The sequence below is a fragment of the Elgaria multicarinata genome, chromosome 5 (genome assembly GCF_023053635.1).
Source record: "Elgaria multicarinata webbii isolate HBS135686 ecotype San Diego chromosome 5, rElgMul1.1.pri, whole genome shotgun sequence".
Classification (NCBI taxonomy): Eukaryota; Metazoa; Chordata; class Lepidosauria; order Squamata; family Anguidae; genus Elgaria; species Elgaria multicarinata.
Genome location: NC_086175.1, coordinates 122,053,174 through 122,182,761, shown reverse-complemented (window position 1 = coordinate 122,182,761; position 129,588 = coordinate 122,053,174). Strand labels below are relative to the sequence as shown.

Sequence of the window (129,588 nt, the reverse complement as noted above, 5' to 3'; positions counted from 1 at the left end):
GTAGAGTTGGTAGGGGCCTATAAGGCCATCGAGTCCACCCTAAAGCATACCTGACAGATGGTTGTCCAGCTGCCTTTTGAATGTCTCTAGTGTGGGAGAGCCCACAACCTCCCTAGGTAACTGATTCCTTTGTCATACTGCTCTAATAGTCAGGACGTTTTTCCTGATGTCCAGCCAGAATCTAGCTTCCTGTAACTTGAGCCCATTATTCCATGTCCTGCACTCTGGGAGGATCGAGAAGAGATCCTGGCCCTCCTCTGTGTGACAACCTTTTAAGTATTTGAAGAGTGCTATCATGTCTCCCCTCAAACTTCTCCAGGCTGAACATGTCCAGTTGTTTCAGTCTCTGTTCATAGGGCTTTGTTTCCAGACCCCTGATCATCCTTGTTGCCCTTCTCTGAACATGCTGCAGCTTGTCTGCATCCTTCTTGAAGTGCGGTGCCCACCGAACCACACAGCTGCTGCTTCTAAGAACCCGTTAGCACTTTGATCTTCGAAGAATACTGGGCACACTGCAGGAAATGTGGTGCGACAAACAAGAGGCCCAAAATTTAGCTCAGTGGTAGAGCACATGCAGAAAGTCCTAGGTTCAATCCCTGGGTTCTCCAGATAGGGCTACGAAAGAATCTGACCAGAAACTGACTCGGTGGGCCTGTTCAGAAGACACCCTAAAGCCTGCTGGTTAAGGCTTTCAGTTAAGCAGCAGGGTTTAAGGTGTTTTGCTAAACCCTGCTCACTCACTAACCGCAGTCGGACCGTCTGCAGCAGGATGTGCAGCTCTAACCATGGCTTAAAGTGTTGTGTGCAACAGCATGGCTTACGGTTAGTGCTAACCCCAGAGAACAACAGTTTCACTAACCACAGAACCTGAAGTGTCATCTGAACAGGCCCAGAATAAGGCAGCTTCTTGTACTCCTAAGATTTTCAGGGCTCCTGAATTCTTCTTGTAGCTGTGCTACTATCTTTTGTTGTGTCACAGAATGCAGTCCACGCTGTCGCTGTAGTGTGTGAAGCCATAGAAAAACTGACTTACACCCTCAGCAAAGTCACGTAGTAGAATCCTCATAGGACCGTAACACTTCTGGCTACCACCACCACCCTCAGAAGACATTCCCTGCATGTAGAAAAGTAGCACATTAGGGATGAGTTGAACTACAACCTTTCTCCCTCATGTGTTTGATTTCGGGAGGCAAGAAGTTTTGTTTTGTTTTTGGAGAACATTTTAAAACTGCAGTTTTCCACCTACCGCCTGCAACAGCACAGTTCAAGGAGGACCCCGCTGTGCCATTTCTGCTGAATACGGCGCTCAGCTCTGCTCAGTATTAAGACTGGCTTTTGGCCTTATTAAAGATGTGCTTCTTGGTGGCAGTCCTTTAATAACAGCTGAAGCCGCTCGGCGAGAAAGTAAGTTCTCTCATTTTCATCCGTTATGGTGACCTGTTATCCTTATTGCTGCACATTCGACATTCAGGTGAAGATTGCATAGATTTTATGTCAACAAGTCTGTGTGACACCAGAGCAGTCTCAATTATGAAACATAAACAAATCCAGGACTGGCCCTTAACCAAACACTCTACAGGGTCAAATAGGATTTTCCAGTCTGTGTCTAGCTGCAATAAATATATGATTAAAGACTTAATTCTCCCGGCCTCTTCAGAATGCCAGCTGAATAGTTTACCTTTTATAAGGCAGCATTCATCAGGAGGTTGGTGTGTAGAACTGGCTCTCGTTGCTTTGGTCCCAGAACAAAAGATGAGAACTGTAAAGAAAGATGGGGGAAGATCTATGCTTCAGCCCTTTCCTTTGTGCTGGGACTGTTTTTCGGAACACAATTGTTGCTCTGTGGGCGCATATCTGTTACTAAAGCGCAGTATCCATTGTGCGTCCCGCAGATCAAGTGTCGCACATCAATGCAAAATTGTAATTGCGGAGAAGTAGGAAGAGTATGAAAGACCACGTGTGTTTTATCATTTGTGTTTATAGCCCAAGTACATCAGTGCCACAAGCCACAGAATTGAAGTGAAGGATCATGCTGCTGCTGTTGTTGTTAAAGTCCAGGGGGAGATGGGCAGAAGGTCCCTTTCCAACTGTAGGGACATTATTCCTTCTATTAGCTTCATCCCACATATCTGTTTCCCTTGAATTATCCCCTACAGCGCTAAGCTGGCATCGTTGTTGTTGTTGCTAAATCACACCCCGGGCAGCAGCGCTCCTAAGATCCTTTGCAAAGGGTTTAAGGAGGGAAATGTAAAAAAATCATTAAAAAATCAACGGATGGCCCAATCCAATTTAAATTTGGTATGCTTAAAGCTCTCCTTAATATCTATTACTGTGCCAATTTTGATATCTTTATCTCTAAAACTTATGCAGATGTAAGCATTTGTTTAATTTTTCTTTAAACATATCAAATCCTGCTCCTGCACCCCAGTGGCCGCTCAGAAAACAACAAATGATTCGCTCGAAAACTACTAGCAAAATAGCTCGATTCTTTTCCCTTTATAGCACAATTAAAGCAGGATGCAAGGGAGTACTTCACAATAAAAGCCGTTTATAAGCTGGAAAACTTCGGAGTCCTTTGCACACATTTTGCAGTGATTGCACAGTATAACGCTGGTGTGATAAAGCTCTACTTCTAATGTTCAAATGTTTGAGTGCTATTGCTTATATAGTCAAAACGGCACCAGGACCAAGAAGCGGCAGACCTGAGTCTGCCACCTGCTGTGCCCACTTCCTTTTGCTTCATGGCAGGGCCGGCCCTGGGTAAGAATAGTGACAAGGCAGATAAAATACCTGAGAGTTGGTGATCCTACACTTGGCCACATGTTCAATAATATTAGGCATTAGCCCAGCCTTCTCCAATCCGGCGTCCTCCAGCTGTTTTGGACTACAACTCCTACCATCCCTGGCCATTGGCCATGCTGGCTGGGGCTGATGGGAGTTGTAGTTCAAAACATCTGAAAGGCACCAGCTTGGGGAAGGCTGTGCTAGCCTATGCTTTGCAACATGCCTGGTTCCTTCTTAAATGACCATTCAAAACCATAGGGCTTGTTTCACTGCCCATCTTCATGTAGGAGCCTTCTTCTCTAAAAATTCAACGACAAGAAAGCCTGAACGCCATGCATCTAACCCACTGGGAAACCAGCCATGCGAGGGATTTGTGTTTACAGAACCGACACTGTTGCGCCGAGTCGATGCTAATACAATTATCTACGTGCACCGGGCCTTGTTGCTTTGTACATTACCTAATTTTGCCTTTTTAACATTCTTTCTGTTGTTCTGTTGCTAAGAGAATTCCTTTGTATTCTTCTGTGTTTTGTTTTCTAGAACGCCACTGGCTAGATGTGAAGTGGAGCCTGTTGTCATGGAAAACTTGAATGAGCTATACAGATATAATTGTACTGTCACGAAAAATGAAAAGGAGTTGAAGAGTGGCCAACCGGCATGTGGAGCACACAGAGGCTGTGTTTGCCGTTGCTTTCTGCTGTGGGTCAAATGACATTTCTGCCACAAGTTTTCCCTACTATGGTCTTCACCTGTGAAATTGACTGTTACCCTTCCACCACCAATCCAGGAACAATTGGCTCTCTTATGGCTGCAATGCCTTTTTTTGGCTGAATGGCAGCATAAAAATCCTTAAATAAATAAAAATAAATAAATAAAATGCTATCCCCACTTCCTTGGGAGCAAACCCCACTGAAGTTAATAGGACTTACTTCTAAGTAGACATGCACAGGGTTCTGGGGTACAACCCAATCCTAAGCACCCGTCAACCCAGAATAAACTCCCACAGAGTTCAATTACTTTAAAAGAGAAATTCATCAAGCCATTGAGTGCAGTCATCTGGCGCTTTGGACTGCGTTTTTCAGGATGTTGATCACATGCTGCTCTTTTTCTCCATTTGATCTTCATCAGGTGAGGCTGTGGATGTGGTAAATCAGTGCCTGGTTGCAACAATGGACTGGATGAGGACTAATAAACTGAAACTCAGTCCAGGCAAGACTGAGATGTTGTTAGTGGGTGGTTCTTCTGACCAGATGGAGGGTACTCAACCTGTTATGGATGTGGTTACACTCCCTCAGAAGGAGCAGGTTCATAGCTTGGGGGTTCTTCTGGAGACATCTTTGTCACTTGAGGGTCAGGTGGCCTTCTACTAACCTCAGTTGGTGACCCAGCTACACCCCTATGCGGAGAGGGATAACCTGGCTTCAGTTGTCTATGCTCTGGTAACCTCCAAGTTAGAGTACTGCAATGCACTCTACATGGGGCTTCCTTTGGAGACAGCTCAGAAACTGCAGCTCATGCAAAATGCAGCAGCCAGAATGATAACAGAGACAAGAAGGTTCAGGCATTTAAGACCGATTCTGGCCTGCTTGCACTGGCTGCCTGTATGTTTCCAAGCCTGATACAAAGTGCTGGTTTTAATCTATAAAGCTTTACATGATTTGGAACCATGCCTCTCCCCACATGAACCTACCCCTACCCAGATACAAAAGAAGGCTCCTGCAGCTTTAACTGTTGTGATGAAGAGGGAATTTCACCAGGTGCTACATGCATTCAAATGGCAACTGATGAAATTCCCTCTTCTATACAAGTGTTAAAGATACAGGAGCCATGTCCTCCTTTCCACATGGTCACCCTAATAAATTGCACATTTAAAGAAGCCCTCCGTATCCAGTTTCTTAAATATAATATCTGGCTATGTAGAAACCAAGCAGTCGGTGGTGCAGCATTTAGGGGTATAGGTCAACACTTCTGAATCACTAAATTAAAGTATATTCTTAAACCAATGAAATAATTTCTTCAGAGAAAAAAGAAACCCCAGAAGAGAGAATATGAAATCAGGGACGTAAGAAATATGCATGGATCAGCTTGAATGTTGGAGTCTAAAGAACAAGCTACAATGATAAGAACCTAAGAAGAGCCATGCTGGATCAGACTGAGGGTCCATCTAGTCCAGGACTCTGTTCACACAGTGGCCAACCAGCTGTCGACCAGGGACCAACAAAGCAGGACATGTTGCAACAATAGGGTGACCATATGAAAAGGAGGACAGGGCTCCTGTATCTTTAACAGTTGTATTGAAAAGGGGATTTCAGCAAGTGTCATGAGAACTTGGTGAAATTTCCTCTTCATCACAACAGTTAAAGCTGCAAGTGCCCTGCCCTCTTTTAAATCTGGTCCCTCTAGTATAGCTCCTGCACCTTTAACTGTTGTGATGAAGAGGAAATTTCACCAAGTTCTCCATATATACAAATGCCACCTGCTGAAATTCCCTTCTCTATGCAACTGTAAAAGATACAGGAGCCTTGTCCTCCTTTTCATATGGTCACCCTATGCAACAGCACCCTCCCACCCATGTTCCCCAGCAACTGGTGCACACAGGCTTACTGCCTCGGATACTGGAGGTAGCACACAACCATCAGGGCTAGTAGCCATTGATAGCCTCCTCCTCCAGGAATTTATCCAACCCCCTTTTAAAGCCATCCAAAATGGTGGCGATCATTCCATAATTTAACTATGCGCTGTGTGAAGGAGTACTCCCTTTTATTTGTCCTGAGTCTCCCACCAAAATATGTCAGGAGTGATCTATATGTTTTGTAAAATCACATGGTATAAGCCCTCTGGATTGTACCACCTAGGGTGACCATATGAAAAGGAGGACGGGGCTCCTGTATCTTTAACAGTTGCATAGAAAAGGGAATTTCAGCAGGTGTCATTTGTATATGTGGAGAACCTGGGGAAATTCCCTCTTCATCACAACAGTTAAAGCTGCAGGAGTTTTAACTGGTCCTAGAGTGACCAGATTTAAAAGAGGGAAGGGCACCTGCAGCTTTAACTGGTGTGATGAAGAGGGAATTTCACCAGGTTCTCCATATATACAAATGACACCTACTGAAATTCCCTTTTCTATGCAACTGTTAAAGCCCTGTCCTCCTTTTCATATGGTCATCCTAGTACCACCTCACCGGAAGGTTGCGTGATTGAATGCTCCCCCATTTCCCTGCTGAATTCTGAAGTCCCAGGAGGGCTGCACCACTGGGTTTTGTAAATGTAGAGACTGGCTCTCAGGTACAGTTCACCCAATGGAGAAAATAAAGTTGTCTCTTCCACAGGATGGATGCACTGAACTTCCAAAGCACAGCTCACAGCATGGAAAACTACAGCTTTCATTTGTTACCTTATAGTCAGGTGGTTTTTAGAAACCAAATGTCATATTTGGTTCTGTTTAGTTAAAATGATAACTGTTAGATCAACATGCAAATCTGACCTTTACTGGAAAGGAATTAAGGGAAGAGGCGTATAGGAATCTGAGTAGGACATTCATTCCACAAAATACTTGTCTGACATGCTTGACGAAAAAGATAAGAGGTTAAAGGGATTGAAAACACATCTCAAACTACCGACCTGGAATGACACAGCTTAAAGCAAGATCATGCAAACAAAACAGATTTGCAAATTCTGTGCAAGTACTGCAAATTCCCCAGGTGCTCAGCTCTGAGATTAAACAATAATATATAATATATTGCATAATAATAATTTAAATATAAATTGGCTCTCTTGAGGTCACATGATGCATATGATGGGCCATATAGTGATTGTTTACTTCCTCTTTCTTCTCCATGTAAAGAAAGAGGAAGTACTGTGGGGCAAAAATGGGGGTGGGGAGAAGCGATAGTAAGGAAACATGATTCCCCACCCACCCCATCCCCATCTAATGACGTTCTCAGTGGGAAGCATCCTCATTCACAGAATTTTATGGGAAGTCCATATAACCTAGGGTGACCGTATGAAAAGGAGGACAGGGCTCCTGTATCTTTAACAGTTGCATAGAAAAGGGAATTTCTGCAGGTGTCATTTGCATATATGGAGAACCCGGTGAAATTCCCTCTTCATCACAACAGTTAAAGCTGCAGGAGCTATACTAGAGTGACCAGATTTAAAAGAGGGCAGGCCACCTGCAGCTTTTACTGCTGTGACGAAGAGGGAATTTCACCAGGTTCTCCATATATACAAACTACACCTGCTGAAATTCCCTTTTCAATACAACTCTTAAAGATACAGGAGCCCTGTCCTCCTTTTCATATGGTCACCCTAACATAACCACATCCATTTGTAGCCCTTCTACATTTTCTAACAGCTCCCTCCAACAGTTTTCTTACCAGGAAAAATTAGGGTAAAAAAATATGGCATCGCTGCACAATGCCTTTTGAAGGGTACCACTAAGACCCTTCCATGTGGAAGCTGTCATCATCTCAGAAGTGTCATCTGAGCTGGACAGGCATTCTTAAGAAATATTTCCAAATGTGCACCTGTAAATGTGGGTGTGGGTGTGTGCAAATTGGCGTCCCCTTTTTTCCTCTCCTTTAGTTATGCAGTTCCTCTTTTTTTAGCAATGAGTATAAGTTGCCACAATGGACGTGAAAACCTCACCTGCCCTAATTTCTAAAGGCAGCAAGTATACTTTGAAAACAAAAGAGAAGTAATAAGGGCACATTATTTTGTTGTGTCTACAATTAATAGCATTTGATTTGTTATTCCCATTCTGCAAACTTAAATGGATGCCTAGGATAATAAAGATAATTAGATGCCAGCACTTGTTTTCTAGCTGTGTCACTACATACTTATGATTATATTGTGATTGCAATTAGTCCCTTGGGGTTTTTTATTTCCACCCCACCCCGTATTTTGTGCTGCTGGTTCAGTGAGTGGCTGGATCACCCATACTTGGCTGGGTTAAAAGTTGGACTGACAGACCTTCCATCTATAACTCCTCTGGTCCCACCCACAGCGGTGTAGTAGTAAAATTTGCAGTGCAGACATTCATCATGACAGTCCGCATAGCCATGCCCCCAAGGAGAGGCCAAAAATGCAGGCAGCTGTGTTGATCCATATCAACAAACCAGTTCTAGCAGTTTTCATCTCCACCAGGAGCAGTTCTTTTGTCAAGCATAGCGTAATCCTATGTTCCCTGGGTGAGCATCCCTGGGACTATAGGATGACTCAGAAAACCCCTTCTGTGGTTGGAGGGAACTCTCTGACCTTGGAAAGGGGAATTGGAGATCTGACCCCCCAGACCCTGTAATCTTTCAGCGGATGTGGAGAGAACTGCATTGGTTGCCTCTCCCAAGGTCGGAAAATCAACCTCAGAGAGATGGAAAAGGGGGCATTCCAGTGGGCAGGAAAGGGAGGAGACCGGAGAGGCCAGGCTACAAATTATCCTCGGCCTCTTCCAGCCTCCTACTCTCACTACCAAAAGTGGCCTTGCTAGACTGGCAGAAAAGCCCATCTAGTGAAAATAAAGGAGACTGGAGGATGGAGAGCAAAGATCGCCTTTGCTGCTTCTCCCATCCTGCTGGTTTCTGCCCAGTAGGGCATAGGAATCGCGGAAGCCTCTTAGTCAGGGGCTTCTGAGCAGTGAGGGTGCAGTTCATAGGATTATGCCTGTCAGGATCAGGCCTGGTTTCCCTGGTGGATCCTGAATCAGACTCGGAGGCTGAAGAACACGACCAGCTAGGACAGAAAGCAGGGGAGGAAATTCCTCAAGGCTCTCTAGGAATCAAGAAAGAATCTTCCCAGGAGTTTATCAAACAGGCGACCCAGGATAAGACATCATCTACCCACTTCTCCCCCTCCCTGGGAACTCAGTCTTTGTCAGAAAGGAAGGGAGCATTGTAATTGACAGATCCTAGAGTCCGCTGCAAGGTCAAGCAGGCAGAGTTGAGAGAAGGGAGGCAGTCCACGAGACTAGTCACACAGCAGAAGTTACAGTTTGAAGACCCTCCCTGAAGGAGGGGTCTGGTAAAAGCCTGTTGAAAAGCCTGTGAATAGGCAGCGGTTTTGCTTTGTTAGTCTAATTAAACTTAAAGGACAGCTCCTAGCATTTACACTCCCTTCAGCTATGAAGAGGTGTTTATTTATTGAATAAAATGTTTTGTGGATTGCACAGCAGACCTCTGTATTGTCTCACATCTCAGTGAGAGGGCATGGAATCACGACAGTGCCCTTAATTCCCCATTCAAGATCTAGCCACCCCATATTACTTTGCATTACAACAGGAAGGGATCGCTCTCAATGATATATTGTTTCTGGGGTTTGCAGCTAGACTCAGAGAGAACAGGGAAGCCTAAGGGGTTGGCAGATGATGTCATTGTTCCTGCTGATCAGACAGTCCTGGGGCTTCAAACTCGGGTTCCACTATACCACTTGACCACCCAGGACACAAACTGAAAACCCTAAATTGATATTCCTTTGTGGCAGGGAGGTGGACTAGATCCCTAAGATTCCATTCCAGCTCCATACCTGATACACCCAATATCAGAATGATGTATTCCGATTCTAAATTGGAGCGGGCACAAACAGAGCATGTAAACACATAAAACATAAAATGAAGACATCATTGGAATGTCACGGAAAGCTTTCCTGCCCTTTCAGCATTTGTGGCGCTGGCCTTCTTTTGCCGAGCCAAGTTTTTGGGGAGTAGCATTTTGGCAATGCTACTCTTAAAAACACTGTTGCATAAATTATGCCTAATCCGAGTGTATCCAAGTCCAATATCGAAACACTCATGAAAGATCACAGGCAAGGCGTTGGGCTCCAAATGTTTATTCTCGAGAATAAGGTGACTTCTTGGCGCTCATGCTGCTAAATCAGAGTCGCTCTTCGTGCTGAGGCAGGACAATAGCTTATATACTTCCATGCAGTGGTCAGAAGGGGAATTGCAGCTGAAATTGCCATGTGCTTTGCGTCTGTAGCCCCTCCCCTACTGGTAATGTGGCTAGGGGGCAGTCCTAAGGACTTGGCTGGGTTTGATTGGTCAATTTCATTTGAAACTGACCTATGGTGTTGTCCTGGTAGTTAATCAGCAATGTGGATTCAGCAGGATTAACTTAATCAATATTGTTTGGCAAGAAAGGGGCTTGGAAGTCACCTACTTTTTTTTACTGAGGGGCATCTGGCTACTCCCCTTCCCTGCCTTGTTGTGCCCATTCGCCTTTTCCAGGTATCTCCTGGTGGGGTGTCCTGGGGGGGGGTGCATGTATGGGTGCTTGCGTGTACACGTGCGTGGGTGCGTATGTACATGCGTGTCTGAATGCATGTCAGCATGCGTGTTTGCGTGTCAGGGGGAAATGGACATTCTAGATTTTACATCAACACTGCCGTCTTTTTCCTTTTAACATCATGATTCCCAAAACGAATACAACATTCCTTATTGCTTAATTTGTCGTGAATTTAGCCACTGGCATTTACTCTTGGCTCTGCCTCTCCTTCTTGCTTCATTACCTACAGATCAAAACACAGAATAATCATTACAGCAACAGGGCACAGGAGCAAAACAGAGTCAGCTTAGCTGCTCTTCTTATTGACTGCAGCCGTTACAAAAAATATTTTATGTTTGTTTCAGCATTGAATGAAAATACTCCTTAGCACCTTTAAATAAACGGAAACCCGCTCTCCATATGCATTGTACAGTTTCCGCCTTTGCTAACTGAAGAGTGTTTTCCCCATCTTTGCTTGTATATTTTAGCAGCCATTTCCAGCAGTTTATAATCCTGGCGTGCTAATCAAAGCTGGTATACTTCTTTTTTATCCCTTTTATTTTCCTTCATAGGTACAAGCCCCTATTTACCCCATCAGATTCCTCCCTCCCCAAGTTTCTCCAATACATACTCAGTGTTATATCTTGGACACCTCTTTTCATTTTAGATTTTGCTTTTTTTTTTTTTTTTTTTGCTTTTTTTTTTTACAGTCAGAAGGCCTAGCAGGAAGCAAAAGCAATCAAAACCATATTGTCTGGCATAACAGTGGGAGAACCGGCACCAGAGTAGTGCAAAAGATTAATAAGCCTTCTTTTTGCATTGATGTAAAGACAAAACCGAAGAAAGGTCACGTTGAAAAGCCACATCCTTGTGTTTGTGTGATGCTCCCCATATGGGGTCCTGGGCCCCCACCTCTGCCTAAAGGAAATTTCTGTATTTTGAAATGATTTAACTCATAGGAACTTTTCAATCTTTAAAGAAGGAAAACCCTCAAATATAATATATCAACTCTTTGGTTAGTGTTATAGTCAAACATCACTGGGTTGCGTTTGATAAATGTCCCTAACAGTGCATTCCTATGCATGTTAACTCAAAAGTAAACCCCACTGTGTTCAATGGGCTTACTCCCAGGTAAGCATGTATACGAATACATTCTAAGTGTTTAAAGTCATGACCCCAAAGAAGGCAAATGGTAATGCTTGTTTGAGAAATGCATGATCATTAGACATTAATAAGTGTCTAGGTCCGGGCCCGATTCAAAGTGCTGGTATTAACATTTAAAGTCCTAAACGGCTTGGGGCCAGGCTATCTGAAGGAACGACTCCTCCCGTATGTACCTGCCCGGACCCTAAGGTCATTCTCAGGGGTCCTTCTCCGCGAGCCCCTGCCAAAGGAAGGGAGGCAGGTGGCTACCAGGAGGAGGGCCTTCTCTGCTGTGACACCCCGGCTGTGGAATGAGCTCCCTAAGGAGGTTCGCTTGGCACCTACCTTATATGCTTTTAGACGCCAGCATTTTAACAGTCTATAATAAATTTTAACTTGGTGTTTTAAATTTGTAATTTTGCATTGCTGCTGTTTTGATCTGGTTGAGCTTTTATATTGTATTTTATATTATGGTTTTATACTGTTGTTTTATACTTTGAATGTTTTTAATTTTTGTGAACCGCCCAGAGAGCTCCGGCTATTGGGTGGTATAGAAATGTAATTAATAAATAAATAAATAATTCCAGCTGTTCATTTTTAGGACTATCAGTGAAATTTAGAAATTGCCCCCCCCCCCCGTTTGATTGTTTTCCTCTTCACTCTTTTCCCTTTTTTCCTCTTGTGTTGTTTTAGATTGTAAACCTGCAGGCAGGGACTGTCTTGTTTCTATTGATCTATAATTTGCTCTGGGAGCCTTTTCAGCTGAAGAGCAGAGTAAAATTATTAAAAGAAATAAATAAGAATATTAAAGTTTTATTCTATTAAATAGAGTTCATATGCTGCCTAGGGTGACCAAATGCCCATATTTGCCCAGACAGATCCGGAAATCCCACCCCCCCAACCAGAATCCAGTGGGAGATTTTAAACTCCCCACAAATGTCCAGAAAAATTGTGGTCCTACCACCTGTTCCCATGGGCCATCCGGGAAAGTCACTGGCCAAGAGAAAGGCCGGATCGCCACGCTGGGACGGGCTGAAGGCCACGTTCCTGGAAGTGTGGGAATGTGGCCTCCAGCCCCTCACATTGCCCATCCAGGTCTTCTCTTGGCCGGCGACATTCCCGGATGGGCCATGGACATCCCTTTTGTCCTTAACTTCAGTTCCACTACTCATGTTACATCTTCCTGATTTTACAAATACTTTTAACCAAAAGCACAAATTAATGATCTACAACCCAAATTTCTCCAAGTGCTGATTAATATAATTTCCTTTAAAAAATCTTTTAAGATAGAGACTTGCTAGGTTACATAGTCTTTAAGGTACTCTGGCTTTTTCAAAAGGCGACCATACTGAGAGTATCCTCTCGTGGTTTCTGTGTCTGGTTCTCTTTGGGGATCCTCTGCCTTCCCTGTTGCATTCACTTCAGTTCCACTACTCATGTTACAGTTGCTAAGGGTGAACTGGCATCAAGAGTATCCAGAAGTTGGAGTAGAAACTGCAGTTCCTCTCCCAGTGTGACAAGCCTCTTCTTTATTGAACTCTTCCTCTCTTTCCTTCTTGGATCACACCAAGGTCCCCTGAGCAGTCATCATGGGATGAGAAGTCCTCTTATGGATCAGTAACTGGTTAAAGAAGAGAAAGCAGAGTGGGAATAAATGGTCAGTTCTCTCAGTGGAGGGATATAGACTTTAGGGTCAACCTAAGATTCGAGAAAAAGTCTCCCTACCATATTCTCCACACCATGTATAATTCAGAGGTGTACAAAATTATGCATAGTGTGGAGAAGGTGGATAGGGAGACATTTTTCTCCCGCTCTCATAATACTAGAACCCGGGGTCATCCCATGAAGCTGACTGGTGGGAGTTTCAGGACAGATAAAAGGAAGGACTTTTTCACACACTACATAGTTAAACTATGGAATTCATCACCACAAGATGTAGTGATGGCCACCAACCGGGATGACTTTAAAAAGGGTTTAGACAAATTCCTGGAGGAGAAGGCTATCAATGGCTACTAGTCCTGATGGCCAGTATACCAGTTGTTGGGGGAACATGGGTGGGAGGGTGCTGTTGCACTCATAACTTGCTTGTGGGTTCCTGATTGACAGCTGGTTGGCCGCTGTGTGATCAGAAAGCTGGACCCTTTTTTTTGTAAACCACCCAGAGGTGGGGTGGCTTACAAAAAAAATAAAAAATGGGTTGGTTATGGGGCGGTATATAATAAATAAAATATAAATAAATTAATAAATTAATAAATAAATCCAGCATGGCTTTTTTTATGTTCTTATGTCTTGAGACCAGTACTTTTTAACTTTATTCACAAATGATCTGGAGTTAAAAGTGAGTTAGGGGTGGCAAAATTTATTGATGACCCCAAACTACCTCCTGCAGGTGTGCACCCCTGCTTTAACCCATGAAGAACCGTAACAGTTTCAGGCCACATGCTCTCATTGAAAACAGTTTGCTCTGTTCACAAGGACCTGAACTTTTCTTTTAAAAATGGATACTCTCGATGCCAATTCACCCTTAGCGACATACACCTTTGGGGTATCCAAGCAGCCCTTAAATGCACAAAGAAGGTCACAACCAAGGTCTACATCATAAACTTCTGAAAGAGGGTTATCACTGCTATGGAAACAGGATATGATGAAAATAACTGCTCTGAGATTTTAATTATACTTTTTGGCTGAAATCCAATACAGCTAAGCACACTTAAGCCTACAGAGATCAATGCATACAAGTGTCACTGAATCATGGTGGATTGTAGTTATAATGGGTAATGATTTTATAGATATATTTATTTCTGAAATTTAAAAAGGTTAATTAATTAAAAGTTTAAGGAAAAATTCCGATGTGGGTGCTTTCATGTAATTGTTTAAAGATGTACTCAAAGCTAGACTTGGTTGGGCGGCATCCCATGGCTAGAAACTCTGAGAGAGAAAAGAGGTCAAGAGGGATGGGAGATGCTGAAAAATGAAATACTGAAGTCATAATTGCAAACTATTCCCATGAGAAGGAAAAATGGGGGTACATGTAAAGAAATCTGTGTGGCTGCATAGAAGAACCCTCTGCTGAGCTAAGATTCAAAAAGTTTATGTATAGAAGATGGAAGGAGAGACATATTACCAAGGAGGAGTACAATAGAGTTGACCAACCTGTCAGGATGGTGTCAGGAAGGCAAAGACTCAAAATGAGCTGAGATTGGCAAGAGATTCTAAAAACAATCAAGAGGGCATCTTTGGCTACATTAGAATTTGCAGGATGGCGCTGCAAATTCTTCCGGGCTTCAGCGTCGTCGGCAGTGGAAGCCGCTGGACACAAGCTGGCGGCGGTGGCGGACAGAGGTAAGCCTCCAGAAAACTCTGGGTGTCCCCAGCCGGCACCCAGGAGACTCCAAGTCACCTTGGAGGGCCCGAATTTCACCTCAGCTTCAGCGCCGAGGTGAGTCAGGAACCTCCGAGGCAGCCCTGGGGCGGATTGGGGCTGCTTCGGATCAGCCTCCAAGGCAGATTGAGGGTGGGTGCACAGCCCTACCAAACACCATAATCATTTATGAGTTGTCAAAGAAGAGGAAACGCATCACCAAAATAGAGGGCCAAAGAAGACCCCAATTTGCATAGCATTTGCATATGCTAATGTATATGTATCATTGCAAATGTAGATACCATGATGTTAATCTAAATAGAACTACAGTACAGCTCACCACAGTGAGGAAGGCTGCGATCAGGTGACCTGTGTGCCTTGCTCAGGCTGCTGTTCAGGCACTGTTGATAGGCATTTCCAAGGCTCAGCAATTCCTCCTGAGTGTGGTGTAGTGGCTAAGGAGTTGGACTGGGAGTTGGGAGATCTGAGTTCTAGTCCCCACTCGGCCATGGAAAACCCACTGGGTGACTTTGGGCCAGTCACAGACTCTCAGCCCAACCTACCTCACAGGGTTGTTGTTGTGAGGATAAAATGGAGAGGAGGAGGATTATGTATGCCGCCTTCGGTTCCTTGGAGGAAAAAAGGCAGGATATAAATGCAATAAATTAATAAATAAATATTTAAATATACTTTCCATCATGCCTGGATTCAGCTGAGAGCTCCGTTCCCTACCAACTGTTGCTGATGAGAACATCAGAGTGAAAGGAAGTGGCAGTTAGGCATCCCTCCATCTGTCTGGATCTGTATGAGGCTATTAGAGGGAGAGGAAGTGGCCTTCTGAAGTTTGCAACTAAGGATCCAGTGCCTAAATTTGCTGCTGCTGCTTCTCGTCCTCCTCCCTCCCAATCCCCTTTCCTTTTGTGTTCTGTTTTTTTAGATTGGGCAGGGACTGTCTTAAGAATTATTTTTGTAAGCCGCCTTGAGAGCCTTGTTTAGATAAAGGGTGGAATAAAGGTGCTATAATAAACATAATAAATACTTGGCTTGGACTGGATGACCCTTCAAACAGAAGATGTCTTCAGATATAGAGGACACTCCTTTCTTTAGCAGTCCTTCAAAGAAAGGACTGCCCTCTGTAGAAGAGGACATATAGCCACCCTGACTCCTTTCAGAGAAACACAGGATTTGATTTTGCAGTACAGGCATTTCCATGCTCTGAATTTCATTTCCGCGAGAAATGAAATATCAGAAATATGCAGCAAGAAGTTCTGCTGAAGTCCAAGTGGATTTAATTTTCTATCCCAAAGAATGCCTTGCAATCAGTTTTACATAATTGGTTTTCTTGGGGAACTTACATACCGATGGAATCTAATGTGAGAGGGATTTCTATTACTTTACAAGTAATAAGTCTGCTGTGTGTCTGAACTACTTCCATTCTCAGATTTTTATGCAGAGCAGGGGAGTGAGGAGTGGAGGAATCTTGTCTTTAACTACAACCTGAGATGAATTATTACTGCTGCCCTGCATTTAATTTGGAAACAGTGCATCACAAAATATGTCAGCAAGTTTTAGGGTCCTTCAGAACTCTTCATCAGGCAGGATGCCAAACAAAACAGGAGGGGGGGGGAAGAGAAGTTGGGGATAGCATAGTTGCTCCCCAAATGTCCAGTTTATAATAATCTTGAGCTGGAAGGGTTTTACAAGCATCATTGGAGTAACTTCTCAAGGTGCAAGACAGCTGGAAGGAGTCATTCAGGGCTCTTGGAACAGCAATTTTTGTAAGATGTTCCCCTATTGGGGGGATAGAATACCTAGTTTCATCTTAAGAGCTAATTGGTTCTGGTCACCACACCTAAAAATGATATTATAGAGCTGGAAAAAATGCAGAAAAGGGCAACTAAAGTGATTAAGGGGCTGGAGCATCTCCCCTATGAGGGAAGGTTACATCAACGGGGATTGCTTAGCTTGGAAAAAATGAGGCTAAGGGGAGACATGATAGAGGTGTGCAAAATTATGCATCGTGTGGAGAATGTGGATAGGGAGACATTTTTCTCCCTCTCCCAAAATACTAGAACCCAGGCTCATCCCATGAAGTTGATTGGTGGGAGATCCAGGACAAATAAAAGGAAGTACTTCTTCACACAGCACATAGTTAAATTATGGAACTCACTACCACAAGATGTAGTGATGGCCACCAGTTTGGATGACTTTAAAAGGGGGTTGGATAAATTCCTGGAGGCAAAGGCTATCTATGGCTACTAGCCCTCATGGTTGTGTGCTAGCTCCAGTATTCGAGTCAGTAAACCTGTGTGCACCAGTTGCTGGGGAACATGGGTGGGAGGGTGCTGTTGCACCATGTCCTGCTTTGTTGGTCCCTGGCCGACGGCTGGTTGGCGACTGTGTGAACAGAGTACTGGACTAGATGGACCCTTGGTCTGATCCAGCATAGTGCTTCTTATGGAACCCACAGTTCCCTTGCAGGCAGACAACAAAAGGTAAAAACATGGTATAAGGGACTGAAATTTGACTGAGTAATTGCGGAGGAATCAAACACAATTCTCCAATTCCCACAGGGTTTGTTGTATTCCCACGTACCTCTGGACCATCACTTCTTGGGAAATAAGGTTCTGGCCATTGCTTCTTTGGGGCACAATTCTACGCATGTTTAGATGGGGGGAGTCCTAGAACTTATTTATTTATTACATTTTTATACCGCCCAATAGCCGAAGCTCTCCGGGCGGTTCACAAAAAGCTCTCTGGGCTATTCACCAGTCAGCATGGGTAGGCCTTTTTTCTGTCTAAGGATTGGATAGGATTGCCCCCTTTGTCATAGAAATCTTGGTTTTATAAAACAGACTGATAAATCTCCACTGAGCAAGTGTGAAAGAACATACTGCTGCAGTTTGATATACAGCTAGCACACAGGGTAATTAAGATTAAATGAACCTGGTGAAGAAGATACATTGAAATGTGTTGGCTTTCATTTATGCCTCCCCGTGGTGTGTTTTCATACCATTACTCCCATTAGCAAGAACAGAATGGGATATCACAAATACCTCAGGAAACTTCAAAGCTGACATGAAAATGCCACGTGAATCCCTCAGTTAGGGGGCTCCTTTGCATTCAGGCCTACAGAGAGATGCATTAACAAACTGAAAATAAGCAGTCTTGACACTGCTTTGCTCAAAGGTAATATTATTACAACCAAAAGTGTCTTGCTGCTTTCAATGGAGCCTTTTAGCACCCGTTTGCCTCATTATTTCTGCAGAGAGGTGCAAAATCATGTTGTATTAAGAAGCCTCGAGGCTAAAATTGATATTAAGCAGGAGAACATAAGCACATTGAAACAGTATGAAGCCCATATTAAGGCAGAATGACATTTTGTCTATCTGCTGGCGCCCCCTAGGAAATCTTAAGTGTCCACAGCTAAAAAGAAAAGAAAAACACAGCATCAATTTTAAAAGTAATACTATTTCCACAATGAATCTGTGGGACAGTGGTTCTGTGAGAGAGTGCTGAGAATTTCTAACAGGCAGTTCCCAGCGCTCTCACCAAATTTAGGGAACCTAGTCCCCATGAGCCAATGAATTTGCTACTATAAGTAGGAACTCGCAAATCATTCTGGGGCTGGGGTAGGGATAGAAATATCATCCCTTCCTCTCCCATTCTTACTATCCCAGCTGTGAATGTCACTTTCTGTCTTACCAGGAGCAGTCCTGTGGCTCAAGGATCAGGAAAACATAGTTAGCAGGGGTGCTGTCCAGCAGAAAGCACAGTAAGAGAGATGTTGCTTCAGCAAGGGCTTAGGCTCTAAGCGAGCAGCTTTAGAGGGATGTTGTTGCCCTAACCCTCCCCGGTTTGTCATTATGGCCCTGATCCAGAGCATGCTTCCTTCTCATGAGTAGGGCTCAAGAATATCTGATGTACTGCCAAATAGGCAATGCCCCTCTGGCTTTTTGCCCTGGACACGCTGCCACCTTAGTTCCTGGGGGTGACCTTGGTGAGCCTGGACCAGGGAGATGGAATCAGTCCAGATGCTTTGGTTCTTCCAATGCCAAGGCCTCCTTGAGTGCAACTTTACTTCTGGTGGTGGTCTTGTGAGGCTTATTAGTATGCTCCAAATGCCCATAACCACAAAGACCAGTGACAGGATCTTCCTCTGAGGTCTCCTCCAGCTCCAGGGTTGTCCTAGGGAGCTTGTGGGCTCTCCCACACTAGAGGACTTCAAGAGGCAGCTGGTCAACCATCTGTCAGGGATGCTTTAGGGTGGATTCCTGCACTGAGCAGGGGGTCGGACTTGATGGCCTTGTAGGCCCCTTCCAACTCTGCTATTCTATGATTCTATGATTCTATGCCAGGATGGTCATGGGATATAATACTTCCCTACCCCATCCCTGCCTATCTTTCTCCCCTCACTAGCCCTCATCCTCTCAGAAACCTTCTCATTCAGCATCCTCCCTTGCAACTCAATAAACCCATCCATTCATGAACTCTCTGCTCACTAATGCTCATCTCCGTTCTCCACATTCACCTTCCTCCACTCAACTCCCTTTCCTTGTCAAATGCACAACAACAACAACAACAACTGAGGTGAGAAATATAACAATACAACTTCAAGCAAGTCTCCAAAAATTAGCGATAACATCAGTCTCTCTCATTTGCCCTCTGTGAGCCTCACAGAGGAAAGGAAGCATTCCAAATATAATCAGTAGCTGACAAAGATTTTGGCTGTTTCTCTCTTGCCAAAAGTGTATCTAACTTGAGTGTCCACATCAGTTAGATTAATACACTTCACAGTGAAATCAGCCTTGACAGCAGGGAACCCATCTATTAGAGGAAATAATTTAAAGGATCAGAGAGTAGCTTGTTAAAAGCAGACAAAGGTTGGCAGAAACATCAATGTTTATTGGCGTTTTTATTGTCTCAGAGGTAAATAATAGACAAAATAATGAATTCAGCATGAAATATTATTTCGGCTGTCAGTGCCTTTGGTTTGGCCCTAATAAATTGAGAAGAATGTAGGTAGCAGGCAAGCAGAAAAAAGAAATTATTCTCCTTTGAGGAATTAAAAGGCCAGATTGTTCCAGCCATTACACAAATTGTTACACAAGTAAACTACAGAGAGCCAGTGTGAATTGAGACTCTGATCTTGTATTTCGTGGTATTGGTTGGTTGACCATAATATTATAAACTTATGATTACTGCTGACACTAAGTCAGTGATATGCAATGTGGCACCTTCAGGTACCAATGTATGCCCAGACATGTATCTTGGCACCCACCAAGGTGCTCTTCCCCTGCCGCTATTTTTTTTTTAAAGTAACATATTTTCTTATCAGATTGTTATGAAGCAGGTTTCAGTTGACACTAAAAATGGTGGTTACAAAGGAGTTGTTTAGTGTGTCAGGGCTCAGTCTGCACCTCAACCTTGTGCTGTCTTTTAGGCAGGTTATTCGTCCTTTGCTTCACTTCCTCTGTGGTTTAAATACCAGAGTCGGCCTAGTTCCTGACTTTTCTTGACCAGAATCTTTCACCCATAAGTCCACAGAAGGCATCTTGACAAGCCAGCCAGCTGGTAACCCAAGTTGGCAAAAAACAAGCATTTTCGCCACAGTGCCATCTCAGGATGTTCAGAATATCTGGAGGACTCAGGAGTAACTACCACTGCCACCCCCCTCTTCAGCATCTGCCACCTGAGGTACCTGCCTCTCTCTGTTTAATGGTAGGGCAGGCTCTGAACCAATCCATTGTCTGCTTTGATTTGTAATCGCATTCCACTTTTTCATACAAAAATGCAATTTTCCACAGCTTACAGAAATCAGCTTTTTCGAGAAAAATGTGCACAGAGAGGCTGTTACTTGAAGAAACATAAGAAAATCTCTCTCTCTCTCTCTTTTTCTCTCAAAAGAACTGTTTGGGTGCCTTTCCTGTGTAGGATTGATGGATTGTGCATATAATACATTTAAAGTAAAAATGTGCATTGAACCACTATTAGATTGATTTATGATCCCACTATCACAAATTTAATAGCAGTTCAGTGTACATTATTACTTTACATGCAAAAATAACCTGAGTTATTCATGTATCGCTTTCACTTTTGTATTGTTTTGTACGACATTGTGCACGCATATTTTCATTGGGTTTATATATTTAATACATTTCAATAATATTTTGTTGAATGATCTGGGGAACCATAGGTACATTTCCTAAAATCCATGAGCGGACTGTCACTCCAAGAATGGAACTTTTCCATCAATGACTTCCCTTCGCAATAAACCCCCACAATCCCTTTGGACAGTCCTATGGACTGTGCCTTCGCTGCTCAGAAGCCTTTAAACTGGGGAGGCTTCTGAGATTCCTATGACCTGCTGCGTCGAGGTCTTAAGGAGGGAGAAGCAATGGAGCTGATCTTTGCCTCTCAGTTCTTTGATCTTTGATTCCCCCCCCCCCAGCCCATCTAGTGAGAGTGCTTTGGAGAGGAAGAGAAGGAGGTTAGAGGAGGCTCAGGGTAAATAGTATCCTAGCCTTTTCAGTGTCCTCTCCTCCCTACCCACTGGAATGCCCCCCCTTTTCCCCTCTCCAATGTCAATTTTCCAACCTCGGAGAAGCAGCCAATGTGGTTCTCTCTGTGCCGGCTGCAAGAGGTCAGGTTCGGGGAGCGGATCTCCAATTCCCCCTTCCAAGGGTTGTCTCTGACCTCAGAAGGGGGAATCCAAGCCAGCCTATGATTCCTGAGACACTCGGCCAGGGAGCATAAGATTGCTTTCTAAAAGACCCTCTGAAATGGCCTTCGATGGAAGAATGGCTAGGGTGAAGTGTTCTACTTTACAGAAGACAGTCCTCTATTTGACAAGCTGTCAGAGGGCAGTCCTCTAGTGGAGGCTGGTGACTCCAATGCCAGTGGGGCTGTAAATCTACTTTGGGTTTCATTCAGAACCATTCAGAACTTTAAAGGAGCTATCCAAGGTGCTGAAAACCAGCCCCAAATTAGGTTCAGCACCTTAGATATTTCCATTAGAGTTCTGGCTGGTTCTGACTGAAGAGCAGAGCACATTCACAGCCCCACTGACCTCGCAGCCGCCAACCTCCACTGCTTGAAATAGAGAAATTAACCCATCATGTTATCTGTCACGAGGTTTTAAACCCATAATGGCTTCTTTGGCCAAAATAACCCACTCTGATAACTCATGGTCACAGAGTGGGTTATTTAACCCATCATGGATTATTGTGTCATGCGAGTCACTGTGGGTTATTTCAGTCGCATACAGAATTGTTTGGCAAGTGCAGCCAAAACAGCTGCTGCTGCTCTCCTCCGGCCGGCAGATTTCTGTTTCCGTGATACGCCTAGCAACTGACTGTGCTCTTGTCTTAGCTACTTCCCTTCCAAGCTTCCTTTTCTTATGGCATTCGCACGACCACTGCCCTAAAGCATACCTGACAGATGGTTGTCCAGCTGCCTCTTGAATGCCTCTGGTGCGGGAGAGCCCACGACCTCCCTAGGTAACTGGTTCCTACCTAGGGAGGTTGTGGGCTCTCCCGCACCAGAGGCCTTCAAGAGGCAGCTGGACAACCATCTGTCAGGGACGCTTTAGGGTAGATTCCTGCATTGAGCAGGGGGTTGGACTCAATGGCCTTATAGGCCCCTTCCAACTCTCCTCTCCTCCTCCCTCCCAATCCCCTTTCCTTTTGTGTCATGTCTTTTAGATTGTAAGCCTGTGGGCAGGGACTGTCAAGAAATACTTTTGTAAGCCACCGTGAGAGCCTTTTTTGGCTGAATGGTGGCATAAAAATGGTTAAATAAATAAATAAATAAAATAATACTATTCTAGGATCCTTTGATCTCTAACTCCAACTTTTTGATGGGCCTTTTGACCATAAATGATTGCATACTACCAATGTGATTAGTATGTGATGAATAGAGACAATATCTGCAATTATGCGTGGATATGTTATTAGCACCTCCGTGGTATGGGAAGGCTCTTTGCCCAGAAGAGCCTTCCTATAGCCTTTGGCCAATGCTGGCTGGAGATGATGGTAGCTTTAGTCCAATACACCCGGAGGATGCCAGGCTGGCAAAACCTCTTAAAAGAACACCCCCCAGAGATAATTTTACATTGATCTAGGCAGGGGACAGCTGCTCTCTCCATAAGTTTTGAAATTGCACCTAGTAGGTCCTCTAAATTTAGAAGCCCATCAACCTCAACAGCACACATTCGCCAAGAATAATAGTTCAAGAAGGCCCTGGAGCAGCTGCAGGCTTAGCGGATTGAGTGTTAATTGGCCTATTTATTGCAGATAATTATGCATATAATTATGTTTGGAGGAGCAACCCTTTTATGGCTGCTGCACAGTTTTACAGTCCTTAAGGCTGATTGTAGGGTTCTTCTTATAGGAAATGTAGGCAGATGTACCGAGAGGTCTGTGTGAAATAATTATGCGTATGCTTATGGTATCTGATATTCTTCCAGCTAGCCTCCAGGGACGAAGAACAGCATACTTCTACAGAGCTTTTACTCCCTACAAAATGCTTGCCTGCTGTATGAAATAGAAGAATCATAGAACAGTAGAGTTGGAAGAGGTCTATAAGGCCATCAAGTCCAACCCCCTGTGCATTGCAGGAATCTACCTTAAAGCATACCTGAGAGGTGGCTGTCCAGCTGCCTCTTGAAGGCCTCTAGCGTGGGAGAGCCCATCACCTCCCTAAGTAACTGGTTCCATTGTCATACTGCTCTAACAGTCAGGAAGTTTTTCCTGATGTCCAGCCGGAAGCTGGCTTCCTGTAACTTGAGCCCATTATTCCGTGTCCTGCACTCTGGGATGATTGAGGGGACATCCTAGCCCTCATCTTTGAAGAGTATTTGAAGAGTGCTATCATGTCTCCCCTCAATCTTCTCTTCAAACTAAACATGCCCAGTTGTTTCAGTCTCTCCTCATAGGGCTTTGTTTCCAGACCCCTGATCATCCTCTTTGCCCTCCTCTGAACACATTCCAGCTTGTCTGCGTCCTTCTTGAAGTGTGGAGCCCAGAACTGGACGCAATACTCAAGATGAGGCCTAACCAGGGCCGAATAGAGAGGAACCAGTACCTCACGTGATTTGGAAGCTATACTTCTATTAATGCAGCCCAAAATAGTGTTTGCTTTTTTTGCAGCTCAATCACACAGTTGGCTCATATTCAGCTTGCATTTTGTCTAGTATGTTTACTTTCATAAATGTGAAAAGTAGTAAATACCTTCTGTGTCTTGAGCCTCTCATTTTTGATACGCTATTAATTTGTAATCTTTTATAATTTTATATGTTTATGTACACTGGTGAGATTTTTGTGACACACAATGATGACTGTGTGGCTCTATAAATATTATATATATTGTCTTTTAGATCACCCTGAGGAAGGACCCAAGGGTCCAAAACACATCAGATTTTATAATAAATAACATCCTTTGTTTTACCCCTTTGCCATTAGCATCTCTGTTGGGGTTTCCTTGTTTTTGGCTTTAGCTATATAAATGCAGACTTTGGGAGAGGGGACAGTAGGTAATTTAAATGAGAGCTTCAAAGAGGATATTCCAAACTCTCGTTTGGATTACTGCAATGCGTTATACGTGGGGATGCCTTTGAAAACGGTCCGGAAACTTCAACTGGTACAAAACAGGGCAGCACGGTTACGAACAGGGACTGGCTGATGAGACCACATCACGCCAGTCCTTTTCCAGCTTCATTGGCTGCCAGTCCAGGTCCGGGCCCGATTCAAAGTGCTGGTATTAACATCTAAAGCCCTAAACAGCTTGGGCCAGGCTATCTGAAGGAACGCCTCCTCCCGTATGTACCTGCCCGGACCCTAAGGTCATCCTCAGGGGTCCTTTTCCGCGAGCCCCTGCCAAAGGAAGTGAGGCAGGTGCCTACCAGGAGGAGGGCCTTCTCTGCTGTGACACCCCGGCTGTGGAATGAGCTCCCTAAGGAGGTTCGCTTGGCACCTACATTATATGCTTTTAGACGCCAGGTGAAGACCTTTTTATTCTCCCAGCATTTTCACAGTCTATAAATAAATTTTAACTTGGTGTTTTAAATTTGTAATTTTGCATTGCTGCTGTTTTTATCTGGTTGAGCTTTTATATTGTATTTTATAGTATGGTTTTATACTGTTGTTTTATACTTTGAATAGTTTTAATTTTTGTGAACCACCCAGAGAGCTCCAGCTATTGGGCGGTATAGAAATGTAATAAATAATCCTGGTTATTTCTGTCTTATTTTACATTTTTAATCCACCCTTCCTCCATGGAGTTCAGGGTGGCATATGGAGTTCTTCTACCTCACAGGGTTCTTGTGAGGTCATGTTGAGAGGTAACAACTGGCCCAAAGTTGCCTAGTTGAACTTCACCGTTGAACTTCACCGTTGAGTTGGGTTTGAAGCTGTGTCCATTCAGAAGACACCTTAAACTATGGCTTTAACCATGGTGGTTAAGCCAGAAAGCTAGGCTTTATTCACCATGGTTAAAGGTGTGGTTTAAGGTGTCTTCTGAATGGGGCCAGAATCTGAGTGTGGAAAAACAGTAAGAGGTAGTAGTTCATTCATTCATCATGTGAGTCTGGGGCAGCAAAAACAGGAAGTGCTGCTGTAACACACACACACACACATTAAATATAGAATGGAAAGAAGTTGAGACATGGATCAGTCCCAGCCAGCTTCCTTATTTATTCTATAATAAAGTAAAAGGAGCTTTGGCAACTTGAACTAGATAGCAAGTATTTGTTTTTAGTGAAACAACTCAAAGAGATATAGATATTTGTTTCTTAAACATGAAGGAAGGCAATGAGCTGATTAAGCAGTCCCCAAACTTTTTGGCTTCAGTGGGCACAGTTGGAATTTTGCCATGGGCACTCTCACAAAATGGCTGCCATGGGGTGGGGCTTGCCCATTCATAAAATGGCCACCCTAGTGGGGATGGCTGGTCACAAAACACTCGTTTCCCAGAAGGCCAACTGGTGGGACTGAACGAAAACTGAGTCCCCCAAGAATGTAAACACAAGGCAAAGGTGGGGACTGATCTCCAAAACATGAAACCACTCCTTTGTCTCCAAATGAAGATGCTACAGGAGGGCAGCACTTTGCTTTGCAGCATGCCAGCCTCCTAGTTAAAGGGTGGGCACTGGTTTCCATGGGCACCAAGTTGGAAACCCAGGTGGTAGTTCATGCAACATGGCAAATGCTGAAGAGCAGCTATGCCTGCCCAGTTAGAAGAGCCCATAGGTGTGAATGGAAACACTCACATGAACTTGACAAGGGCTGAGTGTTCTACAAACAAATTTCACCTATATGAAGGCGTTATGTTCTCATGAAACAGACCCCATGCAAACAAGGTCTCTTAGACATGGACCAGCCTTAAACCGTTATCTGTTGTAGCTAATCTTTTGCAAAGCCGCAGCAAAAAAAAAAAAAAAAAATTACCCAGCGTAGCCAAAGGAAGTATTTCCACATAGATTTGACATGCTGGTTAAAACTGGATGGAAGCACCATGTTTAAAAACAAATAAAAACCCTTCAATAGTACCAACTTATTTTGATTGCAAAAAACAATTGTCTGTAATGATTTTTTCCAGCAATTTTGAAGCATGCCTGGAGCTTCTTCTCTGTGTTGTTTCTAGGACATACTTGAATAAAAACAATGTACAGAGAATACAAATTTTATTTTCAAAATCCTGCCAAAAAAAAAAAAAGTTTTCACTTCCTCCTTCCACCCCAAACTTTCTTGGTGCCCATAATTTATTTACAATAAAAAGTAGCCAGGTCAAACTATCAACATTAGGCTGAAACCTCCAAGTCATTCATTCCAAAACAATGTCAATGAGCTTTTTGAGGGCTTAGGATTTAAAATAAGGCCAGAGGGGGAAATCCATTGACAAAATTAAGGAAGAAGACAATCATTTGGAGAATAAAGCGAACCCTTAAAAAAAATGCCAACCCAACTTAAATGCATCTGGAAATGCCCAGATACCTCAAAATATACCTGCACTGCTTTTATTTGTTAAAAGAAAATTAGGGGTATGGGGGAGAAGGGTCAGGAGGACAGGAGTTACAGAAAAGACAGGTTCACACAACACGCTAACCCACCATTGGTTATCGTGTTGTCTGAACACAGCTTGTTTTCCATAGAGTAGGTTAATGTGTTGTCTGAATGCTGTGTTTTCTGCAGGGTAGGTTATCTTGTTGTCTGAACACAGAGCATTTTCTGCAGGGTGGCTTGTTAACCATGCATTGAGGTTTATTTTTCTTGAACCAGCCACCTTGACAGCCCAGGGCTTGTTGTTGGCTTGTTTAGAGTGGTTAACAAGCCACACTGCATGTTTAACAAGCAACCCCACGGAAAACGCACTGTGTTCAGATTATACTACAACTCACAGCTCAACAACAATCCACACTGCATGGGCTAGCGTGCTGTGAGAACCCAGCCAAACTGTAAGAGTGCGGTCACTTCTGTGTGCAACAGTGGCCAAAGCTAGAGACGTTTTGAAGCAAACACAGGTCTGACGGCTCTAGCCCATGTCAAAAAGCTGCAAAATCCTGGTGGGAGGGTGGGATTTGCAGTGGAGAATAGCAAAGGTGTGCTTAACTCCTCCCCAACCCCACCCGGCAACCGCCTTCCTTCAGCCACTTCCCCTACAATGTAAAAAATCTGTGCTGGGGATCCCCAGTTCCTGCAGGGGAGAGTGATGGCCAGAAGAGAGGGCGGCAGGGAAGAAAATTATAAGTGCAAACTGTGTCTGGCCCTTGCCGTTTTGCAGCTTTCAGGTGGTAATCAGCATTTCCAGCCATGAGTTTGCCGTAGTTTGTTAGTTCAGGGCCACAGACACATTTGGGGTGCAACACACTAGAGCTGTGTAGCTAAAGCCTCACTGTAGTATTGTACTTTTGCTGCACTGCACAGCTTCCTGTTTCAATAGGGCTTCTACAAGGGAACGGTAAGTGAGTTAAGACCTCTGCTTGGTACCTGCGCACAAGGTAAGTTTCAGATAGAAAGCTGTATGCAGCTTCTGTAACTGAATCCACCCCTCTTGCTAAGTGATGGCTATACAATAGCTACTGGTTACTCACTTGCTAATGCTACCTGAGCAGCCCCTCAACATCCTTCCAGAGCAGCTGCACAGAATTTGGATAGAATCTCCATCTTTGATCAACCACACCAAGTCCACTCCAACAAACAAGAAAAGGGTGAACAGTCGAGCGTGTCCAATATGCATTCTGGCCAGCTGCATGTATCCAAGAGAATATGCCACAGTCCAAATACATTGAATTTGAACTACCGAAAAACAAAATAAATGTATTTATCTTTTTTTGCAAGGGCGGGAGGCGAGAGGCAAAACCAACACTTGCTTGACAGTAACAGTTCGCATTTACTTGGCTGGTGGGTCGATTTAAAATGGCTCTTGTTTCTGTACATTCACTTGAATTCTAGCCTCAATATGACCCTGTTAAGGAGCAGCACAAAAAGGCAATGTAGAAATGGAAAGACCTTACACAACTGGAAGGTATCTGATGTTTATCATTATTAAGATGAGAGCACCGAAAAGGGGCAATCAGTTAAAAAGAAATGGTGCTTGAAGCACACACACCTGAAATCTAGATGATGGAATACTTGCTTTCAGTCTCCTGACATGCCCCAAAAAGTCCCCTTTCTATTCAGCTATAGTATAATGTTTATGAACGGTACAAGAGGTCTTGATCAAATAATTACCCTGCCATGAGATTGGTTGGGAGAGACCCAACCAATGATTTGCTCTGCACAACTGGCTGCTTAATTCACACACTCCCCAGCTGTGGGGAATTACACTATGACCCGATTCACATGACACAGCTGGCTCATCATGAGCTATTTAACCCATGATGCGCCACAGTGCATACCAGACATGTGCTGCCACCATTTTGAGTATGCAACCCTTAATAGGGGATTGCACCATGTCATGCAAACCCAGCCATCATGGGTTATGCAAGAATTAAACCACCCTCCATTAGCAGTAGGGTTATGTAAGGTTTATTTAACTCTCGAATAAGCCACAATGGCTGGGTTTGCATGACATGGCACAACCCCCAATTGAAGGATGTATATTCAAAATGGAGTCTACACCAGCTACGACTCATCGTGGGTTAAATAACCCATGGTGAGCCAGCTGTGTTGTGCAAACTGGCCCTGTCTGTTTGCATATAAAATAAACCATGGGCTGTTGGGGAAGAGGAGGAGACAGCAGGTGCACTACCTGCAGCACACCTGCCACTTCCCCTTTTATTCCACAATCCACTCTTTCATAGGTTGTGGACTGTGACGTCCAAACCCGAACCGCTTCCTGTATTTAGTGGCTAAATAACCCAGCAAGTTAATCCAACAACAAAACATGGTTAACTGCTAGGTTGTTTAGCCCAGAAACAACCCAGGATTGGACATCACGCTCCACAAACTACGAGGAAGCCGCTCATGAGTTCTGGAATAAAAGCGGAAGTGTTACAAGCACGGGAGGCAGCTCACTCATAACAACACATGGTTTATTTAACCAATCAGCTGTCATAACATGAGAACCAGGTCTACGGGGGAGGGGGGAGAAGCAGCACCTATTCAGTTGAGTGTACCTGTGGAGGTGGCCATGACACACGTGAACAAGATTTGGTTAAAGCTTGAAGCAGGAGTGGGCAACTTCTGAGGCTCTGGGGGCTATCTTCACCTCCCTGAACCACCCCCTTGTGGGGCACACTCCATGAGGTACTGGGAAAGAAAATTGGTATTTTGCCACTGAATTTTGGTAGCAAACCGATTTGAGTGTGGGGAAAAAAAGGTCACATTTAGGTTCTTCTGAAACAGCATGCGACCCTTTTAGTGCTCCGTAATGCTAACATCGTCATTAGAAAAAAAACTGTCACCGCCAAAGTTTGGCGGTGTGGTGGTGGCCGCACGCTGCCCACCACTTGCTTAAAAGTGTGTATTCCCTGCAACGGGCTCAGGGGCTGTACATAAGCAGGCTAAAACCAGCACAGTAGTTAAAGGATGAGGGACAACCAAAGGGCCCGGTATGTCTCACAATTTTAAAAAGTGTTTAAAAAAAGAAAGGAAGAAAATTTGGAGCAGCTGTTTACTGACTCGAGCTAAAGAGTCACGATATTTGCTGCTGCTCAATTTGAATAATCCAATGCAATTGTCTCTTCGCAACGGCGGTGTTGAGGTCCCACAGAAACTCCAGCACAAACCCCTGTAGCAGGTGTTCCATCGGCACAAACTGCAAGACCTGCTGTGATGAGTCCGAGTCAAGCAACGTCCTCATGAGCTTATTCAGCTGCTGCAGGTATTGGAGAACCGGTTCTGGAAGGCCTTGGTAGCCAACACACAGCAATGCAGCGCTGGTGCCCAGAGGCCGAGATGAGATGGGGCAAGCGAAAGAGACACGCTGGAAGCAGCCATGCAGTATGAAGACTAAGCCGGCCATGAAGCGGGTAAAACAGGAAAGAACAGGCAAAACCAAAGCGTCTCCCTTCTGAAGCTGAGGAAACACACACAAGAGGCACTCCAGAAGCTGCAGCTGATATTTCGGCTCTCCGTCGTGAAGTAAAGAACAGGAGAAATTCAAGAGAGGTGCCGACTCCATGAGTCTGACGTCCAAGCCAGATCGGCTTTCGGCGTCACAAAGGGACGGGAAGCCTACCGCCACGCATTTCCTTTGGCCAACACAATCTTCACTCTGAACCTGTTTGTGATACTCCATAAGGTCCGACAACTCGGACAGGACCGACGATTCCGTCAGAACGTAGCAAGATGGGCACTCCTGCTGCGTCTGTCTCATGAGGGCATCACCACTTGGCCGGCCAATGAAAGATTTCTCAAGGGCCTCGTTGAGGCTCTTCAGGACCTCGCCATCACAGAAAGGAGAGCATTTAACTCTTGGCAACCTCCGCCCCTCCAAGATGTACCATAAGTGACAGTCCAGGTTACACAACACCCCTTCTAAAACACAGCTCTTCCCAACGTTACCGAGAGAGTGAGCTTCCGCCCACTGGTTAAGGCAGCCCTTTGCCACTTTATTTTCCCACGACATAGTCTCCAGCATCTTTCTTTCATTGTACGTGCAAAAATAATTGTTCCTCTGCCCGCACCATTTGGAGTTCATGCTGCAGCCAGCATGAGGTCTCTTCACCAGCCAATTCGTGCGGGCAATAGGTTGCATCTGGAACCTCTGCAAGAAGAACTCCACAGCACAATCCCGCAAGGCGTTCAGCTTGGCCTGCTCCCCCTCACCCATATGCTCAAAGAGCCGGAGGTTCTCAGAAATCGTCTCGGTTTGGTGCCTGTGAAAGAACGAGCAGCATTCTTCGTGGACTTTAAGGAAAGATTCCGGAATTAAGTGCTGGGGGAAAAGGGCTCTCTCGACCATTTGGGGCCCAAAGTTCTGCATCATCCTGGACAAGAGTGAGTGAACGGCCTCCCTGCCCAAATACCGAAGGCAAACGACATAAACCTCAGAGTTGCCAGCTTTACTGGTCGCCGGCTTGAAAACGTGAACTTCTTCAAAAGAGCAATTCAGCAGAAACAGCAAGTTCACAGAACAATGTTCAAACAGAGTGAACATCTTCAGAACAAAGGAGCCGCCGAGGCTAAGCGTCATTAAAGCAGTGACGGTTTCACAATAATGCAAAGAGGAGACCAGCGTTTCCTGCTCCCCTGGATTTCCCTGGCAATCGAAGCTCCCATCGGAGGTGACCAGGTGAACGGCGGCCATGTTGCTTATGAAGTGCTGCAACCCCGTGAGATGTTTCAGGGTCATGACATCCCCAGTGTTCTCGGGACCAAAATACCACCAGGGCAACGTGTTCGCAATAAGCCGGTCATCCATGATCATCATCAGGGTGTCGTTAGCTTCGTGATACGGGTTCAGGGTATTGGCTACCCAATTCCAATCACAGGGGATACGGTGAGACTTGAGGTAGTGGTTGAGGCTGGCAATAAAAGCGCCGGGAGCTTCGCAGAGATGAACGGAGTTGAGCTCCCCATTCTGAAGTGCGTCACTCGGGAGCAGCGGAAAGCTGCACAGAATCTCGTGGAACTTGCACCAAGCCTGGGTACACAGCTCCGCATTGACAGATTTCTTGAGATGAGCAATGATTTTCCCCGCTTTGTTGGTGAAGGATGTGTGCCCATGCCACTGGTCCAATTTTTTATCGCTCAGCCTGTTCTTGACTTCATTCATGGAGTCCTTCAGGATGACAAGGGAGCTGAACTCTTTGTGGTCGCAGGTGAAAGCCTGATTGGAATCTGGCAGCTGCCACTCATTGTGGGGTGGTTTGGTGTACAAGAATTTCTTCTCAAACAGCCTCTCGGTTTCAGCAATGATATCAGGGCCAAACTGGTCAAGGCTTGTCATCTGCTCAACATACATCGCCTTCTTTTGTTTGTTCATTCTCCAGCTGGGACGAGCCCTGGAGAAAAGGAAGGTGAGAAAACCAAATGAGGAGAACCAATGATCCAAGGGTCCAATGAATCTTGGCTTAAGACCACCCTATAGCAAGGAGCAGAAAGTGGAAGCAGAAAACTCCCCCAAGCCTGGTGTTTGTCTTACAAGATAATGAGGTTATAAACAGGAAACATGGCATGGAGGTTGCTGGTACACTCCTTAAAGCAACAGGAAACTATGCAACAGAAAAAATCAAGATGGAAGTGGAAATTGCTCACCCTCAGATGGGGAGAATTTAACATAGAGCAGGTGCAGGCAACGTATGACCTTCCGGACGTTTTGGCCTACAGCTCACATCATCTCTCACCATTGGAGATGCCAGCTAGGGCTGTTCAGAGTTGACGGCCAACATTATTATCTGTTTGTTCGTTTTGTACCCCGCCTTTCTACCAAGAAAATGGCACTCGAAACAGCTGGAAGGCCATAAGCTGAATTTCTATGTGGGCAATTTAAGAAATCCCCACATCACAGAAAAATCATGATTTCACAAAACTGTTAACATTTGTCATCTTTCGTAAAAAAGAAAAGAAAGAAAAGCATTACTGGGAGGAAAGAGGAATTACTGTCTCAATGTATTCCTTATTTCCTTTTTCTTATGTATTGCAGCTACTAGACTGTGAAGTTGCCAAGTAGGGAGTATGCTGTTTTCTACATACATCACCTAGAAAACTTTAGGTGCTTTATAAAATAATAATGAAATATCACAACTAGTATCCATGGCACACAATCCAGCCAAAAGCAAGCATTTTGGATCCCCACAGATTTTGGTGGAAGACATTTAAATATGCACTTCTGTTTTCTATTAAAATAATGGGATTTCTGAGTGCTTAATTTGGTTGGAGTGTGTCCATGGTGTCTCAACAGAGCAATAGAAGCAAACCAGCACCACTCCAAAATGCAAGAGGCCGGGGTACGAACGGATGATGGATATGAGCAGAAGGAGTTTCAATACACTTTTAAAGACTAAAAATATCAAAATATATCAGTACAAGGAAGTTTATAGAAGACTCAGAAAGTTCTCTTCCTGAACTGGAGCAGCAGTCGCTCTATGTATTTCAATACAACATTCAAAATCCAGTTATAGGTTAGCGACATTACATTTATGTAGCTCCCAACACAGTAAATAGGTTCTAAAATGACAAATATTTCCATCAATTTAACGGTGGAATTATTACACCTTTAGGCTTCAAACTACTACTTATCTGAGAGTAACTTCCACTAAACTTCTGAGTAAATGTGTATAGAAATGCAGTGTGGCAATGCAACTCTACATAGGTCTACTCAGGAGAAAGCCCTTTTGAGTGCAATGGGACTAGCTCCCTGGTAAGTGTGCATAGGTTCTCAGCGTAACTAGACTTTCATGCTTACCTACTAACAGACTCACCTCTCAGAAGTAATTTTGTGATTCTTTTCACAACCCTTTTGCACATTCTGTAGGTGGGTCCCAATCCCACCTGTTATGGCAGAGAATCCAGGGTTCTGCAACAGACACAGTAGCCATTAATGTTTTAGTTTACAATTCTACTCTGAACCTGTAGCCCTAGAACTAGTTCCTTGGAAGATTATTATTATTTATTTATTAAATGTATGCATTACTTCCCACCACAAAAAGCAGTCTTGAAGTGACAATACAGAAATCCATGGTATCACTTACTTATTAACTAAACTCTTTTTAATTAAAGCCTTTCTATTAAAAATCACCAAGGCAGCTAACAAAAGATGAATTCAAAGGCCACGTTAAAAAATACTGTTGTGAAAGAGTTACTGAAAATAAATGAGTAGCACTGAAGTAGCTAATGTAAACAGCAGAAACACAATAAAAAGTAATCAGGGCAGCCCAAAATCCATACAGAAGAGCCGCTCTGGCTTGGTGTCTAAAAAAACAATAAGGAAGGAGCGAGATGAAGTTCCCTAAGCAGTGTTACAGCTTTGATGCTACCACATAGAAGACCCTGTTCTGGGTTATCAGTGGCCATACTTCTGGTAAGTACGTTCTCTAAGGAAGTTGTTCCTCTGGCAAAATATTAGCAGTGAGTGACTGAAAGCTTAGTTGAAAGACAGTTTCCCCACCATTATAGATCTCCCCCTACAAAAGCAGGCAGCCTGAGGGAGAACATTGGACATGTCCTAGGCCACATTTTGAATCGAGGTGTGACAACAACACACCCAACCCATCCCCTCAAGAGAACCAAGTAGGCATCCTGGAGCATTTCCTCATGACCACAATCCTCCGCAATGCACAGGGCAACCATAACAGACATTTTGGGATTCCTCAGCAACCTGTATCAGTAGAAAGCTTTACAACCTTCCGATATGAGGAGCCAAGTTAACAGAGTCAACCTTTCTACTACTAGGCTCCTACATCACATACTCAAGACCACACTCCTTACATTACACCAGCCTTTTCCCAACCTGGGGCACTCCAGTTGTGTTGGACTACAACTCCCAGCATCCCCCAGCCAGCCATTTTGAAACAAGATGCTGGTAGTCCAACACACCTAGAGTTCCCCAGGTTGGGAGAAACCCGGGGAAACACAGATATCCTAGGTCCTGTACAATCATTAAGCAAACGTTAGAAACCACTAACCCCAGCACGCATTCAACGAAGGAAAAAGGAAATACTAATTGGGAGAAAAGTTATATTTGTATAAAATAGCCTTTAGAAATATTCACCCTAGGCTGAAATCGTCTCCAGCTGCTGCGCATGCGTGCTTCAAAGCTTTCGGTTCCTCTCTTACGGGTGGGGCCGGGAGATACATATTTTTCTTCTTCTTTTTGCCGCACATGCGCACTTCCACGCTCTCAGCTCCTCCCTTCTGGATAAGGCTACAACACTTTTCCCGCCTGTCTTTTATTGCGCATGCGTAGTTCCAGACGGTCCTCTCCCTTTTTCAGAGGTCCTATTAGAAGTGTCCTTTGTGAAGCTGGGATACTTTAAAAAAAAAAAAAAGCGCATGCGCACAATAGTTCCCACTGGCGAGAGCCCGCCCGGTTTCCCGCTGCTGTGTGTGTCCGAGTAGTGGCGGCAGGTGCGCGTGCGCGCGGGCGGGCGGTTTGAGTAGGCGGATGTGACGTTAGGAGCGGCGACCTGAGGTAGAAGCTGTGAAGGAACTGTTTGGAGAGGCGTCTCGGACGATGGGTGAGGAGTGGGGGGATGTAGATTTGTAGCTCATGTAGGGTTGAGGAGTGGATGGGCGAGTCCTTCTGGGCTCAGCCGCTTGCCCACCCTGGCTAGACCTATCCAGGACGTTCCCGTGTGGGTTTTCTCCGTCGATACCTACAAGGGCCCCCTGGTGTAGTGGTTAGAGCAGCTCTTTCCAACATGGCGCCCTCCAGATGTTCTGGGCTACATATCTCATCCCTCCCCAGCTGCTGGTCATGCTGGCCTGGCCACATAGGAGCTGTAGTCCAAAGCATCGGGAGGGCACTACCCTGGTTATGCGAGGCTGTTTTAAGAGTGTCAGACTAGGGAGATTCGGGTTCAAGTCCCCACTCAGCCATGAAGTTCATTGTCGTTCTGTTTCAGCCTTGTGAGGATAAAAAAGGGATGGGGGCTATCATACTTGGCTTAAGCTCCCTGCAGGAAAGGTGGGATATAAAGTCACTAAAATAAAACAGATAGCAAATAAACTATGTTCTCTAAATAAAATGGGAGTAGATAGCTTTTGTGAACCGCCCAGAGAGCTTTGGCTGTGGGGCGGTATATAAATGTAATAAATAAATAAATAAAATAAATTGCTTTTGTAGGGCATTATGGTGCATCCTTTTGCCAAGTATAGCAAGTACAGCATGTCAGTATATACTGGGCTTCTTAAAAGCATCATCATCATCATCATCATTATTATTAATAATAATGTCCATTCTTATTTAGTAGTGCTGGTAATACCAAAGTAATTATGCAAAGTTTTCTATGACTAACATGGCAGCTGTGTAAATTTGTTGCAGAAAAAAGAACACAGAATCTTGTAACCAGCAAATGTTTTGTGGCATAAGATTTTGTGGATTAGAGTCCACTTCATCGGATGCATGTTATCCTCAGATGACAAGAATATACATTCGTGGATGTTAGGGAATAAAACTGCAAAACAGTGGGATTAAATGCTAATGAAATGCAAAAAGCAACACCTGTAATAATTCAGTTAAAGTATTACATATATAAAAAATAAGCATGGTGACCATTCACAACAGCAGTAGTTGGTAAAAGCACAACTGTCCTAGAGTTGCTCTGTAGTGGAAGCTGTTGTGTCTGTGCAAAAAGAACCTTTTGGCATCTTCAAGGCTAACCAATGTAATGTAGCATAAGCATTCATAAATCAGAGCCCACTTCGTCACATCAAACGGTCACTTCGGTAGGTAGATCTATACTGCTAGCATAACATAATCAGAGTTGCTAAACTGATACATTCTGCTTCGACCCACCCCACTTAATACAGATCACTGTCTCCTCTTGTACTTTTTCTAATCAGGTTATAATTAGGATCTGACAAAGACTGGAAAGAATCAGCACAAGAATGAAAGAGATGTCAAATGCACATTCAAACCTAGTGTGTTTTTCAGTGGAAAGAGCCTTCTTCAGGGGCAACTGATCTCTTTTAGAAATAGCAAAACAACCTTGTATGTTATCTCATAAAGCAAGATTGTTTTACCTATCCCTTGAAGAGATTGGCCCTGTATTGATGTACATTTCTGAATTCATAAACTATAGTTTATGAAGCCAGGAATGAGCATTGGAGCTACACATCCTTCCCTTGCTCTTCCCCTCCCCTTTTGTGTCAGCTTCAGTGCAGAGAGCCTGGCTTGTTTTAAAACAGTTGCAAACTGGAGGATTTCGGTTTAATGGCAGTTAATCCTGTCTTATTATTATCTTGGTTAACTAACTGATAGTAAGCTACAGTTCCCCAGTTCAGATACAACTGGGAACTCCACTTTAAAACAAGCCAGGATCTTAGCAATTAAGCCAAGGAAGGAAGAAAAGGTGAGTGGTGCACCTCTAAAGAAAAGTATTATGCACCATTCAAAATGCATTAGGCGTTAATATATTTTTCTCAGGACAACTTTGAAGTCTCTTCAGTGATGCAAAAGCTTATGCAATAATTTACTTTTCAGTTCTTAAAGTATCCTGGGACTTTTTGTTGCTAAATGGGAGTAAATAATATTGAAACCAACGGGATTAACTTCTAAATAAACATGTGCAGGATCAGGGTACACATTTAGTGTTTTGTATTTTTTCAGCAATTTTCAATGTATGCAGGTTTTTTCAGGGGTGATGTATATGAATTAGATTTTAGAATGCTTGAAATGTTCTGTATAGATGTTAAAACAAAAAGGATTGGATCCAGATGTCGTATTCAGAGTAGACCCACTGATACCAATGGGAATTAAGTTAGTCATGACTAACTTATGTCTCATTTATTTCAGTGGGTCTACTTGAAGTATGACTATGTCTGGATCCAACCCTCTATCTAGTTGGGAATGCCAGCTATTCTCTTCCATAACGGTTTCTTCTCCCTGCTACTCTACAGAGGTTTTTGGGAGGAGGAGACGCCTCACTGAGACATCATGGGCCTGATCAGCTGAATTTGACCTGTAGCCAGAAGTTCCCCATCCCTGCTTTAAAGAAATAAAATATATTTGTTGCAAAGGTATGTATTGGCCCTTTTTCATAGGTTGAGTTTCTCACATCCGAACACGCTGCTAGCTGAACTACATTGGTTCCAAAGTGGTTATAGAATTACTTTTTGTTTAATAAGAAAAAGTGTAATTCTGTGCATGCTTACTGCAAACATGCAGTGTCATCCTACACATTCTTACTCAGAAGGAAGTCCCACTGACCATCAAGCTCAGCAATACCCACTTCCATGTAAACTTTTTTGGGGTTTGGTTTTTTTGGGTGTGTGTTGTTATTCCTTGGCTATCTTTTCTCAGAGCTATTTCACTTGTTATAGAAAAGGATACCTCTTTTGTTTTTATTGTATGATTGTGGCTTCTGAGTCTTTCCTCTGCCTAAGGTAAAAGTGGGAGAAGATGATCCTGATTTGCACTACATCAACAAGGGTTTCTTGACTCGGTATTGTTTAATGCAGCTTGATTGACGGTTGAATACAAGTGTTGGTTGTTAATCCATGTTCCCTCACTGAGGTTTGGCCTGTTCCTGATGGTTTCTGGCTCAGCTTGTAAGTGGTATTGTAGCATACCCTTGTTTAAGACTGATGCTGGTGTTTTATACTGAAATGTTACACATTTTAAAATCTGTTTAAATATGTATGTGTTGGAAAAATGAACCTATAAAACAATTAAATTTATTATTTTTTTAAGATTTTTTTTTAAAATTAAATCTATAAATATTTATAAACTGGGTGCACCGCTAGTGGTCATTTGTTTTGTTTTTTGGAATAATGATAGCAATAATGAAACATGTGTTTTTTCTTTAAAAAATAAGAGCTATGGCCCCTAGACAGCATATGGGGGACAAAGGATTGTTTGGTTTCCTAGCTCCAAAATTGGAGCCAGCAGACCCTAACCCTCACAACCAGTATAGACAGAACCGTGCTGGCTGCTGCTACAAGCTTGCTCATAGAGGGCTAAAAGGGGACATGCCAGGGAGTGATATCAGACTGGGGGAATGGGGATATGAACTATCCCCAAAAGTCCCAGCCTCCTTCCTTCCCCCCTCCCCAAGATGGGCGAAAATGCTCTTCTAACTAACTCCCACTCTGCATTGGATACTCATAAGCCTCTGAGTTTGGAATCTTACAAGTACCTAGGGTAGGTTCGATAGGATTAGGCCCTTAGAGTCCCTTGGTTTTATCCAATGTTAGTCTAACTTAAGTCCCATTCATTTAAATGGGTGTACTGTAAATAAGACTAACATTGATAGTAAGACTAAGTAAGATATAACATTGAGCGGATCCCTTGATCAGACTGGGTTCAAACAACACAGTAACCAATGGTGGTTTAAATAGTCAGTGGTTGGTTATTTAACCCATCATGCATTATCGTGTTGTGCGGAGGGAGTTTTTGAACCAATGGTTGGTTATTTGGTCAAAATAACCAACACTGTGCAGAGTTGGCCATTTGAACTACTATTTTTATTGTGTTATGTGGAGGGAACTGTTGGTTATTTCCTTGACCACCGTTGCTTATTTTGGCAGCTATAGGCTGTGTTCAGACCACACACTAATCAACTGGGATGGGTAATAGGAACAGATTGGGAAAAAACCGGTGATGAGGATGTCGTCCGAAATCAGCCATAGAATTGTAAGGCAAGAGTGGTTAAAGCAGTGGCTGCCTCTCATGTCCAGCTGGCAGGATAGATTTTCAGCAGCAATGGCTGATGGGATACTAGTGGGAGGACTGAGGGGGGAGGGCAGGGGATGAGAGAGTCAACTCAGTGTGGACTAAGAGTCAACTCAATGCTGATCCTAATCCACACCACTGTTGGTTATTATAATGTTGTGTGGAGAGTACCCCCTAGATATGCAACTGTCGAGTTGATTGTTACCCACCATTGACTATTGTGTTGTCTGAACGTAGCCATAGACTTGTTCTTGCATATGCCAGTCATCCCAGTATATCGTTCACAGTGTGCAGTAATTAGCTCCAGCCCCTGAACCATCATCTTGCATCCAGTTCTACCCGAAACAAACGATTATTTTAGACTTTACTCAGGTTGGTGGACTTTGTTGCAAACCTGATGCCTGCCAATGATTGGCTTAAGGCAGCAAAGAGACTGTTGCTTTCATTGAAAAATAATAGAAGCCAACCTTGAATTTATTATGAGCAGTGTTAATTTTTTTTAAAAAAAATTTTTAATCAGGCTTTGAAATTTTCTTAGAACAATTAGTAAAAAGAGAGACTAGGTCAAAGATATCTTCATGAACACTAAACACACAACTTATAATTATATTCTATGAATATGTTAACAGCAGTTTATGGAGATGGGAGATAACCTGTGGAGTTCTATTATGCACAGCAGGTGGTGTACAGAAGTGCATGCCGCTCTCTCTCGCAAGGCCTTGCCTCTCTCTAACTGCCAAGGTAGAGAAAGTCAATGAATAGAGAATTTAGGGAGATGGAGTAGAACTGAACAAGATGGAGGAGTCTGTATATAAAATGCAAGGGACAGAGGAGGGGAATAAAAAGTGAACAAAACATGGTTGTGCAATCCTGACTTCTGGGAAACTTCTGCATGTAGCTTCCACTATAGAAGGGAAATACCTAGCATGGCAGCAGCAGGTCATAAAAGAGACCCATTTGGGAATATTTTGCTTCTGTACCTGCTGTGGTTGAAAATGCCTACATTATACTTTTTAAAGAATTTTATATTTATCTAAAAACTGAAATAGTTAATCTTTCGAAAATCCATGTGTGTGTTTTGTTAATATCGTTGTTCGTTTAGTCTTCTGGTTAGTTTTCTTCTTCAACAATCTTATTAGTACAATTTAAAAGCCTGTTTAATGGTGGTGATTCTGACACATCATGACAAAAATATTATGATTAATTGAACAGTTGGGGTGGGTTCATCTCCTGAATAACTTCACAAGTTCATTGTGCTTTAGTACTAAAATGATCAAATTATCATCCCTTTTTTTGATGAAAATTAATTTGAAAACAATTCAAAATAATTGTGTACCTATCTTGTAACGTAACCTACATCTGAATATGTATTAAGGTTATTTTAAACAATGTACGTGTACTAAAAATGATATTGAAATAGAATCTTCCTCACTAGTGATTTAAATAATTAAAATTAACCGTGATTATAATCTAGAGCTAATGGTTAATATCAGTTAAGGATGGTTAATTGTCAGTTCCTTGAAGGGGGTGCTATTTAGTTTGGAGCCTTCGGAAGTAATAAAAGGTTGTTCTGTTTTGTTTTGTTTTGTTTTTTGCTTTCAGGCATTGAAGTTGCAGAAAAATATGTTTTGGAGAGTGATGGTTGGATTTGTCACTTCAAAGCAAATGTTTGCTTTTTAAAAAAAACCACAGTTAGCTTAGGCTAGAGAGTTCTCAAGGGAGTCTTCTTTGAATACTCTTTGTGTAAAAGATGCATTAAGAAAGTTCTTGAGTTTTTGCTTATGAATTAAACTTTATGAAATTCTATCCACTGAACCCTTAGCAGATTTCTTTTGAAGTAGATTGTGCAGTACACTTAAGTCTTTTTTAAAATGTGTATTGAATCCAGTGCCCATTTATCTTCATGAGTAACAAAGTACGTGGATAAGAGTGCTGAAATGGTGGGGAACTTATTCCAAAAAGATGGTTGGTGTTACTGAAGTGCTTTGTATTTGCAATCCTCCTGCAAAGCTTTAACTCATTTTTTTTCAAAATGACATATGTAATGCTTGTATTTGCAGTGAGAAATTTGAAAACATGACGGTAGTATGTCTGAAAAGCTAAATAAAATGGTGACAAATAGTCAAACCCCATACATCATATTTTCTGATTTTTGTGAAAGTTTTATTACATTTAAAAGCATTCTATCTGAAAGGGTAGAAGTTGTCTCCTTTCTTTATACCCTTTTTATGAAGTGAATGGAGTGTTGTGCTTGAAAAATTCTGCAGGTCTAACATTTTCAGCTTTTTGTTAAATCTGGATGATTGTGTGCAGTGCTGAAATGGTTGAAAAAATATAACAGTATTCGTTAAAATTATTATTATTATTATTATTTATTTATTTATATAGCACCATCTATGTACATGGTGCTGTACAGCGTAAAACAGTAAATAGCAAGACCCTGCCGCATAGGCTTACGTTCTATTAAAATCATAGAAGAGCGATAAGGAGGGGAAGAGAGTGCAAACAGGCACTGGGTAGGGTAAACAGGCGCAGGGTAGGGTAAAACTAACAGTATAACAGTATAAAGTCCAAACAGCATCAAGTTGTGAAAGCTTTAGGAAAAAGAAAAGTTTTTAGCTGAGCTTTAAAAGCTGCGATTGAACTTGTGGATCTCAGATGTTCTGGAAGAGCGTTCCAGGCGTAAGGGGCAGCAGAAGAAAATGGGCGAAGCCGAGCAAGGGAAGTAGAGACCCTTGGGCAGGCAAGAAGCATGGCATCAGAGGAGCGAAGAGCACGAGCGGGGCAATAGTGTGAGATGAGAGAGGAGAGATAGGGAGGAGCTAGACCGTGAAAAGCTTTGAAGGTCAACAGGAGAAGTTTATATTGGATTCTGAAGTGAATTGGAAGCCAATGAAGAGATTTCAGAAGTGGAGTAACATGGTCAGAGCGGCGAGCCAAGAAGATGATTTTAGCGGCAGAGTGGTGGACAGAAACCAACGGACTGATGTGAGAAGAAGAAAGGCCAGAGAGAAGAAGGTTGCAGTAGTCCAACCGAGAAATAACCAGTGCATGATGAATTTCATTTTATGGAAACAAATGGCTTTGAACTTTGTAGATCCTCATGACTTCTACACCACTCTTGGTGCCAAGAAAATACGCTCTTTTTTTGTACCTGTTATAGGCACTTGTTAATTTTCTGCTTTAACTTCAATGAGATACACTGAGCTAAAATTTATTTCTATTGTCTTTTGTTTCACTTACGCAGCACAGAATATTAAATGTACCCAAAGATGAAAAGGAAAGTGACCAAAGCTGGGGGACTTAGACTTAGTCCTAATGAAGAAGCCCAACTATTGAAAGAAGAATATGAAAGGAGAAGAAAATTAAGGCTGCAGCAGGTGTGTTTGCATTGTTTGGAATGATCTTCCTTTAGGCAGTTGAATAAGCAGGCTTCCACATTTTCATTGGGCATGGTCACGTACTGCTGCCCTCTGGTGAGTGTGAGCCCCAACCTTTCTCCCAAACCTGGAGCTGCAGAAGTGGGTGGGCATCATATCCTCAATTGCACGGTGATCCCTGCTCCCTTTCTCAGCTCTAAGGTTGGGAGGAAGGCTGGGAATTGTTTGGCCACTGCATTGCCAAGACACCAGAGTCTCAGCTACACAGTCTGACAAACAGGCTTGCCCTACCCCCACCCCCACCCCTCGTTCACTGTAGAGAAGTATTGGGTGGCAGACTATTAAACAATTACAATTCCCAGCTCCAAACATGGAGTTGGGAAGGGGATCAGGGTATTGGTGTGATTGCTGTGGAGGTGTGGCATAAGGTCAGTAATGTGGAGGGTAGGGTCCTAGTGACCATGACTTTAAGTTTGCCTAGCAAGACAAGCCAAATATTTTGGACCCCTGTGAATGACAATTTCTGCACTATTGTGATGAACCTCTTGCATAGGATTTTTACCAAACTAATATCTGAGGTGCAATAACTTGTGATATGATGCTTTTCCTTAGTGCAAGGAGATTCTCACTCTTCACACTGCCACCAGTTGGCTTTGTAATCAGTAACTTCATGTTTCGGTGTCATCACACTTTTGTATTAAGAAGTTAAATTTGTATGGCAGCCTTTTGTCCATTAAACTCATAGGCCCCGTTCAGAAGACACAAATCACAGCTTTAACCACTGTGAATAAGGCTTTTTGCCTAATTCGCCATGGATAAAGCCGTAGTTTAAGGTGTTTTCTGAACAGGACCACAGTGTTGCATATGGTAGTATCCTGTGGTTTTCCCTTCAAAAAAAAGGTGGAGCAATAAGAAGTGTCCCAACATCATAGATAGATGGGATTTGAATGAGGGTGTCTCAGGTCCAAATGCAGATAGAGTTTGAACTTGGGTGTCCCAGATTCACATCCAGATAGAATTTGAAATCGATTATTCCAGGTCCAAATCCAGGACACTAACTCCACAACAAAATATCCACAGTACTTAAGTTCATCTTAACATCCAATCTTTAAGTACCATTTACATATAGTTGTATTAATGTGCGTTTACCTAAAGCCTGTATATGTGGTGAATTCAAGCAATCAAGATTTTGGTACTTGGAGCTGTATTCGATACTGCTGCTGTGCTCCTGCTAGCACAATGGGGAGTTAGCATTTCTTAAAGCATCCCTGAAAACACTGCTGACATGCCCCATTCCAGAATTGAACATTTCCTCTTGTTTTCAGTTGCTTTAAGAACTAGCTCCCCCCTTTGTTACTATATTTTTCGCATACAAATCTGCAGGCCAACTTAATCGTAGAAAAGTCTGTTTGTCTTTCACATACTTTTAATGACTCTGATCACATGCTTATGACAGACATTCCCAAGCATTTGAGCTTTCCTCCTCAGCCTAGTAGTAAGAATCACATCTAGGTGACCAGGAAGGGAAGCTTTATGAACCTGAGTTCTTTCATTCTTTTAGGCTTTAAATGTCTGCCCATAGATATATATCATTTGTGAGCTAATAACATTTGCAGAATTATTTATAAGGCTGATTGAATCATTCTGGCACAACCAGAGATGCACTCAGGCCATTTCCTTTAGATTGCCCAAATGTGCCTCTTAAATGAAATGGCATGATATTCTGCAAGAATGCCACCTATATCTTATTTATTTATTTAAACTATTTATATCCCACCCTATATGAGAGCCACCACGTGTATACTAGATCCTTGCCCTTCCTGGCTTATAAAAGCTGCCAGAGGGGGACTGGCTGAGTGGGTAAACGGAGTGGTCAATGCCTCCCTTTGCCAAGGAAGGGTCCCAGCCTGTTTGAAGGAGGCAGTGGTAAGACCCACACTGAAAAAGCCCTCCTTGGCCTCCACTGTATTGGATAACTACCGGCCAGTCTCCAACATCCCATTTTTGGGCAAGGTATTGGAGCGTTTGGTGGCCTCCCAACTCCAGGGATTCCTGGATGAGACTGATTATCTAGATCCATTTCAGTCTGGCTTCAGGCCTGGTTATGGGACAGAAACAGCTTTGGTCGCCTTGGTGGATGATCTTCGCCGGGAACTGGACAGGAGGAATGTGTCCCTGCTGGTTCTGCTGGACCTCTCAGCGGCGTTCGATACCATCGACCATGGTATCCTTCTGGGCCGCCTTGCTGGGATGGGTCTTGGAGGCACTGTTTTACAGTGGCTCCATTCCTTCCTGGATGGACGGACCCAGAAGGTGGTACTGGGGGAATCCTGTTTGACTCCTTGGCCATTGGCCTGTGGAGTCCCTCAGGGCTCTGTTTTGTCCCCCATGCTATTCAACATATACATGAAACCGTTGGGAGAGGTTATCCGGAGTTGTGGGGTGCAGTGCCACCAGTACGCTGATGACACCCAACTCTACTACTCCTTTCCACTCAATTCCAAGGAAGCAGTTTCTGTGCTAAACCGGTGTTTGTTGGCAGTAATGGATTGGATGAGGGTAAACAAATTGAAGCTTAATCCAGATAAGACAGAGGTGCACCTGGTCAGTCGAAAGGCAGATCAGGGAATAGGGATTCAGCTTGTGTTGGATGGGGTTACACTCCCCCTGAAGACGCGGGTCCGCAGCTTGGGTGTACTTCTGGATTCAGCCCTGAGCCTGGATGCCCAGGTTTCGGCGGTGGCCAGGAGTTCGTTTGCACAGTTAAAGCTAGTGCACCAGCTGCGCCCGTTCCTAGAGATGTCGGACCTGGCCATGGTGACACATGCCTTAGTTACATTCCGATTGGATTACTGTAACACGCTCTACGTGGGGCTGCCTTTGAAGAGTGTTCGGAAACTCCAGCTGGTTCAAAGAGCTGCAGCCAGATTGTTGACCGGGGCTGGTTACAGGGAGCACACAACTCCCCTGTTAAAACAGCTCCACTGGCTTCCAGTCTGTTTCCGGGCACAATTCGAAGTGCTGGTTATGACCTATAAAGCTCTATATGGTTCGGGTCCAGGTTATCTGAAAGAACGTATTTTCCCTTATGAGCCTGCCCGTGCTTTGAGATCTTCTGGAGAAGCCCTTCTTTCAGTCCCACCTTCTTCACAGGCACGCTTGGTGGGAACATGGGAGAGGGCCTTCTCGGTGGCTGCTCTGGCGCGCTGGAACTCTCTTCCCGGGGAAGCTAGGCTGGCTCCCTCCTTGATGGGCTTTCGGAAGCAGGCTAAAACTTTTTTGTTCAAGCAGGCCTTTAGAGAATAATCCAGCCCTCCATCTATGTTAATGTCTTATAATTTTGTTGTGTATTTTTTAATTGTTTATGGTTTTGTTTCCCTCCCCCCCCCAATGTATATTTTAAACTTTGTAAGGCCGCCTTGAGGCCCAGCATTGGGCGAAAGGCGGGATACAAATAAATATAATAACAATAATAATAATATATCACTAAGATATATTCCCTTAATATATCACTAAGATATATATAGGGCTTTCTCCGCTGTGGCACCCCGGTTGTGGAACGAGCTCCCCAGAGAGGTCCGCTTGGCGCCTACACTGTACTGCTTTCGTCGCCAGCTGAAGACCTTTTTATTCACTCAGTATTTTAACACTTAATTTTAACTTAAATTTAAATTTTACTGTTTTAACTCTGTATTTTAATCCTATATCAACTTTGCTGTGTGGTTTTATCCTGGTTGCGCTTTTTATACTGTATTTCGTAATTGTGTTTTAAACTGTTGGGTGTTTTACTGTGGTTTTAATTTTTGTGAACCGCCCAGAGAGCTTCGGCTATTGGGCGGTATAAAAATGTAATAAATAAATAAATAAATAAATAAAATAAATAAGATCTCAGGGCGGCGTACAGATAAAAACATACAGTATAAAACAATAAATATACACAGTTAAAAACAAATTAAACCATGATCCAAGTTAAAACAATATATAATTTAAAAGCAATGGATACAGTTAAAACAATGTGCCAGTGAGTTTAACCATCAAAGGCTTTGTTAAAAAGCCATGTTTTTACTTGGCGTCGAAATGCAATCAATGTTGGCGCCAATCGGGCCTCCAAGGGGAGGGCATTCCACAGTCGGGGTGCCACCACAGAGAAAGCCCTCTCCCTTGTCCCATCATAACGTATATGTTGCATTGATGGGATGCGGAGAAGGGCTCCTCCAACAGATCTAAGGTCTCGGGCAGGCATGTATAAGGAGAGGCGCTCTCTCAAGTAACAAGGTCTCAAGTCGGAAGGTCCCAATCTTCCATTATAGTTCATTGCAACAAGGTGATTTGCAAGCCGGTCTACTGCCTTACCTCTGTATTTTCCTTCCTTTTCGTTGCTGGCCTTCCTTCAGCAAATGGCAGTTTAGAATTGCAGTAAACCAAGCACGTTACACTCTAGATGGGTTTAGCTAAGGAGAAAAATGGATTCTGGTGAAAGAGCATTTAGAAAGCAGAATAGAGGCTTCTACAAAATAATTGACAAACCATTTCCCCCCTCCAGGTTAGGGAACAGGAGAGGAATATTGCTTTGCAGATAAGACAAGATGTTAAGCAGCGAAGAGATGAGCACCTGCATCAGTTGGCAGAAGAATTGAAGGCAGAGTGGCGGAAAGCACAAGATGAGAAGATAAAAGCCTTGGAAAAGCTTTACTGGTCAAGCTTAAGAACAATAGGAGAAGGGCATAGACAGGCAAAGGAAAATGTAGGTAAATGGTTGCTGGAGATATTTACTGAACTAAAATAATAACAATTGTATGTTTTACTAAGATGATTAGCAGGTATTACTATTTTCTCACATCAGTATAAATGTAAAGAAAAATATCTGTCAAAACAGACTCTTCTACATTAATTTAGGGCACAATCCTATACATGTTTAGCGAGAAAAAAAAGTCCTACAACACTCAGCATTCCCCAGCCAGCAGGGGAAACGTGCATAGGATTTTACCTTTATATGCCTATACATGCATAGAACATGTGAAGGGTGTGTTAATAAAATGAAGCATCTGAATTATTTTGGGCAGGTGCAAAGTGTTGGGAGTGATTAGTTATGCTGTAAACTTCTGTTTTGCCTGGGTTGTGCTACTTAATCTGTTGATATTTGAATTTTAAATTTTAGAATGTGAAACTGAAATTGTGAAGGGTTTGTATATTGAGAAGGCAGCTAATTATAAATGAGTGCCATTTAAATGTATGATTGCTAGAACCTTAGGAAGAGGAGGAGTGCTGGGGAGGACATTGTGTAGAGCATTGGAATTTGAACATATTTGTTCTTGATAAGGAAAGAAATATTCCAGTAAAATATTTTATTTAATGTCATTGATAATTTCTCAGTAAAATATTTTTCTCAGTTTCTCAGTAAAATATTTTATTTAATGTCATTGATAATTGGAAAAGTTAACATCCACGTGATTAAGTGAAACCAGTAGTTGAAAAAGAATAAATGGCATACCTAAATCCAAAATATATTCACTTTGAGTAAATCCTAAAAATTTCAAGGGAACTTTCAAACAGCCTGAGTAGGATTACATTGTAATTGCCTAATTCTCTTAAGCGGGTGTCATAAGCTCAACTTGTTCCATTACTATTCAAGTTAAACAGTGCCTTGTAAGTAGGTATTGACCCTGTCTGGGTCTTACTACATGAAATGTTCTCTGCAGTGTGCACCAATGTGTCTCAACATTTTTGGGCCCATAATCCCACAGGGTGCCATGTGCAAACTAAAGGTGACCCTTTTGCATCGGGGCAGGTGTCTGCTGCTTTACTTGCAATGGGGATAGGGCAGGCCCTAGTGGAAAGCACATTACCTTGTGGACTGCCAAAAATGCTCCTGAGATTTGACCTGATAGCTCTGAAAGCTTTTTCAGTGACAAGCTGCAACAAAACTAGGTCTAGATTTTTGTCAATCACGTTTGCATGAACATGAAGTATATCCTGTTATTGCCCTGCTATATATGGGCTTCTAAAAGACTTAGATGAACTTGGTATACAAAGGCAGGATGTAAATTATGCGATTTTTTTTAAAGTAACCTGCTTAAAGGATATTTAATATGGCAGAAGAAGTACTTTAGTACTGTGATGCCTGCTTAACAAATGTTACATTTTATTTCAAAGGAGCCTGATTTGGAGGCACTGGCAAAGCAGGCAGAGAAAAGGAAACAAAGAGCAGAGAAGAGGCATAAGGAAGCGCTGAAGGAACAGAAGAATCAAAAGGAGAAGTTGCTGAGGGAGCAAACACGGTAACAGTTGCAACCTCTACATACATTTTTTATCTTCATTGCTTTAACGCATTGGTTCCCAAACTTTTTCAGGTAACTGCCCCCTTGGTTCCACAAACTCATGCCCAGTGCCCCCTACCCTACCCTATAAAAATCATTATTCAGAATAGCAGTTTTCAATGACCCACTAAGGAAGATAATAACAATAAAATTCAAAACAGTAACAATTAATTGAATATTTATTCAAAATCCAAAGCACCCGCCACAGGCTTGCCGAGGGAGGGAGGGAAAAGAGAGCGAACGCCTCTGTTTTGCAGCCTGCGTGGCGGGGCACACCAAGCAGGGTATGTCTCTTCATTAGCGTTTTGGTGCTTTTGAAACATTTCAATTCACCGTTAAAAGGACTCTTCTTAAACAGTATTAATACATGTGTGGATTCTTCCCCTATATGGCTTGGGACCAAACTACCTTCTCCCATAAAAATGTCCCTGGGTTTTAAGACCATCTGGAGAGGCGCTTCTCGGAAAAGACCACCTTGATCACCCCTCTGCTGCCCCTTTGCCTCTTAGTGCCCCCCTATGCAATCCCACTGCCCCCAAGGGGGCGGTATCGCCCCCTTGGGAACCACTGCTTTAACATATGAAAAGGACTCTTGCATTTGTACATATTTAGGGTTACATCCAGTATTATATGAGTGAAAGCTTTATGGTGCCCTCCTACCCACTGCAGCTCCTTGCGCAGCCTGAAATCCTCACTTGAGTTGAGCTGGTTTTAGTTCCAAACTAGTTTTAGGAACAGTGAATAACAATGTATGTTGGATGACATGTCTCCCAGTAACAACTCCATTAAGCTATGGATTGGATCTGGGATTTGCCTCCACTGGAGGGATGAAGTGTTTTTGTTGATTTTCCTCAAAAACTGCTTTGGAGGGTTGGGTGACCCACTGGAACAGTAGGGGGAGTGGTGCTGGGAGTGCAGGGCTATGAAGGAATTGGCAAAAAACATCTCTTCCCCTTTCTACCAGCAGGAACATTCTGAGAAAAACTCTGCTCAGGGGCTGATACCACTAGCAAAAGGAAATGCTGGGTCAAACCCAGTATCATTGTCAATTTTGTTTATGTACTACCTTTCAATATTTTACACTTGAAGTGGTTTTACATCAAACTGAAAAAGTATACCTATTTTTTTTAAAGTAACAGTTTACAGTATGCAGAATACAATTTAAAATAAGTATCAACATATTAGGGAACTATCAATTTAAAATTTATTAAAGGCCGATTCTCATAAAAAGACAAATCTCATAAGTACATTCCTAAGACATAGCAGCATTTTAAAACAACTCAGTTAAAAACATAAAATATAAAAAAAATAGGGCACTTTAAGCGAGGTTGTCCATTCAAATAATTAAGGCTGGACTTGGCTTCAATTCAAATACTTGGCTTAATTGGATTGTGGATTGGGCTGCAAGTAGTTACTGAAATAAGCGTATGCAATTAGTTGAGGAACATTAGGCTCTCTCAGACATTCATTTTAGTCCTATTTGTGTATATTAGTTAAGTAAGTCCCTTCTTAAGATCTTCAGTGGAAGATATTCAGGCTTCAAAAACTGGTTTCCTGGCATCTATAGGAGAGACAAGGTCAACAAGAATAAAATGCACTGTTCGTGCTGTGTGAGAATACTTCTGTAGCCCAATCCAGGAGTCTTCAACTGGGCACGTTTGGAAGTCTGAGTAACTTTTGTGGGTGCTAACACAAAATGGCTGCTGAGGGTGAGGCAAAAGAAAAGCCCGGGAACAAAAGAGGAGGAATGAGAGAAGGAAAGGAAAAGGAAAACCCAGCCTTAGAGAAGAGGAAAGGAAAAGTAAATAAGATCAAAGCTACCTTGAGAGGAAGGGAAAGCCCATTCATAGAGGGGAGGAGGAAGATCGGAAGCTATGCTGTTGCTGTGGCAGTAGTGGGGAGTGAGAGTCTTGACAAAGAGAGCCGGGAAGGAAGAGCTGCATGGGTGCTGCTTCATGACTTTGCAGGTGCATTATTGCCCAAGGATGATGCACTGGGTATCCCAGGCCCAGTCCTATGCGTATGTACTCTGGAGTGGAGCATGCCCCACTGAATTCACTGGGACTTGCTTTCAGGTATAGGATTGCAGTCCTAACAGCATTTTATTTTAGTATTGTCTCAGGTTGGAGTTTCTGCAGACGAAGTTCTCCCTTTTCATGAGGACTGAGATGAACATAGAATCATAGAATAGAAGAGTTGGAAGGGGCCTATAAGGCCATCAAAACGTGTAAAATGCTATGGGCGATATATGCTGACAGATCTGCATTACACTCCCTGGTTCTCATCGAGTCTTTTTAAACCATTGTTACATTTAGCAGGAGAACTTTGTGCTGCCTCCTGAGTTTAATCTTCATTGACATTCAGTAAATAGGGGGCTAATAAAAATATTGATTATTGTGTTTTGCTGATTGCTTGATGTAGCCTTGCTTTAATATAGCCTGATTTGAATGTCTCATTTCTTCCTCTTCCCTTTAAATAAGGAGAGCAAATGCACGGAAGCATGCCTTCGATGTAGAAAAAGAGAGAGCTGCTAAAATTGCAAGCCTGCCTCCACCTCCTCCCCACCCCTTTGAAGTGAGTATTTCCCCCCCATAAACTTTAAAAAACGTTAAAAGACTCTATCAGTGAGTAGCGCAATCATTTAAATGTGGTTTATGTTTATTGTAAAGAGGATAGAAGTTGGTTGGTTGATTGATTGTTGGAACGGTGGGTAGCCTCATGTGTTAAATGACATGCCTCCTTAATAACAAAGCCCAAGTAGTCTAAAGGTGCAATCCTATGCATGTTTAGACAGAAAAAAGTCCGTCTCCCAACGTTCCCCACCCAGCCATGTCAGTTTTATCCATTCAGATAACATGTGGGTAGAGGGTTATCATGACATTTTGCTTAGGGAATTTTGAATGTTTTAAAGAATTGTTGTTAGAGGCTGTACATCTTCCGTGCTGTTTTATGCATCAGTTGATTATTATGTGAAGTAGTTCATGCAGCTCAACATTAGTATTAAAGCAAACGAATTGTCAAGGACCTATGGATACATTCCAATTCAGCCGGATGGCTTACTTTATACTCATGGGTAATAACCAGGGAATATTAGTTGTGCTTAAGTCCATTGAAATTGGGAGAACAAGTTAATTGCCACTCACAACTAACTTGATTTCAGAGGGCCTTAAGCATGGGTGGGCAACTTGTGGCTTATAACTCCTATCATCCCTCACCATTGGCTCTTCAGGTTAGGGATGATGGGAGTTGTAGGCCAAAAACATCTGTAGAACCACAAGTTTCCCACCCCTGGGCTTAAGCATGACTAATTTAAATCATAACCCCAATTTCTGGGTGGTATAGAATTGTAATAAATAAATTAGTTTGACGTTTAGCTTTTATTTCACATGATGTACTTCCTACCTCTGAAACATTGCATATCACAGTTAATTTCATGGTAGATTGATTGATTTTTTAAAAAATTAACCTGCTTTTCAGGGTACGCTACCCTCTGAAGATGGCTTACGTTGTTAATTAGTCCACGAGTTGCCACATTTATGTGCGAACAGGCCAAGAGAGAGAGAGAGAACAATAGCGGCAGCATGATTTTTAAGCACCAAATGCAGACTGGAATAAATGTGTCTTCAGGTTTTCATTAAAAGCCAGCAGTGAGGTATATCCCCATAGGGGAGTTCCAAAGCTTCCACCGAAAAAGCCCTGCCAGATTTCTTTTTCTGGTAAATGGTTTCAAGAGCTTTTGAAATGAGTCAGTGAATATAATGGCTAATAGTATAAACTGTAAGATGGAAAGTCCACAATTAAATCTGACCTGAGCCATAAACTCTCTAGGCAGGTTCTGGCAAGGCGTTATTTCTTGGACTGCACTCCTGTTCTGCACTATGGAGGTAATAATACTGGCCTGCCAGTGGTGGTTGTAAGGATCATTGAGATAATATACGTGTACTGTTTGGAATGATTTAAAGTGCTACATGTTGTTATTAATTCTTCAGATATAATCATACTTACCCTTCAGCTTTCATACAAATGGTTAGAAGAGTACTGTCACATTTCTGTTCATGTGATCTTAGAGCCTGGCATATGATGAAGATATGAAGTTCCTCCTAGACAATTTAACTTTTCCTAAATCTGTGTTTCACCCTGGTCATAAACATAACTTTGGCATGCATACTACTATGAACTGTCAGATTTTCAGCATGAGCCTCTTGCTAGGCATTCTGCCTCTGGTTAGGTTTATATAATAGGCAGCCCTATACAGCTTGTTTTGTATAGCACAAACTGTGAAACCCGCACTATTGTTAAAGCAATTTATTTTTCCAACTTTTCAGAATATTGAGCTGAAGACTGTCCCTACAGTGAAAGTGTGTGACGTTGACACTTTCTCGGTTACTCGCCATCATCACTTTGACCCATATTTGGATAGAGAAATAGACACAGAACAGGTGATTGACTTCTAGTAGGCATATTCTGGGTAAAGCAATGGCCATAATCCAGATGAGCATGAGTCTACTGGGTTTCTGTTGTCAGTTTGGAAAATAAAGATCTGTACAAGGCCTTTGAATGTACAGATTTTTGCTTTTCTGTAGTTAACAGTGGGAACCCCAATTTGCTTCTGTTATTTCTTATGGATAGGAAATTCACAAGTATAACATGTGAAATTAAGGCATCCCATTGCTACAAAAACAAATATGGGGGACAAATCTGCCCCCTCCAACACCCAGTCTGGCCCTCCATGGTTTCTAGTCTCTCATGACACACACACCCTCTTTTTCCTTTATCCATTTTCCTCTACCCGCTGATCTTTCCCTTGCTTTTATGTAGTTCTTTTCACAATTCTAAATGCTTGAATGCTTCTCCTAAGGCCTAGTTACTGGCAGGAAGAGCTTTAAGCTAAAATGTTGTGGCAGATACGGGGACCCATATTGACCTAGCTAAGCAGTTAGGAGATTCCATGATCAAATGCATCAAAGGATATTCTGCGTTAGGATGTCATGATTTTGTTCCGGCACCCAATCCCACTGGGCCCTTAGGCTGAGAGTAAAGTGTTGTTCCAAGTAACGTCGTTTGGGAATCTTGTTGTGATACTTAACATTCTGGGAAACATCCATGCCAGGATGTAGATAGCTGGCAGTGGAGATTCTAGTGTCAAAATAGGATAGTGTAAACCAAATGAATCACAATGGTATTATATTAGGTCATGACTAATACGAGGCATAAGCTAGAAATGTTATGAACCCAAGAAGGGATACTTGAAGTGGGAAACATCTCCTGGACTAAAACACAAATACAGCTATTTTGAGACAATTCATTTGTCACTGACATATCAATTGCATATTACAATGATCAAGGATATTGTCTCACCAAAATGTTTTTGTAGCTAGAAATCTGGTTTTGAGATGAGGAGATAAAGATTTTTAGAGTAGATTTAGTAATGTGTTCATATTTGCATTATATTAAAAGGAAACAAAAAATCTGAATGTATGCAAACAGATGAACGCATGTAAAAATACTTGGCAGTCCAGTGATAATAGATTTCAATTCTCCATGGGAGAACGTATTTTCTTTGCATGATTTGGGAAAACTGGTAAATGCCTTATTTACTAAAGTGTTTTGCTCTTCATAAGCCTTGTTCCTGGAAATGTATCTTAATGTTTTGATTTTGACTTTTTTTGCATCGTGTGCTTAGTGTTACTGTTTATCCTGTACTAGGGATCTACTTGAAATAAGTAGTTAAAGTAGTTAAAATAAGTAGTTAAAATAAGTTAAAGACAGAAAAGTCAAAATTTCATCTCAAAGAGTTGTTACTGAACTAAAGCATTGCGACTAGGTTTGCACGATACTTGGTTGTCTTGTCGTCCAAACCCAGGAGAGCATTTTTATCGTGGGCTGCAGTGATCAGGCATAGAGCCGCTTGGCCAAAAAAATTGCTGCTCTTCCCGATCTCATTCAAGCTTCCCTCTCCAGTGACAATGCACAAACGGCACAAAAAATTAAAATAGAAAGGCAGGGAACAACAAGTGGTTGCGATCAGAGCAGGGGCAGGATGGGCAGACAAGATGGGTTCTGCCATGAAGGCACTGAGATACTGCCTGGAGGACTGAGGGGAAACAAGCCACAGTAAGCCCGATTGTCTGTCAGGCACACAGTGCGTTGTTCCACAAACAACTCACACTGTGTAGCTTATTCACAGGGTAACTTAGCGTGTTGTATGAACATGGCCTGTGTGTCTAATACCAGAAGGCAGTAAAAAGAAACTGCATTTCTTGGTGACACCTTGTCCTGGGGAAAATTGAGTAGGAGTGGTTACCTGGTGGTCTAGGGCCCCCAAAAATCCTTGGCATTCCATCTCATAGAATCCCAAGGCAAGGACAAAACTGTCATAATATGCGGGATGGTTTTGGCCCCACCCTGTTTGCCTTTGGCCCCGCCCAGCACTGGAATGCACCCCCCCCCCCCAAGAGCTTTTCCAAAATCATATTCAGCCCTTGGACTGAAAGATGTTCAACACCCCTGACACAGGCTGTTGACGAAATGCATCCCTACTTATTCAGTAAAAGTGAAAAATGTTTTTGTGCCTTTGGTGGGCTAGGTCATAGAACCCAGATAGTAAGTCCTAGAGGTCCACAATAAGATGAGCAATATGGTAGACAAAGAACCACCTATTTCACCCTAGTTACTATGCATGTCTATTGATGAACAGCGCCTAGCACTCCAGCCAGTCAAGCCACTCTTTAAAGAAACAGCCTCTGTGTCTCTTAGTATCTCCTTCTTTCCCACTATTCCACATTTATATAATCCTCTACCAGCAGATTTTTATTGGCCTACACTGATAGCAGGAATACCATGCTAAAGCGTCCAAGGCGCTTACACCGTCTTTTAGAGGTTCCCACTACATTCTATGGCATCTTAATACACCGCATACAAATTATTGTACTAACTTCAGCACTAGGAAGCTGCTGACTATCCACCAGACCTGTAACATATATATAAAATATCCTCAGCCTCACCACCAAACGTTAGTGTCTAATTCAAGTTGAATTCATACAGAAGTGACACATTCTTGGTGGAAGTATGGGTGCCACTCTCGGGTAGTTGGGATGGGGAATTTGTTCCCCAATTATGGGGGGGTTTGACAGCTTTTATCTACAGAACTATAGTTTTGATGTTGGCTCTGTTTGAAGACACCGCAGTACTAGATATTGCTAACTTGTTGCTGGTTGACTGCTAGCCAGATGCTCGGTTGCTTGCTGAGGAGGAAGCCAAACGGAAGGAAGAATTACAAAAAGAAGAAGAAAGAGAAAGAAGGGAGCAGGCGGAAAAAGCTCGTCTGAGAGGGAAGCATGCCTTGAAGAAGGTTCTTCTGGCACGAGTAAGCAAAGTAGAAACACTGTGTCCCTTCAACTGGGAAGTACTGAAATGAGATATAATACCAAACTGTATTGTTTATTTAATGAATTCAAATTAGAATCTACTAACCTCTTTCTAGAAAGGTTCTGGAATAATTAATTGTTTAAAGTTCGTACCCTTAAAGTGCTCATAGTGCTTAACCTTAGTTTTGAGAATTATACTATACAATGTTCTTTCCACTGTCAAAGATGAAAAATAGTTGAACATTTAAAAAGCCACGCTGCAGTAATTCAGCCCTCGAGGTAGGTAAGGTTTGGCAGTTGAGGCCATAAGATTGATGAAACATATACTCTTTAAGGTATGGATGAAGAGGTTGTTATTAACTACATATTTGCAAGTTTGTTGTTTATTCGTTCAGTCGCTTCCGACTCTTCATGACTTCATGGACCAGCCCACGCCAGAGCTTTCTGTCGGTCGTTGCCACCCCTAGCTCCCCCAAGGTCAAGTTTGTCACCTCCAGAATATCATCCATCCATCTTGCCCTTGGTCGGCCCCTCTTCCTTTTGCCTTCCACTTTCCCTAGCATCAGCCTCTTCTCCAAGGTATCCTGTCTTCTCATTATGTGGCCAAAGTACTTCAGTTTTGCCTTTAATACCATTCCCTCAAGTGAGCAGTCTGGCTTTATTTCCTGGAGTATGGACTGGTTTGATCTTCTTGCAGTCCAAGGCACTCTCAGAATTTTCCTCCAACACCACAATTCAAAAGCATCTATCTTCCTTCGCTCAGCTTTCCTTATGGTCCAGCTCTTGCAGCCATAGGTTACTACGGGGAATACCATTGCTTTAACTATGCGGACCTTTGTTGTCAGTGTGGTGTCTCTGCTCTTAACTATTTTATCAAGATTTGTCATTGCTCTCCTCCCAAGAAGTAAATGTCTTCTGATTTCCTGGCTGCAGTCAGCATCTGCAGTAATCTTTGCACCCAGAAATACAAAGTGTGTCACTGCCTCCACGTTTTCTCCCTCTATTTGCCAGTTATCAATCACAAATAAACTTAAAAATATAGTTAGAACTCTTTTTAACATGGCCTACTTTCAGAGAATATATGTTTGCTCATGTCTACATATACATACAGATTTAACATAAATATAATTGTTTATTTAGTATACTGCAAGTGGGATAAAGTTTGCAGAAGGGGACTTTTCTGTCCCCTCCTCCTCCCTCAAAAAACTTTCTGGAGAGTGACTTCACCCAATTTTGAGCAATTCCTGCCTTCCTTAGAGCCCCACACACCTCTTTTCACACTTTTCAGGGTAGTCCCTCAACCCCCTGTAGAGGCTTTTCTGCAAGCAAGGGGAGGTTCAGACAGAGAAGTCCCATTATCTTAAGCTTCTTCCTGCTCACAGTACTCAGGATCCAAGCCGATGTGTCAAAAAATAAATTGAAGTGTTCTGTGCTGAAAATCACTCTAGAATATGTCTATAAAACAATACACTTTTTTAATCAGGAAAACAGGCTAATATGTAAGACAGGTAAAAATCTGGACATCATCTTCTAATGCTTCACTAACTGACCTGACATACCAAGAAGAATATACATCTGACTTCATTTAGAAATATCACTGTTTGGCATATAAGAGCCCTTGTTCTCTCTGCTCTAAATTTATTTAAATATGTAGGTTTAAATAATTCTCAGCTTCCTGCATTAGGGATTTATTTATTGGTGCACTTTGCTAATTCAGCAGACACACTAGAAAGTTGAGGTACTAAAAAAAATAATATGGGCTTGTCTTCCCTGAATACTTAATGTAATTTTAATGCACCTGATGTTGTGGAGGAAGGAAACCATTAATATTTCATTTTAAGTAGCAATTAACAATATATGCCTTCCGAAATTATACAGGAAAATCATCAAAATTGAAGCTGACATTTCTTAATGATATATGACTAATAAAAGTCTTTCTTTAGACTCTAAATCATGCTGGAATAGGGCACAATCCACCTTTTAAAAGAAACTGCAGTTGCCTTTGAACTGTATATTTAGCAGTGACCTCAACAAAATCATTTGTACTCAATGGCATGGATATCTTGCATTCTCCTATGTATCGTGTGTATTATTATTATTATTATTATTATTATTTGCATTTCTATACCGCCCAACAGCCGAAGCTCCCTGGGCGGTTCACATATAGAATCTCTCACTGTCTACCTATCATTTTTACTTTTTTTATTTTACTTGTTTTTATTTTCCAAGATTTTATTGTTTTAAATTGTTGTGCGCTGCTTTGATGGCTTTTTAGCAGAAAAGGTGGAATATACATGTTAATTTGAATCATGATTTTTCCAGCTGCAGCGACTTCATGAAAATTCATAACTACTGATTGAGTCATGAGAAATACCCAACATAAAGCAATAGTCATAGTAATTGAAAAGTATGTTTGTTATGTCAGATAAAATGGGTGGGTTTGAATGACAGCCTTTTAACTGAACGTTTCTCTGCCTTAAAGGACAGGGAAAAGCTAATGAAAGAGCTTGAACAGATGCAGAATATGGACCTTGCTCGCAGAAGACAGATCGTTGCCCAGATGCCTCCTCAGCTGTTTGAACCAGCCTACAGGCGTGTGGAACTCAAGGAAGAATGGCAGAGGGAGCTGGAGTGTGCCTTTGAAGACATGTATACTGGAGACAGGAGTGAGTATTGTTTAGAATAAGTGGCTTTCTAACTGTGTTCTGGAGAAGCCAAAGATTTCTTTCAAATCTTATTGGAGTTCTTTAATGACAAAATCAATAATGGCAGACAAGCATCCCTAAAAGACAGCTTGCTCATCACTACTCATCTTTTGGTGAATTGGGCATGTTCTATATTGCACAGGGCAATGGTGAAATCCAGCAGGCCTGGTCAGTGCCTCAGTTGAAATGAATGGATACTCTGGAATGTGCACTAGAAACCTCTGAAATGCAGTGTTTTTTCCATGGCAGATGTTCAGGGTTCTTTAACAGACAAATTGGTGCAGAAAGGGTCCCTAGAAGGCAGGAAGTTTGAAAACCACGGATTTAATTGATCATGGATATAGTCTGCTAAGCATTGCTTCTTTGCAGTCTCTAGCTACTTCAGTGGATTTTGCTCAGGGACTCTTCCAACTTCCATGGAAAGCGTCACACCAGCATTGATTTGGGGGATCTCACCTTAAGTCCACAATGCACACTATAGAATATTCCCATTACAGTTGTTCGGATTCTTTTAGGGCTAACCTGGAGTCACTAGCTTTCAATTCAAACCAATTGAATTAGTTTCCTCATATTGAATGGGATGACTTTTCCAAACAGAGCATCACAGAGTATTTAGTTTCCCTATCACAAGAAGTGTACTTGGTTTCTAATGCACTGGTTTACGCTTTCAAAATTTATTCCAATTTGGAATCTGAGGCTTTCTTAGATGGCTGGCATTTTACATTTTTATTTTAAATGTGATATTTAGGATGAATTCTGGCAGGCCTGTTGTTCACACAGTGTTTGTAGTTTGCGGATGACTGAAGCTACTGTAACACTGAAAAGTTCATTACAGGTTGCCTCAGTAGTAAGAGAAATGGTTGCTCTTCTGAATTTAAACTGACTGAAATAGAACATCTTGCAGTTTATACTGTTTTTCCCTGTCATTGCATTGTGCGAATAAAGACTGTTCTTAGAAGTCTGCTGCATACTTTCTCTAGGATTAGAATTTACAATACAGAATGTTGCGTATTGATTTCATGCAGCTTAATTTCTTTACACAGAAATGAAGGGAGACCTTATTTTGCACCTCGATCCACAGCCCTTGCCGACCTTCTCTGATCAGTCTCAAGATGATGAGCTGGAGCTCTCTCAGGAGCCAGGTTCTGTTTCTGAGGTGCCACCAAGACTGGGGGATGAGGTGAAAGACAGTGAGCTGGGTGGTAAGAGAGATTTCTAAACTAGTTAGTGTTAATATTCACTAATCACCATTTGCATGCCAGTTATTGTCACTAGTGAACACTTTATAAAATAGTCTAAACTAGCTGTCAAAGGGTTTAATGAGTATGAATAGTGAGGCATATGTTCCCAAACACTGGTGTATAACTATTACTTTCAGATTCGCCACTTAACCTTGTGGCCTGAAATGGAGAAATGTGCAATACAATGGAGCAGTCAAGTCCAGGGGTGCACATGTCAGAGGAGAAAGGTGCATATGGCATAGCAGAGTAGGTTAGTAAGCTTTTCATCTTGGTTAGTTGAAAGAAAGATGGCCCTTGATTTCTAAATTATGAGAGTAAAATTCAGTCTATTTGACACACAAGTGTTGGCTGTTTTTGTAAATTTGGAAGTTGTGCTTTATGTGTCACTGGAATGAATGCAGGTCCATGAGCCAGGGACTTAACTGAACACACTCTGGATTCGCGTAAGCCCTTCAGAAATAAAGATGGAAAGAACCTCCGTTTTATTATTTTTAAAATTTCTATCCTGCTATGATGGTTTGTGTTAATTTTTGTTGTTGTTGCTGGCCACTTTCAGCAATGGATTCTTGTGCAATCCTACATAACACATTTTCTATACAGTCAAAACACTTTTGTGCCGCTGCAAATAGGTTTCTTGCTCTCATGGTTGTTTTTGTAATTTGTGTTTTATTTTTATTTTAGGTAGTGAAGTAGAAAAGGCACCTCAGCCTCAACCAAAATTAGCTCTTAAAAAATTGCTAAACAAGATCAGGAACCAAAAAGACCAGTGGACATCAAAATGTGAACCAGAGGTTCCAAGTGAATTTGGGACAATTGAGTCAGGAATAATTTCTAGTGGAGAGAGAAGATTGTGTGAATCAGAACCTGAATATGAAACTCAGTCTGGTCCTGTTCCTGAAGCCAAAGGTATGTTTTGTGTGACTTTCTGCAATTAGGTCTTGAAACCTGACCTGAGCATAATGATAACTGAGCATAATGATAAATAATTAGTCCCCTTGTGTGACCCTAAGCAGCTCTTTGGATCTTGACCAGTATATCATCTGGACAACATCTTCGATGTAATGCTAGTACCATAAGAGAGAGTGGTTAACAGCGCAGTCGTAAGTGGGACAGGAGTGGGAAGTCCGCCACAGAGCCATTATGGCATCTGGAGCCATGCCAGCCCACAAGTGGCCATGGTGTGATACGTGTCTGGGGCAGGGGTTTGCCTGATTTTCTCCTGGCAGTTTCCTTTAAAAACAAACATGCAAACAACAAACAAACACCTGTCATTGAAATCCAGTGGATCCAAAACTGCCCCAGCCCTGCTTTCAGAACACTCCATTTCGGGGCCTATTGCTGCCTGTGGTCGATTTATACTTGAAGACCTTTTCCCAGGCATCACTGCGGCCTTTGGGTTGGGTAGCCCCCACCCTTGCCGGAGGAGCTCCTCTGTGCCAATGGATGGGCACCTCCACAATCCTATCCTATCCTCCAGCCAGTGAACCTGGGTCTTAAGATTTTATATGTAATTTACATGGCATTTTTGGGAGAGTTTTATTTGATCACAAAACTAGATTATTCTTTAGCGTGCTTTACTTCCTACTAGCACAAATCCTTGCATTTCCCTCCTAATTTCTGAATCAGTAAGAAAAGACTTACAGTTCTTCTACTCCAGCCTTTCTCAACCTGGGGCACTCCAGATGTGTTGGACTACAACTCCCAGAATGCCCCAGCCAGCTCTGCTGGCTGGGGCATTCTGGGAGATGCAGTCCAACACATCTGGAGCGCCCCAGGTTGAGAAAGGCTGTTCTACTCCATACAGTCTTCTCTCTTAAAGCAGGTGCCTTGATGAATGGCTGCCCAGCTAGCCATGTTAAATGTGGGTAAAGGGATACTGAAAACATTCCCTGTTTAACCTTTACTATCATAATTGCTTATAATCACAGACGCCTTCAGTTTGTCCATTTGATTTGTTAATGTCTATAGAGCTCCCATTTGTTTGAGCTGTGAGTTATTAGGTTATACTAAATTGGTTTGTGAAGCTGCTTAAGATTATCCAGGCCTTCTTGTCTACCTCTCTTTATTTACTTCTTTGAGTGTATTGCCTTATGAAATGTACTTAGCTATAGGGGAGGGGATAGGAAATCTTTGTGATGAAATCTTACCCAGTTAAACATAAATGATTACACCTTTCTTTTATTTTTATTACACATATCCTGTTATATACTAAGGAGCTCTAGAAAGCATACATGGGAGTTATCCTATTTTTTCCCCCTCACGATGCTGAGAATTGTTGGTCCAAGGCTATCCAGTGAATTCCTCGCTGAGCAAGGATTTGAACCAAAGCTTTCCAAGTCATAGTGGCTCTTAGCAAGAATTTGATGTTGCCCATATATCAAATTGTGGTTAATCTTAACTATGGTTAGTTGAAACAAGCCAGCATCATGAACTATGGTGTGATTAACCGAAGTTTATTTTGGTTTTAAACTCCTCCACAGATTCATTGCAAGGAATATGCAAATATAAGACTCCTTGTGGGTTGTTCTCTTAATGCTAATCTGTGGTTTAGAATTACATCTGAGCAAGACTACTGAGAAATAAGTAGTTTCTTGTAGAATGTTCAAATGTGCAAGGGATGGTAGGGGAAGAGAAGGAGAAGGGATGAGGATTCCTCCCAAAGGTTGCTAAGCCTCAATATGATGGGCTTCCCTTAGGGAGATCCATAGACAGAATTCAGGTTCAAGGTCATTCTCCATTATTAAGTTCTTCAAATCTTCCTTTTCTGTCAATTTTCCAGATGTTTACTTGTCTTACGAGTATTCTGTCTGTTTGAAATTTGCTTATATATATATATATCCCTTTAGAGTTTCCAGAAATATTGGACCTAACTGTTGTTGCTGGAAATGCAGTTCTAAATCCACAAGAAGGAGCAACTAAAATGAGAATGGAAGCTGAAAGACAAAACCAGGTACAGCTACTTTTAAATCTATGGAGAGTCAGTTCTCTTTTGTAACGTGTATTGCCTTTTTAACATCATCTTTGAAACATTTAACATAAGATGTTACTCTTCGAATGATCACAATTCTTTAATTCTGCTTGAGTTGCAGAAAAGAATGTCTTAACTTGAATATATCCTGTTGTAAGATAGTACTTTTCATTTAGTAGTATGTATTACCTGGAAATTGTTAATTTAAAATGGGTTTTTTAAGTCACTGGTATCTAACTTCTCAGAAACACAGGAAATCGAATGTCGGAGTATTAAGTTAAAGCACAGTTAACATTTAGTTAAGGCTGAAGGTCAGGATAATTAAAAAAAAGAGAAGGAAAATCGAAAGCAAGTAATTACTGCCCATAATGGCCTGCAGGAGAGCTTTAACTCTGCTCTGCAATATGAGGGGTAAAAGGAATGGGAATTCTACAAAATTGATAGACTTCTCCCTCTAACAATCATGAGCACCTATTAATGTGAGCTTGCATTTCCACAGTTTGAAAATCAAGACGATTACAAAGCCAAGGAAGTACAGAAATCAAGTTCAAATATCCAATGTAGCTTTAATTTAACTTGCAGGTTTCTCCCCTCTTCTTCTTGAACATATTATCAATAAGCCATAGTAAAACTGACTGTAACTACTTCACCGCAATATTGTGTATAATCAATATTCACTCCGCTTTGCAACACATACAATACAGAGCTTTACTGTAAACTTCGCGTCTTCTGCATGTTATTACCATAAAGTGTTCAGTTGCAGGATTTGTAGTGAATGTTTCATTGATTACATGAAGTTCCTGATGACTAGCAAAATTTACCAGCTTCTCACGCAGTCCTGTGTCAAACCTTGCAGTAAATAGTCCTTTAATCTACCCAGATTAATACTTGTAAAGAAGTTGGTGTTCTGTCCAGGAATTTATGTAATGGGAGGTTTACCATGTACTATTTGAGACAATGGATTCATCCTGTCATTAACACAGTAAACTCATGTTCATTTCACTAGATTGAATGGCTGGAGCGCCAAAAGCAGCAGCAGTTGGCATTGCTTCAGCAAATTGAAGAGCAGAAAATACGTCTGGAGGTTGATCTTCTGAAGGCTCAAATACAGCATCAGGAGCAGGAAGTTAAGAGAGAGCAAGAGAAGAAAGATCAAGAATCCCAAACAGAACAGATGAATGTTGTCCCTGTTGTACACCATCATCAGACAGTAGAACCAAAGGTAAAATTGAAAATTTGCTATGAAAATAGGGTTGGCTCTCCATCCTGGGCTCTGCAATCCCCCCCCCCCCCCCCGGGCAACAAACACTGGTATGTTATGACTGTTTCTGCCTTTGAAACAAAAAATAATGTGATCCACAGAAAAGCAGAGAATTACTTATTGAATAGCCTTTGATACTTCATTTAATTTCTCTTTAGTCTGATACTCCCATTGGAACACAGGCAGCCAGCAGTTCTAAAGAGGATGACCATGTACAGATGATTCGTGAATATCAGCAGCATCTTCTAATGCAAAACAGGTATTTTTCTCTGTCAAAATTGGGATTCTGGGATAGCCTGTTTGATACTGTTTTGGCAATTGGAATGTTGTTCTGCTCCTGAAAAATGTTATCTGCTCAATTAATAAATATATATACGTATATGTGTATATTGTTTTAGGATGCACAGAGACTCAGTTGAAGAAGCCAGAAAACATTTACTTGAGTATCAGAACAAGCTGAAACAAAGATACCAATCAGTTTCTACAGCATTATTAGGACCTGCTGAGAGACACGTGCATCTACATTCTATTCCTGAACCTTCATTGCAGTTACAAAGGTTTGATATGTTGCAGAGACTTAATCAGCCATCTAAGAAGGCTCCTGTACAAGAGCCAGCTGAGTATTCAAAACTGCCATTGGAGCAGAAAAACAAAGAGCGAAGGCCTGATGTTGACAGTGGGGAACAGGCTCAGTCTGTGGGTACCCAGGTGAATCAAAGGCCTTTTCAGTTGAAACAGAATTCCTGTTCACATCCAGAGAAGGAAAAACTGAGTGCAGCAGGGACTTCTGCAACGCCATCATTGGAATTTTACAAGATTCCAGGACCACCAACGCTCAAGCCGAGGGATACTTCTGTTACAACTCAACCCGTGACACACACGCAGCATGTCCAATTTGCTTTCCCTGCAGACAATTCTACTGAGCCTTCACAAACAATCTGCTCTGATAAATTGGTGCCTCATACACCTCTGGTAGAACAGAGCCTTCTCCCAACACCCTTAAAGCATCAACATGTACCCACTGAGAGTAGGCTAAGAACAACTGATCCTTTGCAGTCTGTCTTTTCCTTGCCTTCCCCAGTAGCAAGTGAGGCTGGGAGGACCCAGGAACCCTTTCCATTAAAAAATAGAAGTGGATCCTTCTCTGGTTGTTCTGATATAGTGGAATTAAGGGATAGAATGCTGGCTTCCTCTGAGAACATCCAAGCTCAGCAAGAGCACTTGAAAGAACTGCAGGAGCAGCTAGACGAGCAACGGGAAGCTCTCCTTTCTCGGCAGAGGATACAAGAGGACCTGCTTATGCAGAAGCATGCTCAGTTGAAACGGCAAATGGAGCAGCAGCAAGAAGCTTTAAAAGAGTTTCTTAAACAGGTAATGCTTTTAAGGGCCTGCCAAAGAGGCATGCTGGCCCTTTTTCAGTTTAATTCAGAATAAGAAGTTCTCTCTAAATTCCTTTTCTCAATTGTTAATGGGGATTAAGAACTCCACTTTGCTTCTGTAGTACATTCTCAAGATTGCTTAACTTTCCTTGCCACCGTTTCAGTCAATTCTTGTCTAGAGATGAAAGATTTCTTCAAATTATGAAGCTAGAATGGGGAAAGCTGTTTCCCCCCACGTTTCCATGAAAAATGACATTTTGGGAAACATTGAGATCTATCTTAAATTAGTAGTTACTAGCATCAAACCTAAACTTAACTAATTTAAGAATATGAAATGTGTAATGCGTATTTTAGCACATAAAACTATATTGTTTTTGCTATATTGATAAAATTAAATGCCTTTATTTAAATAATCTTAGAGTAGAGCTGAAAGTGTCTGGACCTCAACATACTCCAATATATCTTAATTTTACCAGTTGGGAAATCGGGAATAATAAAAGTGGAATATATAACTGTTAACATAAGAGATTTGCAGCAGTGAGAGATTATTAGTTTAAAACACTTTAAAACATTAACCACAGCAACAAAAACCTTCCCTTTTTCAGTGCATATATAGAAGAACAGTTGTGCAACCTTAGCCTTTTAGTGTGGATTGCTTATTCATCCATGCATTTGTATTCATAGAGTTACTTTGAAATCCCTGTGAATGCGACCATAATTCAGAGATAGAGTTTATTCAGTGCTATCCACTTTTGCCACTCCACGTATGCCATTGCCTTTAGCGCAACACCAATAGTGTATGCTGGTGTGAAGGTTTTCCATAGAAAACCCATTGCATTAGCATTATGCTATTAGTGTTGTGCTAGCAGCCTTCCTCAACCTGGGGCGCTCCAGATGTGTTGGACTGCACCTCCCAGAATGCCCCAGCTGGCTGGGGCATTCTGGGAGTTGTAGTCCAACACATCTGGAGCGCCCCAGGTTGAGGAAGGCTGTGCTAGAGATTGTTTATGCTAGTGCAACGTCAATAATTGAAACGGAGCAGCAGAATTGGATACGGCCTGTCCTTTGTATTTTGGAAACCCCTGGACCAAAACGTGTCATCTCTAGCGGCTGCAATAATTCCCATTAAGTGCAGCAGAACGTACTTCTAAGCAAACCATCATAAGATTGTGCTGACAATCGTCCCTTCCCTTTGAATATATGTGACAACTTGCAATGGGAAAAGGTACTTCTCTTGGCCACTCTTCATTCTTCTTTACAGGCAGGACAATCCAGCACGCGCAGGGAGATGCCACAGGTGCAAGAAACTAACAGCCTCAGTCTGTTGGCTCTGCTTTCTGAAGAAGCAAAAGACGGCAGCCGAGAAGAGGTTCACGCTGGTGATGTGAACGTCCGTACTGAGAATAAAGTTCTGTTTCAAAACGTTGGTTCAGCTGAACACATTGGTATGGGTCCTTGTAATGCCATGAATATTGCCCTGCTTTCTTCTTCGCATACATTGGCATAGCTCCAAAGAAACCATAATGAGTTCTACACACCCAAGTGGGATGGGGTACTTTTGTTCTTGTGTTTCTCAAACAGTAGCTCTGCTCACCAACTGCATGGCAAGCTGCTTTTGAAACTGAAAGAGATTCCAACTTTCTGTTGTGACACAGGTGTCTGATGCTCAAAGGATAAAAATATAAATTTCCCCTGGACATGCCTAAAATAGCTTTTTGGGTTCAGGTCATTATCTCATTAACCCTTACAACCCTGTAAGAGAGGTCAATATTGTTGTCCTCATATTGCAGAGAGACCTAAGGCCACTTAGTGAGCACAGGTGAGATTTTAACTGGGAATCGCTTAGTGCACAGTTCAGTCTTTTAACTTTTCTTCCTCACCAGTTCCTGGTGGCCTAAAATTCTGCTTACCTTACAGAGCCATTTCAAAACACGTGGGGAAGAGAACAGAAATGGAGACTTTCAAAACCACCTTTGGCAAAAGTAAAACTAGGACTTGATTTGGAACAGCATGAACTTAGTATTATACCTGAGCTTGACACACCAAGGAGTGGCAGACTTTCCACGACAGGTAAATTGTAAAAATATAGCATTAATCAGAAGCTGTCGCCTCCTGTATCTTTTTGTTGTATAGCACAATCCTCTTTCTGCTTGTCAATTGCCAGTGTGCTACAAGGTCTCAAATCTTCCTACCTTTCCTAATCCTGTTAGAAACCATTTAATTGCAAGAGCATGATTCTGAGTTAGTGAAGAGCAAATCTAGCCTGGAAGTGTTCAGCAGCAGCGCTTCCCCTCCAACCTGCCTTCATGGACTCTCTCCTGTACCCTGGCCTGACTGTGTGCTAAATAGAGTGTTTTGTTCTCTATCCAGCTCTGTACTAGGTGCTCTGAGAAACAGTGAAGTTTTTCAGATTGGTCTTGTGGCTTGGTTTGCACAACTACTATGCACATTTTCTTGCGTTCTCGTCTTCTCCTCTCCCTTCTTTTCTGGAGGCCTTGTGCTAGCTTGGGAACTGGTTATATAAGCCGTGTGTGGTGTGCGTGAAAAGTATGCTTTCTGGAGGAGCAAAAGGAGCAGATTTGGCTTTCAATAGTGTACGTGTGCATTTCGGATGCAGTTCTCACCCCAGTGTGTCTCCCTATATTAACCCATTAATTAAATTTGTTCTGACCAAACTCACCTGAAGAATAAGGAAGAGGTAGGTTTTATAAATGCTGGGTTTTGTGCATCATCAATAATATACTCACCAGCATTTAACACAGTTTTAAAAGCATTGGTTCCTTGTGAAACTGTAATTACTAATTTTCTTAAGTAATTGCTGCAATTTAGAAAAGGTTGAAAGAAAAGCCCAGCTATAATCACTCCTGTAAAACAATTATATCCTCCATTTTTAAGTAGGGGTTAGAGGGAAGCAATAAAAATGTGGTCATGTCCCCATAAAGCCTAGTGGGGCAGAGGAACTGGTGAATAAAGCAATTTTCTAAAGAGATCCCTTTCTTGTTAACTTCAGCAAGTGTACATTTTCTGATTGAAAAAAATATATATCCTAAAACTTCAGCCAGTTATCTGTTTCAACTTGTAATAACTAGCAACTGCTAATTTCAGGTTACAGAGAATCTTTTACTGGAGAGGTTTTCCTCCCTTCCAGTGTTGATAAATGGCAGTCTAGCAAAAGCCCAAATGAATCTCTCCATGAAGAAACAGATATATTAAGAATTACAGCTGATGGCGAAGAACATAGTTCTAGTGAAAACCAGGACCAGTTACATGGATCATGGCACGATTCGAAACTTGGAGGTTTCCGTGACTCAGGTGAGAAGGGTTACCTTTTGAGGTGTGAATGGTTTGTAGTGAAAGTGGTTTAGATTTCTCATCAAGTCTGGTATTCTGTGTCTGCTTATTCATGGTCATTAAAAGCATCTTCTTGCATAACTTTGTTCAGACTTGATACGTGGATGGCATAGTTTCAGTAAAAGGGAATAGATGTTTATAGGGCTGTGAAACCATTTAGAGCTCTGTCCATCAGTGCCAAGCTTGTCGGGGGATTTTCCCCTATAATTGCTATCATAATGTATAAAATGGTTAATAAAAACACTTTCGGCTCCAAGCCTTCTAGATAAGAGTTGTTTTCTTTCTGTCTTGATGTAAAAAAAAAAAAAAATTAAGTCCTTGGAAGCACTCCAAAACTGAAGTATAGGTGGTACTTCCAAAGATTGTAATTACAAAACCTATTGACATCGTCTGTGTGTGCAAGTGAGATTGCAGTTTGTGAAGTAGCTGTAAAGCGTGTACTTTTTGATAGATGTAAACCTGGGCAGAAATTAGCAAGTGGGCAGGGTTTCTGGGGGGAGGGGGGAATCTGCTATTGTCACTTAAAGTCTAAACTCAGGTACATAATGGTTTTCTAACTCTTTTCTTGCACTTAGTCCTTCTGCTTTATTTTTGTATTCAGTCCACTACAGAGAACTTATTCTTACGGATCAAGGTTTACCCAGTTATGCTGCTGATATTGGAAACAGAGTAGCTACATATCCTGACCCTTCATTTAAACCAAATAGTACGGTTAGTCACCACTTGGGTTTAACATATTATGTTTTATGTAGCACTTATTTTAAACAAACTTGCTTCCCTTTTTTCTAAACTGTTTATTTTAAATATTGTTATGTAGAAGTGTAAATGTGAGCGCTATTCATACTTTATTCTTTATGATATCTAAGGCCTGAATAGCTGTCTCCTATATAGTTTTTGCATGTTTCCTCTAGAACTTTGCCATATTTGCTTTTTATTTCCAAAAATATTTGAGATTAAAAAAATAAAATAAAAGCAACACTACTTAATATGTACGTGAATTCCAGCACCATTTTTGTTTAACTCCTCAGATGAGGGAGAGGCAAACATTTTCACTCATTTGTTCTGGCCTGATAAAATCATCTGGAAAGCATGGCAGTGACCTGGTTTGCACAACAGGATAACCTACCATGGTTGACTACCCTTGGTGGGTGGTCATGATGTCCAGACCTGGTGCGATTCTTGCAAGGTGGCTTATTTTTCACAAACTGAGAACCCATGGGTTGTTCAGGGTGTGTTGTTGCGATATTCAAAGCTGGCACACTGGCTTCAGTGTGGCTTGTTGGAAAGGCCTACGGAGGCACTTGGCAAGGGCAGTGAAAACCCTGCCACCACTCTTGCTCTCCCTCGTATTACCACCAGTCTCCCTCACCCTTGTCAGCGTCTCCACCTCATGCTCCTATACATCAAGAAAATGACCCCGGAGAGTGTCATGAACACATTCGCAACCTTTTTTTTTTTCCAGTCTTGCCCAAGTGCAGAAATTTCATAGTCTGCTGCTATGAAATTTGTATAATTTTCCCCTCAGCTTTACTGCTCTGCCATAAAATGTATGTATTTTTAGCGACCTGCCTCACTGCTCTGCCATGGAACTGTGTGGTTTTCTCCTCAGCTCTACTGCTCTGCCATAAAATTTATGTATTTTTAGCGACCTGCCTCACTGCTCTGCCATGGAACTGTGTGGTTTTCTCCTCAGCTCTACTGCTCTGCCATGAAATTTGCATGGTTTTATCGATCTGACTCACTGCTCTGTAGCCCACATTATATCTGATGGCTTAACAACAGAGACCAGTGGAGGGAAGCAACAAGCATGAAGGGGTGGGAGGAGCCAAAAGCGGCTAGCGGAGCTGCACAAGAAGTTGTTTTTGGGGATGGGTGTAATTACTGCAGGAGTATATGAAGCAGCCTTTCAAAGAAAGGTATTTGCTACTGAGGGAAGCACTGAGGGAGGATGACATTGACGGACATATTGACACGAGGGGGATGTTGGTATGCTGAGCTAAATAGCAGACAAGCGTTCTTGCGCACTTGTACAAGACCTCCCCCCCCCCCCCACACACACACACACAAGTGTTGTGAACATCTTACTGGATTGGTAAGTACTTAGAAAATTAATTCCATTTGGCAGTCTGACGTGGCAGGAAGAGGGGAGTTTCCCTCAGGGGCCACAACCCAATTGCAGAAAGGGTGCTGATGTAGGGAATGAGGGAACAAGCAGTTCTGCTGCAAAAGCACCTGGGATACATGCCAGGAGCCAGCAGGAAACCTGAAGCAGGAAACAAGCCATGGCAACCTGCAGACCGCACGATTGTCTGCCAGGTTAGCGAGCGAACAACCAACCCACGGTGGTTTAGCATGCCCTGCGAACCTGCCCATTGTGTTTCTGATAGTTTCACAATTCTAAAACCAGCATTTTAGTCTGTTAAATATCTTAACACTAGAAAAGGCGTAACTTGTTTTCCATTAGTAAATAGCCACACAGGTGTCTTGAATTGCTTTACTCTTCCTCTGAGAGCCTCCTGTTCAGAGACTCCGTGATGAGAAATAGCCAAATCTGAGCACCTATAAGATCGGCTGGTCTATATGGTGCATGATTTATACCCTGTTCTGGGAAGCAATTCAAGCCTGACTATGAGAGTGTGGTAGTTTGTGTGATATTGTGTCATTGGTGAGTTAATTTATGAGTGGGATTTGAATGGGTGACTGTGGAGTGTGTGTGTGTGGGAAGTGTGTGTGTGTGTGAGAGAGAGAGAGAGAGAGAGAGACTCCTGAGCAATGATGAACCTGACGTGTACTGACAGTTGAATACATGGAGGTTTCTACACTTGATCTGAGCTCAGGATGAAATGTGCTGCCATTTCAAGCAGGTTGAATAATGGAATCTTTATTCATAGTTTTGCATATGTATTCTTGCCCTAGGTCGCACTTCCTGCAGCCTGGCCCCCTGGTTCATTAAGTCCACAGACGGATTCGAAACAGGTAGCCTGTGGCTATTTCTCTTCATCTGCTCTGTCTGCTGTCAGATTTATAAGCAATGACAGCCCAGACAGAAATCTTGCCAGTACAGGTAAATTTTCTTGGGAGCTAAAAACAATGAGCTAGTACTGCCTTTATATTTTACATAGCTGTATTCCGTATGAAAGTCTGGTACTCCCTCCACAACCCAGAGGGTATTTTAAACCAGTTGCACAACTCTTTGAGTGGCAGGTGGGAACATTTATTTTCTTGTTTTGAGAGTATTCTTTATAAAATTAGGCATCGTTTGTGTTGTATGTTCCAGAGCCGTCTTCAACCAAACATTTTAGTTCCCCCATGAAGGAGAATGCAAACGCTTCTTGGGATCCTTCAGTCTCTCTACTTCACAATCAGGATGATACTGCAGAAACTCCTGATTCACATCTATCTTTTGGAGAAACAGTGCACTTGAATGGAAGCAAAATTCAGCAAATCATAGACAAATATACAAGAGATTTCAGCTGGTCATCGCTAAGCAACATATCTTCCCATGGTATTTTATATATAGAGATATAGATATATGAAAAAGTGCAGAAAAAGACAACTAAAATGATTAAGGGGCTGGAGCAACCCTCTTATAAGGGAAGGTAACAACAGCTGGGGTTGTTTAGCTTGGAAAAAAGATGTATAAGTGCAAACATGATAGAGGTGTACACACTTATGCATGGTATGGAGAATGTGGATAGGGAAACAGTTTTCTCCCCTTCTCATAATACTAGAACCCAAAGGGGTCATCCCATGAAGCTGATTGGAGGGAAATTCAGGACAGATAAATTTATTTATTTATTTTATTTACATTTTTATACCGCCCAATAGCCGAAGTGCTCTGGGCGGTTGACAAAAATTAAAACCATAATAAAACAACCAACAGGTTAAAAGGAAGTATTTCATCACAAAGTGCATAGAGTTTGCTACCACAAGACGTAGTGATGGCCACCAATTTGGATGACTTTAATAAGGGGTTGGTCAAATTCCTGGAGGAGAAGGCTATCAACAGCTGCTAGTCCTGAGGGCTCTATGCTACCTCCAGTATCAGAAGCAGTATGTCTATGTACACCACTTTCTGGAGAACATGGGTGAGAGGGTGCTGTTGCACCATGTCCTGCTTATGAGTTCCTAGTTGACAGCTGGTTGGCCACTGCGTGAACAGAATGCTGGACCACTGGTCTCTTCCAGCATGGCTGTTCGTATGTACTAGAAACAGGGAAATAGTGAAATGCAAAAGCATTGAGAGGGAATGATTTTGTATTTATTAAGAACTGAATTTTCTTTCCCATTCTTGAGTATTTCGTAAGTGGCCTTCATTCTTCCGCTGGAGGTCAGAAGTACCAATCTGGTTCCTCTCTTACAGCGGGTGGGATTGGCCAACGTTTTGTAGTTGTATTGTAGATATTTGAAAAACAGCGTATGTTTGGCTCTCCTCTTTCAAGCCAAATCCTTTTTGAGAATGCTCTATTACGTGAGGCTTTCCTGAAATAACATCTTTGAAGTAGGGAAAGCTTCAGGAGATTTTTTTTTAGCCATTTCTTTTTAAATGTCCATGCGGTATCATGGTCAAACACTGTGGTTGCTGTGTAATGTAAATCAAAATTCCCTTTACACTTTTTTTTAGATCCAGCAGTTGGACTTGATGTTGCAGAGATTGAGAGAACTTTTCCAAATTTCCACCGTGAGCTTTTTCAGCCTTTAGAACCAAGTCCTGACTTTGATAGCTGCTCACATCTTTCTCTGTGTAGAGTCTCTTACAACAGCAAGGACCTGAGCAAGGTATTTTTGAAATGTAGGGAAATCGATTGCTTCCTGTACAGGAAGTGTTAAACTAGTGAATACTTACGATTTCCCCCACAAAATCTCTTGTAGTGTAAAATTCTTTATATTCATAACGTTGAAGTACTTTGCAATTTGACAAATGGACAACTGAGCCTGTGGTATTTGTGTCTAATCCAGCAAGAGTGATCCACAAGCAAAATTTGATTCCCCCTCCCCCCACTTGTGATTCTGCCCTACCACTAGCACGGAAGTCTGGTACAGGGAAGTCCCCATGTTCAGCGCTCAGAGCATGTATGCCATGCTCCTGCACTGTGCGCATGGTCTGTTGATAGGATTGGGGAGGGTATTCAGTCAGTGTTATCATTTGCACATGGTCCATAATCATATATAAAAAGAAAAGTAAAACTATGGGGAAATCAGTCTGGGAGCTCCTTCTCCTCTTCTTTACTTGATGGGAGATCAGTGGTGACAGGGCTGAATTAATGTAATCAGTTTGCTTCTTGACAGAAATGTTAACCGAAAGTAAAGTTAGAATGTCTCAGTTATTGTAAATATATATTACACACTTTGAACCCCTCCCACTGCACATTTTTCTATCCTTAGAGTTTGGATTTATCTGAAAGTCATGAATCCACAGCTTCCAGTTTGGAAGAAAGAAGCAACCTCCTTTCATTTCTTAGTACAGGAAAACTAAGCAATATTCTGCCTACAGAACAGGCTGGTGAGGAGATAAAAGAGCAACTGCAAGGTAATTGCTTGGCCGATTTTCCCTCATAGGACAGGGAGGCAAAATCTGCTCATAATTGTTTTGTTTTTTGTAAACCGCCCAGAGAGCTTCAGCTATGGGGCGGTATATAAATGTAATAAATAAATAAAATAAATAGGGACTGGACCATTTCTTTTAATCTTTTACATTTGGTTTCTAGTTTGGTCTTGTGATCTTCTGAGTGAAACTCCCAATAATTGATTTCCTTGGCAAATCTGATGGTGAAGATATAACGATTCTTAGCATAAACATTTGACAACAAATTAGTTGTTAGCTATGTGGGCTTTCCTGCTGATGTCTCATAGTTTCTATGGCATTTGCACCTGGGATTCAGAGACAATATCAGCTCCTACGCAATTTTAGGGAGGGACTATAGCCCAGTCATTGAGTACATGCTTTGGAAGCATAAGGTCAATCTCTGTCCTCTCCAGTTAAAGGATAAGGCGGTAGGCAATGGAAAAGGACTCTGCCTTAGAACCCAGAGAGCTACTGCCTATCAGAGGAGATAATAAGCTAGATCAGCCTTCCTCAACCTGGGGCACTCCAGATGTGTTGGACTGCATCTCCCAGAATGCCCCAGCCAGCAGAGCTGGCTGGGGCATCCTGGGAGTTGTAGTCCAACACATCTGGAGCGCCCCAGGTTGAGGAAGGCTGAGCTAGATGGACAGATAGTCAACCTGGTATAAGACTGATCCCTGTGTTTCTAATATGTAAATTTTAGATATACAGTTTGGGGCCAGGTTATTTGAAGGAACGCCTCCTCCCATATGTACCTACCCGGACCTTAAGATCATCTACAGGGGCCCTTCTCCGTGAGCCCCTGCCAAAGGAAGTGAGGCAGGTGGCTACTAGGAGGAGGGCTTTCTCCGCTGTGGCACCCCGGTTGTGGAATGAGCTCCCCAGAGAGGTCCGCCTGGCGCCTACACTGTACTCCTTTCGTCGCCAGCTGAAGACCTTTTTATTCACTCAGTATTTTAACACTTAATTTTAACTTAAATTTAAATTATACTGTTTTAACTCTGTATTTTAACCTTATATCAATTTTGCTGCGTGGTTTTATCCTGGTTGTGCTTTTTATATTGTATTTTGTATTTGTATTTTTAACTTGTTGGTTGTTTTATGATGATTTTAATTTTTGTGAACCGCCCAGAGAGCTTCGGCTATTGGGCGGTATAAAAATGTAATAAATAAATAAATAAATAAATAAATGTAAAACACATCAACACTCACACACTGAAATTGTGTCTGACGCTTTTTTGCTTTTCAAGCAGGTGCTGAAGAATTTTTTGAACATCTTCCTGTGGAATCTGCCTTAAGCAAACTTAGACAGGGTGTTGATAAACCTGGAGCCTTTAGCAGTCTGTCTGAACAAAACTTTGAAATAAGTTCATCTATTGAGAAATGTACGTATATTTCACCTGGGAGTGCACAATGTGAGGAACTGGAAGGTGATGAGAATGTCAGTCTCTACTCTTCTGTTGAAAACTTTCGTAGTTTGACTCCAGTAGATGATCACGGCTCACTTTATCAGCTGATTCCAGATGATGGTACAATGAAAAATGCTGTTGGGAGGACAGAGGACATGAAAGAGGACATGTGGTCAAGAGAGGAGAACCTGTGCTTCGTTGAACTACCTACTGCATCAACCAACAGGGAGCATGATATGCTTACTGAAAATGCAATAATGCATGGGGATGTAGAAATTGATCTCTCTCAGTGTACTTTACATACTGTGGGAGAAGAAAGTTCTCTAAGATCGGAGATAATGTGGAGTTTGCCTCATAAAATAAATTCCAAAATCTCAATCAATCCTGAACAAAATTATGTACAGCAAAGTGTTTGTGAGCTAGATAAGGATCAACAATCAAATCCGAACGCCACCCAAGCAAAAAGCTCAGTTTCCTGTTTGTCCCAAAGCAACAGACCAGTCTGGGTGAGTGAACAAAGAATTGCATGTCTGGCGCTAATGGAGGGGGAAAAAACTTTACAAACATAGAGCAGAATTGCATTTACCATCAAATGCCAGGTGAAACAAAAAGAATTTTAACAGCCCGCCTAAAACCAAACAAGGAAGGAGCTAATGCAATCCCCCTAGGGAGGGAGTTTCACGATCTGAGTGCTGAGAAGGTCTTGTCCCATGTTCTCACCAACTTAGTCTCCCTTCATGGAGAGACACTTAACAAGTCCTCAAGTCTTCCCCCTTTGTTTGTGTTGAGTAGACACTTTTTTGTATTTTCAGTTATGTTTGCATTTGAGAGACTTAAGGCTCAGTTCAGACAACATGTTAGTCAATGGTGGTTTTAGAACTCCATGGTGGAGTTTTTATACCACTGTTGAGATATGTGTTGTCTGGCGGGAAAACTCCATGCAACGATAGTGGAGGGTTTTTTGGAAAACACTCCACGCAGAATATCCATGCTGTGCAGAGGAGGGAGTTCCTGCACAACCATTGTGTTTTATGGAGGGCTTCGTGTGGTTTTCCATTGCGTTGGGTTGACTTTTCCCACTGGCTACAGAGTTCTCTGGCAACTATATGGTTCGGGTCCAGGTTATTTGAAAGAACGTATTCTCCCTTATGAGTCTGCCCGTGCTTTGAGATCTTTTGGAGAAGCCCTTCTTTCAGTCCCACCTTCTTCACAGGCACGCTTGGTGGGAACATGGGAGAGGGCCTTCTTGGTGGCTGCTCCAGTGCTCTGGAATTCTCTTCCCGGGGAAGCTGGGCTGGCTCCCTCCTTGATGGACTTTCGGAAGCAGGCTAAAACTTTTTTGTTCCAGCAGGCCTTTGGAGAATAGTCTGCTCCTCCATCTACGTTAATATCTTATAATTTTGTTATGTATTTTAAATGTTTATGGTTTTGTTCCCCCCCCCCATGTATATTTTAAACTTTGTAAGCCCGCCTTGAGGCCCAGCATTGGGCAAAAGGCAGGATACAAATAAATATAATAATAATAATAATAATAATAATAATAATAATAATAATAATAATAGAGGCGAAAAGAGGGAATGCTGCTCTAGAAGAACCAACGGGATTGTTTTTTTGCTGCAATGGCTGATGGGATACCATTGGGAGGACCAGGAGAGGAGAGAGGGTGGAGGAACTGTCAATCAAAAGCCGCAATGGATTTTACTGAACTCCATAGTAGCCCACAGTCACACAACGGTGGAGTTAGAACATGTTGTGTGGGGAGTATCTCTAAAAAATCTCAACCATTGAGTGGAGTTTTCACACTGCATGGACTAGCGTGTTTTCTGAATTGAGCCTAAGAAATGTTTTCACTAGAAATACAGATTTTATTATTTATGGCAATGTTACTTCCTGTAATTTATTTTCTAGGAAGCACTTACAGGGAGAGGCATTATGGAAGAACCTGAATTGACTCTAATAAGTTCCAATGACATCAGCACTGCAGAATCAGACCTTGAACTCCTTAACCAAGCAGATGGTGGAAAGGAAAAAAGTGAAAACCTGTCATATATTGATAATTCTGAAGTTAAAAGCTGTCCCAAGGTAAACCTTTTGAATAAAATCTTGGATTCACCTGTGTTATATTGGCCAGATTATTTTCTAATTTACAAAAGGGGATAAATTGTGAAATTGTAAATCATACTATGATTTGAATTTGTAGACTTCTAGGTTGTTTAACACATCTCTCTCATCTAACAAACCAAACTTAAAAAGAGAGTGAAAATGTGTGCTGTCTTACTCAATTCTCTTTTGCCTTAACTTTGGAAGTGTTGTGGCTTACTGAGGTAGAATTTAGTTATTGCCAGTGATAGATAGGCAGAAGGAGAATGCCAGAGCAATCTTCGGCCTAGTAGGTTTTAGTTGGACCAGTGCACAGATGTATATTCTTGTCTTGTATACAGTTGTGTGTATGTAGCCTACTGCTGAGAGTAAGAAGGTGGGAGCTGGATCACAAATTCCAGCCCATGCCGACTTCAAAACCACTTGCAGGGAAACTTCAGTAGAACCAAGGGAGAAAGGATAGGAATAGTCATCCCCACAAATTCAGCATGAATCTATGAGAATCCTTTGCTGGTGGGGTGGGGAGCTGGCGTTCAGCCCTTCTATGCCTTGGCTGCTTGTGGGAGGAGGGTTCCATTTGCCCTGGAATCCTTTCTCTCTGTGTCTCCTCCAGGCAGGGCTGGAGGGGGGACTGCCCCAAACTTTGAGAACCGTTGTTGTACACTGTCTGGCACAGGCATGATACACATGGTGGGGTTGAACAGTTTCTGCACTCAGGCATTAGGCAGTGTCAGTGGAAGCTGCTTGTGTCCCTCCACTTTCTGACTGCTCCATACATGCTTGGAGTGGGTTTGTGTTAAGAAGCAATGCATCTAACTGCTTGAACTCTAATTCATATCTCAGATCTAGGGTATTCCGTGTAAAAAGTCATTTTCGTTTCATCGATACCTTTTCTATTTTTTATTTTGCATACATACTAATGGTGGGATAGCTCCTTTTAGTAGCTTCTTAATTCCTTTTAATGCAACAACTTGGAGCCTCCAAACAACACATTGCTTATAGTAGCCCATTCTTTTAACAGAGCAGAGGATTTTTACCTTTAAATCCAGAAGTGGACGACTCCATTTCCACTCAACTTGACTATCCATGTATAGATCAAAGCCTCAAAGAGAAGTGGAATAAGAAAACCAAACCAGCAGGTTGGTGTGCATTAATATCAGCAAATTACAAGAGCCAGATTAGGGTTCCCCAACACTGAGGCACCATATCAATTTAAAAACAGCTATGCTCAGACACAATGATGGAAGCCTTGCTACTGATTTACCCATCTGTTCTCGATACCACTGTGCTAGGTCATGTACAGGCCAGAAAGTCACTAAGATGACTTCATTCATTGTCTTCTAAAAATGCCTTTATTAATCATAACCATTTCTGGCCACTTCCTTTTCTATGCATACATGTACCAATAAAAATGCTGTCTTACATGTTTTACTCCCCGATCACATCAACATGTTTTTACTTCCTTTGGCTCCTTTGCTTTGCTTCCTTCCGACCAAACCTGGCCAGGGTAAATATTCACAAGCAGATTATAGGCAGTGCGAAATCTTCTACTTGAGTTGAAACCCCTGATTTTGACCATTTGCTGCGTTGCTGATTTGTAAGCTTCCAGCAGATGAAAACACCTGTTATTTCCCTTTCCTTGTTATATGTATCTGAAGGGTTATGTACAGTGGATGGCTTTATGGGTCACCAAAAGTTCTCTGAGCTTCCATTTACCATTTAATTAGTTTCTTCGAATTATTGTATCTCAGTTTATTGAAGATCTGTGAAAGTAGTAAAGCTGCTGTGATTTTTTTCATTTTTTTTTTACTAAAAACTGCATTCAAGATGTCTCATACTGTAAGTTGCTGCAAGTAGAGATTTTACAGGTATAAATCAAACCTTCTTTTTCCTCCACACACAGCAGTGTCACCAGAGCTCACATCTGTCCCTGGGAGCCTGCAAGAATCATTTTTGAAGCGGAAGAAAGATTTCATTGAGAGATCCTCTAAAAGGCTGGAAAGACTCAAAAGTAAAGAGCGAAGTTCAGAAAAGCTACAGGCTAAGACATCTCAACAGAAGAAAACACAACTTCATAAACCAAAAGAGAACTTGCTGCCTCCTGGTAATTTTTATTAGCAAACAAAACAAACAAACACATGGAATTTGGGGAGAGGGGCAACAAACATGGAATGAAATTAATTGAAATGTTGTCTGCTCATAGTAATAACGCTCCTTAGTACCTTTATAAAGGATGTTGCTCATCCAGCATTCTTTTGGACTGCGTGGGTTAAAATCCAAATATTGCTGCGGTCACTTGGGGTTGGATCCAGACTTACTTAGAGTAGACCTTTTTGAAATCAAATATTCAGTTAGTCAAGACTAATTGATTTCAATGGGCCTACTCCAAGTATGACTCAAATCTGGATCCAATGTATCTTAGTTTTATGCAAGCATTCAAGGTCAGTTGCTGTTTGTTGTATGACCTAAACCTTAAATCATAGTAGTATTAGTAATAGAATCTCTTGTGTGTCAATTCTCTCCTTTGTATAAAACTAGATAGAAAAGAATATGCTTGTCCCTGGTAGACTCTGCATGTTAAATCTGGTCTCATGACTCTCACGCTAGTTAATGTGTTCTGATTAAATTGAAGGTGCAGCTGTTAGTCATTTGAAGAAACTGGAAGAAATAAAAGTGTGCTCTGCGGAGGACAGGAAGTCGGTAGAAATACAAATGCACCAGCGCACTTCACGGTACTGTACAACCCATATTTGGCAGGAATGGAAAAATTTAGTTCATTGAACTACTTACTTTTTATCGGAAGAGAAATCCTCATCTCTCACTTTGTTTCTGCTATGAAATGGGAGAAATGAGCTCACAGGGTTGAGTAGTGTATGAATGCAAAACGTGTGGTACTCAGCCATCATCACCATTCCATTTCTCTCCAGAGTTTCAAGGCACAATGCTTCTGGATTTAGTGGTTCTGTTTAGTTCTCATGATTAAGTCAGTTATAGGTCCCACTGGTGGCTATTCCATGAATTTGTCTAATCCTTTAAAAAATCATTGGTTGGATTTAGACTGAGTTAGTTATGCTTTAGTCCAGCCTTCCTCAACCTGGGGCGCTCCAGATGTGTTGGACTGCATCTCCCAGAACGCCCCAGCCAGCTGGGGCGTTCTGGGAGTTGTAGTCCAACACATCTGGAGCGCCCCAGGTTGAGGAAGGCTGCTTTAGTCCCACTAAAATCAGTGGGACAAGTTAATCCTGACTAACTTAATTCCAATTGATTTCAGTGGGACTAAAGAAAAGACTACTAACCTAGTCTGGATCCAGCTGTATAAATGGGCATTGCCACATTTTGTTGGCGAAAAGGTTTGTGGGGTAATTTTGTTTGTTTCAAACTTGCTTTCAATTAGTTTTATAGTATGATCTTGCCTCTCCACACCTTAGTTCCATAAGATGGGATGTTCCCCAAACCCTTTACTGCAGCATACTAGAGAGAGAAGGAAAGTTGTCATTTCTTAACTTTTTTCTTGCCCACATCACATTGAGGGCCAAATTATATGAGACACCATTTGCGGAATTGCGTGAATGGCTTCTTAAAACTAAATTGCAGGTGCAGGGGAGCAATCTGGATCAGGACCTCAGCATGGGGGTAGAGTTGCCTTAAAAACCCCACATCTGTAATTTACTTTTACATAGCCAGACACACAATTGCTGATCATTTGAATTGCACCTGTTCAGAGAGCTTTTCACTGGTTTCATGTGTAGTTGCACACAACTGAGACACTTGAATGTTTTCCCCCCTAAAATGTGCATTAAAAATCCTATTATTCTAAATTCTTTCTATTATTGCCTAGTCATTCTATGTGTGGAGAGTTTTTTTTCCCTGACAGTTCACTGGTAATCTAAACACTTTTTGCCTTTTGGCAGATTGTATAATAATCTACCTGAAGTGAAAAACAGAAAGGAAGAGAGAGAAAGACAAGAAAATTATGCCAAAAACCGGGAAAAAGCAAAGGAATTTCAAAAGGTAAAATGCTTGCAACTTTATTTATTTATTTATTTACAGTATTTCTATACCACTCCCCATTCAAAATTTCAGAGTGGTGTACAAGATAAAATAAAATAAAAATAGAATAAAACCACATTAAAACAGTTTTTAAAAAACATAATGTGGTAACTTCCTGTATAATATTGCCAGGATTCGACCATTTCTGTCTGTCTCTTCTGCCAAGACTCTCGTTCACGCACTGGTTATCTCTCGGTTGGACTACTGCAACCTTCTTCTCTCTGGCCTTCCTTCGTCTCACATCAGTCCGCTGGTCTCTGTCCACCACTCTGCCGCTAAGATCATCTTCTTGGCCCGCCGCTCTGACCATGTCACTCCACTTCTGAAATCTCTTCATTGGCTTCCAATTCACTCCAGAATCCAATATAAACTTCTCCTGTTGACCTTCAAAGCTTTTCACGGTCTAGCTCCTGCCTATCTCTCCTCTCTCCTCTCACACTATTGCCCCGCTCATGCTCTCCGCTCCTCTGATGCCATGCTTCTCGCCTGCCCAAGGACCTCCACTTCCCTTACTCGGCTTCGTCCTTTTTCTTCTGCTGCCCCTTACGCCTGGAACGCTCTTCCAGAACACTTGAGAACTACAAACTCAATCACAGCTTTTAAATATTGAGTTTGTTCTGACTCTATACTGTTAGCTTCACCATACCCGGTGCCTGTTTACCCTACCCTGTGCCTGTTTGCATTCTCTTTCCCTCCTTATTGTTTACTACAACTTTATTAGATTGTAAGCCTATGCGGCAGGGTCTTGCTATTTACTGTGTAATCTGTACAACACCATGTACATTGATGGTGCTATATAAATAATAATAATAATAATAATAATAATAATAATAATAATAATAATAACTATTCCATGTGACTTTAAAGGTAACTTTGCTGGCCAGGTCTACCCTTGCTCTTTCTGAATTGAATCAAGATTGATCCAGATTTAGACATTTACTTGTAGAATGTTAAGTGTGTGAGAGCAACATTTATACAGCTAACCATCTAGGGGGGAACAACAAGTTTGCTCGAGAATAAATACTAGAAATAGAATCAATTCCTTCCCTTTTAAGTATGATACAGATTATAATAATAAGTATATGCAATGAAATATGAAAAATCAGCAGCTGCTACCTATATTTGTTTATTACATATATCCCATCTTTCCACTACAGATAGCACTCCAGGGGCTAACAGCAGTACAATATTAAGATAAAATACAAAATTATTAAAATAAAACAAATAAATTAAAAAAGCACATAACAAAAAATAATCAGCACTCACTACTTCTGCTCTGTAAAGAGCCAAGTACACTTCAAAATTCTTAGCTTTCTTCACTTTAACTATTGAAAGAGAAGAGGTTCCACTTGTGACTCTGTAATATGACTGCCAATTTTTTCTGAGCTGGGAAACCCAAAGTCTAGCTGTTGGCCTAGAATCTGTATTAGAACTAAGCAGGATCTGAACAGGAAGAAGGCAATTCTCTTCTCAGTTGTCAGGAATGAAGATTCTGAATTTATTATTATTATTATTATTATTATTATTATTATTATTATTATTATTAATAATAATTTATATAGCACCATCAATGTACATGGTGCTGTACAGAGTAAAACAGTAAATAGCAAGACCCTGCCGCATAGGCTTACATTCTAATAAAATCATAGAATTTATATTGCTAACTGAATAAGCCGTGGTTATTGAAGCAGGTGGGAGGAATAATTCATCTGAGGACACCATCCTCCTGTGTACATGGAATTTTCCTTTTCACAAAAGTCCTGTTGAGCGGATTTTTATGTATTACATTTATCTGGGTGGTTTACCAAAGTTAGATTAGGTTGGCTGATCTAGGACCTTTGTTTCTAGGCCTTTCTCTGATCCAAGTGAAAAACTCTGCCCTCTCTTCCACATTTTGGTCAAAATCAAGAACTCACTCTCCCAACACAATACTGACTTTTCTCTCCCTCCTCTCTACAGAAAACATTGGAAAAACTACGGGCCAGAAAAGTCAACATAAAAAAGGCGTGTTGATTAAGCATCTTACAGATGGAAGAAACCTCTTCAGTGTAAAATCAAATCCATGCTTGAGGCCACTTTTGTAAATATTTGAAATGATGTAACAGACTTTGATATAGTTTACATTCAATTTGGATGTTTTTCCAGAATATCCAAAGCTGTAAAGACTGACTTGGCTGTGGTTTTCCACTTCAATTATGGTTTTTTAAAAGAAATCTCACAATTTAATTACAGCTTTTGTATCGCTATTGTGTTTATTTATAATAAAATGGATTTAAATTTTACATTGCAAGAATTGAATTTGTTTTGGTAGGTTATAGGTTGTATTATTATTATTATTATTATATTTATTTGTATCCCGCCTTTTGCCCAATACTGGGCCTCAAGGTGGCCTTACAAAGTTTAAAACATACATTGTAAAACCTAGGAAAAGAAATGTACAAGAAAAAACAAATAAAACGTAAACGTTTAAAATACATGACAAAATTATAAGTCATTAACATAGATGGAGGACCAGATTATTCTCCAAAGGCCTGCCAGAACAAAAATGTCTTTGCCTGCCTCCTAAAGCCCATCAAGGAGGGAGCCAGTCTAGCTTCCAAGGGAAGAGAGTTCCAAAGCACTGGAGCAGCCACCAAGAAGGCCCTCTCCCATGTTCCCACCAAGTGTGCCTATAAAGATGGTGGGACTGAAAGAAGGGCCTCTCCAGAAGGTCTCAAAGCACGGGCAGGCTCATAAGGGAGAATACGGTCTTTCAAATAACGTGGACCCAAGCCATATAGGGCTTTATAGGTCATAACCAGCACTTTGAATTGTGGCCGGAAACAGACTGGAAGCCAGTGGAGCTGTTTTAACAGGGGAGTTATATGCTCCCTGTAACCAGCCCTGGTCAACAATCTGGCTGCAGAAAGAGGAGGAAGGTGATATTTGTCAATTTCTCTCCCCACCTGCAGCCCCACCCCCACTCTGCTCTAGGGTGTTGAGGAACTCTTCAAAACAGTGTGAAAAGTATTATCGGAGGGTGGGGAGGTTGTTGTTTATTCATTCAGTTGCTTCCAACTCTTCGTGACTTCATGGACGAGCCCACGCCAGAGCTTTCTGTCAGCTGTTGCCACCCCCAGCTCCCCCAAGGTCAAGTCTGTCCCCTGCAGAATATCATCCATCCATCTTGCCCTTGGTCGGCCCCTCTTCCTTTTGCCTTCCACTTTCCCTAGCATCAGCCTCTTCTCCAGGGTATCCTGTCTTCTCATTATGTGTCCAAAAGTACTTCAGTTTTGCCTTTAATACCATTCCCTCAAGTGAGCAGTCTGGCTTTATTTCCTGGAGTATGGACTGGTTTGATCTTCTTGCAGTCCACGGCACTCTCAGAATTTTCCTCCCAACACCACAGTTCAAAAGCATCTATCTTCCTTCGCTCAGCCTTCCTTATGGTCCAGCTCTCGCAGCCATAGGTTACTACGGGGAATACCATTGCTTTAACTATGCGGACCTTTGTTGTCAGTGTGGTGTCTCTGCTCTTAACTATTTTATCAAGATTTGTCATTGCTCTCCTCCCAAGAAGTACACGTCTTCTGATTTCCTGGCTGCAGTCAGAGTCTGCAGTAATCTTTGCGCCCAGAAATACAAAAGTCTGTCACTGCTTCCACATTTTCTCCCTCTATTTGCCAGTTATCAATCAAGCTGGTTGCCATTGTCTTGGTTTTTTTGAGGTTTAACTGCAACCCAGCTTTTGCACTTTCTTCTTTCACCTTCGTCATAAGGTTCCTCAGCTCCTCCTCGCTTTCAGCCAACAAAGTGGTGTCATCTGTCTATCTGAGATTGTTAATGTTTCTTCCTGCGATTTTAACTCCATCCTTGGATTCGTCAAGCCCAGCACGTCGCATGATGTGTTCTGCATACAAGTTGAATAGGTAAGGTGAGAGTATACAACCCTGCCGTACTCCTTTCCCAATCTTAAACCAGTCTGTTGTTCCGAGGTCTGTTCTTACCGTTGCTACTTGTTCGTTATACAGATTCCTCAGGAGGCAGACAAGATGACTTGGTATCCCCATACCACCAAGAACTTGCCACAGTTTGTTATGATCCACACAGTCAAAGGCTTTAGAATAGTCAATAAAACAGAAATAGATGTTTTTCTGGCTCCCTGGCTTTCTCCATTATCCAGCGGATATTGGCAATTTGGTCTCTAGTTCCTCTGCCTTTTCTAAACACATCTGGCAATTCTTGCTCCATGAATTGCTGGAGTCTACCTTGCAGGATTTTGAGCATTACCTTACTGGCATGTGAAATAAGTGCCACTGTCCGATAGTTTGAACATTCTTTAGTGTTTCCTTTTTTTGATATGGGGATATAAATTTATTTTTTCCAGTCTGATGGCCATTCTTGTGTTTTCCAAATTTGCTGGCATATGGCATGCATCACCTTGACAGCATCATCTTGCAATATTTTAAACAGTTCAGCTGGGATACCGTCGTCTCCTGCTGCCTTGTTATTAGCAATGCTTCTTAAGGCTCATTCAACCTCACTCTTCACGATGTCTGGCTCTAACTCACTGACCACACCGTCTGACCTATCCCCATTATTATTATCCTTCCTATACAGATCTTCCGTATATTCTTGCCACCTTTTCTTGATCTCTTCTGTTTCTGTTAGATCCTTGCCATCTTTGTTTTTGATCATACCCATTTTTGCCTGGAATTTACCTCTGATGTTTCTAATTTTCTGGAAGAGGTCTCTTGTCCTTCCTATTCTATTGTCTTCTTCCACTTCCGCGCATTGCTTGTTTAAAAATAATTCCTTATCTCTTCTGGCTACCCTCTGGAATTTTGCATTTAATTGGGCATATCTCCTCCTATCACTGTTGCCTTTTGCTTTCCTCCTTTCTTGGGCTACTTCCAGTGTCTCAGCAGACAGCCATCTTGCCTTCTTGGTTTTCTTTTTCTTTGGGACGTTTTTTGTTGCCACCTCTTGGTGGGAATCTGCACTGATGTTATTCTAACGTTTTGAATGGGTTACTGTGACGCACAGCGTCACATTACCCTGGGTCTCCAACGTTGCAAATGAGTTGTACTTACAGGTTCTATTTCTTAGTTCCAGTGGGCCTACAGATCCATGTGCGTCGTTCTACCGGTAATTTTCCTTTTCCCTGAGAGTAGCAGAGCTGCTGGGTTTGCTCCACCCACTTCCTTTTCTTCTTCCTTTGCCCCGTTTGCTATCATCTGCTACAGCAGATAAATCACACCAGCCTTATACTATGCAATCACTGACAATTGCATGCAAAGGACTCAGAAGTTTTCCACCTTAGAATCTGCTTTGATTGTGAAGTAGTCCCATGCATCCAGCATTAATTGTGCTCCTTTTGCAAAAGATTTGCCCGTAGCCTTGGCTTTATATTTCCTCGCTCTCCTTTATTCCTCATATTGAGGCAGTCGCTAAATCTTGTCGATTTTTCCTGTATAATATTGCCAGGATTCGATCATTTTTGTCTGTCTCTTCCGCCAAGACGCTTGTTCATGCACTGGTTATTTCACGGTTGGACTACTGCAACCTTCTTCTCTCTGGCCTTCCTTCTTCTCACATCAGTCCGTTGGTTTCTGTTCACCACTCTGCCGCAAAGATCATCTTCTTGGCTCGCCGCTCTGACCATGTTACTCCGCTTCTGAAATCTCTTCATTGGCTTCCAATTCACTTCAGAATCCAATATAAACTTCTCCTGTTAACCTTCAAAGCTTTTCACGGTCTAGCTCCTTCCTATCTCTCCTCTCTCATCTCACACTATTGCCCCGCTCGTGCTCTTCGCTCCTCTGATGCCATGTTTCTCGCCTGCCCAAGGGCCTCTACTTCCCTTGCTCGGCTCCGTCCATTTTCTTCTGCTGCCCCTTACGCCTGGAACGCTCTTCCAGAACATTTGAGAACTACAACTTCAATCGCAGCTTTTAAAGCTCAACTAAAAACTTTTCTTTTTCCTAAAGCTTTTAAAACTTGATGTTGTGCAGACTTTATACTGTTAGTTTTACCCTACCCTGTGCCTGCTTACCCTACCCTGTGTCTGTTTGCATTCTCTTCCCCTCCTTATTGTTTTACTATGATTTTATTAGATTGTAAGCCTATGCGGCAGAGTCTTGCTATTTACTGTTTTACTCTTTACAGCACCATGTACATTGATGGTGCTATATAAATAAATAATAATAATAATAATAATAAACAAATGCTTACATCTTTGTAAGCTTTATAGATAAAGACACCAAAATTGGCACAGTAATTCAAATACCAAATTTGAATCAAATTGGGTCATCGGTTGATTTTTTAATGATTTTTTAAAAAACATTTCCCCCCTCTTTGCAAAGGAGCTGAGGAGCGCTCAAAGGATCGCTGTAGCTCCCTGCAGGAAAATTAACAAGGGTCCAAAGTCCAAAACTCATGATCAGTGGGGCTTAAATGGGGCTGCTGCTAAAACTTTTCAATTTGGTCTCCCATCCAAACTCTGACCAGACCTGGCCGTGCTTAGCTTCAGCAAAGTGGCTGGCTCCTATGCATTCAGGCAATTCCCTGGGACTTATGTTAAGATGTTTTGGGAGGAGGTTTGTGTGTGCTTATGCCTATTGTCCTGCCCTGCTCTGCCAGCTAGGAATGAGGCAGGCAGTGGGCGGAGCAAACCCAGCAGCTCTCACAGAAGAGGGAGAACAACGGAAGGATTGAACCATGTGCCCTGAAGTTCCGTTGCAGCGAAACGTAACTCAGAGAAACGATACAGAGAACCACGTTAGAAAGGGACACTAGCAACGTTATAAGACTAGCGTAGATCCGGCCTTCAGCAATGTTGCGAACTTCTGTCCATAGTTCTTCCGGGACCCTATCTACTAAATCTCGTCCCTTAAATCTATCCTTCACTTCCACTGCATATTCATTAGGAATATTAGTGAGCTCATATCTAACTGATCTGTGGGTCTTCCCTATTCTCTTTAGTTTGATTCTAAATTGTGCAATAAGAAGTTCGTGATCTGAACTACAGTCAGCTCCAGGTCTTGTTTTTACCGTCTGTATAGATGTCCGCCACCTTTGGCTGCAAAGGATGTAGTCAATCTGATTTCGGTAATCAGCAAATAACCACCCTCCCCATCTCACTGGAGTCAAAGTCCTCCATCAGCCAAGAAACACCCATCATTTTCTTTGTCTGCATATTGTATTAATGGCAAGTACCAACCACCACGGCCCCTTCATTGTTCTAGCATATGGGAAGTTAGACTTCTCAGCCTCCCTCCCTCTGGCAGTTATGTTTTTCCAATATCAGTCATAGCATTAGAGTAGGTCAAATACCTTTAGAGAAAGTAAACTTACCTAGTGCAAGAGCTTAGTGGGGAAAAGTTGGTTGTCGGCCATGTGCATGAGGAGGTGCACACTCAACACCTACACACAGCCCTAACAGAACAGGTGAGACTCACTGCAATCAGTGGGACAACTGATGCTTAAACATGCATAATTGCTTTTTTATAGTGAAAGACCCATCAGATTTGGAATTAAACCTTTGCAGAGTTTTTGCTGTGAAGCCTAACCCTAGACAGATTCTTTCACTGATGGCATTACCCTTCAATCTGTTTCAGCCAACTTTATCCCTATGAAAAATGCAAGAGCTGTCCTAGCTGAGGAATCTGCTGCAAGCACTAGGAAGAAAATAAGGGGAAATTGTCCCCCACCAGTTGAACCTAGTAGGAAGAGGCATAAAGGCACCCGCAGGTAGTGAGGCCTCACTAACCTACCAGGTGGTTCTGCTTGTTAATGTTTTAGGATGTGTAGACTGGATGCCTCCCCCTCACCAAACCAGATGCGACAAAAGGAGTCATCCAAGATTGGAATGTGCTAAATCTAATCAATCACTTGGGAGGGGGTGAAGTGGGAGACATCTGAGGTGTTGCAGTAGTTTTCTTCCAAATGTTGCTTCTGTGCATGTGTCCAGTGTGGTCCAGTCGCTGCCCTATAGATGATGTCATGCCCCCACTGGAGAAGTGCTAAGAGGAAAAGCTATAGCTCCCAGAAATTGAGGGCACCCCCAGATCAGTCACTATTACCAGACCAGGAGGAGCCTAGGCCCTCAGAGTAGATGGCTGCAGGGCCATCCCTGCTGGGGAGGGAACTCCAGGACCATCATTGCCCCAAGCAACAGACCAGTAGGGCTCCTGTGAGGAGTGTTCACTGGCTAAAACTACTCGAGGGGTCTGTCCAGCCAACCCTTTTGCAGCAAATGGTTAGTGTGTTTAAACTGTGGTTAGGAATGGTGCACACAACATGCAAAGTCATATTTAGCTCAAAATGCTTAATCACCGTGGCTTAATGTATCCTCTAAACCAGCGGTTCTCAACCTGTGGGTTGGGACCCCTTTGGGGGTCGAATGACCCTTTCACAGGGGTCGCCTAAGACCATCGGAAAACACATATTTCCGATGGTTTTAGGAAACTGTATTGACTGAACTATGTCATGTATCATCTTTTGTATTATTAAAGCTATTGTTATGTATTATTTTCATTAGCAAACCATCCCATGACAATGGATCGTGTAGAGAAGAACGAAAATAATTTTATGGTTGGGGGTCACCACAACATGAGGAACTGTATTAAAGGGTCGCGGCATTAGGAAGGTTGAGAACCACTGCTCTAAACAGTCAATGTATTGCAGCTGAGTCCTGAGTGGGGCTCAATAGTGTTAAAAGCCTTCCGGGTTTTCCTAGCCACAGTTGGAAACAAGATCTTCAACATCTACTACTGCCTTGCATCTTTTCCTGACGTTACCTTGTGATTGAACCTGCTTCTTGGCCTGCATATTGCATCTGACCGCTTATTTGTATTTTGACTTTTGGCTCTTTTGGATTACTCCCTCTTGCTTGATAAAACTGCTTTTCACCACTGCCTGCTGATCGACTTGGTTTTGGGTTTCCCCTTAAGTTTAGCCTGAGCTTAATCTAGCCATAGCAGGACTATTTCCAATGATGGTGGTACTGCTGGGGGTGAAAGCAGATGTAGCAGCTGATCTGGACATGCAGGGGCTTTCACAAGTGTCATGCCTCTTATACCATGGCGATACACCTTAAGCCACCTGTAAAGACATGAAGCCTTTCCACCCCCATGGGTGGGGTAAACAGACACAAATTGCTTTCTCTGATCAACTTCATGCATTGTATGCAAGTTTTAAGCGCTCTGTGCACATCCAATTTATGCCAGGTCTTCTCTAAGGTGAGAGCGTGGGGCAAAAGAAAGAAGAGTTCTTGAGACCTGTGGAATGGGGCTAGAATGGGTTCGTACATTGGTCCAGATCATTCCACTTGCCACTGCCTTTGCCAGAAGGAATAAGTGGGAGGAGTCTCCTTAGGGAGGGCTTCACTTTCCCTTTCTGGAACAGATTTTGGTAAAAGCAGCAGTCTGTCAAATGGCAGGAGATGGACGGTAGAGTGCCAACATCATTCCCTAAAAGAGTAACAGATGCATTTGTCTATTTCCTTGAGGGTTTGGCTGTGGTCCCTACTTCTGTATCTGGGACAGGGAGGTGGAGTCAAGAGGTTGATCTCATCTGCTCCACTTAGGATGCTGGCCCCCAACCTGATCCAGGTGGGTGGTAACAGCATTTTGCAATCATTTGTAGGATCTACATCTCCATTATCCAGAAGCGAAGGCGGCCAGAAGCTAAAGAAAACGGTTGGCTTGCAGACATAGAGGAATTCATCAGCTGCAACCCAAACTGGTCTGGTTTGCAAGGATTGCATTTCCATCTACTGGGCAGGCTAAGGAATGCAGCTTAAATCCTTCAAGAACAGTGGCTGATTTTAACACAAAAAAGGGGGCGTTGGGATAAACATGGGGCTGGGGTCTACTCTTGGTGTTCCTGGTCCAAGTCATCCAAGGATGAAAGTCAACCTGAGCTCTGTGATGGCCTTTTATGGCCACCATAGTTTGCAACTTTAGATCGAAGAAATACAGAACCCCCATCTTAAAGTCTAATGGACACCCACTTGGCCTCGCCTGTCACTGCTTGAAGGGGGTGCAGAAACCCACAATGGCCAACCGCTTTGGGTGTCCAAATCTCACTTCTGATTGGGGCAGATTCAGAAGCTCCAAAGCAACGGGGGCAGGCGGTATTTGTGCACAGCTTTATTTTGTTGTTGTTGCTATTGTTAAACCAATATAAGTAGGATCTACTGCAAATCACAAAGCTCCATCAACCACCCAACCCTGCAATAATTGGTTACTAAAACTTTACCAACCTGAATCAAAGCCACTATATTGGAAGCTGAACATGACATGAATCAAAAACATTTAATAGTGGCTTCCTGACTGTGTTGCCTTATAGAACGCATACAAGGAGGCAGAGCTACCCAAATGTGTGCGAGAAACAGAAAATATGAGGACAAATTTAAATACGGCTAAGCTTTATTTATTCGACAGCTGTTTAAGAACTACAAGTGAGTGATGCCAAGCAAGTCACTGGTTTGTAAATCACGCATTTGAAGCTTTAGTAAGGAAGTGGTAGATGAGTCAATTCATCAAGAAGTATCCAAGAATTGTTTTATGCCAGAATAATTGATAGAAGAGCAAGCCCACTTGTTTCAAGTTCTTCCAGTATTCTTCAATGGTTCAATACCTAGAACTGAAACATTACACTTTTAGAATGCAGAAGAATGGTATAATGAATGCTAGTCCTAGCCAGAACCATAATTTCCTATTTGCAAAATTCAATTTCTGAACAGGTTGGATTACCTGCACTCCCTTTACCTGCCCACAGCAGTGGTTGAAGTTGATCACAGGTCCCCTTTCCTCTCAAACTCTACCAGCTGAAGAGCCTCAAATTTAATCAACGCCACCCCAAATTCCCCTGTGAAGCATCTGTCCAAATACTTCAGATTCAACAGAATGTCTCCTCTGGTCTAGACCACAGAGCACACCAAGTACCCTTGATATCCTGCAGAGGATTTCTGTATTAGGTCACTGCGTTAAGAGCTGCTTGTTAAACAGGATACAGCCCTCTTTGAAGTGACCTTTTAATAAGGAGAACCAACAGCATCCATCTTTACCTTTAGCCCTAGCTGGGGCCCACTTTCTGCTTGTCTTGCAGTTTTCATTTTAGATTTCGTTGCTGATTTTCTATTAGTGACTCATTGTCGATAGATGCTGGAAAATATAGTTAGCACATAAGTTAGCATTAAATAATTCTAGGAAACTGAACTTTTAAGTAGCCTGAATAGCATCTGCAGGGGAATTTAACATCACAAAAGTTGGATAGGTCTCTAACAGGGTTCTTTGGGTTGCAGCTATTATTATTATTATTATTATTATTATTATTATTATTATTATTATTATTATTTATTTATTTATATAGCACCATCTATGTACATGGTGCTGTACAGAGTAAAACAGTAAATAGCAAGACCCTGCCGCATAGGCTTACAATCTAATAAAATCATAGTAAAACAATAAGGAGGGGAAGAGAAGGCAAACAGGCACAGGGTAGGGTAAACAGGCACTGGGTAGGGTAAAACTTACAGTATAAAGTCTGCACAACATCAAGTTTTAAAAGATTTAGGAAAAAGAAAAGTTTTTAGTTGAGCTTTAAAAGCTGCGATTGAACTTGTAGTTCTCAAATGTTCTGGAAGAGCGTTCCAGGCGTAAGGGGCAGCAGAAGAAAATGGACGGAGCCGAGCAAGGGAAGTAGAGGCCCTTGGGCAGGCGAGAAACATGGCATCAGAGGAGCGAAGAGCACGAGCGGGGCAATAGTGTGAGATGAGAGAGGAGAGATAGGAAGGAGCTAGACAGTGAAAAGCTTTGAAGGTTAACAGGAGAAGTTTATATTGGATTCTGAAGTGAATTGGAAGCCAATGAAGAGATTTCAGAAGCGGAGTAACATGGTCAGAGCGGCGAGCCAAGAAGATGATCTTTGCGGCAGAGTGGTGAACAGAAACCAAAGGACTGATGTGGGAAGAAGGAAGGCCAGAGAGAAGAAGGTTGCAGTAGTCCAACCGTGAAATAACCAGTGCATGCAGGCCTCCCATTCCAGCTTTTGTCAAATGTTTCCAGCAGATCTGATGCTACAAGAGCAGCAAGACAAAAATCTGTAGGAGTTATTTTCCGGTCACGTCCACAGCATACCAGAAATGGAATTTCCTAGCAGCCTTGGTAGAGACCAGGTAACATAACCCTATGTAGTTTTAAATGTATGCTTTCTACACTGCCATGGTTTGTTGCTGCTTGGATACCCGCTTTGATGTAAAGAACTGAAGAGCAATAGATGACTGGTTTCCTGCTGTGGTTAATATTCTATTTAACATATTATGGGTATGACACAGAAAAATGCAGGCAATGGGCATTTATTTGTATCCTGCACTTCCTCCAGAGAGCTTATTTTATTTATTACAATAGTAGTACAGTCTTCCCAATTTATCTTTGAGTGGCTCAAGGTCAACTAGTAATCTTCATGGCCAAGCGGGGACTTCCCTGATCCAAGCCCAAACCTCCGTCCACTTTCACTACAGATGAGTCGGTTTATTTCTGGTGTTCTGGAAATGGACGTATCCTGTTACTAAGCAAGGGGGACAGCTAGAGAAAGCTCTTAGAACTATCATGGGGTCACAACTGTGGATACTGACCCAGGATACAGTCCGTGGCTTCCTGTAAAACTTAGGATGATTTTAAACCATCTTCATGGCACTCCCCAGTCATTGGCAAGTTTGCTATTCTACAACCAAGAACATTTGTACATTCATGCTACTCTGCTTTGGAGGTTCTTCCAGAGCATTTTATGAAAGCTGTGTCTAGCTCAGCAGGTTATAGTTGCAATATATGGATACAACCGAGATTTAGGAACATTACCTTTTCATGAAAATTATTTCAGTAAGACTGGCAGGATTGCAATGATGACCGCACCTGCAGGGAGATGACAATAATCCTTAGTGCCCATCCTTAGGGGTGCATGTTGAAATAACTCAATATTTAATTGTCTTGTGGTTTTATCCCACCAATCTAACACATAGTTTGATGGGTAAAGCGAAACCGCAAGTTTGCTCTTTGAGGCATTTCCAACGACACGAACCTACAGCAAGGCCCCATCGGGATAGGCCTCAACAGTAGACTTCTCCCAACAGCGTTAACAGGTTTCTATCAACCTGTTTGTGGCACGAGACAGGGATTGTTCTGCAATCTTACGTTTTGAATAGTAAACTCTTGGAATATACAGCTATAATCCTAGAGCAGACTTGCCCAACCTCCAGCCCACAATTTATTTATTTATTTATTTATTACATTTTTATACCGCCCAATAGCCGAAGCTCTCTGGGCGGTTCACAAAAATTAAAACCACAGTAAAACACCCAACAGTTTAAAACACAATTACGAAATACAGTATAAAAAGCGCAACCAGGATAAAACCACACAGCAAAGTTGATATAGGATTAAAATACAGAGTTAAAACAGTAAAATTTAAATTTAAGTTAAAATTAAGTGTTAAAATACTGAGTGAATAAAAAGGTCTTCAGCTGGCGACGAAAGCAGTACAGTGTAGGCGCCAAGCGGACCTCTCTGGGGAGCTCGTTCCACAACCGGGGTGCCACAGCGGAGAAAGCCCTCCTCCTAGTAGCCACCTGCCTCACTTCCTTTGGCAGGGGCTCATGGAGAAGGCCCCCTGTAGATGATCTTAAGGTCCGGGTAGGTACATATGGGAGGAGGCGTTCCTTCAGATAACCTGGCCCCAAACCGTTTAGGGCTTTAAATGTTAATACCAGCACTTTGAATTGGGCCCGGACCTGGACTGGCAGCCAGTGAAGTTGTAAAAGGACTGGCGTAATGTGATCTCGCCGGCCAGTCCCTGTTAATAACCTTGCTGCCCTGTTTTGCACCAGTTGAAGTTTCCGGACCGTTTTCAAAGGCAGCCCCACGTATAACGCATTGCAGTAATCCAAACGAGAGGTTATCAGAGCATGGATAACTGTAGCTAAGCTATCTCTGTCCAGATAAGGGCGCAGCTGGTATATCAGCCTGAGCTGATAAAAGGTGCTCTTTGCCACTGAGTTCACCTGTGCCTCAAGTGACAGTTCTGGATCCAAGAGCACCCCCAAACTACGGACCCGATCCTTTAGGGGGAGTGCAACCCCGTCCAGGACAGGGCAAACATCACCTCGCCGGACAGAAGAACCACCCGCTAACAGTACCTCCGTCTTGTCTGGATTGAGTCTCAGTTTATTAGCCCTCATCCAGTCCATTACCGTGCCCAGACACTGGTTCAGTTTGATGAAAAGGAAAGGTAGAGCTGGGTATCATCCGCATATTGATGACACCTCAGTCCACATCTCCGGATAACCTCCCCCAGCGGCTTCATGTATATGTTAAACAGCATAGGGGATAAGATAGAGCCCTGTGGAACCCCATGGCTTAGGTGCCACGGCACAGAGCAATAATCCCCCAGCACCACCTTCTGGAATCGGCCATCCAAGTAGGAGCGGAACCACTGCAACGCAGTACCTCCAACTCCCAGCTCAGACAACCTATCCAGAAGGATACCATGGTCGATGGTATCGAAGGCCGCTGAGAGGTCCAGGAGAACCAACAGGGTCGCACTCCCCCTGTCTCTCTCCCGACAGAGGTCATCCCACAGGGCGACCAAGGCAGTTTCCGTTCCAAAACCAGGCCTGAAGCCCGATTGAAATGGATCTAGATAATCCGTTTCATTCAAGAGTGCCTGGAGTTGTCCTGCAACCACCCGCTCAAGCACCTTGCCCAGGAAAGGGATATTAGCCACCGGCCTATAGTTGTTAACATCCTCCGGGTCCAGATTAGGCTTCTTCAGGAGTGGTCTAATTACCGCCTCTTTTAAAGAGGCCGGCACCACTCCCTCTCTCAAGGAGGCATTTACAACCTCCTGGACCCAGCCGGCGATCCCCTCCTTATTTGATGTAATGAGCCATGAGGGGCAAGGGTCAAGCACACAGGTGGTCGACCGGACTTGGCCAAGCACCTTGTCCACATCCTCGGGCCTCACTAACTGAAACTCATCCAATAAAACTGAACCGGACGGCGCTCTGAACACCTCTACTAGTGGAGCTGCATTAAGTGTGGTGTCCAATTCATGACGAATCTGAGCGACTTTATCTTCAAAGTGCCGTGCAAATTTGTCACAGCGTGCTACCGAGGGTTCCACCATCTCTCGCCCATCTCTCCCAAGGTGTTGGGAGAGCAATTCCCATAATTCCTAGCCAGTGTCCTACCCCCCCCCCCAAAAGCGATTACTTTAAAAATTAAGCTAAAACAAGCTTCCATACTTCAATGTGCCTCAGTTTCCTCAGCTGGAGCAGCTCCATTGCACTTATGCCGCATTTCCTACCTGAAAGAGACAGCTGCCAGTTTGCAGCCATGTAAGAACATACATCAAGCAAGGTCAGTGCAAAGATACTTCCGCAGAATCGGCTTCTTGAAGACTCCTGCTCTTTACTAACTATTCCCATCCCAAGTCTGCAGAGACCAATCCCCAAAAAGTAATTGTATGCAAGCAGCTCATATTTGAGCAGGAGACCGGCTTGAACTCCTGAAAACAGAGGCTGGCTGATAAATCAGGGCTTTCCCGCATTGCTAGGCAAATGAAGAACTCCAGAGTATGATCTGTTCAGGGTTCCCACAGGAGGACACCACATTTGTAAAACTTATCTGCCATAGGTTTGAGAGTCATCTACACCGGGTGGGGGGCAGGAGGTAGATCTCCTGATGTTTCGGACTTCAATTCCCAACATTCCTGACCGTTGACCATGCCCGGCAGGAGTTTATTGGAATTAAGAGTCCAGAACATCTGGAGATCTACGTTCCGCTCACCCCGATCTACACAGCAGCACATCTATTTGTCCAAGTCCCAGTTTGGCTATGCAGAATTCCAGGTTTTCCTTTGCAAAACAAATAATCAAACACTTAGCTATCTCAGATAGACTAGTTTGGTCAATCAGCATGTTCAGAACGGCTGTTTATCATTCACTCCTTTCAGAGCAGTTGAACATCTTGCCAATCATCATAACTCCTTGCCATAGCCTCTACTATGAAAAGAATGTGTTTTAGTTTGACACAGAGTGTCTTTAAAGTTCAACCTCCCTCTAGAGGGGGTTAGAACATATTTGCACAACTCCCTTTACACAGCGAAGGAAGACAAGCAACAGCTTATAATTAGGGAATTTTCAACCCCACAGCCTTCCCACTAGTGATACTTACGTTTCAGAAGTAATGGTAGCCGCTTCGTATCAATTTATTTAGGAGACAGATGCACATTATCCGGATTCCTTTGAAAAATGAAGAGGTAATTCAGTAAAGCTCCATTTATGGCTCAACCTATTGCTATATTAGATTGTAAGCCTATGCGGCAGGGTCTTGCGATTTACTGTTTTACTCTGTACAGCACCATGTACATTGATGGTGCTATATAAATAAATAAATAAAAATAAATAATATAAGCATTTTAACTCTCAAGCACGTATCTTGCTCATATACAAGGCAAACCACTGTTGACTTGGTTTGCCTTGACGGAACGCCTCTCCCGACATGAACCTACCCGTACACTGCGTTCAACATCCAAGGTCCTCCTCCGGGTGGCTACACTGAGGGAAGCTCGGAGGACGGCAACAAGAGAGAGGGCCTTTTCTGTGGTGCCTCCCCCCCCCCCCAATTGTGGAACAATCTCCCTGACGAGGCCCGCCTGGCACAGACATTATCTTTTCGGCGCCAAGTCTAGACTTTTCTCTTCTCCTAAGCATTTAGCAATATGTAATTAGCTTGGGTTTGCTTTTGTGGTTTCGAATTTTTGTATATTGTTTTTATCCTATGTAAACTGCCCAGAGAGCTTCGGCTATGGGGCGGTATACAAATGTAATTAGTAGTAGTAATAACAACAAGAACAACAATGATGTCATGTTTGTCTGCAAGAGTTACTAACCTGCTTTTTACTCCTAAGAGCAGACTGGCAGAGGAGGGATGGTTCTTATGAGTAAAAAAGCAGGGAGGCTAGGTTTCTATGCTGGCCACAACAGAAAGGCCTCCCCCATGCAGAGCACAGAAATGCAGGGGGGATACCCAAGGGATGGGGGGTGGGTGGGTTGCCAGCCCCTTGATTCCTACTCTGGGAGCAGAGGCAGCAGACAGCAACATCAGAAGGAACTGTGCAAAGGAGCCACTCTCACCTGCTTGCTGCCTCTGGCAGCAAACTCTTCCTGATCATGTGCCTTCACCCTCTTAAGGAACAGCATGATGTGAGCATGGTGAGACAGCAGCCCTGCTTGGGGCAGAACTTGAAGGCTTTGGACTTCTGCCAATTCCAGTTCTAGGAACACAATCTGATGCCCTCAAATGGAATTACCACTAAGTTTGCTTAAATATTCTAATGCCCAATTTGCTTCCTGCATCTGCATTTCCCTGACAAAGAGCTCCAGACATGCTTATTACAGATCTCATTGTCACCAATGTAATTGGCCTTACAAGGATGGAAGCATAACCTGTGTTTTCTGTAGCCTCGTTGCTTAGTTCAGACACAATACGGGATGTGCCCACATTTACTACATCAACAAGGCAGGGATTTAAGTTGAGTGAGAGTTCACCTGGCAAATTACCTTCCTAAACGCTTCTCAACATTATCCCTAGAATGGAAGACACACATTACCTTCAGAATTAGAGCAGCCACTTACTTCCATGATTGTTGCCATGTCTTAGAGACCATTTCACAAGGAAATCTGCAAGACAGAAACATGCTATGGTAAGTTTTTATGGGCGAACTAGACCGCATAATGGCTGGTACAATAAAGAAATCACACTTGCATGGGAACAATTTTAAGGTAACTGTGCTGGTGGCATAAAGAGTGCCCCCCAAAGACTGTACATTCTAGCTTACCTCACCTTCTCTAGAGAATTTGATAATATATTCAAACATAGAACGGCTCCATTGGCATGCACTTCATGGGAGAACTCTGAGCCACCACCATGGGATCAAAGACTACACTGGAATCAAATCATTGTGCCTTACAAAATTTTTGTGAACTGCTCAAAAAGCTTTAGTTATTAGAAAATACAGTAAAAAATATATAAATCCTTCAGTTAATCGATCCTTGCCCGACCTAGTGCCTTCAAGATGGATTGGACTAAAATTGCCATGCTGGCAGGGGGTGATGGGAATTGTAGTCCAACACAGCCGGAGGGCAACAGGTCGGGCAAGTCTCAATTAATTGATGCGAACATGTTTCAACAAAAATACCAGGTTTAGCAAGCACAGCAGCTTGAGAACCAACGATGCCACATGCTGAGTTGATGTCACACTGCTTTTTGAACATGCCACCAGGAACCGGCTGTTGGATGCAGATACCATACAGTGCAATTAGATTTCGTTCTCTACCCACTGAAACATCCCAAACTGGCACACGTAACCTAACGTAGCCCATCAATGTTAACTTACCTCTTTGAGCCAATCTAGAGGATCTTCTGCAACTTCTACGTCCAAGAATGCTGAAAGCCAGAATGTGGAAATACAGTCTTAGATACAGTTTCGTTTCACGGACGTTCTTATGAATATCTAAGATACCAAAGCATATAAGGGCTTGAGAACTATTACAGACTGGTTGACAAAACAACAACAACACATCACCACCTACGACAGATCAAGACATTTATCGCCTATGCACCCATGCCCTCTGCTTGGAAGTTAACGTTTCCTCCAGCTGTCTTCAGGCTCCAGGGGATTCCAAGAAAGAAGTCATATGGTTCTAAGTCAAGTAGTACAGTATTCCTGGCACGGTTTCTATATAGTTATGTTCCTTCCTTTAAGTAACACAGCCAATACAGATCAACTGTGGGTTGCGAAGAAGAAATTTACTCTTAGCACTTGCTCCATGGTTTTTGGTCTATGAGACTAGCCAAAACCTGAAGCTATGCTGACAAGTACTCAAACGCATATATTACATACATGTTTGAATGTATTAAGTCTTACAATTCTCACATTTCTCTGGTTCTTGACCAATTCAGTCAAGAACTCTCTAAATTCTATTTCCCTTCCCTGTGATTTAATTGACACTGTAGAAGCGCAATAGCACCCAGTACTCAGAAGCATATTGCATCTCTAAATTCTACTTCCCTTCCCTGTGATTTAATTAACGCTGCAGAAGCACAATAGCACCCAGTTCATTGAAACAGAAACAGACATATCTTAGGAATTTGAACTCACATTTTGCATCAGACAATCAAATAATTTTCCAGATCGAATGAAGTCCTGCTGAAAAGCAAGGTATTTAATGGGACAACTTCATCTTACACCAGAGATGGTGAAACTGCAGCGCACAGACATAGTCCTGTCCATGGAGGCCATATTGCACCATGAACTACGTATGTCATGTCCAAAAGTCTTCGCCAAGTGTCCTTTCAGTTCATGTCAGCAAACAGGCCACATTAAATCCCAAAAGCTTAAGGGGCCAACCAGCCAATTGGCTTTTTAGAAATTGTCAAGGAAGCATGCCAAGTTGAGATCTTCACTCAAAACGAAGCTATAGATCAGGTGGAAAAGTTTGCAGTAACACTGCTGCCAAGTATTCAAGAAAACATGCACACCAAAGTATGTCAAAGAGGAAGGGAAATACTACGAAGGACACACCACCGCCAGCACCTTCTCCATTCAGAAGGTACAAACAAGGCTGTGAACTCCTTTCAAACTCCTAGCTGAGCCATGGTAACTTCCTGCAGTTCTTCAGATGCACCGATTGGCATATTGATTTCAGTTGATTGGTCTGGCTTTTCCACAGCACTTTGCCATCAGTTTAGATTTGAACATGAGGCCGAGTCACTGATCAGGCGATCTGAGTATCAAATGCCAAGCTGGATTGCTATGCAGGCAAACAGTTAATCACTGCCTCTAAAATCCAACATGTCCAGGTAACAGAAAAAGCAGGACATGATTGTTGTCCATTTACCCAGAGTCTCCAACTGGGAAAAGAGGACAGAAAGCAAAGCTGAGCAGCTGACTGCACGGGGAACTTGAATAAATCTAAGGCTAGCAGCAAGCCATCAGAGTCCATAAGTATCAATAGAATTTCCCCAAGCCCAGGCCATTAAATGGCTTTCCACTCCGATCCCAAGTCACCTTTCTTCCCACAATCTGGTGCCATGGACACGTCCTGCTCCCATTTGGACTTGGAACACTCAGTTACATCGTCGTATCATCGAGGTCATTCATTTCACAATTGCTGGTACAGAAAAAGAAACACATGTCAGGCATACAGCAATGTTTAACATTTGCTGGAATTATCTAGAGGCCACTTTTTGATATAATCCTTTGCACAAAGATGTTAAGATACAAACAAGAGCATCACTTACTGACACTGCCTGTCTATTTTGTCATCAATTTATTTATTTACATTTATATACCGCCCCATAGCCGAAGCTCTCTGGGCGGTTTATAAAAATCAAGATTTGGCCAGGAAGCCAGTTTCTAAAATAAGACTTCCCTAAGCTCGCACCCTCAAAATGTTTTGAACAACAGGGATAATATCAGCCATCATCACCTTGGAGACACAAGGATGGGCAAGGATCTAATGTATTTCCTGTAAGAACATCTGCACATAAACCCTTAAAGGAAATGTTTGTGCACCCAAGGAATGTGTATCAGTCATGTTAACAGCAATCCTAGTTGCTCTGCACTCAGTTCTGGTCAGAGTATTCATTTTAGTTCATTTCTGAAATCACTCAGCAGTTGAACTGAAAAAAAGTCATCACATGAACTGCTGTGCAGAACCTAGATCCAGTTACTTATTTACCCAGTGAAGTCTACTACCAGATTTTTATGAACTGTATCAGGAATGCAGATCCTACAATCTACTTCCTGCAATATGTCAAATTTTCAGCACTGGACAGAGAATATCCTCCGTCTATTTATTTATTTGATTTATTACCTCACTTTTCCCCCAAGAAAATGGTGCTTGTAAGGCAGCTCATTACTGGTGGGAAAATGATTATTTGGGAATATACCAAGACAGCTGCAACTGGAGGTACTACTCCTGAAGCGAGGCAGCTCCAGAGTAAAAATAAGGGATAGGCAAAGACACCATGGGAACAGCTGGTAATTTATCACGTCATGCAAAGTTTGTAAAAGTAATCAGAGAAGCAAGATAAGAGCAGTACCTGGTACCACACCTAATACTGACCAGCTCCTGCTTTCAGGAATACTACAGCTCTGCATGTTAGGCATGCAATAAAACTGCTGCAACGGGGTCAGGCTGTGTTTTAGAAAAAAACCTTTAGGCAAAAACTAGTACAGAGGGAGCATTCATATATTGAGATGTTGGGATGAAGCACTTTCAGGGGTTCGCCAAAGCCAATGCAAAGGGGAGTATGGTTAAATAGGTTAGACTCCAAAGCCTGAGAAATGCCTGCGTATAAATTAGCACAGCTCGTTTTCTGTGGTTTATTTAAACTATGGTTACTGAGAAGTTCAAGATCTGAAATGGTGATCTTTTTAACATTTATACATGTTCTAAGTATGGAGTCCTGAAGCTCCATGGCTCTTCCCCTCCTTACAGTCCCCTAACACTCCCACTCACTTTTTCTTCCTCTTGCATTTCTTCTTCTTTGGAATTATGCTACTTAATATGAAAGAGCTTTTCTCCTATAGGAATGGAAGAGAAACACAGAGTGGTTATTCCCAAACAATACAAAGGATGCCGATAGCAGAGCAATTAAATACATCTAATGCAAAACGTTTTTCATCTTAATATACATGGAAAAAGGTTTTATAGCACAGCTGCATGCTAAGCTGAATGAATGTACAGGATGGAAGTACAGCCTTCGCACAGAACGTACAGAGCTCTGACTTCTAATAGAACGCTCAAATTTAAGTTGTTTGAGAAACACAACTTAAGGGTGCAATCCAATGCATGTTTCAGACCCCAAAGTCCCACAACTCCCAGCATTCCCCAAACAGCATGACTGGCTGAAGAATGCTAGAAGCTGTAGGACCTTTTCCCCTGCTTAAACATGCATAGGATTGCGCCCTAAATGGCTTTGATATTACTGCAATGAGCAGGTTTGCACATATGCTAAAATCTGGCTGATCAGGAATGAGCATGCTGGTACACATTGCACAATCCTTCCCACTTAGCTCTTCCTGCCAGCTAGAGCATCAAAACAAACCAAGAAACCTCTGTGCACAGTTTGTCACATCCAAAGGAGACCCCTGAAGTGTGGCTCTCCGAACAAGCCAGAATTTAATTTATACCAGGATAGTTAATTTCTGGTATAGAATAAGCAACCAATCAGAAGATAGGCTCCCTAAGATCTGTATGGAAGAACAGGGGACATCTGACCTAGGAAATTGGTGGTCAAAACTATCAAAATTGCTCCTAAATTTTGGCTTTTCTGTCCAAGCACTAAATCCAAGAGCAAACGACAGCAGAAAATATCTTCAAAGTTTCTGATGTAGGAGCACAAACTGACTTAACTGTCCTCACAGCCTCGGCCACTACAAAATGGCTAGCCAGAACAAAACAACAACACCAATGTGAAAAATACCTGTCATCCCACATGAAAATGGAATATTGGATAACCTTTACTAGATCACGTTTTGAACTAATGGACACGATGAAATGCGGGAGATATTACAGTATCCCATCTCAGAGGAGATTGTGTGTTTGTGGAGACCTAATTTTGGAGAATTTAGCCCATTACACGCTTGAGCGTAGGTTATACTCCCAACATCAGAGAAAACGATCTAGACATTTTCCTAAAGAAAATGAAATACTGGAATTTATTACAGAAATTTGACTTTCTTTTACAATTGGAAAATCAGTTTGCTGTTCAAAAGGTTGCAGCGTTTGCAACCAAAGTCACAAGGTGCAGGGCAAAGTTCCTCTCTTCACCTGGTTCTCTTTCTGTAAAGTGCCATAGTAACCTGGAGTCCTGTACCTATAAAATGGCACCTTGGCAAGATTTTAATTCCTATTTTTTAATTGTAGTGTTTTACTGTTGCATAAGTAAAAAAAGAATAATTCTTAATGTTATATGTGTTGATTTTAAGTTTGTGATCTTTTTTAAAAAATAATTTGAACCTATGGACAAAAAACTGTTATCTTTAATGTGAGAACTGGCCCCCAAATGGTAAGCTTACCACTATCTTGGCACCAATGTCTTCATCATCAGGATTTCCATTTGGGTCCTCTCCACTGAAACACAGTAATTGCCCTGAGTTAAGTTCTATGTAATTGTACGTTACACAGGAAAACAGAAGCCTGAATAATCATTCAACATTTGCATAACCCCTCCAAGAATTTAAAGGACTTTACATGCATTATCCAATGGAAATTCTTAGTCACCCTAGGAATGTAGCATTCTTCAGCATATTGCAGAAATGAAGGCTAAGAGAAAGTATCTTGCATAAGGCCACCTTGCAAGTTCATGGCAAGGCAATATTTTTATGCACAATCCTTACATACATCACTCTGAAATCTATTTTAGATATGGAGCAGAATATGAATATCATAAATAAAAAAGTAATATTCAAACCAAGGACTTCTTTATCCACAGCTCACTCTTAGCCACTAAACCAGCTTCCCCTAAAAGAGGACTTCAACTCCCATCAGGCTCAGCCAGCATGGCCAATGCTCAAGAATGCTGGGAGTTGTAGTCCAAAATATCAGAGGGGGAAGGCTACAATACAATTTTGCTTCTCTGCTTTACATTTAGGTGATCGCACAGTACTGAGTCTTTCAATTAGTCTGAACATGAGGGCAGTTCTACTTATTGTCCAACCAGAACCAAAGGTATTAAGGACATTTCCTGCACACAAAATTGCAGAACACATTAGGAAAAAAAACCTCTTTAATGGAGGTTTCTGAAAATGTACTAAATAAGTGTGACGGACCCATCTTCAATTCCGTTCCTGGGCTCTTACCTTGACTTTCAACAGAGCGCATGTCTCTAATAATTGGACACTACAACATCTCTTTCTAACGCAGCAAATTGGTAGGTGTCAAACAGTTAATGCTTCTTTTATTCCTATGTTTTAGAAATGCCCAATAGTTGCCTCCTTTTGGGAGGAAGCCATCAGACGGATAAACTTTGTTTTGGAAAGTTCTTTAATAATTTTCTGATGTACATGTTTTCTTATGGGCCCGCTTTTTCTTATGGGCCCGCTTTTTGGATTGTAACACATGGTCAACATAAATGGATTTTGCGGGCCCTCTGGACTGCTGAAAGATTGATACCATAATGGAAAGGTAAAAGCTAACCACCTATAATGCGTTGTATGGAAGACCTAGCAACATCTTAAAAAGTGGTATATAGGCACCATTCATGAATGGATTTCTATTTGGATATTTGGTCTGTCTTTACTGAAGTCTATGTGTGATTAACTTTTTTTCTTTTTTAGAATATTGTAATTATTTGAAACTGAGGCCTTTAAAGTATGTAGTTACACGTGTATTATTACATTTTTTGTTTTATTGTTTCATTGAAACTTATAATAAAAATTTTCAGATGCAATAGATTTAGAAAGCATAATTATACCTACTTTGTTTCCTCAATGGGTGAAAGAGGGCCGTCGTCATCCAGATATTTGTGCTTCCGTGACTCCAGACATTCCTTTTCAAGGTCACCCCCAGCATCCAACTGTGTCAGAGATTCTTTGAGATGGTGTTCGTATTTCATCCTTTCAATGTATTTGAAGTAACCTCTTAAAGCTGCTTCCTAGGAGGGAAGTGATTTGTTCTGCCATGAACAAAACCTAGGACGCAAGATGCCAGTCAACTTAATTTGTTACCGGCTGCTATTTAAAAAAAATGAAAAAAGCCTAACATACCTCATACTGAAACACCATTTTAAAAGGAAGATGTTTCCTTCCATAGCATCTCTCTACAAGAGGAAACTGAAGCCCCCTCGCTGTGTACTGCCTGTTCAGTTCAGCCGTTGGGATCTTCTTCCGCCTGAACTTTGTACGCTCTTGTGAGGTCTTGCATATAGCTCTCCTCTTGCATACATCTCTCCTCTGATCTGAGCCCCTTCTTCTGCGCCTCCTGTTCGCTTTTATCCGGAAGTGGTAATCGAAGATGGCTTTGAGGCCAATTTTAGATCTAAGCCACTTAAGCCGATCTCCGGGCTTCACAGAGCCATCTGAGGGACCACCCTGTGCTTGGCCGTACTTCGCAAGCCTCGCTGAACTTTCAGTTTGCGCTTCCTTTCTAGAGTGCTTCAGTGAACACAGGGTAGATCTGGTCCTGCTGAAACAACAAGAGCAAGAGCAAAGAGTTACTCTTTGGTGGCATTGTTAATAAATCCTTAATATCTAGGGTACTGAAACACTTATCTCAACTTCCATTTCAGAGAAGTTTTTGGAGGCTGGACTCTAGTGGTGGGGGAGGGCAGAAGGGGTGGGGCCAAAATTCCAAGAACACAAGGCATTGAAGCTCTTACTGTCAGGAACGAAGCTTTAGGAGTAGCATTTTAACCTTTTAGAATGGGGAGAAAACTGCTCAAGAACAGGGAGAAAAACCTGAACAAACCCACCTAACCATCAGTAGTTTGGGAAATGGGAAGAGTGTGGGAAACCCAGAAGTCCGGACTGGGACCCCTGGAGGTCCATGGGCCTGCATTTCCACACCCCTCCCTTACAAACATCTTAGGCACCCATTTTGTTTGGTTAGCTTGGCATCCACAAGGAACAGGATGTCTTGAGCAGCGGCAGCTCATGCTCTGTGGAGTCAAGTTCCTATGAGCCTTTAAGAAACAAGCCGTACTATTTCCATGTTGGCCCTCTAAATGGTCTCCTGTTTCTATTTTTGAACCACTGTTTTGTATTGATTATTGGGACTGTTGTAGCTGTGGAACCACTGGATAAAAAGATATGATATTAAACAACCCGTACACAAGTGCTCTGGAGCAAGTCTCAGCAGTTAGAAATAGTAGCATGTGGTCTTGACTCCAGAACAGGTAACATCTCATGAGGCTTGGAAAGGTACGAGGATAATACAACAGTGGCAAGGCAGGGAGAGGAAGGAACTGTTTTGTTTTTTTAGCAAATTAAGAATCTAGGGCAGTATCCAACATTGTGCATGCACCAGAGGCTCCTGCCACTAGAATGGGAAGCTAGTGGTTCCTAAAGTAACCAGAGACAAGCCAAAACACTTATTTATGGAATAGAACTCACAGAAAGGAGCTCTGCTGACCTGCTGCATTCCAGAAACTGAAGTTTCAGCTCATTTCTGGGGTTGCTCTAGGAAACACTGGCTTTCTGTTATACTAGTGATTGGTCCCACTGGCACAACATAACCAGTGGAGTTGCAATAGGAGTATTGGATACTGCTATTAGATGGAAAAGTATTGACAGCAGAAAAAATATTGCACAGACAGGAAAAGGCCTCTTTTGTCCAGTTTAGATCTTGCTACATCTTGTTTAAGACTGAGTATTATCTTTTTCAGACCCGAGACAGACATGTCTGCAGTTTTTAAAATGAAAGGAGCCAATCTATGAAATGCCAACTGCAATCTTCAACTTAGGCCTGTGTTATGAAACACATAGATACGAAAAGAATAGAAGCACTCACACTTCTGAAACACGGTTGTCAGGAGAGACTCCAGCTGAGCTTTCCGCTTCATCAGAATCAGCCATTTTGTTGCACTAATGTAGAGGATGGCACACATGTTAATTTATTGTTAGAACAAAGTTATCTTAAAGTCTTCAACCTCTAAAGCAGATTTTTAAAGGGGGAACAATCCTCCTCTAGTTACTCAAGCAAGTTTCAAACATTCTAAGAATTCCACAGTCTTTTGGTGAAGACTTTACTTATCCAGCACCCGGGAACAAAACAGACACGCAATCTACTTTTATGTAGGGATTTTTGGACAGCTCTGCCAACTTTTTATTTTTATAATCTTAATTAATGTTACATTTTTTTTAATTGCAGTGAGCCATTCAGAAAGTCCTTAGTGGTCCTGTTCAGACAACACGCTAAGCCATGGTTAGGCCGCTAACCCTTTTGCAGCAAATGGTTAGTGAGCCTGCTTAAACTATGGTTATGAAGCCACCATGGTTAAGAATGGTTCACTCAACATGCTAAGTCATGCTTCACATGACATGCTAAGCCATAATGTTTAGCACAAAGTGTTTAGCCACCATGGCTTAACGTGTCATCTGAACATCATCGGAAAGCAACTTAAGTAAATGGCTAATAGGACTAGTTAGTGCACAACCAACCCCACAAAAGAGCAATGAATACCCAACAAAGGATTCATCTTTGGTAACTACTCAAGGCATGTTTAATGATTTTATACTGTATGCTTTTATCTGTACGCCGCCCTGAGATCTTATTGATATAGGGCGGGGTATGTTTTAAATAAATAAATGTTATTGGAAGGTGCAGGCTTGCACACCACACAAATTAACATGAAACAGTTCTCAACACATATGCACACACCCCTTCAGCACCCAAACTGGCTTTTATCAGCATACCATGAAGACATTGAAATAAGATCTTTCCTTCTATCGCACAGAACTATTTGCAAAAATTAGTCTGCATGAAGTGAGCCAAAGCACACATTTATCCTTCAGAGACCACATATCTTTACAGCAGCCTTCCCCAACCTGGTGCCCTTCAGATGTTTTGGACTACAACTCCCAGCATCCTTCACTTCCTTAAGGGATGCCTCAACCACGTGCATCCCTAGCAATAGCCCAAGAGGCGAATTAAGCCATCTAAAGAGAAAATCACTAGGGTGATGAGGTCAGAATATCAAGAGTAGGACTGGGGAGTCCTGGGTTCAAATCCCCACTTACTTGTGAAACGAATGACCTCAGGTATGTCAATATCTCTCAGCCCAACCTACTTCACAGAACTGTTGTGATGATAAAGGGGGGGGGGGGAAGAGAACCACATACACCATCTCCAGCTCTTTATTTCAGGAGGCAAGCAATCTGGCACTCCCCAGGTGCTTCGTACAGCACCTTCCAAACCTGACCATGCATCATGCTGGCTGGGCATGTTGGGAGTTGTAATCATAAACATCAGGCAGGCGTTGGGATAAAGTCCAAACTTGCTCCTGCTTAGAGTAGATTCACTGAAATGAATGGGACTTTAATTATGACTTACTCAAGGCCCATTCATTCCTAAAGGCCTACGCGAAGTAGAATTTAGGTTGGATTTTACCCCAGGCTGTCTAGCCCTGTGCAGAAGCTAAGTGTAATGAAACAGTGTGATAAATACAGAGCACCTACCAGTCTCTTAACCCTGCATTGGTGGGGGAAAAGAGGACAATAAGAAATTCAGCAACTGGGGGGTTGGGGCTGGAGCTCAGGGGTAGAGCACCCAGTTCGCGTGCATAAGATCCGACCCCATCTTCTCTAGATAGGGCTTGAAAAATCCCCGCCTGAAACCCTACAGGGGCCGCTGCCAATCAGCGTCGATGACACTGGGTTCGACGAACCAATCGTCTAACTCAATCTAAGGCAGCTCATCGCAGAAAGATGTCACCCTCACTGCCAAAAAGAGTTAGGCCCAAACCAAATGAACCCATGATACGAGCAAAGCCCATAGTCGACAATGGATGGGAGAAGAGAAATATAAGCTACGCTTTTAGACCCAATAAGTCCCTCTAGACACACAATATCCCAACCACACCCTACATTAGCACCCTTCCGTCTTTACCCAATAAGCCTCAATCAGCTCAGACGCCGAATCAGGCGGATGTCGATGGATTTTCGCAACTCACCCCCTTTCGTTCCCTCGCGCGCCTCAACAAGGCCGCGGAAACGCCGTCGAGCCGCTAAAGTAGGTCTACAGATATCGCGAGAGTTTGAGTACGGGTTCTGAGACTGACGGGAATGAGGGACAGGAGCGAAGGGCGGTGGCGTGAGGCGCCATCTTGAGAGTGGCGCGGGCAGATGGCGGCGATTGGTTGCGGAGCTCCAGTGGGGCGGGGACTGGAGGGTTGGCCGATAAATTGCACAGGGAAAGAGTCAGTGGGGGAAAAGAGCGAAAAATCGGCAGGTGATTGAAGTTCCGTTTATGTAAGTAATTGCAACATGGAAGGAATATCAGTGATCCTTTGTGTTGTGGTGGTTTGGGGGATGAGTAGATATAATTATTCAACCCTGGCCAATGTGTGTTTACTCGGAAGTAAGTTTCATTGGACTCAATGGGGTTTGCTCCTCTGGAAATATGATTGTAGGGTGAAACTACAATCCTAGATGAACTTACTCTTTAAGATGCAACCCTATCCATTTAGACAAAAAATCCATACAACTCCAGCACTTATTAGTCAGCTATGTTGCGCGTGGGGAGGTCTTTGACATTGAGGATAAATGTGTATTAGAGCTGTCACTTAACTTTTTTTAAAATGTGGTTTTTAAGTGTACGTGTTTTAGTCAAGTAATCATTGGAATTCTACAGTGGAGTCCTATATGCGACTACTTGGAAGTAAGTGAGTGTTGGATTGCAGCCTTCGCCGACTAGGGTGTAATCCTATGTGTGTTTAGACCGGAAAAAAGTCCTACAGCTCCCAGCAATCCTCAGTCAGCCATGCTAAATGCTGAGAGGTGTAGGACTTTTTATCTGTCTAAACATGCATGGCATTGCACCCTAAGCAGTAAGGCTGCAATTGCATACACCAGCCTTACTATGACCTCTAGATCTGTTGAGCTACAACTGTCATAATCCTCCAGGGTGACTGTGCGTGCACACTTACAACACTTCCCCATGCTGGAGATGGTTGCACATCTGCATTTATCTTGGAATAAGCTCCATTGCAAACAATGAGACTTCAGAATAGAACATATGTAAGGCTGCACTGTAGGTCTGTTTGATCTCAGAGTGCTTTACTTCTGAGTAAATACACTTAGGTTGCTTTGTGTGTTGCCTTTTAGTGGCCTTGTCAGTTTTGTGTGGTTAACCACAATGTGTTGTCCCAGAAAACCACGTTGAAAATCTATTTTCATTATCACGTTCATGATAATGTCTGTCGCACTCTCCCATGATGGGGGAGCGATGTTATTTTGCTTAAGAAACATTGGAAAAATAAGAAATGTGAAGACAGGAAAACATTTCCCTTTTATTCATCCTGTGCTTGGTTTAACAACGTTATGGTGCTGTGGAGCTTCATAGCTAATTTTCCTCAGGGGGAATTGAAAGGGAACAAAATTTCAGAGCAACTGGGGGTGGGGGAGTGTGGTTGCTGTGGCGATCCTAAAAAGACTGAGAAACCTGCCACCCTGATAATGGATGATTTTCACAGCAAGTTGCTTTGGCTGCAGCCTATTTATTTGGGAGTACGTTCCATTGAAAGTGTGGCTTACTTCTGAGCAGACACACACAGGTGTGTGCTATTAAAATATTTGCCTGGCTTAATAAGGCTTATTTATTTATTTTTATTTATTTATTATATTTATATACCGCTCCTATTGAAAATTTCGGAGCGGTGTATAAGATAAAATAAGGCTTAATAAGGAACACTTTACAAAGGCCCTTTTGGCACATCACATGTCCAGAGGCCATTCCTTCCAAATTACATAAGCCCAGTGGAGGCTAGTGACTCTGATGTCATTGGGGCGGTGAATCCGATCTGGGTTTCAGCCAGAACTCTAAAGGAGTTTTCCAAGGTACTCCACCTTGGATAACTCCTTTTAGAGTTTTGACTGAAACCCAGAGCAGATCCACCACCCCACTGACACCAGAGCCACCAGCCTCCACTGCATAAGCATCTTAAATGGCAAAGGAAAACCCTGGAGCAAGGGGATAGACAGGTAATGTGTAGTATATGTCTTCAGTACTAGCCATGTTCCAGATAGGAAACGTTCTCTCAATTCCCAGAGGAGTAGCTGTGTTAATCTGTTGCAGCAAAAACAATGGCAAGTCTTGTGGCACTTTAAGGACAAACATGAGTGCAGACATTTTTGTGGAATGTAGACCACAAAGGTTTATGCCTTTATGAATTTGTTCACCTTTAAGGTGCTGCAGGGCTTTTTGTTGTCCTTCCTCGAAGTACCCAATGCCTTCACAGGTTGCAGCTATTGCTGTTGTAAGAGGGGCGTGGTTAAAATTTACATGCTGTAATTAATACTTCCAGCCCATTCGGTTTTACTTGGCAAGCCCTAGTAGTTTAATGTGATTTATTCCCATTTAAGGTTGCCAACTGACCAAAAAATATATGTCTAGGCCTGCTGCTTTGCTTTTAAGAGTAAGGCAGATAAACCTTTTCAGTTCAAACTGTGGTTAAAGGCAGAGCTACAGCCCCCCCCCCAAAAAAAGTTAGCAACCTTGCTTCCAAGAAAGTGTGCACAGGATTACAGCCACACACCCTCTTCCTTTGCATGTTTACTCAGAAGTAAATCTCACTATGTTCAATGAAGTTTATGCCCTGTTTATAGGATTGCACTATTATATCCTTACATGGATCTTAAGCCCACACTCCAAAGTAATTGAGGGCTGGGTATGTCTTGTGACTGCTAAATTTCCAGCAGCTCTGGGCTGCAAAATTAGGGGTAGAGGAAGAGGCCAAAAGCCATAAAGTATCCTGGCCAATGTGCTCTAGTACCTCAAAAGTCTACGGTAAGAAGCTTGGCAAACTCACACAGCTTCTGTTTAATTGCTAAGCCAGTGTGTTCATTAACTGTCCTGTAACCTTTTCTGGGGTGTACTCTGATCTCCTTATAGTTCGGCTGTCCAGTTTGCTGTGTGAATACAACATGTCCAAAGTTGAGAAGTTTGCTTTTCATATACCTAGTCTGGAAGAACTTGTTGGGGGTGAGTAGTGGCATATGATGTGGCATTTATGCCAGTTACTTAAACAGGTCTGAAACTGTTTTTAGCTGTCTAAATTGTTTTAAATTGTGTGTATTTAATTTGTTATGCTGTATTCTTTTTGTTGAATTTTATTACTTATGCATAGTTGTAAACTGCCCAGAGAGCTTCAGCTATTGGGTGGTATAGAAGTGAAATGATGATGACAATGACCTCTGATGTTACCAAGAAAGATTGCGAAGTACAAAATGGTGGTGAGGCATCAGGGAGGGGAGTTGGAATCTCTATAGCAATGTTTAATGTTGTACTTCCCTTATTTATTTATTTTAGGGTGCAATCCTATGAAAGATTAAACAGGAAAAAATATTACAATTTCAAGCATTCCCCAGCTAGCCATGGCTGAAAAAAGTCCTACAGCTCCCAGCATACTGAGAATTGGAGGGTTTTTTCTGTCTAAACCTGCATAGGACTGCACCCTTAGTTTTGTTTAAACTTGGACCTGAAGCAACAGTGCTATCTGGAGTCCTTTTCTTCCTTGTCCACTCTTGGGCTTTCTTAATCTTCACTTCAGACTCAGGCCATGGCAGCAACTTACTTTGAGAGCAGCAATATGTAAACTGGGGTGCTCACCCCTTCGATCTGGGTAGAACAACCATCAGCTTCATATTAAAACAAGAAGGAAACGCAACTTGACCAATATCAAAATGAATACTCTTGATCGAAGGGTTTTCTTTGACACTGTCAGCCCCCAAATCATCTGACTCTTCCAATGTTTGTGTACGCTCTCACATTCTTTCTTCTAGTTCTGGAGAATGGACTGAAAGAAAATTTTGCAGATGTCCACGTTTCTGTAGTGGATTGCCCGGATCTGACTCAAGAACCCTTCAGATTTCCTGTTAAAGGTAACAAGAGGGACATGAAACAAAATATTAAAGTGTGGAATGTGTCTGTTGAGGATGCTAGCCAGCCATGCCCTTTTCTGGAAGACTCCATTCCATCTGCCCCCCCCCGCCCCCGGTTCTTGTTTTTCTTCCTTTCAACACCGACAGAAATCTATTTCACTGTAACATAAACTGCCAATAAAAAATGTGTAGTTGTTGTTTTTAAGTGGGAGGGATAGGGCATCAAACCAGAAGCTCTTGGGAGCTGCATTCCAGTGGTGGGTGAGACAAAGTCAAGCACCCCCAAATTCCAGCCTATTTTCACTTAAAGCCAATGTGGTATAATGGTTAGAGCGTTGGGCTGGGACTTAGGAGACTTGGGTTCTAATCCCCTCTCAGCCGTGAGACTCACTGGGTGACATTGGGCCAGTCATGACTTCTCAGCCTAATCTACCTCACAAGGTTGTTCTGGGGATAAAATAGAGGAGGAGGATCGTGTATGTTGCCTTGAGCTCTTTGGGGAAAAGGCGGGACATAAACGTAACTAGCTAACAAATAAATCTCCAGTACCGAAGCCTTAGAAGAGGCATTCCAGCCTTTTATGAAGTGGGCCGGGTAGAACTGTGCAGAAGCTGGCAAACCATCAAACAATTACAGTAGCAGCCAAGCGCAGGGCCCTCTGAACAACCTTGGAGGATGCCCCCCTCTCTGATTGGGACTCCAAACAGGCCAAATTTGAGATTCAACACCCCTGCTGTGCCTGAGCTACATGTGTGCCCTATATTTGAAAGTCCTTTGTAACATGTTAGGGGTCCATCACAGGCGTACATAAATTCCTCCACAAATGACTTCTTGTAGAAAAAGCTCCTACAACATCACCGAGCAATTTTTTAAATTATTTTTTAAAAAAGCAGTCTTCATTTCTCCACTTTCTGAAGAAGGTAAATTCAGCCACTCTTTGTTTTTCTCGCAGGGATTTGCGGTAAGCCCAGAATTGCAGATGTGGGCGGTGTTCCGAATCTTCTGCCTCTTGCGCAAAAAGATAAGGTGAATTGCTAATATACTTGGTTGTACAGCACAACTACCAACAAAGGTGTGCGCTGCAAATGTGTAAACCACACCTACGGAAGGATATTGTAGAGTTGGAAAAAGTGCAACTAAATTCAAATTTTTGCAGCTAAAATGATCAAGGGGCTGGAGCAACCCCCTTATGAGGAAAAGTTACAACATCTGGGAATGTTTAGCTTGGGGGAGGGAAGCGAGTAAGGGGAGGATTGATAGAACTGTACAAAATTATGCATAGTTTGGAGAATGTGGATAGGGAGACATTTTTCTTCTTCTCCCATAACCTGGGGTCATCCCATGAAGCTGACTGGTGGGATATTTAGGAGAGATAAAGGGAAGGACTTCTTCACACAGCACACAGTAAAACTATGGAGTTCGCTACCACAAGAGGTGGTTGATGGCCACCAATTTGGATGGCTTTAAAAGGGGGGTGGATAAATTCCTGGAGGAGAAGGCTATCAATGGCTACTAGTCCTGAGGGCTCTATGCTACCTCCAGTATCAGAAGCAGTAAGCCTATATGCACCAGTTGCTGGGGAACATGGATGGGAGAGTGCTGTTGGCTGGTCTCTGTGTGAACCAAATGTTGGACTAGAGTGACCTTGGCCTGATCCAACATGGCTGTTCTTATGTTTTTATTCAGTTGTATTGTCTTTAGAGACCCTCTTGAGAGCTGTTCAGTGAACAGATTTTTAAACGTTCTTGTATCTTTTAAACCTATGATCACCAGTACTTAGTTTGCCGTTCCTTATCCATTTTATTGAGGCTGTGGTCTTCATTTTATGACATTTTTTGGCTGACTTTAGTAAATGTATTTCATTCAAACCTTTTTTTTTTTTTTAATCCTGCTCTTCATCTAAAAGGCTCACAGAGCGACTTACAGGAATCAATCATTAGACAGACTCTGCCCTCTCAGGCTTACCACTTAAAAAGCCACGAGGCACAAGGAAAGAGATTGGGGGGGAAGAAAACATAGTGGTGATGCTTGATTCAGTTTTCAAAATTGATGGGAAAATAACTATTCTGGATCCACTTTTACTCAGGAACATGGGAAGGTGCCTTATGTTGAGTCATTGCCCCTTCTAGCTCAGTATTGCCAACACTGATTGGCACCAGTGGCTCTCCAGGGTTTCAGGCTAGAAATTTTCAAACTCTACCTGGAGATGCTGTGGATTGAACCTTGGTTTTTCTGCATGCAAAGTATGAGCTCTACCACTGAACTTCAGCCCCTTCTTGAGGCAGCCTTGTACTCTTGTTTGCGCTGCCTCTATTGTCCTTCTGGACTGGCCTTGTTCTTTGTTGGCCTGTTCCTCTCCCCACCCCCTTCTGCAGTTTCTCTTCCTCTTGAGTTCATGCTTACTCTGTGGCTGCTTTCAGACAACACATTAATCAATGCAGTGTGAAAAGTCCACTCAACGGTTGAGTTTTTAGGGGTCCCCACACAACATGTTCTAACTCCACCATTGCGTGAGTGTGGGCTACCGTGGAGTTGAGTAAAAGGCAACGCAGTGTTTGAGTGACAGTTCCTCTTCCCTCTCTTTTCCCCCCTTGTCCCATCAGCAGTTGCTGCAAAAAAAAAAAAAAATCCTAGTGGCTCTCCTAGAGTGGCACTCCTTCCTTTTGCCGCTCTTGCCATAGAACTCCGTAGCCAGTGGGAAAAGTTAACTCAATACATTGGAAAACTCCAGGGAGCCTGCTGCACAACACTCAACACAATGGCTGTGCAAGAACTCTCCTCTGCACAGCATGGATATTCTGTGTGGAGTGTTTTTTTAAAAAAAAAGCCTCCACCGTTGCATGGAGTTTTACTGCCAGACAATACATTTCTCAATTGTGGTGTAAAAACTCCACCGTGGAGTTCTAAAACTACCGTTGACTAACGTGTTGTCTGAAATGAGTCTGTTTCTTCTTCTGTCCCGCAACTACAACTACTACAGCAGGATTGGGCAGAAGGTAGATCTCCAGATATTTTGGGCCTCAGCTCCCAGAAGCCCCTAGTATGGCCAATGATCAGGAATGCTGGGAATTGAAATTCAAAACATTTGGCAATCTACTTTCTGCCCACCCCAGTTCTACAGCAGTAGAAACTGTGTATGTGTATGTATATGTATGTATGTCAGCTCTCTTGTGTGATTGGGGTCCCTGTTTCTTGTAGGGATAGTAACCATACATACAGTGTGTGTCTGGGGTGGATCCTGGCACTGCAATCCCGCAACCCATCCTATGCACGGTCAGCTCTGTCATTTGAAAAAGGCAACAGGGTTCTTGAGCAGTTTTCCATCCAAACACTGACCAAATCCAGACCTGCTTAGTTTCAGCAAAATGGCCCCATCCTGTGCCTTCAGACCATACCTTGGGTGTAAAATGAAAATTACCAAAAGGAAAAGGACTGTGCCAATGGGCGGGGAAAACCACTAAATGTATCATTCTTTTTTAGGTTTATGACCTCAACACAGTAGCAAAGGAAATACAGCTGCCAGGAGCTTTTTTTCTTGGCGCCGGAGCAGTTTCCTCTAGAGCCGTTGGCAGCAACGGTGAGGTAGGTAGATATTAGCCCACCTGATCTGTTATCCTCAAAGAAGAGAGTTAATGTGACGTCCTGGTTTAGAATGTTGCTCTGGTAAGACCTTGGTTCAAACTCCTGCTCAAGTGAACTTGGGTCCGGGCCAGACTGCATCCCAGAGGACTACTGAAAACTAAAACCATCAGAATTGGGTGGAAAATGCCAAATCTTGCTACATAGGGATTCATGTTGAAGAAAGCAACCCCCCTTACTATGTGAATAGTATGGGGCAAACATCACCTTGTCGTGGCTTCAATACCGAAAGAAAAAGAAATGAGAACTGGGTGTTCACTTAAAATTTGTAATATTAAGCAAGTGTTGATTTTGGTTTAGGGAGTTTCACTATGATAAGCTTAGAGGGCTGATGCAAACATAATTGCTCCAACCTTTTCATCATGGTTAAGAAATTAGGGGCGGGATATCTTATTTATCTCTCCTCTCCTGGAACAAATTCCCCACTCCAGCCTTAAATGCAATGGAGAGATACTTTGATACTAATGTTACCTGTAGCTTAGGCTAACCAGATTCCCTTATAGACCCTGTTCAGACAACACGCTAAGCCATGATGGTTAAGCATTTTGAGCTAAACATGGCTCAGCATGTCATGTGAACCATTCCTAACCATGGTGGCTTACATAACCATGGATTAAACATGCTCACGAACCACTTGCTGCAAAAGAGTTAAGGACCTAACCATGGCTTAGTGTGTTGTCTGAACAGGCCCATAAACAGGGTTTCATAACCAGCTTCAAATCCTGATTAAGCACTTCTGTATTTTAATGGGACATAGGCAACTCTCAATTCCCCTGGTTTTTGTCTTTCTCCATTTAGTGCTTTCTACATTTAGGTTGATTAATCTGGAGTGTGACTTATTTCTTTGTTTTACTAATTGTGATCTATTCATGGACATCATTTCTCTCTAGCTTATCCCTATTGTTCAAGCTAAAACTGAGAAAAAGCCAGCTGTCAATGGAAGTTACATTGCCCAGATCAACCCTGAAGACGGTGGGTGCCTGCTGGAACGGTACAGCTCCAAATATAATGACTGTGAATTTGGACTGTTAGCCAACCTGTATGCCAGTGAAGGCCTCCCTGGCAAGGTGTGTTGTTATTTCATGGGACTTCTGGGACATCTTTGAATTGGGTTTTACATCAAGGATAAATGTGTATTTTGTAGGGCTGTCACCTAATGTTAAAAAAGCATGTGGGTTTTAAGCAAATGTGTTCTAGGATACAATCCTATGTGTGTTTATACAGAGAAAGGTCCTACAATTCCTAGCATTCTCCAGCCAGCTTTGCTAGCTGCGGAATGCTGGCAGTTGTAGGACTTTTTTTATGTCTAAACAGACATAGGATTGTGCCCTTAACTAAACTATCATTGCAATTTTACAATGCAATTCTCTATGTGTCTACTTGAAAGTACGTCCCATCAAAGTAAGTGACTATAGGAATGCAGCCTCAGTCACTTAGGGCAGTGGTCTTCAACCCGTGGGTTGTGACCCAAATCAATCCAGATGGGTCGCAGCAAAGCTTTTGCTGACATGTTGAGCAATTGTGAAATTGGGTCCCATGTTGCAGGTTGGGAGTCTGAAGTGGGTCTTGGGTCTGGACCAGTAGAAGACCACTGAACTAGGGCACAATCCTATACAAGTTTAGACAGAAAAAGGTCCTACAGCTCCCAGCGTTCTCCAGCCAGCTGGTTGGGGAATGCTGAAAACTATAGGAGTTTCTGTCTAAATGCACATAGGATTGCATCCTCAGTCAATTAAACTTGACTAAGGAAAAATAATATTCTGAAGCAAGAAGCATACTACTTTAGCTGCTTTTGGGTAATCAACATTTGTGTTGAGCAAGTATACCCTAACCCAGGGGTGGGCGGAAAGCAAATCTCCAGATGTCCTGCACTTCACCTCCCTGACCATTGGCCATGTTGACTGGAGCTGATTGAAGTTGTAGTCCAAAACACCTGGAGGTTCTTTGGACTGCATGGAGTAGAGAATGTGGATAGGGAGACATTTCTTTTTCTCTCTCTCTCTCATAATTGTAGAACCCAGAATCATCCCATGGAGCTGATTGGTGGGAGATTCAGGACAGATAAAAGGAGGAAGGACTTCTTCACACAGTGCATAGTTAAACTATGGAATTCTCTACCACAAGATGTAGTGATGGCCACCAATTTAGATGGCTTTAACAGCGGGTTGGACAAATTCCTAGAGGAGAAGGCTGATGGCTTACGAATCCTGATGGCTATGTGCTACCTCTAGTATCAGAGGCAGTATGTCTGTATACACCAGTTGCTCTCGCACTCAGGTCCTGCTTGTGGCTTTCCTGTGGGCAGCTGGTTGGCCACTGTGTGAACAGAATGCTGGGCTCAACGGGCCCTTTATCTGTTCCAGCATGGCTTTTCTTACGAAGGCACCAATTTGGGGAAGGTTGGGTTAGGCCATGGTTCAAATTCCACCACATCCATAAATGAATGTGGTGGCAGGAGCTTTAGGCATGCTATTATCTCTGAGTTTTTAGTCTTGCATTTGTAATATGAGAATGATAATACTGGTCTGCTAGTATTGCTGAAAGGATAGTTATTATTATTATTATTATTATTATTATTATTATTTATTTATTTATTTATATAGCACCATCAATGTACATGGTGCTGTACAGATTACACAGTAAAAAGCAAGACCCTGCCGCATAGGCTTACAGTCTAATAGAGTTGTAGTAAACAATAAGGAGGGAAAGAGAATGCAAACAGGCACAGGGAAGTGTAAGCAGGCACTGGGTAGGGTGAAGCTAAACAGTATAGAGTCAGAACAAACTCAATATTTAAAAGCTATAGGGAAAAGAAAAGTTTTTAGCTGAGTTTTAAAAGCTGTGATTGAGTTTGTAGTTCTCAATTGTTCTGGAAGAGCGTTCCAGGTGTAAGGGGCAGCAGAAGAAAAAGGACAAAGCCGAGTAAGGGAAGTAGAGGTCCTTGGGCAGGCGAGAAGCATGGCATCAGAGGAGCGGAGAGCACGAGCGGGGCAATAGTGTGAGATGAGAGAGGAGAGATAGGCAGGAGCTAGACCGTGAAAAGCTTTGAAGATCAACAGGAGAAGTTTATATTGGATTCTGGAGTGAATTGGAAGCCAATGAAGAGATTTCAGAAGTGGAGTGACATGGTCAGAGCGGCGGGCCAAGAAGATGATCTTAGCGGCAGAGTGGTGGACAGAGACCAGCGGACTGATGTGAGACGAAGGAAGGCCAGAGAGAAGAAGGTTGCAGTAGTCCAATCGAGAGATAACCAGTGCGTGAACGAGAGTCTTGGCAGAAGAGATAGTGTATGTGAAGTGTCTTTAGTACAGGGATGCAGAAAATGTGGCCCTCCATATGATAATGCATCCTTCCATCATCCCTCACCATTGACAATCCTGGTGAGGGCTGATAGGAATTGCAATCCAACAACTTCTGGGGGCCACATGTTTGCTGCCACTGGTTTAGTGTTTAGGGAGGAAAGTTCTGTGTAACGATGAATTCTGATTACAATATTACAGTGAGCTACATTGTATATTAAAAGAAACTGTATCCATTAGAATGGGGGTGGAGAGTTAAACACATGAATCAGAAGTTACAGAATAGAATTTTCCATGCCACATAGTCACCATAATATAACCACACTTCTTCTTTTTCCCCCAAGGTCATTGAAGTAAAAGCAAATAGAAGGACTGGGGAGCAGAATTTCATATCTTGCATCAGGAAAACCTTAGAAAAATCTTATGGGGACAAACCAGTTGGGATGGGAGGTACATTTATTATCCAGAAAGGGAAAGCAAAAATACATATTATGGTAAGTCAGTCTTGATAAAGGATGTTTTTCATTGTCCTTTCAGAGTCCAAGGTACAACTGACGTTTCTATATGGGTTTTATTTACTGTATGTAATTTGTACTTTTATTAGATTTATATTATCCTGTAGGGGCTATAGGATTGCTCTGTTAGTGTGTGTGTGTGTGTGTGTGTGTGTGTGTGTGTGTGTGTGTATATATATATATATATATATATATATATATATATATATTCAATTTATGAATAACCTTTCAGCCCAAATATGTTCCCCAAAGTGACAAATTAAAACTGTAAAACAATCTAAACTTGTTTTAAGGCACAATCCTATGCAGGTTTACACAGAAAAAAAATTCCTACAACTTCCAGCACCCCCAACCCTAATCAGCCATGATGGCTGAAAAATGCTGGGAGTTGTAGTACGTTTTTATGTCTAACCCTGCATAGGATTGCTCCCTTAAAGAGTTTTTTAATTATCACAGCAGCCAAATTAAGAACAGGATAAAATCTTCAACCAGGATGACCAACTTCTGTAGTGCTGAGAGCCACTCAGGACCTCACTATAGATCTATACGGGGCCTTCTCCACTGTGGCACCCACCTTGTGAAATGATCTCCCCTTTGAAATCAGGCAGACTCCTAGTGTAGAGTGTTTCTGCCCATAACAGAAGACATGCTTGCTTGCCCAGGCCTTTTTCCAACTGCTAGTATTGACAGCTACCGCTGGTTATTTTAATGACTTATTTGATTGCTTTATTAGATGGTTTTATTTGCATTTTGTGGTAAACCACTTTGGGACTTACTAAAAAAAAAGTGGCACATAAATTTTCTGAAATAAATATGAGCCTCAAGATCCCTGATGAAGTTTTGAAGGATTCTTGAGTCCAATTACTACTTGTGCGCTGCACCAAAATACCTTGGGCAGGTCTTCTTTTATGCTGCAGCAGCAGCAGCCACATATGAGAAGGAGGGATGGTGTAGAAAGCAGCCCTGCTACGTGAGATCTCTGATGGACCTGAGCCTATGTTGGTTATGATCATGCATATCTCACCCCTTTGACCAGACGGATGCTATTTTAAAAGTGCAACACTCCCCTTGGAAAAAACAGCAAGTCTTCCACTTTGTAACTCACTCTGGGCCTATTCTTGCACATTGATGTCTAACTTACTACATTTTCCTAGGGGGCAATCCTATGCGTGTTTAGACAGAGAAATGTCCTAGAATTCCCGATACGTCCCAGCCTGTATGGCAGCCTGGAGGGATGCTGAGGGTTGCAGGACTTTCCCCTCATCTAAACGTGCACAGGATTGTGCCTCTAATCATTCAACTGTTGGGTCATTTCATTCTCAGGATTTTGTGGATCTCCTATTCCTTTCCACTTGTGTAGTTACCAGCTTCCTGTATCTGATGTCACTAACAACACACAGGATTCTGATTGGCCAGTCAGTCTTGGAGCATGGAGGCGAAAGACACAATCCTACACATGTTTAGACATGCATATCCCATGCTAGCTGGGGTATGCTGGAAGTTGTAGAATTTATTTCTGTCTAAACATGCAGAAGAGTGCAGGTCTTTGGCTCTGGGCGGAGCTGTTTCAGTGATCGAGAAGCCAAGCATGGTTGATCCTTTGCTAAGAATTTTGGGGGATGGAGACGTGGTGGTGGGGCTTAACAGTGTTAACTTGTGCCCCCATTTTTTCTTTACTCAAATGCTGTAACCTTTTTTATTATTATTATAGCCTTCAGAATTTTCTGCCTGTCCTTTGAAAACTAATGAGGAAGTGAACAACTGGCTCAAGTTTTTTGAAATGAACGCTCCACTGATTTGCCAGCCAGTGCTGGTTTCCCAAGATCCAGTAAGTTGATTTATGGGCACAGTGTGTGGATCTCCTCAGTGTTTGTCAAGCGAGGTCCATAAAAGCTAGCTTGGCCTTCTCATTTAGACACAGACACACACACAGACACACTGTATACATGCTGTCATGTGTAAAATAGGCCTGACTGCAAGTATTAAGCATGCCAAAAAAGAGCAGTTAAAACATGGAAATGTTCCTATGTCTTCAAAGTGCAATATGGGATATGGCCCTATATTACCAGTCATGCTTTGTGTGTGTGTAGGACTTGATTTATGTAGGGGAGCATCGAAAGATTTGAATCTCTGCCAACTGGCTAATATGTTACAGCCCCTCAGTATTTATTTATTTTATTTATTGCATTTCTATACTGCCCAATAGCCAAAGCTCTCTGGGCGGTTCACAAAAATTAAAACCATGAAGACAATTCAAAGTATAAAACAAACAACAGTATAAAAACACAATATAAAAAAAGTACAATAAAAAAGCACAACCAGGATAAAACTGTGCAGCAATGCAGAGATTTATAAAGATTTAAAGCAGAGAAGTTAAAAAAAAACTAAGATGATAAACTGTTAAAATACTGGAGGAAATAAAAAGGTCTTCGCCTGGCGTCAAAAATAGTAAACGTAGGTGCCAGGCGAACCTCCTTAGGGAGCTCATTCCACAGCCGGGGGATCACAGCAGAGAAGGCCCTCCCCAGCAGCTGGTGCACACAGGCTTACTGCCTCAGATACTGGAGGCAGCACATCACCATCAGGGCTAGTAGTCATTGATAGCCTTCTCCTCCAGGAATTTATCCAACCCCCTTTTAAAGCCATCCAGATTGGTGGCCGTCACTACATCTTGTGGTAGGGAGTTCCATAATTTAACTATGCGCTGTGTGAAGAAGTCCTTCCTTTTATTGCCCTTCATGGGATGAGCTTGGGTTCTAGTATTTTGAGAGAGGGAGAAAAATGTCTCCCTAGCCACATTCTCCACACCATGCATAATTTTGTACACCTCTATCACGCCTCCCCTTAGCCTCCTTTTTTCCAAGCTAAACATTCCCAGCTGTTCCCTCATAGGGGAGATGCTCCAGCCCCTTAATCATTTCAGTTGCCCTTTCCTTGGCTTGCAGGAGGGCGGGGGCATATTTGTTGTTTCCCCTTGGCCAGCCAAATGTTTTGGACCGGCCTTGCAGACATGAATGGTCTACTTTGCATAGCTCCCTGGGGCCTGAGTTGATTCATTCTTTCTTTATTCCCCAGGGCTTTGATCTGCGTGTGGAGCACACCCATTGCTTTAGCCACCACGGGGAAGGAGGACACTACCATACAGACACAACTCCAGAAACTGTCGAGTACCTGGGATATTTTGTACCTGCCGAGTTTCTCTTTCGAATCGACAGGCCCAAGGAGACGCATATGGTTGGTCGGGATTAAATTGGTCATGGGATCAAGCCAGAGCGGGAAGCCAAATCTTAAGCAAAGAACGGAATGCCAAGTGAATTATGGAAATTCGCCTTTAACTAAGGCCAGTTGCAAAGATGCATCTAATCACCACAGGAAGATAGCACTGATTTTGCTTGCACTTAAAAAAAAAAAAAGGCATGATAACTCAGCGATTGGAAATACGGTTGAATTTAACCTGATAGCAAAGATGAGCAGGTCAAGCCATTACTTTGTGGAAATGATGAGGGTTTCAACCCGACACATCTAGGCTGGGAGAAACTGCTGTACAAGTTATAACTAGGGATTGTGTGTTGGCTGGGAAATTCCATGGCGCTCAATATGATTCCGTAGTCCCTTTACTGTAAAGAGGAACCAACGCCAATGAAACAGTGTGAACATCAGTGATATAAGAGATTCCGTCTCAGCCTTTAAACTGAAAGTTGGGGGGTCAATGAACAGGAAGCTCTTTTTCCAAGTATATGATGAAGATAAGAAGTATTAATTCACTGTTGCGATCTTTGCTGAATGAAGCTCATTCCAAAGTTATGAGTAAAACTGTCCTGCATTTTGATACTATGAATAAAATTTGATTACATGTCTTCAGTGTGCGTAGTAGTAGAAATTTAGATGCTTCCTAAGTATGAAAGCATAAAGTATTGCTCATTGAGAGACCATCATTTATTTATTTATTCATGATGTTACTTTATTTAAAGTATTTTTTAGCCCACTTCCTTTAGCCATAAAGCCTCCCAGAGTGGCTTACAAACAATCAGTTAAACAAGATGTTCCCTGCCTGCAGGCTTGCAGTCTAAAAAGATATGACACACAAGGAAAAAGGAATGGGGAGGGAAGAGGAAAAAATGAAGTAGTCTTTTGGCAGGGCTGTTAAAATGGCCCTGCTTCCCCTCTCACCTCTCTCTGCACAGCCTACAGTGTGAATATGAGCCTACAGTGTGATGTGGCAGCAAAAAACAAATGCTGTTTTGGGATGCATTGATAGAAGTATAGCTTCCAAATCGCATGAAGTACTGGTTCCCCTCTATTTGGCACTGGTAAGGCCTCATTTTGAGTACTGCGCCCAGTTCTGGGCACCACACTTCAAGAAGGACAAGGATGATCATGGGTCTGGAAACAAAGCCCTATGAGGAGAGACTGAAAGAACTGGGCATGTTTAGCCTTGAGGAGAGACATGCACTCTTCAAATACTTGAAAGGTTGAAACATAGAGGAGGGCCAGGATCTCTTCTCAATCCTCCCAGAGTGCAGGACCCGGATTAATGGGTTCCAGTTACAAGAAGCCAGATTCTGTCTGGACATCAGGAAAATCTTCCTGACTTTTAGAGCAGTATGACAATGGAGCCAATTATCTAGGGAAGTCGTGAGCTACCCCATACTAGAGGCATTCAAGAGGCAGCTGGACAGCTATCTTTCAGGTATACTTTAAGATGGATTCCTGCATTGAGTAGGGGGTTGGACTCAATGGCCTTATAGGCCCCTTCCAACTCTACTGTTCTATGATTCTACTAATGTACTAATAGCCATCTCAATTCTGAGTGCTGTTGCTTACATGGCTAACTCACATAAGAGAAAAGGTAGCAGCAGACTTTCAAATACAAAAAAAAAAAAAAAAAAAAAAAGATTTAGGGAGGAAAAAAGCACAGTCCCATACATGTAGGCTATTTTTTTCTGTCTAAACTCCCAGCAACCTTGTGAAGTAGGTTGGGTAACAGACCCAAGGTCATTCACTTCACAACAAAGTAGGGATCTGAACCTGGGTTTGAACATTTATTTATTTATTTATTTATTCATTCATTCATTCATTTTATTACACTTATATACCACCCCCATAGCCAGAGCTCTCTGGGCGGTTTACAGAAATTCTAAAATTGAGATAAAAACAAGTATACAAAATTTAAAATTTTTAAACACAGAACATACACAAAGCATTAACCGTTGAAAAAAACTAAATGTGGGTGATTAAGATGTGCTGCCATATGCCTGGGCAAAGAGGAAAGTCTTAACCTGGCACCAGAAAGATAGCAGCGTTGGCACCAGGCGAGCCTCATCAGGGAGATCGTTCCATAGTCTGGGGGCCACCACCGAAAAGGCCCTGTCCTTTGTTGCCACACTCCGAGCCTCTCTCGGAGTAGGCACCCAGAGAAGGACCTTAGATGTTGAACGTAGTGACCGGGTATATTCACGTCGGGAGAGGCGTTCCGTCAGGTATTGTGGTCCCAAGCCATGTAAGGCTTTATAGGTCAAAACCAGCACCTTGAATTGGGCTCGGAAACATACAGGCAGCCAGTGCAAGTGGACCAGAACAGGTGTTATATGGTCAAACCTTCTGGTTCCTGAAATCAATCTGGCCACTGCATTTTGCACGAGCTGCAGCTTCCGAACCGTCTTCAAAGGCAGTCCTACATAGAGTGCATTGCGGTAATCTAACTTGGAGGTTACCAGAGCATGGACAACTGAAGCCAGGTTATCCCTGTCCAAAAAGGGGCGTAGATGGGCCACCAACCGGAGTTTGTAAAAGGCACTCCATGCCACCGAGGTCACCTGAGCCTCAAGTGACAATGATGGATCTAAAAGAACCCCCAAGCTACGAACCTGCTCCTTTCAGGGTGAGTGCAATCCCATCCAGAACCGGTAGAACACCCCCCATCCTGTCAGCGGAGTCACCTACTAACAGCATCTCAGTGTTGTCTGGATTGAGTTTCAGTTTATTAGCCCTCATCCAGTCCATCGTCGCAGCCAGGCACCAGTTCAACACATCCACAGCCTCTCCTGCAGAAGATGAAAAGGAGAAATAGAGCTGTGTGTCATCAGCATACTGATGACAGCACACTCCAAAGCTCCAGATGACCACACCCAGTGGCTCCCTGTAAATGTTAAACAACATGGGGGACAAAACCGACCCCTGCGGGACCCCATATTTGAAAGTCCACAGGGCTGAGTAATGTTCCCCAAGCACCATCTTGGTGCTGGGGCTATCATGGCTAGTTGGGGCATGCTGCCTGATTTGAAAAGGTGGAAGGGGAGAATGGGTTAGTCAAATTCAGAATGGAGCACTCCAACTGCAACATCTTGTTGCAGGTCCCACTTATAGTAACTGTAATCTAAGCAAAAGTATACATGTGATTCATGCAGGGTTTGTAAGTGTGTGGGCCTTTCTTGTTGTTGTTCTTTTTTGCATGTTTGAAATAAGAGTTGGTTCAATGAGATCACCTGTACTTATTCAATGTCTGTAGACTCAGCATTGTGTTGATCCACTGTTTTGTTCATTCTTATAGCATGTCTGGCATTCAATTTATTTATTTATTTGGAAAAAAAATATGCCACTCCTCTTCCAAAAAGGATTTCAGAGTGGCTTACATATAATCAGTTAAACAAGGCAGTTCCTGACTGCAGGCTTACAATCTAAGCAGACATGACTCTCAGGGGTGGAAAGGAACCAGGAGGGGAAATTAATTCTTTTAGCAGCGCTGGTGGAATGGCTCTGTTCTTTTCATCTCCTTCTGTACAGCCTGCTGGAATGGCTGCTGGTGGTGACAGTACAATCCTTATCTCATTCATCCTCAGAACAACTTTGGGAGGTAGCAGATTAGTCCCATTTTATAGCTGAAGAACTGAGTCTGTGTGCCCAGGGTTATGAGTACCTGAAGAGGGCTGCAGTTCAACTGCAATTGTGCCAGGACAGGTTAATTGGTGATGAACTACCCCTTCGTCTACGATGGCCTAGTGTTTGCTGTAGGATCCTTTTCATCCAGGGTGTTTCTCCACTCTCTCCCTTGTGGTCTGGCAACAGAGTTGT

General features: G+C 42.5%; 4 protein-coding genes and 6 non-coding genes across 12 annotated transcripts; 3 read left to right on the top strand and 7 right to left on the bottom strand.

Moving 5' to 3' along the window:
• Positions 1 to 26,249: 26,249 nt before the first annotated feature.
• On the bottom strand, positions 26,250 to 34,756 carry CMTR2 (cap methyltransferase 2). Its single transcript, XM_063127140.1, has 3 exons — positions 34,696 to 34,756; positions 33,407 to 33,501; positions 26,250 to 31,987 (listed from the first exon to the last, which is right to left on the bottom strand). Exons 1-3 carry the CDS (start codon positions 34,726 to 34,728, stop codon positions 29,674 to 29,676), a joined length of 2,442 nt encoding a protein of 813 aa, XP_062983210.1. The 5' UTR covers positions 34,729 to 34,756; the 3' UTR covers positions 26,250 to 29,673.
• Positions 34,757 to 35,089: 333 nt separating this feature from the next.
• Positions 35,090 to 84,694, top strand: CEP295 (centrosomal protein 295). 3 transcript variants are annotated; one of them, XM_063127144.1, is made up of 29 exons: positions 35,090 to 35,161; positions 42,566 to 42,698; positions 47,242 to 47,442; positions 48,852 to 48,976; positions 51,496 to 51,589; positions 53,341 to 53,454; positions 56,241 to 56,381; positions 58,865 to 59,048; positions 60,131 to 60,289; positions 61,010 to 61,234; positions 63,175 to 63,278; positions 64,303 to 64,518; positions 64,716 to 64,816; positions 64,956 to 65,928; positions 67,198 to 67,381; positions 67,854 to 68,006; positions 69,042 to 69,248; positions 69,889 to 69,998; positions 72,204 to 72,351; positions 72,565 to 72,792; positions 73,912 to 74,066; positions 74,673 to 74,817; positions 76,107 to 76,768; positions 78,171 to 78,344; positions 79,384 to 79,501; positions 80,266 to 80,466; positions 80,995 to 81,094; positions 82,274 to 82,373; positions 84,372 to 84,694. In XM_063127144.1, the coding sequence occupies exons 2-29, from the start codon at positions 42,579 to 42,581 to the stop codon at positions 84,423 to 84,425; spliced, it is 5,496 nt and encodes a 1,831-aa protein (XP_062983214.1). In that variant the 5' UTR covers positions 35,090 to 35,161; positions 42,566 to 42,578; the 3' UTR covers positions 84,426 to 84,694. The 3 variants fall into 3 exon arrangements, with proteins under 3 accessions (XP_062983214.1, XP_062983211.1, XP_062983212.1); XM_063127141.1 differs by having other exon boundaries at positions 76,104 to 76,768; XM_063127142.1 differs by lacking the exon at positions 35,090 to 35,161 and adding an exon at positions 37,572 to 37,664 and having other exon boundaries at positions 76,104 to 76,768.
• Positions 71,814 to 71,897, top strand: LOC134399808 (small nucleolar RNA U2-19). Its single transcript, XR_010025519.1, has one exon. It is a non-coding gene; the product is annotated as a small nucleolar RNA U2-19 (small nucleolar RNA).
• A 10,685-nt stretch (positions 84,695 to 95,379) lies between the features above and the next one.
• On the bottom strand, positions 95,380 to 95,510 carry LOC134399806 (small nucleolar RNA SNORA18). Its single transcript, XR_010025517.1, has one exon. It is a non-coding gene; the product is annotated as a small nucleolar RNA SNORA18 (small nucleolar RNA).
• Positions 95,511 to 98,369: 2,859 nt separating this feature from the next.
• On the bottom strand, positions 98,370 to 98,443 carry LOC134399853 (small nucleolar RNA Z40). The gene has a single exon (XR_010025548.1). It is a non-coding gene; the product is annotated as a small nucleolar RNA Z40 (small nucleolar RNA).
• A 682-nt stretch (positions 98,444 to 99,125) lies between these two features.
• Positions 99,126 to 111,156, bottom strand: TAF1D (TATA-box binding protein associated factor, RNA polymerase I subunit D). Its single transcript, XM_063127139.1, has 10 exons — positions 111,073 to 111,156; positions 108,976 to 109,049; positions 107,235 to 107,652; positions 106,947 to 107,122; positions 105,546 to 105,600; positions 103,984 to 104,048; positions 101,619 to 102,630; positions 100,854 to 100,970; positions 100,093 to 100,137; positions 99,126 to 99,160 (listed from the first exon to the last, which is right to left on the bottom strand). Exons 2-7 carry the CDS (start codon positions 109,038 to 109,040, stop codon positions 102,591 to 102,593), a joined length of 819 nt encoding a protein of 272 aa, XP_062983209.1. The 5' UTR covers positions 109,041 to 109,049; positions 111,073 to 111,156; the 3' UTR covers positions 99,126 to 99,160; positions 100,093 to 100,137; positions 100,854 to 100,970; positions 101,619 to 102,590.
• Positions 99,845 to 99,979, bottom strand: LOC134399855 (small nucleolar RNA SNORA1). Its single transcript, XR_010025550.1, has one exon. It is a non-coding gene; the product is annotated as a small nucleolar RNA SNORA1 (small nucleolar RNA).
• LOC134399854 (small nucleolar RNA SNORA8) lies at positions 100,636 to 100,774 on the bottom strand. The gene has a single exon (XR_010025549.1). It is a non-coding gene; the product is annotated as a small nucleolar RNA SNORA8 (small nucleolar RNA).
• Positions 103,090 to 103,165, bottom strand: LOC134399812 (small nucleolar RNA SNORD5). Its single transcript, XR_010025523.1, has one exon. It is a non-coding gene; the product is annotated as a small nucleolar RNA SNORD5 (small nucleolar RNA).
• A 234-nt stretch (positions 111,157 to 111,390) lies between the features above and the next one.
• C5H11orf54 (chromosome 5 C11orf54 homolog) lies at positions 111,391 to 126,374 on the top strand. The gene is made up of 9 exons (XM_063127138.1): positions 111,391 to 111,434; positions 114,076 to 114,165; positions 114,966 to 115,064; positions 116,017 to 116,090; positions 118,545 to 118,646; positions 119,594 to 119,770; positions 122,347 to 122,496; positions 124,229 to 124,345; positions 125,593 to 126,374. Exons 2-9 carry the CDS (start codon positions 114,108 to 114,110, stop codon positions 125,764 to 125,766), a joined length of 951 nt encoding a protein of 316 aa, XP_062983208.1. The 5' UTR covers positions 111,391 to 111,434; positions 114,076 to 114,107; the 3' UTR covers positions 125,767 to 126,374.
• The last annotated feature ends 3,214 nt before the right edge of the window (positions 126,375 to 129,588 follow it).

Bases quoted from the DNA above. Each gene is read 5' to 3' on its own strand.
- CMTR2 (XM_063127140.1), bottom strand. From the start codon at position 34,728: ATGCGCAGCAGCTGGAGACGATTTCAGCCTAGG. The intron at 33,502-34,695 runs GTGAATATTTCT...TGTCTGTTGCAG, and splicing joins GGAGACGATTTCAGCCTAGG to AACCCTGGATTCTCTGCCAT. The intron at 31,988-33,406 runs GTGAGTCTGTTA...CCTTTTCTCCAG, and splicing joins CACAAAATTACTTCTGAGAG to GGCTCGTCCCAGCTGGAGAA.
- CEP295 (XM_063127141.1), top strand. From the start codon at position 42,579: ATGTACCCAAAGATGAAAAGGAAAGTGACCAAAGCTGGGGGACTTAGA. The intron at 56,382-58,864 runs GTAAGCAAAGTA...TCTGCCTTAAAG, and splicing joins AGAAGGTTCTTCTGGCACGA to GACAGGGAAAAGCTAATGAA. The intron at 76,769-78,170 runs GTGAGTGAACAA...TTTATTTTCTAG, and splicing joins AAAGCAACAGACCAGTCTGG to GAAGCACTTACAGGGAGAGG.
- TAF1D (XM_063127139.1), bottom strand. From the start codon at position 109,040: ATGGCTGATTCTGATGAAGCGGAAAGCTCAGCTGGAGTCTCTCCTGAC. The intron at 107,123-107,234 runs GTATGTTAGGCT...CTTCCCTCCTAG, and splicing joins AAATGGTGTTTCAGTATGAG to GAAGCAGCTTTAAGAGGTTA. The intron at 104,049-105,545 runs GTAAGCTTACCA...CCATTCCTATAG, and splicing joins ACATTGGTGCCAAGATAGTG to GAGAAAAGCTCTTTCATATT.
- C5H11orf54 (XM_063127138.1), top strand. From the start codon at position 114,108: ATGTCCAAAGTTGAGAAGTTTGCTTTTCATATACCTAGTCTGGAAGAA. The intron at 115,065-116,016 runs GTAACAAGAGGG...TTTTTCTCGCAG, and splicing joins CTTCAGATTTCCTGTTAAAG to GGATTTGCGGTAAGCCCAGA. The intron at 119,771-122,346 runs GTGTGTTGTTAT...TTTTCCCCCAAG, and splicing joins GTGAAGGCCTCCCTGGCAAG to GTCATTGAAGTAAAAGCAAA.